The following is a 144,179-nucleotide window of genomic DNA, read 5'->3' on the forward strand; positions in this document are numbered from 1 at the left end:
TCACATTTTCCTCTAAAACAGTAGTTTCTAACTCTTAACTTTGTCTAGCACAACATTCAGTGGTAGATTCAAGGGGGGAAAATGGACTGAAGCTCTTAATACAGTTTAATAGCCTACCTGAAACTCCTATGCCACATGTAAAACGAGTCTGTGACCACTGCCTCCAGACTCTATAAAGAGCAACGAGACTGAGTTCTTCAGATATTCTACGAGTCTACAAAAAGTATGTCTAATTGATTAACCCACCAACACCTTTTATGTATCTACTATCTGAACTAGCTAAACTATTTTCTGATGAGTGTATCCTAGGACTTGTGCTGTCTTTATTCAAAGAGTTAAACATTAAACTACCATCTATTTCCTCTGATCCTACAAACATCCTGTTGATACATAAATAAAGACAGAAGTGTATCAAAGCATTTTTCTTTTATTCCCAGTGAATGAACAAAAACACCCTGCTGGCTCGAAGATGTAATTACATTCCCGTTTTGAAAACCACTGGATGCTCCGATGATAAATGACACATTGATAGATGCCTTTGAATTCTCTCTTAAGAAGTGAGTAAACTGGCCTCAATAGCAGCTTATTGGAGAATAAGCAAAAAGCAAAGATCATACAATGGACACTTACATTTGTTTCAGATCTATTAGGAAGCCTGTGGCCAATCTATACTTGTAACTGTAATTTGCACTACCTGAGCACACACTTGCTGGGCAGGTAAGTATGGGTAGTTTGGAAATGACCAATCTATCCCAGCCATTAAGTTATAGATCAGGCAGCAGTGAATGCATAATGGCGATATCCCTAAAGATGAAAGATCTGTGCTCTAGGCCAACATCTTTTGTTGATTTATCGCATGACCTAACTCACTGCAATGCTCCAAGCTACTTTCTCAATAGCAGAAGAGAGAGAAATAGCTGTCCTGCACATATAACACACCTACTGTTATGTTCAAATGATAAAGTGAAAATGCTTTGTAAAATTGTAAATTAGCTTTGCCAAAAATCTTAGGAAGAAAAAGAATCAGATTATACTCAGGGACTGTGAATCCATTTTAATCTTCTGGTTTCCTCATTCATAAACGTGATTTAACCAAAAGACAAAGGAGAATTAGAAAAGTTAAATCATTTACAAGATATCAAAATGAGCTGCATCTGATATGGTTCAATCTCACTGTCGACATAAATAGTGATTATTTCAAAGGCGTAAATAAATGATAGTGAACAATTTCAAACAAGTTTTCCAAGGCATGACTATTAAAGTAAAAGCCATTTTAAAAATGCAGACATCCATGAAATAAGTTGTATAAATGAGGTTAAATCACAGTTGACATAGATTTATAAAACATTAAAATATAAGAGTAGACATTAAATTGTTTTAATGAATCCACTTCCTTTATTGCAGTAACCTCTGTACAAAGCAGCAACTGCAATACTCAACGTTAAAACATTAGAAAAGCATTTGTGTGAGTTATAGTACAGTATTATCAAAATATTACATTTTCAAACTTAGTAGATAAACATTCACCAGAGCTCAGATCTTTAAATTATTTTTCCATAGTTTTTAAAAATATGTAATGTCAGAAAGCATAAAAAAAAGAATGTAAAAGGAAACCTAAAATACAAATGAAATAATGTAACAAATAAATATTTGATTTAATTAACTGTTAATAATCAGCTTAACACCACCATTCTTTAAACCCACTGAATTTTTACCTATAGAAATAATGAACTGTCATATGCCACTGCATAATTATTTATTTCCAAGTTATCACCAATGATTAGAACTTAAAAAATTTTGGCATTAAAATAATCAAATTCAGCATAAATAAAATAGAGTAGAATAGCTTCAACACTAGTTACACTAGTTAGCATCTCTAAGAATTATTATTAGAGCACTATAACAACCTTGAAAATTTTGACCTGGTGTCTAGTGTTAAGTGAAAGTAAAGCATTTTTTTTTTTTAAGTGAAAAGCTTCTTACATTATTTCAGACAATATTACCCTCCCCATTATGCATATTTAGATATATTTTATGTACTTTATACACATATGTATGATGCATGACATTTGGTTCCTGCAGTACAGATCACAACAATGTTTTCCTGAATGGGAAAAACTTTAAAAAAAAGAAAAAGAAAAAAAAAGTAAGTGTACCTGTGCACATTTCAAGATAGCAGCACTCAGTTATGCCCTATTAACCATTTAAAAAGTTCAAACATATTGTTTACTGAATATGACATTTCTACTGTCTTCCCCACCCCCCAAAACACTACAAAACCTCCAATAAATGGTACAATGCAGTGAGTTATAACATAGGAAAAAACTTTTAGAAAAACAATTACCTCATTCTCTTAACATTCTGAATTTAAAATTATCAGATCTCCGTTATATTAACTTAGTTCATATTCATGCAGCAAAAATGTTGCACTACTGAACAACAGTAGTAATTTTATAGATTTCTATCAAGATTCATGAAAACCTACATAAATTATTTACCAGTGAAACCTATACCAATGATCACACTGAACAGTACTTTAGATGAGATAGTCTCCATTTCCTAACTGAATGATACCTGTGTGAAGTTACATGCCCTTCAAATGATCACCTTTGTTCTCCATGAAACCTGTCTTTCAATCTGTGAACTCATGTTTACTGAAACAAAAAATTTAATGTGATGAATCTTGATCACTTTAAAATGCAAAAACCAGCAATGTGTCACTATACACATATGCATCTGTGTATGCATATACATATATACACACACACATACAGATATGCAGACATATTATCCCTTGAAATGTTTCTAGGAAATCCTTCCTTGAATAAAAAATGAAAAACTTCACATTAATAATTGCATATAAAGCTTTTAGTAACAGTACAGATGCACTGTCAAAATTGTACTAGTAGACTATGATGTCAAAACAGACATTTCAAAAGCACAAACTGGCAGTTTTTCTTAACACAAAAGTTTTAAAGTATTAAGAATGGATTAAATTTAAATGTTCAGAATAATCTGTTCAAACCTGAGTATATTAATTAAGACGATGTACTTGACAATTGAATGAATTAAGCCTAAAAACATTTCACTAAGAAACCAGTGGTCCATTTAACCATTTGATGAAACACTAAGTATTTTAATGACTTATAAAAAAGATGGTGTAGTGATATTCCATGTGTTTACTGAAATATTCTATTAAATGACAATGCTTTGTCTAATTTTCCTCCAGAAAAATCTTTTAGCATTTCGTAAAAGTCCCTCAAGATTTGAGGAAAGCTCTAAATTAGGACAGATCTTTCTTCTAATAAATACAAATTATCTTAAAGATTTTGTCTAAAGAATGACAGTATGTGATTTTTCAGCATGGTATACAGAAGTACTGGATAAATCTTCAACCTTCCCTAAGGTTTCAAGAACTAATAATCAAATAAGATATAAATAACAGCCAATCAGAGGTTTAAAAAAAAAGTCTATTTGGCCTTTCCCCCCTGGATCTACATTTATACATACTCATACAAACCTAACCTTGGGGTCACTTTTTGGTTCCCATTTTTTTTCTTGAATTTTCATTAACTCGCCTTAATTCTCACCTTTAATATCTAACAGACACCTTTACAAAAGTAATAGGAAATATACAGTACTCAACACTAATTGGTCAATGGAAAAAGAAAAGCAGTGTCCGTTTTAAAGTGGAAGAGACTAGAAATAAAAATAGCTGAAGGCAAAGTTTGACATTCTACAAATTTATAAAAGAGGATATAGTGATGAAATTTGGTTAATTTCAGAAGGCACCTCAAGGCTAAAGGCTTTTTGTACTCCTTTCATCAATCAAAAAATAACACACTTTTATTGCTATTCAAGTAGCAAAGGAAAACTTTACTCTCACAAGCTTCAGTCCAACAACAAGGAATCATCATTCACTAAAACTGAGATACAGAATTGACTAAAACTGAAGTCTCCATACACATATCAATGGAGCAACTTCCCTGTGTGCTTTCAAATTAATGAAATAGTGAAAAAAAGTCACAGTTTGCCATTGTGATGTTAACGTGTCATTGAAGATTTCAGTGATAGCAGTTATTTCACTAGGCACTGAAGTACCGTCTGGAGGGCTGTACACTGTGCAGATAGAACATTTAAGAATAGAAGGTAAGGACACTCTGATGATTTCCACGGACCAGGAGAATGGGTGGTAGGTCCTTGGATAGAGCTTCTAACCATGCCATGTAGAGAGCACTGGACACAGCACCTTTTCGTGCAACTGGGAGACTCCTGGTACCAAAAAAAGAAAGGAAATAAAACAATGCGTTTAAGTTGAGAATAAAATGTAATAGAAGTTATAAATTTAAAAAGTCACAGTAATAGTAACTAAAAATTTCTATAGTTATTTACAGAATAGTTTTGAGTGCAGGGAAATTCTGCATATAGTGTAGCAACTACTACATTTACATGTAATCATTCCCATTTTTTTTAAGTTTGAACAAAACATTTCTTAAGAATAACAAATAAATATTTCTATAAACCCTAACACATTTGGTATCTAACATTAAACCTCAAATTTCCCCTTAGAATTCTTTCAGGAGAAAGGGATGTTTCTATCTGAATTTCGATAGTGGTAAGTATACATGGACAAATGAAATTCAAACATGATTAATTCTACATATTAATGTTCAAGTTCTTTTCTCTCTCTCTGAGCTTTCACTTCCATTTATAGTGGCAGTATGTCCAGTTGTTCCATAAAGTGTTTCTCCCTAGATTTCTGTATTTTAGTGACTTCCATTACAGATATTTGATTACCGTCAGCAAAATCTGAAATTTTCCGGTGTATTAAATATTTGTTGTTAATCAAAATAACAATCCTTTGGTGTAACTTTATTTCATCATTTGGCATGTTTCAGAGATCTGAGCCTTCTTTACTTATAGAAGGACCTGGGCTCCAGGACTGAGAAAATCTGAGTTCAAGAAAGATCTAGCTAACCTGGTTTAGTGGAGGAAAAGCCAGAGTGAGCAGAAGCATCAATATTCAATACAAGGATAATGTGTCTGTACGTAAAGTTTGTGTATGGGAACTTGAGGGTGGAAATTCAGATAGGAACTACTTTTTTAAATTTAATCCTCCATGTAACTTGATGGAGTTACTTCTTTGAAGAATCTCACCAGGATCCAAATTTTAACTTGCAGCCCTCATACCCCACAAAAATTGATGGCTATGCTGTGGTGTTTCCAAAGCTAAGGAATTTTTTTAAAGTGGGAAAAAGGATAAAGGGAAAACCCCAGAATAAAGTATTCGATAAAGAATTACTTAGATTTATGCAAGCTTAAGGTTAATTTTTTTTCTTTCCTCCTATCTTAAATGATTTCTTAATATGCTTAAAGCAAAGTATATTTAAAAAGTTTGTTTTTTCATAACCACTAACTCATTATGGATGTTATATAGATATATACTTGGTAATAGAAATGAATCCTAGTTGAATTATCATAAAATGAATACCCAAGAAAATTTTAGTATAGGTATTACTTACATGACAATGATATTAGCTGTGTTTGAATGTTCCTTTAATAATTCATTTAACCTGATCTGTCGGTATGTCTGAAATGAAACAGAACAAAGTCATTCCTAGACCTTTTGAAAACTGGAATTTACCCTGTTTCATAAAACTCTAAGTAGACAAAAAGAAACCAAAATCAATTTTGGTGTAATAAAAATATCTGTTCCTGAATTAAAAAAAAAATAATGCTTTGCACTATTCAAGTATAATTACAACTTACTAAAGTAGATTTAGTTTACATAACTGGTTCCTCTCATAACCAGCTTCAGTTCCTGATACTTATATCTTAAGTATTTAAAAAAAAATCACATGGAAGATTAATGAAAAGGAAGCAGGAGAGAAAGAATACCTTTGTCTTATAAAGTTCAAGCTCATTATCTGTTATGCGCCATGGTTCATCTTCTTTCATTTTATCTGCAACATCTTGTTCTTTATCATCTTCGTGAAGTCTGTACGGCTCAATCATTTCATCAAAAGCTACAATACTTAAAAAAACAGAACACAGACAATGAACTTTATATTGAATTACTTAACAGTAAGATCTTAAATGCTAAATTATAACTTGAAAATTTAGTGTAATTATAACTTCAGAAGTTAGTGTTTTCCTACTATCCTGCTCCCTTCTATACCCTATCTATAACAATCACTCTGCCAATTGATTTTGAAAATAGCAATCACTAGTTTCTCCAACTGATTAGAAATTGAGAACCAAATTCATAATAAAAGAATTGCAATTTTATCTGCTAATGCAGATTTCCTTGTTTCTGCCCCTGCTCCCACATCCCTCCCCGCCCCGACCTAAATAAATTTCATCACACTATTGAATAGTAAGTCAAATTGTGTTATTCCTTTACTCAAAACAATCGCTTTCCCAGTTCAAGTACCACTGAAGAGAAGTAGTGTAAGAAAAGGTACTAGAACATTTTGAAGGGAGGACAGGGCAGATATTAAACATTTAAGAAGATGCAGAATTAAGTTCTAGGTTTAAAGATACTTAATAGGACAAAAGATAGTGAAAGAACATGAACAGCATTTGAATCCTCTATGAATATGAAAAACGTATTTTTCAGTATCAGTCTCAAACAAATCTAGTAAGAGAAAAAAAATGTCTGACTACAACCTTACAAGGCATACCTTACTGTTTTCTACTTAAAATGAATTCTTTATACAAGCTTCATCATATATTCAACATATATCTGAGAATAATTAAAATTATGTACAGTAATATAAATATATACAATTATAACAACTTCCATATACCATTTTCAGATAGAATAGTCCACGAGTCTACTTTTCTTTGACTCTTGAGAATTCTGAATGTAATTACTATCGGCAAATTCTTAAGATTTTTTTTTCCTATTTTAGTAACAAAACAAAACAGTGGAAAGTAATACACGTGGAGTAGGGACTGAGTGGTCATAATGAACAACGGAAATTTAAAGAACCATGTGGAATTCCTGTGGCACCAATGATTTTCAGAAATTACTTGTAAATCAGTAATTGAAATCTCTAAATATTGAAAAACCTTTAGACTTACCTCAATATCTGCAATAAGCATGCCAACTATCAACTAGATTTAAAAAAAAAGTTGACTTCACATGTAACAGCAGGCAAAACCCCTAGATAATTACTTTAAGTTAAATGATCTGTTAGAGTGTCTGAGTATGTCATTCATAAAAGAATCAGAAATTTATACAAAGTAATTTATCCAATAACTTACTTCTCTTTCTTTGGTTTAGTATTAATATCTCCTAAGACCATGATATCAGAGAAGTCTATCCGGAACTTGCTAAGCAAAGTAGCCATCCTAGAACAAAAGTGAACAGCACTGAGATATACAAAAGATGTATACAGAAGTATTTTTATTCTATTTAGAGCTGAATTTATATGATTTATAGAAAAAGAATGATATATAAGAAAAGCCTATCAGATGCTACACAAAGTCCATCTGAATTAATTCATTCTATTCATTCACAAAGTAGACATCTACATTCTGAGTAGAAACTTGTGTTGTAGTCTTTTACTTTCTCTGAATCTCTCCTTAGTATTCAATAATGAATGGACACAGCAAGACGTTAATAATGAAATTGGAATGGCAACTAGTTTTTTAAAAGTTAACTTTAGTCAAATTATACTGATAAGTATATAGATTTCAGTAAAAACTAGTAAACAGTTATTTTAAAATTATTTTTGGATTATTCTTCTGTCCCTGAAGAATGCATATTTCAAGGTCCAATTATAACTTTTTGGGCCAAAGTGAAGCTCTAACTGATGGCAGGTTAAGTTCACAGCTTTTTTTTTTTTTTTTTAAACTGGGACAAGCATGAAAAGGAGCTCCAATAAGCCTTTGATTTTTCAGTAAATAAATACCTTTTTGGAGGCAGAGTTGGCAATTAAACTTTGATGGTAACAACAAAAGTTGAAACACACATACAGGAAAAGCAATTAACAAAACAGGATTTTACCATAATAAAATTAGTTTTCTAAATTAAGATAACAGAAAACAAGCTATAGGTTTATCTTTTAAATTATTACTAGTATTTCTTGCATAATTCATAATTTGAAATGTATAGACACTTAGCTCAACTCCAGTGTAAATCTACTAAGTGTCTAATATGTATTATAGGGCCCACAAAACTCAAATCTAAGATAAGAAAATAAATATAATTCAAGCCTCATAACGTAATGATTGGTATCAAGTACATTGTGTTTCAGGAAGGAAATGTAGCAACTAGAAAGAAACAGGGAAGGTGACAATAAGTACTGGGTTTTAAAGAATGGAGTTACTTTAATAGAGAAGGGAGGCAAGTGAAGAATTACTTGTAGTAGAGAGATGAGAGCAGGCAAAGAGAACTAAAAGTCTGAAATCATATGTTTAGGGCAAGTGCAGAAATGTAAACTGAAGTATAAGGCATATTTGGGGGAACAGGAGATAAAAACAGGAAACAGGAGGACAGACTGTAAAGGGCTGTGACTGTCACACAGACTTTCTAGAGTATGTAAGAGAGAGGAAGTTAAAAATATTTGGGGCAGAGGCATCACATGATTAAAGCTTTGCTTTCCAAATGTGAAACTGGAAGCAATATGCACAATGTATTATGAAATGGTCTGAGATGAGACACAGGGTTATGTAGAGAAGCACTGAAACCAGAACTAGGATTGTGACAAGACAGACATAAATAAGAGAATGGACAATACCATCCTGCATTTCTGTTGTCTACAAGTCTACAAAATATAACGCATATATGAATATGTCACTTTTGTGTACTTTTTACCGTGATTTTTTTTAAAAAGGCTGCTTAACACTTTGACGCTGCAATATTTAATAAAGGTTTTCTAAAATGTCAATATATTAAAAAAATATTACATATAAGTAAAACCAAGAATTTAAACTTAACATTAAGACTAAATTAAAGAGAATGAGGTTTTATTTGTTTAACCAGACTTTTCAGCTTCACTACAAAACAGAGCAACATGACTGACATTTTCTGTACTGTCTGTTATCCTATCAAATCTATATTGAAATAATCAAGTACTACTAGATAAATGCCCATCAATTTAAAACAGACTTACGCTCTCCGGTCATGGTCTATTCTGTTTATTTTTCCACCAATGAATACTCTGATCTTACAATCTTTCCATTTTTTCTTGGTAGTCAGAAGATAAGGTATCAATAAGGTCAAACCTGAATCATAAAAATATAACAAATCATTTATTAAGAACTTTTAATTCAAGTTAGTTGCTAAAAACACCTTTACTACAACTCAATATGAAAAAAAATCTTTTTCTGTCCTTCCTTAATAATTCAGTCAAAAAGCCACTTGGCAGGCCTGAATAAGGAGGGAGACCCAGTGGAGTGAGGGCCCACGTGAGGAAGGCAAAGAAATGGGATGCTGGCCTGGCAGGACAGGGAGACTGGTTATACCAAGACTGAGGGAAAGATACTATTCACTGAAGCTAATGGGAGCCATGTTTCTCAATGGAATGAGAAACATAAAAAGGGAGAGGCTGGAGCGAACCCCGCATGCTGCAATGGAAGTGGTTTCGATCTATACCCGTATATACAAATAAATGGGTGTGTCTTTCCTACATCTGTCCACTACGAGGGCCTGGGAGCAGTGACATCCTAGTAGAAACAGGCATATCTAATGTCCTGACTTTTGCTTCTAAATACCATTCTCCACTAAAAGGAATCAAGGTTCTTTGGATAAAGGGTGATTCAAGTGCTGGTGTAGGTAAAGTACAAAACTGAACCTGGAACATCTTATGTTATCAGAAAATAAAGAATGATTGGGACATGACAAATGGACACAAAAGTTAGCCTAAAGAGGATACTGCTGGCCAAATCTGGGACAACATCAAAACAAATAATGAGAATGAAAAATCATAACCCACTGAATAAAACAGGAATCTGTAAGTCCACACAGAAGTAAAGAGAAAGCTCTTCTTTACAGTTAAACACCAACCAAATAAATAAGGAAGAAATGATGGAACTGGAAAAAATCATCGTTGAGAAATCAAAAACACACCACGACAATAATAACACCAAGAATAAATTCAGGCAGAAATATCAATGCATGCTAAAGATGGTGGCAAAAATTGCAGTAACAATGGTTTATCTGCATAGCCTCAAAGTAACTCCCCATGCCCCAAATACCCATAATCATAAAAGGGGGTAACAGTAAGTTTTCACTATGTAAACCTGGTGAAAACCACCTTTCTCAATGGTCAAAGCTACCTCCACCAGTGATGAGACAAATCAACACCATGTGCCACGTGATAAGATACAGACAGAAGGGTATAGCACCACTTCTGTGATAATTCTACCCAAAATACATGTTGAAATTAATTATGATGAATCATTAAACAGTACTCCAAACTGAGTGACATTCTACAAAATGGTCTGTAATATTTTTTAAAAAATATTAAAGTCATGAAGCTCAAGGGAGGACTGAGCAACTTTCAAACCAAAGGATACTAAAGAGATAGGACAACTAAGTGTGATGCCTGATTCTGGAACTAATCCTGTTGCTTTTGGGAACGTTGGCCTAATGGCAATAGGGTCAATGAAGAGTATATACCATTTCCTAGTACTATCCCCGCAACTTCAGAAAATTTAAACTTGTTAAAAAAATATGTTAGCAACCTTACCTCCATCATCAAAAAGCCACCAGACATCAATAGTATTCTTTCCCTGTTTTTTCTGAAACTGTGTACTAGCTTCAAGAAGCTTTTGGTCAGCTACATTTAAAGGCACAGCAGGGCCTTTGGATTCTGAAGGATTAAGCAGAAAAATAAGACATAAGGAAGGTAAATATTAAAGTATATTTTGCTAAATTCCTATAGTTTCCTAACCTTTGCATATTCAAATATTTATAAGGTAGATAGCTGTATACATGACATCCATCATAAGATTATGGTTGTTTACAATTTAAACATACTCTTAAAATGGTTAGAGACAAATATCTCTACAATACCTAAACTCCTCCAAATAATTTTGCCTAATTTCTAATATTTTGGAGCATTCTGAATGAAAGAGAATCATAAAAACCAATAAAGAAAATTATGACTGCTAGATTTTGATTTTTGAAAAACTGTTTTAGGCTAACTGGGCAAATTAAGCCTATGCCTGTTCCATGAATATATTTCTTTTGTAATCTAGTTTCTCAATAATTTAAAGCTCAAAAAATTTAAAATATAATGCTTGTTATCTGTAATATAAAAGACAAGGAAGTGGGAGACGTTAATACAATCATGCAGTTATCACAGTGAAACCTCTCAGTCTAAGGAAAAACTCCATCTTTACCTAACTTTTGTCCTCTCAATACGTGAGGCCCACTTCTAAAGCCATATAACCACCACATCTTTCTTTGAACCACAGAAAGACTGTGGGAACTCCTAGGAAGGGTACCAATCTGCTGTAGGTCTAAAGAACGATTTATCAAGGAACTTCCCATCTATATTCCCCAGGAATTAAAAAGGAAGAAAAAAAAAATCGGCACTGACTCTGTGAGCAAGCAAATGACTGTAATGAAATCCCTACACCAAATTTTAAAAGCATAAATCCAAAGAAGGAAATCTGATCACTTTTGTAGAATGTCTATCATTCACTTTTCATGCTGCCATGATGTATGCAAACATGATGAATGATTTTGCATGATGAAATAACATGGCTACCAAACCACACTGCTCCATAACTCTCACCTCTATCTCCTTCTCATAAAATTCATGTACGTTGACATGACTGTGTATCTCCCAAACGCAGCAGGACTGTGAGAAATATTGTAATTTTTGAAATGAGAAATATATTAGTATCAAAATTATGGACTTGGCTGGGTACAACTGATGGTAAAGAATGCAAGTGACACTGTAAATAAACCTATTTCAGTGTCTCTATCATCTAAACCATGCAGTTTAAATTTAAAAATTAAAATACTGACTTTCAGGATTTGAATATTTCTGAAATGCTACCATGATTTAAAAGAATTTGTCTTTGATATATCACCTTTTCCTGGGATAATTTAATGCTTTAATTGGACTAATGATAATTTTTCTAATCTGCATTTAATAAATAACTGTAACATCACCTCACCATGGAAGTAAAAAGCAAGGTAAAGAAAGAAAATAATAAGATTGTAGTTAAAGAATTAACAGTATGAAAAAAGGGATTAAAATAAAATGATGAAAAATGCCTGCCTTTTTTCAACAGTGGTTGAGTTGGAGTCTTGCCATCCTCTTCCTCATCTAGATTATGTTTAAAAAACACAAAATATAAGTTAATTGCCTTTTTTATTAATAAAATAATGAAAATGTAACTAGAACACATTTATAAACAAAACATAGTATGAAGAAACAGTGTGAAAAATAATTAAGACTGAAGATACTTTCTACACTGAGTGTTCAGGATTTGAAAAAGCAAACATATTTTAGACTGCTACAACAGGTCTACTGAGTAACACCCACCCCTGAATTTTATTCCTGTAAAACTGACAAACACTTCAGAATTTTTAAACTTTTAAATTTTCATTCTTAAAATCAGTTGCTATGGCTTATAGAGTAGAAATATGATATTAGAAAACTGATGTTGCAGGTAATACATAAATTTCAAACGTGCCACTGCATCACTGTGCAAATGACTGACAAGTAGTTTTAGAAACACTTAATAGATATTTGGTATTTGTAAAAATTAATCACCACTTGAAATATTAAGGAATTTGATCAGAGACAAGAGTCTTCTGGTTTATATAAAATGCCAGGTTATACAGGAGTAATTTTTCAAATATATACATTCATGTATATAAACATATATGTATGTGTATATATGTGTGTGTGTGTGTGTATGTATGTGTAAGCATGTATATAGCATACGTCAGTCCATTTATATTTACATATCTATAAATATTTCCTAGGGTTAACAGTTTTCTTAATCTGAATTTTTTTTCTTATTATAAGCTGTAGTATTTGTTTAAGGCACATAAAACTCCCAACTTGGACAGGAAAGAATACACTGCAGTGGGTTCTTGAGTCAGACACCCAGCATTCCAAGATTACCTCTAACCCTTTTCTAGCTGTGTGACCTTGAGCTAGTTACTTAACTCCTTATTTTTCTCATGTGTTAAATGGGTGAACAATACCTACCTCTTAAGGTTGTTATATTGCAAGCATTAATGCACTCAGCTCAATGTCTAGCACAAAACACATATTCAAAGGGTACTCTTTTTGTCCCTCTGCATACTGCATGCCTCAAGAAGACAGACATATCAAATACAATAACTATATCAGAATGTTTATAATTCTGAAGACTTAAAATTATATATACTTTTTAATATTTTCTATGCTAACTTTGAAAATACTTGGCTATATAGAAAATAAACACAAAATAAAATAAATGCTATTTTTGACTGCTAATATTTATGCCTGTTATGGAACAAGAAACATTTCAATTATTACATTTAATTTTACAGTATTAAATATTATTGTTCTTATAAAGCAGATATTTGATATTATCTTTAATGATAATAAAAAACATTTATAAATATAACTATGGACATTCTGTATTCATTTCAAAGAGCTCAGAAATGTCAAGGAAGTCTTGACACTGAAAAATGATTTAAACTAAGTTAAAGGCATTTACATTTTTATAAAAAGATGAGTAAAAATGTACTGACCCAGTTTCCTACTCTATAAAAATAATGACTTCATAAGATTGTGACATACATTAATGAGCTAATGTATGGATAACATCTACTACAATATGAGAGGAACAGTAGATGCCTGATAAATATTACTTCTTCCCCTCCTATCATAGCTTTACCTATTAATTCCTAACAGATTCCATAAAGAAAGGATCTGTTTCAGGCAAGAGAAAACAACAACAAAAAAAGTATGAGAAAATGAAAGACTGTATACCACAAACTAAAAATAAATGCAGGAACATAAGAAGAGTTATGAGAATCAGCTTATAGAATTTTGAGGTGAAATAGAAAAAAAAAATTATAAGCAAGCAAAGAATTGATATGGAAAATGGGTCTCAACTAAACTCTCAACTACCACTCCAAGCAAACGAGGAGGAAAGAAAAAGCAACATTAATGCTTCTAAATAATCTAGAAGAGATTTCAGAGATAGGATTTGTCCAAGGTTATCAATTTCAGAAAAAGAATGGTAATTATTTTACAGGAATCAAAAGTATGACATGGTTTGATGATTTACAGTGCAGATTTTTCTTGCTGCATGCCAGCTGAGAGTAGGACAGATGGAGATACTAGACTGAACAGAGGTAGGAGAGTGAGGGTGGGAGAGTAAGATTTGGAAGTCATTCCTCTTTCCTTCTCATAAACATGATATAGAGATTTGCGGATGAAATTATTCTGAAGTCTCATGAGATTTGGAAATCTTTTTGTGGCTTAAACCACCTTAGCCACCAGGAGTACTTATGTCTGTAATTATGGCCCAAGAGTTTAGCAACCAAATATAAATTGTTCGTTTCTTGGGAGGAGACTAAATTGAGGAATAAAACTGCACTTGATTTTTTATTACATTGTTTTACCTGAACAATACCAGGCACAGTAGATATAAAAATATTCTGAGTATCTCAGCACATAAACAAAACCCCTGCTATTGAAATATCTTAATTTACCAAAAAAATAATGTAAACTAATTTTATAAACCTCATTCCTGTCAGTGTTACCATATGCTATACACACATTACTCCAAAACTACCACGTTTCTTTCCAAGTTCAGATTTAACCTATGCTTCAAATTAAAATTAAGCATAAAAACATACAAGAGCATATTGTATTTAATTAACTGCCATGGTTTCTGTTCTATTATCTACTTAATACCTTAAAAATAATTAATCATTTGTAGCCATTTTTGAAAGGCATAAATTTTACCTGACTAACTAGAAATGAACAATACACACTTGAGAACTGGTTACTCTTTAAGACATGCCATGTAATAAAAACCACTTCTTCCAAAATTAAAACATTACCATTAAGAAAATCTCTTGTTTGAATAAAAATTACCTTTATGTGTAGTGGATTTTTCACTACATGGTTTAGAAGTATCTATATCTGATTTTTTACTATACTCCACATTTAGTACCACATCCTTGACACCAGGAGATTTCTCTTGTGATGACAATAATTCTTCTGTAGACATAAAAGTATTCAAAATATTATCTAAATCTTTTAACCAAAGAGGGCATCATGGTATAATATCAATTAAATGACAATCTTAAGCAAAGTTTATTATGAGATAATGCTAAATTTATAATAATTTCTTATATAAACAAATGTGACAATCAATTTCAAAATGACTATTCAACTAAATATCTTTAGCCACAACTAACTGTCAGACATTTGAATTAAGTGATGGGGAATCAGTAATGAGAGAAATGTACAGAACATAAGAATCTGGTAGACAAAAGAATGATGTATAAAATGTGAATCAACTCTACTCTCAAAGTCATTTACACATGTAAAAAATGTAGAATGTGACAAATGTTCATATACATATAAGATGACAGACAACCGTGAAAAATAATACCCATGACTATAGAGCCAAAAGTAGGGGATACATTTCTTTCCTCATGGTGAAAGTGCTGTCTCTTTATTTTTAAAGCACTTTCCTTACTTTCTGTCTTTTTGGTAAGGAGTTAGTAAACATTTAGCTTCCACAGTAAAAACAGTTATCATAAAGACAAACATGGTATGAAATTGATCTTCTATCCATAATCCTCATCATTGATATGTGTGATATGTATGTATTAAGAGAAATAACAATAGAAAGTATATAAGCCTAAGTGCCAGCACTATGCTAAGAGCTTCACAGCCAGTATTTCCTATTTCATCTGCACAATAACCCTATGAATAAAGATGAGGAAACTGAGGCTTGGAAGTCAGCAAATTTGCCTGGAGTTCCAAAACTACTAAGAGAAAAGGCTGGATTTTTTAAAGCATATCTGACTCCACTGCCTATGCTCTTAAGCCCTGTGCTAAAGCAAATTCCTGTCTTTAAATCTTAATGATGAATAACGAGGCTTTCAAAACAATTCTCATAATGATTATAAACACTTGAAAATGTTTTCTTAAATGTCGAATCACACTCAAATCTCAGCAAATTACACAGTATATCATTTATTAGCCAAACTCTGCTATTTTTGAGAGTGAAAGGGAACACTACTAATAATTATGCAGAGTTAACAGGTATCCTAAACCAAAATTACTGTTAGAGCAAGAGAGAATGGAAATAGTATTTTGCAAGGCCTACTCCAGAGTAAGAAAATGCATTTTCAGCAGGTCATACTTTTGTGTTACACGGATAAAGACCTCAAAGCATTCCTTTCAGAACTGCATAATACCCTTAAAATGGTGGGGGGAGTGGGAGGATTAAAACAGTTTAAATACATAAACAGATGACAAAAGTTCTTTATATGCCTCTCAGCTATTTAGGCTTAGCTAATTTTGATGACCTGGTTAATTAATTGATAAGGGTAAAATATTAGGCACACAAATTTTCTTAAGCTTATAGTAGTTTTTAAGCTACCAGGAAATCATTAGAGGGTATGGAATTGTCCATAGTTTTTATAAAGTTGGCAAAAGTGCTAAGTATACTTTAACAGGTTTTAAGGTTAATGAAAAAAAATTTTTTAATGCTTAAAAAATGATATAGTTTAAGAAGAGATTAATGGAGTCAGGGGTTAGAGAATAGGAAAGAGTATGATGGAAGCTATAAAGCAGTAGCACAAGGGAGATCTTTGTGGTGATCTTACATGAAACAACATATGTGACAAGTGAAACAGAATCACACACATGTGCCTGCGTGCACGTATGTACACAGAAGTGTATGTAAAACTGGTGAAATCTGAATAAGGTATGTAAATTGTCCCAATGTCAATTTCCTGGTTTTGATATAGAACTATAGATATGCAAGATGCCACCAGTGGGGGAAAGTGGATGAAGGGTACACAAATTGCTGTGAATCTATAATTATTTCAAAATAAGAAAGTTAAAAAAAATATGTGTAGGGTCTTTTCTGAAGAAAGAGTAAATCATATAACAAAGTTTAGTTTTTCATTATTAATATGCCTCTATGTACAAAGTATATCTTCCATATACATGAAAATGTCTAAAATGTTTTCCTCTGATTATTTGTCATGTATTTTTATAAATCTGGCCAAACTACAATCATAACTAATGTTTGTTTCTCTTAAACTTATGATTTGAATTAATTTTATTGTATTAATAATTACTAGCCATCATCCAGGCTGGTACAAAGAGAAAATAAAAAACTTTGATGGAGCCAAATAGATCTGATCTTAAAATGCAGTACAAAAGGTATGACATAGATTAGATGGTAAATATTAAAACTATTAAAGACTTGGTAGAATTATATATAATTTCCTAATAAAGTAATTTATATTTTTAAGATAAAAAATGTATTTCAAATAAGATTTACCTTGTCCTTGAAGATGAGATATATCCAGACCCTCTTGCAGGCGGATAACTACTACTCCATATTGTATATCAAAGGCGTCACTGTAACAAGAAAAAGAAAATAAAAAAGTTTTTAAGTCACAAAAATTTCTGTCTCCTTCTCTATAAAATGGAAGGCAATAGTAGGTGATCTCTAAATTTACTTTCAGCTTTAAATATCTGACTTTTAAAATATGCTTTAAAAATTATGGTGATATCCATATGCTAATTTCAAATCCTACAACATTCCCTTTCCCCTTTTCTGTAATAACTCTAAAATCTACTTAAGTGTAGATCTTTATAGTATTGATATTCTACCTACAGCAGCTGTTAAAGGAATAACTATAGTTTTATCTATCAGAAACAAACTAAAATTATGGAAAAACAACTTTCAATAATCCCATATGTAATTTAGGCTTATACCTTAAGCCAAGAGAAATACAAGAAGACAAAAAAGACAGGTTCTGAAATGAGAGCAGGCTGTAGAATGTGAAGGGATCACTTACCACTTATGAAAGAAGGGTGCTTTTCAAGTAATTTAAAAATTTTTACAAGACGGGTTTAAAAAGCACTCCTAAGACTATATACGCATTTGCAGATATGTATTCATGTGCCCTTTTAATTTTTTAAAACACAAACAGGAGCATCTCATATGAAGGTAAAATAGATTAAAACCTTGAAGACATTGGACTTCCTAGGTGGTGCAGTGGTGAGGAATCCGCCTGCCAATGCAGGGGACACGGGTTTGAGCCCTGCTCTGGGAAGATTCCACATGCCATGGAGCAACTAAGCCTGTGTGCCACAACTATTGAGCCTGTGCTCTAGAGCCCGTGAGCCACAACTACTGAGCCCATGTGCCACAACTATTGAAGCCCACGCGCCTAGGGCCCATGCTCCACAACAAGAGAAGCCACTACAGTGAGGAGCCGTGCACCACAATGAAGAGTAGCCCCCGCTCACAGCAAATAGAGAAAGCCTGTGTGCAGCAACGAGGACCCAATGCAGCCAATAAATAAATAATAAATAAATTTAAAAAACAAACAACAACAAAAAAACCTTGAAGACAATTCTAAAACCAGACTTAAATGTCGGAAACTTTGTTAAGATCATAAATCATGTAGGTCTAAGTTCTTTTTAAAAAAAAATTATTTTTTGGCTGCGTTGGGTCTTCATTGCTGCATGTGGGCTTTGTCTAGTTGTGGCGAGTGGGGGCTACTCTTCATTGCACTGGGCGGGCTTCTCACTGCAGTGGCTTCTCTTTTTGCAGAGCACAGGCTCTAGGCACACAGGCCTCAGTAGTTGTGGCACATGGGCTCAGCAGTTGTGGCTCACGGGCTCTAGAGCACGGGCTCTAGAGCACAGGCTCAGTAGTTGTGGCACACGGGCCTAGTTGCTCCATGGCATATGGGATCTTCTGGGACCAGGGCTTGAACCCATGTCCCCTGCACTGGCAGGCGGACTCTTAACCACTGTGCCACCAGGGAAGTCCCAGACCTAAGTTCTTAAATCTACTGAAAGAATTTCCAACTGCAAAACTTCAGGTTGTTCCCTGGAGTGGCAATAGGCTTAACGTTTATCTTTAATTATTATTTTTAATTTTACAAGTAATCACTATTCATTATACGCATATAAAAATGATACAGTAACCTACAGCTAGACATACAAAAAGAAAAAGCTACAAACTAATAAAATGATCAGGGCTTCCTAGGTGGCGCAGTGGTTAAGAATCTGCCTGCCAATGCAGGGGACACAGGTTCGAGCCCTGCTCCAGGAAGATCCCATATGCCACGGAGCAACTAAGCCCGTGCGCCACAACTATTGAGCCCATGTGCTGCAACTACTGAAGCCCATGCGCCTAGAGCCTGTGCTCCGCAACAAGAGAAGCCACGGCAATGAGGAGCCCGTGCACCACAACGAAGAGTAGCCCCCCTCACCGCAACTAAAGAAAGCCCTCACACAGCAAAAAAAGACACAACGCAGCCAATAAAATAAATAAAGAAATAAATTTAAAAAAAAAAGACCAAATTTTTGCTCCTATTGATAAATAGAAGAATGTATTCAGGGTATAAAATGTCATTGTAAAAGGCCTTTTGTCACTGTTGTTTTAAAGCACAGGGAGAGGAAAAAAAAAGTCACAGGGAGACAATTTTAGCCTCATTCCTCTGTTGAATTTTAACCAAGGTCAAGAGAGTCACTGCAGAAAAAAATTATAGACATGTTAACCTTCCACAGCTCTACTGTGAAAGATCTAATAAACCTTTAGAGAAGAAATAACTACAAGTATTTTTAAAAAGTAGTTAATAAAGTAATTGAATCAAAATCAATTTCCTTAAAGAAAATCCAGGGAATATAGCTCTTAGTCTACTTCAGATTAAAACAGCTAAATGTTTTTGCTATAAGGTATATTAATTTCTATAATCTGTATAATTTATTTAAGCTATAGAAATTGATTTGCAGTTTCAGACCCTCCATACTGTTAATACATACACAGTAAATAAGTATACCTCAACTGTTCAAGGTATTTAAAATCACAACCAGAACATAAGTGTCACAAGATAAAAGAGTAAGCAATATCACTGCTTTAGAACAGCCATCAACTTTTCTATGGTTCTAGAAACCAGAGAGCAATATTTTACCTATCTTTAAACTGCTACCTGACATATAATACTTGGAGTGATATTTGACTCTCAGAGCAAACATTCACTTCAGTTCCTACGAGATCAGTGTCAGAAAAGACTCCTTTCTTTCAGTGCTCCCATTATGACAAACCACAACTAATAATGAATGAATTATTTGCAAAAATGTCACTTTTTCTATTTTCTAGGATAATTACTCCGTCTCACTGGTCTTACATCTTCAAAGAGAAAAGGCATACTGCATGGCTCAAGGCCCATGTGTTGTAGTCTTTCTTTCACACTGTCCTTCTTTCCCTAATCCCCATGTATACAAAGTACAGACTATAGAATTAGAAAGGAAGAAGTAATTTAAGTGCTATTTACAAAAAAGTTAACAAACCCAAAGCCAAAGAGCAGTCACAACCTCTGACAAACCAGCAGAACCTGAATTTTACTGAAACCACTTAACAATTACTTGGGAGATCTTATCTATTGTATATTTTACTAATCAATACAAAGAGATTTATAAAAGTTAAGTATGAGATCTGGTTAATTCCACAAAGATGTTTCAAGGTAGCTATGAAAACAAATAATTTAGTGATACAGGCAATTATATGGTTCTATCAATTGATACAATAGGAGCTCCAGGAAGGGAAATAACTCCAGTGGGTTAAGGATAAACAGATAAAAATTCACAGAGAAACAGGATTTGAATCTGGTCTTAGAGGTATTTTGCCAAATATAATTTTTTTTAAAATGACAATTTTTATAAAGAAATGCTTTATAATAAGGAGCAAACAGTTCTATTTTATCAACAGTTATAATAAGAAAAAGACTACTCTTCAATCAAGTATGATGTAGTGAGAGGGAATCCTTATCCTCTATAAAACAGTGTGAACAAGACAAGGAGATTTGCTAAATAAATACTAGGAATATTGGAAAAAGAAAGTACTTTTCAAGATTAAAAAGAAAATCTGACAAAAATAAAAAATAAATTTTATTCTTTTTATTAAATAACAGTTCCAAAACACATTTGTAATAGATTAAACAGGTACATATGTGAAAATTAATAACATGAATAGATTAAAATCAGAAAGACAAAGTAACAAAAGGATAAGAAGTAATTAGACAACCTGTAAGAAGGAAGTTATAGTGATGTAAATCAAAACTAAGCTGTTTTATAAACATCATTGGAAATACCACTGAAAAGGGAATAGTAAATTAAGAACTTAATAGTTCAAGGGGGTAGAAAAGCAAACATGCAAAGTGCATTTAAAAGAAAGAAATATAAATAACTACCAAATGATTATTTTTCATTCTTATGACTCTACTAGAAGAGACTATATGAGAAACAGACTTTAAAAACCAGCACAAGCTGGGCTTCCTAAGTGGCGCAGTGGTGAAGACTCCACCTGCCAATGCAGAGGACATGGGTTCGATCCCTGCTCTAGGAAGATCCCACATGCCGCCGAGCAACTAAGCTCATGCGCCGCCCCCCTCCCCCCCCCCAAAAAAAAAAAACAGAACAAGCTTTCAAAATTAATATTTTCTGAATCAACTAAGTTACTGAATTAAAAGGATACTTACTGAAATAAGTTTATATACATATCTACATCTCTCATATCTGCTTGCAACCAATCTTTCTTAAATCCAAGGACAAGTGTGTTTGGTTTCATACGCCCAAGACCAACAGCCTGAAACAGAGAAAAAATACAACTTTAAAGATACACCATTCACAAAATGCTTTTTAAATGACATGCTGCTAATGAATGGTCTCTAAACATTTTTGTGTACCCTTATCAGCAAAAATTCTTGAGCATACAATACATGCGTATTTATAAATTATATATATCATATAATTTATGATTAAACATATACAAAAACAGAATATAAAATTAAACACTTGAAAAAGTTCTAATGTATATTTTTCTACTTTTACAATTTCTGAAAATTTTCATTTTTAGTAAGAGAAAGGTGATGGAGTATACTTAAACTTTCATAAAAATCATAATACAGTGGTATTCTCAGTTATATATTTTGATAACAGCCATTAAAACCTAGAAGCAGAAGTCCAAATTGAAGACCAGCATTGTTGGCTACAGTTCAGAAATTCCATCAATTTTTCTTTCAACTTCATGGAGAGCTGCAATTCAATATGCTTAACAAATGTCCCCGAATCCAATTAATTTCTTCTTTTGTAATATTTTAAAACACACTGAAAATTCTATTCCCAAGGCTGGGTACACACATAATTTTTTTTTTTTATTATGGTAAAAAATAAAACAGCCATTGTAGCCATTTTAAAATGTACAATTCAATGGCATTAATTACATTCATAATTTTGTACAACCAACACCACTATCTATTTCCAAGTTTCTCATCACCCTAAACAGAAATTCTGTAAATACTAAGTAATAACTGCCCATTCTTTCCTCCCTCCAGGCCCTGGTAACCCCTAACTTACTTCTGTCTCTACGAGTTTGCTTATCCTAGATATTTCCTACAAATGGAATCATACAATATTTGTCCTTTGTGTCCTTTATTTCATTTAGCATAATGTCTTCCAGGTTCATCCATGTTACAGCATCTATTAGAACCTCTTTCCTTTTTATGACTGAATGATATCTATTCTATATCTATATATCCACACACACCACATTTTGTTTATCTGTTCATCCGCTGATACATACTTAGGTTGTTTCCATCTTTTGGCTACTGTGAATAATGCTGCAACAAACACTGGCCTACAAATATCTGTTTGACTCCCTGCTTTTAATTTCTTTGGGTATATGCCTAGGAGTAGAATTGCTAGATATATGGTAATTCCTTGTTTAGCCTTTTGAGGAACCACTAAACTGTTTTCCACAGTAGCTGCATCATTTCACATTCCTACCAGCAATGCAAATGTTCCAATTTCTCCACATCCTTAGCAATGCTTGTTATTTTCTGTTTGTTTTCTTAATTACACACATGCTAGAAGTGTAAAATGGTATCTCACTGTGGCTTTGATTTGCATTGCTCTAATGACTAATGATACTGAGCATTTTTTCATGTGCTTATTAGTTATCTTTATATCTTCTTTGGAGAAATGTTTATTCAAGTTCTTTGCCCATTTTTTAATTGGGTTGTCTGTCTTTTTGTTGCTGTTTTGGGAATTCTATATATATTTTGCATATTAAACCTTATGGGATATACAATGTGAAAAGATTTTCTTCCATTCTGTAGCTTGTCTTTTCACTTTCTTGATAATGTCCTTAGATGCACAAAAGTTTTTAATTGTGATGAAGTCAAATTTGTCTTTTTTGTTTTGTTGCTTGTGCTTTTGGTGCCATACCTAAAAAATCCATTGCCAAATTCAAGGTCATGAAGATTTACTTCTTTGTTTTCTTCGAAGTGCTTTATGGTTTTAGCTCTTATCTTTAGGTCTTAGATCCATTTTGAATAAATTTTTATGTACTGTGAGGTTACACTTAACTTTTTATAGGTGATATACTTAAATCATTTTTTGCGAAAGATTAAATTAATTCAGGTACCTATCAAGTGCTGAACATATGCCAGACATTGTCCTAAGGACTCTGGATAATTAGGGAACAAAAGAAATAAGCCTAAGCATGTAAAGTTTATATTCATTTTCAAAATGTTCTATCCATGCACAAGTTTCTTTCAAAAAACAAGATTATTTTTTTCACTCAGTATTATAAACAACACTTTGCCTTCAGGAGACAGATAAAGAATATTTATTTTTGTTTTTTAAACTGCTAGGTAGCAAGGTAGCCACTAACCGCATAGCATAATTTTTTCCCCCGGCATATTATGCTTTATTACTTCACGAAAGGTAAAAACACAACTGAAACAAACAAAAAAGTTTGTGCAGTGTATGAAGAAGGTGCTGTGACTGATCAAATGTGTCAAAAGTGGTTTGCAAAGTTTCGTGCTGGAGATCTCTTGCTGGACAATGTTCCACAGTCAGGTCCGCACAGCATAATTTTGATTTTTTTTGGTAAAAGAAAGCCAAGAAATATCTTCAAGTTTTATTGTTTTTTAAATAACTAAGCTACAAGATGACCAGTAACTTCTTGACAGTACAAAATACGGTCAGAATTACTCCCTTTCTCATCACAAACTTTTGTCACAATTATAATTAAAAGGTTTTATTTTTATAAAATTAAGAGTAACATCCTGAGGTACTCTGTGCACTTCTGTTTTCAACTTCATTATCATAATAACTTCCCCTTGAATAACTGAGTAAAGAAATTTCACATCTATCAGTTATCCTAAATCCTTTGTAAATTCTAATCAAAGTCGATTCAATTAGATGTACTGTTTTCAGTTTCCATAAAACATCATGTATTTTAAAGAAATAACATTACTGAAAATATGTCTTCTCTGGAACATATTCCTTTTGGCTCATAGAAAAATCAGTTCTTCATGGATTTCCATAATTGAAACTGATTTAGCAAAACACAATCATCTGCAGCTTATTACAACTATCTTTAGTTTCAATCAAAACATTCTCACTGTTGTTTCTTGGACTCTTTAGCAATGTTTTCTGTGCATCTTCCACCACAATTTGCTGACAAGAAATGCACTTAGTTTGTTATAACATTTTTCTGTGTATCATCATAACCGTTTTTAGTGCAGCAGAAAGAACAACTGTTTCCCAGTAGTATGTGGCTTTTTATTTGTCTTTGACTAGTAAGTAAAAACATTTCCAAACATCATGTTTATCTAATTTAGTTAAGTACTGCCATGAGATCTGTATTACTCTAAGAATCACTGAAAAAAATTCTAGAGTTTTGGCTTCATATTCTGGAAGGTTAGTTTTTAAAGGCTGAGCTGACAGTGATGGCATTAAGTTATCATTAGTTAATATCATGGCATTATATTTTTAAATATTCTGACTGGCAATGTTCAGTTACTTTGGTCTATTATTTTAGAAAAATTTTTTAAAAATTGCTGTTTACCTCAAAATGTGGCTGATGAAGAAGAGGAAGTGTTTCTGAAATACTCAGCATATATTATAGGATAATTCTAGGCTAGCTTTGCCCAGGAAAAAAGGTAGTTATAGCTACACTAAGACTGAATGAGATCCACTTGATTTAAAGGGCAACATGATGTAATCTGAATTTTTGGAAAAAACAAGGGTTTTTTGCTAATTTAAAATGAATGTTTAAAATTGGATTGACAATCAATTGGCTCCTGCCTTTAAAAATAAAAAGGGAAAAGAAAAACAAAGAAGTCAGCAGTGTTAAGCTTCCATAAGCAAGCTACTGACATGACTAGCTCTTCTTAAAACAGTGAATCTCTAAATAAATGCTTATGATTATAATTAGCACCTAAACAAATGAAGGGACAAAGAAATGAAGTCAGAATGTAAAGTATAGTAAAACAAACCTATCTAAAATAGCATCTCTAGCACTATAAAGTAAGTGACTGTATAAAGAAATCAATGTACAGAAATTTTGACAAAGATTATAAACCTCTAAAGGTTTAAAGGTTTACATAAAGGCATTTGCCACTTTATGTAACGGGTTTCAGGAAGGTACGAAGAAAAGAGAAATACTCAGTGGCAACTTATACTAAAATTTCAGTGATTAGTTCTAAAGAGGCAATTCACCTACTTGTAAGGATATTTTAAACAGTTCCGCAGACAGCTCTGCCACTGGAATAAACCACGTCCTGGGCATCTTTGTAAAGGGAATAGCATTTGCCAGGTTTATAGGGCAGTCTCAAAATGATACTGTTCTATGTATGCTCCCTTTGCCCCACACTGGTGAAACGGTCATGACCCACGGGGGTGAGTATGTTAGGTGGAGGAGAATGATAAGGAGGATGGTTTCTAACTCTTGGCCAGTTTATGATATTGTCATTTATACCACAGAAACCCTTGAGGGCAGTGGTTCTCAAAGTGTAGTGCCTGGACTAGACAAGCAGCAGCAGCATCACTGGAAAACCTGTTAGAAATGCAAATTCTTGAGCCTCACCCTAGACCTACTGAATCACTGTAAAGACAGGGCCCAGCAGTCTGTGTTTTAGCAGGCCCACCAGGTGATTCTGATACAGGCTGAAGATAACCATTGCTCTCAGTAAATAGTTTCCTTAATGTCCTTCATAACATTTATTAAATACATAAAGTACTTATCAAAGTTTTTCTATAAACTATACAGAAGCAAGCAAGATTTATCCACTAGAAACAACCTATGACCGGGGTAGCATTCTATTTGAAATATTTATATATTTCACATACAAAAGCGAATAAAGAGTAAAGTAATAAATAATCATGTATCCACCACTTCAGCTTAAGAAAATAAACTTTACAAGTACATATCAAGCACCCTAGGTATCCTTTTCAAGATCTCCTGGTATTTTTACTATATATTCCATTATCTAGGCATATATACATATGAATTTTTAAGTTACATATTTTAAAAAATTCACAGTATCTTCATATTATTCATGTTCTTATTTTAACTTGGTATTTTCTTCAACATTTCTGTCTGAGGTTTATCCCTGTTGATGTGTATAGCATCTTTTCACTACTATACGGAATCCTACTGCATGATTATGCCACAATTTTCAATAACGTGATTGATGGTTGCTGAAGTTAATTTCCTTTTCACTATAACAAATGACAGTGCTATGAAACTTCATATAGCCTTCTTCACATGTGTAAAAGTTTCTCTGTGGTATATGCTTAAGAATGAAATGTCTCAGGATATCCACACTTTCAAAAATGCAGAATATTGCCAGGTTGCCATCCCAAGTGGTTGTTCAATCTATACTCACCACAGCAGTGCAAAGATTTCCAAATGCTATACACCAATTCTAACACTTGGCATTGGCAGACCTGATTTTAGTCAGTCTGATGGGTATGGAATAAAGCTGTACTGTGTGGTTTTAATTTTTACTTCTGTCATTTAGGTTTCCTCTTCATGTCTTTTGCTCCTTTTTTTTTTTCTCTTATTGATTTATAGTATTTCTTTATACACTGTGGACCATATTCTTTTGCTGGTAACAAAAGAATATGGTCTTATCTTCTTTAGGTCTGTGGCTTCATTTTTCATTTTCACGCTTTCTTTAGAAGCATAGTTTTATATGTTAACTAAAAAATAACTGGTTTCTTCTTCATAGTTTAACTTTTTGTGTCTCATTTAAAAACTTCTTCCCTAGTCCAAAATCATAAAATTATTCTCCATTTTCTTCTAAAAGCTTAAAATTTTTGCCTTTCATGTTTAGGTCTTTAATCCATCTGGAAATGTTTTTTGTTTGGTCTTTATAAGGATCTATTATATTATTTTTTCACATAAATACTCAATTATCTCAGCTCATCCTTTCAATGTCACCTCTGTCATGTATTAAATTTCCCCTATATGAGTGGCTCTGTTTTTACTCTGTTGAACTGTCTGTCTCTACTTCAATATCACAGTGTCTCAATCACTACAGTTTTATGGTAAGGTTTTTTAATCTGCCAAAGCAATCCCACTCCCACCCCTTATTATTCCTGAGGATTGCCTAGACTATTCTTAAGCATGCACTTGTCAAGTTTTAAAAAACACAAAACAGAAAGGGCCCAGTGACAGTACTCTGAGTCTCCCACCTCTACTTTAGCAAAGCAGCTCCACAATTAGCAGTCAATGGGCTTTTGCTTAAGCTTTCTTTTGAAGATAGAGGTTCCTATAAAAATAAGTTGGCCAACACTATCTCCCTACAACCTTTAAGGGTTGAGGAAACTGAGTTTCAGAGAAGTTAAATAACTTGGCTGGTCTGAAATCCATAATAAGGAAGTAGCAGTGTTAGCAGTTAAACCCAGGACCGATTCCAAATCCCACATTCTGGTTGCTATGCCACACACAAATCCAAAAGAGAAATCTAAGTTTAGCACTAGTAAAATAATAGTGAGAAATATAATAAGGAATTAGAATTTTTAAAAAATTAAATAAGGACTGCCATTACTTAACTCTCTCCAAAAACCCTAGTGAGGTGCAACAGGGAATGAATGGGAAACATCTTAGGAAAAGGACAGAAACTGGCTAAGATAGTTCACAAAGAGGTTCTTTGCTTATCCCAGAGTCTGAGAGATAAATTAATCTGGCAAATACTCCAATTTCTTAGGCAGAAAAGGTGGTCTAGTGATTGTTTTCAATAGCCAAGATGACAAAAACAAAAAACTACTTTTGGATGAATGTTTAGACCTATTTTTAATAATTTCCTTACTCATGAATAAAACTCAGCCAACAGCACAGTATTTCTATAGTCCTTTTAACTCTCAAATTACACAAATTGTAGTAGTCTACTTTAATAGATACTTTAAAGATTTATGATTTTTATTAATATGAATAATGAAGCCTGGAATAAAAAAGTTTTTGAAAGCTTACACAAAACTAAAATATCATTTGAAAGATGTAACAAATTTACCTGCATCAAATATTGCGCACCCTCTCTCAAATCATCTGCGTGTACTGGAGCATAAAAAGCCTTTGTTTTGTTTTTAATAAGCCATCGCTGATATCTGGCTTGATCAATGGACATCTCTTTCATAGCTTGTCTTCGAGGACCCTTTAAGGTAAAAATATTAATAATGTCTTTAACTGAAACATAATCTATTCCACTTTTATAAAAAATCTTCCTGTTATCTTGGCTTAAACAAGGTGTCTAAACATGGTGGGGAGAGGAGGGAAGTATAATGACAGAGTGTTTCATTTTCATGTCAGTGAATTCTTTCCAATGAAGATTATGAAAAGACAGTGTTGATGGAACAAAGACACAGTGGGTGCCAGTAGAAGGGAGAAGAGAAGAGGAAGGAACACAGATTTTAAAAAATAAGTAAGATTTGATACTAGTAAATGATAGAAATGATAAATTATTAAAAATGGAGAAGAGATTACACAGAGAAAAATAAGAGCCTTCTGTTTTTCTATGGAGTTTCCCATCCTGCTTTCTGTTTGTCTCAAATGTCTGAATTATTAATTCTCAGAAACCTAGAAATATCATTAAAAGTCAAAGAGAGTTATATAAATACATTTTTTCTTTGTACTTCTGTTAAATGATGAAATAACACAAGAAAGGAAACGAGCTTTTTCAACTTGCAATTCTATTTTGATCCTTGTAGGCAACACATAAAATGTTTTATATGTTTTACCTAAAATGTATTAAGAAAAAAAATCTAAAAATAAGATTAAAAGTACATCTTAATTATACATGAGTAAGACAAGGAAAAGTACAATTTATCTTTCCTAGTAGAAAACTGCCTCTTTTTAAATTTCTTACGGTCAAGATGCCAACTTGAACTGATCTAGTGGAGACAGACTGAAACTCTACAGGTCCCAAGTGGAATCAGTGTCTCAATGTGTTCTTCCACTACCGTACACACACACACACACACACACACACACACACACACACACACACACACACACACACACACACACACACACACACACACACACACACACACACACACTCTATATCAACACAAGTAGAAGATCAACTCCAGCAAGGGCTGGGACATAGGACATATAGCATGCATTTCTAGCACCAAAATAAAATGAACATAGAGCCTGGGAGATAAGTTAATCTGGCAAATACTCCAATTTCTTATGCAGAAAAGGTGATTCATCATCTAGTGATTGCTTTCAATAGCCAAGATGCCAAAAACAAAAAACTACTTTGGGACGAACATTTACCCCTATTTTTAATAATTTCCTTACTCATGAATAAAACTAAAATGAATGAGCAATTAAAGTGTTTAAATTTGGAAATTCAGGCATTCATTCTGCTCTTCTTACATACCAGATATTTACCATGATTTGTCCACCTCCTTCAGCCTCTTTTTTTTTTCTGATAAGTAAATGTTCCCAGTATTCTCAAGACTTTATGCGATTTATTAGTAAGAAAAAACATACTGAATTCCATCTAGATTCCTTAGTTATCAAGAAGCTATTTTTCTTAGCCAAAGCAATATAGTTTGCTAAAACCTACTCAAATTATTTCAAATCTAGAAAGCTCCACAAATTACAGATGATATACACAGAGTGAAAAATGTTTCAATATAGAAAATAAAGCTAGTACTTACCATATGTACATGGCCACAGATCATCAAACCAACATTTTTTGTGAAATCATGAACAAGATGAAGTAAAGCTGGGCGTGAGTTTGGAGCACCTGTCATAACAAGACACTGCGGCCTAATTTAAGATTAAAAAGAAAGAGAAATTTAGGGTTTTGATAACATGAACATGATTTTAAGCTGCTTCTCTAAGAATATATTATTACACTTCACTCTCCTTTATGCAATTGTCCTCAAGACACAGGCCACAATATTCTTACAGAAGATGACTTAACCAGGATTCCTTGGTACACGAGAAATTCAGAAACAAAACCTTCTTTTAACAAGCATCATACCAAATGTCCTAAATTAATAGGTAATATTATACATGAAGATTCTGGGTGGTACAGAAAGAAATGACCATGCTGGTTAAATACACGTAACAACTTTTCATTTTCTAAAGGTAATAAATATTCCAGTTCTTTCACAGAGTTCACAAAACTTCCTGAGAGCATGGCCTTGCCTTCATGTGAAAAAGAGGTCACTTTCTTTCTTAGCTTGATCACATCATACTTATTTCTACTTTGCAATATCAGCCCTCCCTAATTTTAATGACTATTGTCATATGAGTAAAACCACCTGTGGTAAAGAAATAGGTTCTATTTGAACTAAAAGTTTTCATTCTAATTAATTATGATGAAAGACAAAATTGAAATTAATTATCTTTGCAAACACAAGACAGTGCCATGACTGTCATGTATTTTTAACTCTTGATTTTCGTTGACTAGAAACAAAAATCAATCTTGTTTGAGGAAAAAGTATTCAGGTATCCATTTCATAAATTCAAACAGGTTCACAAAAATTCTTAAGAATGTGTATAATTAAAACCAACTTTAACAAAAAGCAAATAGACTAAAAATTCTGAGTTACCTACTAAATTGTTAGGGTAGTTCCTAAGCACTCATAAAATAAGCAGGAAAACCTGAATAAAGACCGAAGAAGCTATTAACTCGTTCAGAATTTTAGCAAGCTATCTGAAAAACCAGTTCTGTCCAGGGGAATTGCTTTGGGGCAATCAAACATGAAGTCATCCTCTAAGGCCCAGACTGCTAGTAGCCCAGTGTCTCCGACTGAGCATTAGCAGGTTACATGGCTCCCAGCTAAACATCACATTTCCTAGTCTTCCTAGCAGCTAAACATGGCCCTATGACTGATTTCCAGCCCATATGACGTTCCTAATTCCTCGTCTTGTCCTTTAAAAAGGAAGCTGGCCACCCTCCATACTTCTTTCCCTTTCCCTTAAGCTAGATGTGGAGGTGGTGATGTCTTTGACCACACGGACATAAACGCATGTCCTAGGCAATGGCAGACTGATGAGATAAAAGGAATGTGGGACCTGAACAACCAAGTGCAATCAATCTGCCTACCAGCTATGAACTATCTATCTACCTCTGGACTATTACGTAACACTGATATCTATCTTGTTTAGCCACCTCATTTTTTCAGCTTTTCGTTATGGTAGTTTAACCTATTACTAATATAACCTATTACTGTGGGAAATGAACTTGTCCCTATCTTTACTAAATAGTAAACATACCACAAAGGCATAATTTGGGTATAATTTTATCATACCCAAAAAAGGAATAGAACAAAATATATTAGGGATGTCTTCTAGTAACAGTGACAGAGTGTGAACATCTGTCTTCATCTTTACTGCCTCCTTAAAATCTTCATAGTATGATGGGACTTTTTAAGGTACCAAAAATGTGGAGAACAGGATAAGACACAATAGCACTGAAATTTTGAAAGCCAGAAGGCAGATAGAAGAACAATAAAGGCTTTGACAAATCAGGAAAAGGCTAAATTATAAATGAGCATAAGAGAAAACTGTGAAGCCACCTGATTTTACCGCTAAGAATCATCAAAATGCCTAGGACTTAGAGGCAGCAGATGCCTCCGGAATTGGTGGGGGCAATGTGTTAAAGACACTAAAATAAGAAGAACTGATTTAAAATTTACATAAGAAGCACCTAAATGAACCCAAATCATTTCCATCACTATGGTGGGCAACTGTCCCTGTCCCTCTCCAATCCTGGTAGGCTAGGGCTTATTCGCTAGAGAAGCCGCTGGTCTGGGAGCAACAGCTGAGGGCATAAGCAGCTACTTTAAGTAGGGGAGTTAGGAGAACATTTACTATATACTGAACCCCGAGATCTTTGAGCTGCCTTCCCACCTGGCTCTCAGAACTCTGGTGGGCAGAACTTTATCAACAAGCAGAAGATGAAAAGATTATTTCCTGAGAAATCTAATCACATCAAAAAAGAAAACCTTTAAGATGACTTAAATTTCTTAAAGAACCAGCAAAGCCACATTAATCTTCATTAAGGGCTTCACAGACAAGCCCTACCCACCAATGCAGAACTTCCCTGGCCCAGGATCACAGATGCTTCAGACAAGGCTTAATCTAAGAATCCAAATTAAAAAGGCAGGAAATGGTGAGAAAGGCACTTTAAAGAAATAGAAACTACAAAGTGAAGAAAACAAAAATTTTTTGGAAGATTTGGTGAAGGCTGAGATAGTGATAGATAGAAATTTAAACAGGAAAAAAATTTATTGGCTACATAGAAAACAAATATAAATATCAAGTCTAATCAAAATAATGACAAAACATACACTGGAAGGGTAGGGTAAAGGGAAGGGTGCACATGTGTAGTGGGCATACATGGATGAAAGAAATCAGCAGATAGCGCTGAAAATTAAAAATCAAAGTAAGACAAACACGCTTTTTGGGAATATGAAGTAAATACTGCACAATTTGGCTACGAGTTGAAAGTGGCTGCCTGTGGCATGAGAGCAATAGGGATTTGAGAAGTGCGGCAACTACTAATTTTCATGACAAACCTAAGTTTTTTCTCTTTAAACTATGTTCATGTATAATTCTGATAAAAATTATACACTTACTAGAATAAAATTTTAAAAAATTTTCCTATAATAATTTTCCTCTAATAAGCCAAACAATAGTTTTTTATTAATGGCAAATTAACTCTGACTTTTTGGTCATACTCTCAGTTCTTGGATACAACTTTTTACATAAAGGAATGATTTCTATTTTATGCCATATTTGGCATCAACTATTCAAAATGTTCAAAATGTGCTGAAATTAAAGTTTTCCTCCCAGGGCTCTCATTTCTTTTTCATTTTCCAGCTTCTCTCTACTCCAAAGCTGAAGATCTGTGGTCTATGGGAAGCTTTCATTATAGAAAAAGGGGGAGGGAGGACCCAAAGAGTAAAAAGAAGACTATACAAACATGTTTCTTCCTGGGAGTAATTTGGTAGAGCACTTTTCTGGCGCTTATCCACTCTTGAAGTTTTCTTTAAAAAGGATTTTGCCTTTTGGTTTACTGAAACAAGGAACTTATTTCTGTGATTATCGTGCAGAAGCCAATTAGAAATGATTCCTCATGGCTGTGGGAAGTCACCCGTTCAGAGCCAGGCTTACATGAATAGTATGGGAATGACTGTCTAATGGTCTATTTTTTTAAAATGACAAGACTACTTCTAGCTCAGTATAAGTAATAATCTATAATTTCTAATAATATATAAACAAATAATACTTCTGGATTTACAACAATGCGTTAGTAACTGAATCTCATCAATTATTAGAAGCATGTTAAATTAAGGAATACTTTTTAAACTGATGACTAATAAACTATTATAAGATAAAATAAAAAGTAATTTATTGAGAAAAGTAATAAGAAATGCTCTTTACTCTAAGGCACTGATTCTTTATCACTAAAACTGGTTTCCAGTTCCACGAGAACAACTCAGTAAAATTACAAAACAAGAATTTTTATAAATTTCATCCTCAGTCGTTATACAACTTGAATGGCCACAGAGAGGAAAAAAAAATTTACTTTATGATACCTACTATTTAAAAGTCTTCAAATGAGAGACTTCCAAAACGTTCATAACCTTTTTGTAAGGTAGATGATAATTTATCTCTTCGTAAAATTTTGATAACAAGAAACCTCAACTTTGTTTTTCAACAAACTGCTCAAATCACACCAAAACAAGAAATGATATTCTATGCTTTTAGAGAATTTTTCATGAAATATCAGCATATGAAAGTGTTACTGAACAATAAATGAAGAACTGATTGCCACCTAAGACAAAAATGTTTCTATGTTACCTTATTGCTTACCTGAAGTTTTTCACATGGTCTTCCACTCCAGAAAGACGAATCGAATGCTGCAGTGCATTCAGGTACGTCAGGGCTTGTGTGGAGGACCCCCAGTTCACGTCTGTGGGAGGACAGTGTTCATGCAGCATAATACCAGTTGTAACAAGTCATCAATAACCAATGCTTTCTCATTTAAAAAGTCGACTGCTAAAATCAACTATTGTACTCAGGACTTTCAATATTTCAGGTCCATGGCATGAAGTTAACACAATGCTAATCTGTATTACAATTACATTAAAAAAAAAAAGTACAACTTAGAAAAGTCTGAGATGATAGGGCTGCAGACATGCTGTGTGGTGTGCAGCTCAAAATGAGCCTTTTAGAAAAGAAGAAAACATTTAAAAATGACTGCTTATATAGCCAAAGGTCTAAAAGGAAAGAGGCAGATCTATGATTGTTATAAAGTACTATTTATAGGAGTAAACAATTTAAGTTATTTGAACAGGCAAGTTGTACCTTTTACTGAATAAACAGCCTGAATTAAACCTCTTACTGAACAAAAATGATGATTTTAGACATTTGTTACTTTAGAGACTTAATAAGCATATCAGAGAAATAATTGTTTCTAAAATGGTTAAAACAGTATCGTCTTTGTCCATCTCATTTCTAAAGCCACCATTCTAATCCAAAACCTCATTCTCTCCTACTTGGATTACAAGATGTTTCCTCACTATTTAAAATGACTACACTGCAACTACTCTTGTAATCTCTTCCCAATCTATTCTATTGGGCCAAAACTTTTCAAACATTTCTCAATGGATTTTCTTGTTACAGGTTACCGTACCATGTAACTGGACTAATCCTAACATATCCTAGCATCCATCTGCTTATGTGGAGATACATCCAGCAGTTATCAGCGTTACACATTCCAGGTAATCTTCATTTCCCAGTTAAATACCTTTGTCTGATTTTCCCTGCTACACAGTAAACTAGTGAGAAGATACTATGTCTTCTAGTATCTTGTGAATTCTGTGGTACAAATTACAGTAGACACTAAGACCACAGGAGGTAATACATGTAATGCTTATTAGGCTAATAGCAACTATAGTACTGCAATATAATCCTTTCAAAGATTAATTTTAAAATATGTTGAGTACAGCAGAATGTTAATTATATGAATTTGTTATTCTTCTACAAATAGGATTAAATTTAACTTATGGAAGAATGGAACTGTATAGAATAAGTTTTGTGGTAAAGTTTTCATTAAAACTACAAGGGTGAGTCAAAAATTATCCACCCTCTGGCTGTAGTTTTAACAGAAGTTTAATATAATGAGTGTGGATAATTTTTGACTCACCTTCATATATGTATTTGAAAATAAAGTATTTTAGGTTTCACACAAAGGTCCTTTCCGATATACAAAAGATGTTTAGATATGAAAAGTTACAAAGAACTTCTAGACATTTTTTAGCTTCAAATACTAAATATAGAAGACTACTAACCTGGTTTTTTGTAGGTGACGTAAATATAAAGTCCAAGAACTATCACATATGTTAACAATGCAGCCCACCAGTTAATGACAAACATCACTATGCAACAAAGAATTGCTCCAAGAAGTGATATCCACATGTTGTAGTATTTGAATGCAGGACGCCATCCTAACAACAAATAAAGTAGATAAATAAAAGTCACTTAGATACCTCATCTGCTTTAGACACTGGTACATATGTATGCACAAAATAAATTTCTCTGCGGCTGCTACACTGAGAGGTCTTTAAATGTGAACTATAAGCCTAATCATAACAGTAACGTCAAAAACCATTACTGATCACAATGTCATGATTCTTGACAGCCATGAAGTGGGCACGTCTATTTATGTCCACATTATCCTATCTTACCAGCTTCTGTATTCAAAAAACTCCTGACCAAAAAAAGGACGTACCAGCCTACCCCACTGAATGATAAAAACTAGAGAAGATTAAAAAATTAGGTTTCAAATTGAGTCCTTAATAATGCAATTTTATTTTCTGTGTTTTAGCAAGAGACACATCTATATTCTAATGAATATATAAAACTATTCAAACAAACTGTTCTTTAGAATCATTAAAAAATTCATCTACTTGCTAGAAAAACTGAGTTGACTACAAAAACATACCTTCCCATTTGGGGAAGTATTTATGAATTAATAAGTTCATTCGAAAAAGTATTGAAGACCGTATTTTAAAATTTTCATTCGTAGGTAATTCCAGAGCCAAAATACTATTTTTAAATCATTTCAAAATAAAACATAAGCTTTTTTAAAAATTAAACTTTTAATTTTGAGATAACTGAAGATTCACACAAAGTTTTAAGAAATAACACACAGAGATTCCAGGGACACTTTACCTAGTTTCTCCCAATGATAACATCTTGCAAAATGATACCACAATATCACAACTAAAATATTTGTATTAATACAGTCAAGATAAAGAAATGTCCAACACAAGGATCCCTTGTGTTACCCTTTTACAGCCATACCCACACCACCCCTAAAATTTATATTCTTAAAGTAAAAACTGAAGCTAAGATGCTTGTGTCCTAAGTTCCCATACTTTATCTTTGCTGTTCTAAGAAACTTTTTAGACCCTTAGGAGAAACAGTTCACCATTTCCTTCTCTGATGTCCAACTGCTGTCATAGATAGCAAAACACCCACTGAAAAAGTATATGGAGTAACTTTTCAGTTGATAAAGACCCCTATGTTAGAACTCCACAGAACTCATTGTGTTAAAAATATTCCTGGACAGGTTAACTTAGAACTGAAATAGCAATCAGCTAAATGAACAATAAACACAGAAAAAAATCAAAATAATTCTTTCGCAGTGTCAGAATTTAAGATTAATGCTATTTTAAATTCTTTGAAGACAAGAAACAGACATTATTTACCAAAAAACTTCACGATAAAGAGATCTTTGAAGACTCAATTTGACTCAACTATAAAGGCAGAGTGAAGCACTACTGAGCTAATTCCCCACCTGCTATCTTTTAAAATGTGTTAGTTTTATTTTCTCTAAAATCAGACATTACCACATTTATAGAACTTTTAAAAAATGTAAAGTCACCTGGAGATTTTGCAAGTGATGCATGAAATACTGAAAAATTGATCAATGCATATGATGCAAGGAAGAAGTTAGAGATAATTGGAGCAATAACATTCAGTTCAGCTGCAAAAGAAACATGAAGCATATTTAACTGACATATTATACACATTTTTTAAGTTTTCAAAACTAGGAATTATTTCAAACCTTTAGATAATGGCATAATGAATACAAACCAGATTTAATGAATTTTGCCATATATACTTCATATACTTTAATTTTCAGAAACCATACCTCATGTACATAGTAGAAACCCCCTTTATACCTCACTCTTCAAGTTGGAATATTCTTTCCAATGATATTATATTGTTTTACTACACACATAAGTAGTCCATAAGCATTATGTAGCACTGTTTTGGGTGTTTTAAAAGTTACATAAATTATATCATACTATATTATCATTCTGCAATTTGATACTTTCACATTTATTATTTCAAGATTCATCTATATTAATATATGAAAACCAAGTTTATTCACTTTTTTACTGCTGAATATTATTCTGCAGTTTCACTCTTCTGTTGATAGGTACTCAGGTTGCTTCCATTTTTTACTATTATAATTAATGACACTAAAAATATTCTTATATATGTGAGTTTCTATAGGGTAAAAGCCCCTAAAAAGGACTGTTGGATCATAGGAAACTTTACTAAATATTGCCAACCTGTTCTCAAAAAGTAGCTATACCAAATACATTCATAAGCATCACATGAGAGTTAGTTTCTAGTGGGTAAAATCACACTTTTATTAAAAGTCCAAGGTCTTCTTCAGCATTAGCTTTCTTACAATCAGAGGCAAAAGTGCCAAAAAGTAGATTGGTGGAGGTTCTAACTTCATGAGAGACACTGGAATCCTTTTCTTTATGCTATTATCATATTTGTTTTAGGGACAAAAGAACCTAGGAGTTCCCTCTAGCCCTAATGAGGAATTAGTGATCCTAAGAATTTTAGCAAATATTTAATAAGCACTATCATTTGCAATATTTTCTCAACACTCTTTCTTTGATCAAAAAGAAACTAACTTAGTATTGTAGGCAAAGTAACATTTTGTTTATAATTTAATAATTCAATGTTGACAGCTAATACTATAAATGCAACAAAATCTACATTAGCATATATTTGTAGACTAACCAATTAAGATGAATCCAAGTGCAATTAAGAATGTTAAGATGTAGCCACGAAGAGGTTCATTATTTTTCCCATAACCTTTAGCAAACATCTGGAAAGCTGGGTAGATGTTGTCCTTACATAGAGCCTAATGAAGAAATATAAACATGAAAATGAAATATATTGAAATAAGACATACAGATCTGCTTATAGTTACAATAGGTTAAATCAGGAGTGGAACTCAAGTTTCTAATTCTTGGTCCTCTTTCTTTCCCATCAAACTGCTTCACCTACAAACTGTAAAGGAGATTCAAACATTTCTAGCATCAGAAAGGCAGGAGGTTTAGAATACACTGAAGTTTTTACCCATTTTACCCCACCCCAGGCTGAAATTCTTATATGAATAAAGAGACAAAGAAGCAGGCATACATATAGAAGAAATGTGGAAGCTTGCGAAATATATAGACGTGTGACCTAATTTAAGAAAACCAAGTCCAAATCCTAGACTTACAGCAAATAAAAATCCTAATTATAAAACACTTTTCTTAAAACAATACTGAAAATAATTTTAGAAAATATTCTATGACTCTACTGTACTAACTAGCTACAACAAAAAATTAAGAACAAAAAGAACAAAGGAAATTAAGAACAAAGCTTCAGAATCAATATTTCATTTGTTTTAGTAATAAAAAGTACTTTCTAGGGACTTCCCTGGTGGTGCGGTGGCTAGGAATCCACCTGCCAATGCAGGGGACATGGGTTCAAGCCCTGGTCTGGAAAGATTTCACGTGCCATGGAGCAACTAAGTCAGTGCACCACAACTACTGAGCCTGTGTGCCCTAGAGCCCATGCTCCACAACAAGAGAAGCCACCAAAATGAGAAGCCCACATACCACAACGAAGAGTAGCCCCCACTCACAACTAAAGAAAGCCCGTGTGCAGCAATGAAGACCTAACACAGCCAAAAATAAATAACTAAATAATAAATCTTTAAGAAAAAAAAGTATTTTCTATCCAGTATCAGCTGTTTATTTAATGTTCATTAAAGAGAGACAGTGTCTATCTTATTTATTATTATATCCTGAGTACCTAACATAATGTATGGCACATATTAGACATTCAAATATTCGTAAAATAAAACGTGAATGCTGGCATTATACTAATAGGAATAAGATACTTTAATTCTTTTGATTTATGGTCTTTGATTTACTTTTTATCCTTAACAAGACAGTATGAAAACTTATGTGAACGGTATGTCAAAAAAGGAAAAATTCATCACCACTTCCAGAAAGACAACTCAAAAACTATACTCTGATGGTAGATAATGCACAAGTGTTGATATGAATATACACATTCACATTCATATGCATAAAATTAAATATGTCACTCAATATATGTATTTGTATATGTCATAAATATCAATACATGGGGTTGACAGAAGTAAACAAATAATTTAAAAGTATTAAAAATCTCACATTTAAACATATTACCTTAACTGCCCCTTTAATAAAATTTGTAATGTGAAAATACTTACCTGAAATATTTTGGGTGCACTCACAAGAGATGCCAATGCAGAAGAAAGAGTGGCTGAAAAGATACCTGCAGAAATTAATGGTGCAAAGCCTGATACCATGCTCATTACCTTAAAAAAAAATGACAAAAATGGAAAAATAAATCTTATATAAAATTCAGAAAAGAACACAACACTATTCATCTGTATTATTGCCATGAAGAACACGAGTGGTAATGCTGAGAGAAATTGGATGACAATAACAACAGTAAACAGTAACAATGGTTACGTGCATTACACACTTCTGGAACTGATTTACCACCAGGTCTTTTTCTTTTTTTTAAAGCTCTTTATTGGAATATAATTGCTTTACACTGTTGTGCCAGTTTGTGCTGTACAACAAAGTGAATCAGCTGTATTTATACATATATCCCCATATCCCCTCCCTCCCCCACCACCAGGTCTTAATATAAAAATTCTTCTGATTTTGTAAAACTTGAAAGGCACACACCAGGGCAGAGAGAGCATACTGAACTACAAAGTATCCATCACTCGGTTTGAACAGGGCCAATCTTTGCATTACTGTGAATCAAAGCCCAGATATCATTTCATGCATAAATGTTTCAGTGCATACCTCTAATGGGTAAGAACTTTTAAAAACTGTAACTATAAAGTCATTGTCACAGTTTAAAAACTGTATAATTCCTTAACAGCATCAGATATCCAATTGCATTCAAAATTCCCAAATTATTCCTTTTTTCTTGCTTTTTAAAATAGTTTGTTCAAATCAGGATCCACAAAAGGATTACACTTTACATTTGGTTGATATGTCTCTTAAGTCCTTTTCAATCTACAGGTTCACCCTTTCCTTCACATTTGATTATTTTTGTCATTTCTCCTAGAGAAACCCCATGCTTTAGATTTTGTTGACAATCTCCACTACCTTGTTTGACTTGTTCCTCTCACCTCTATTTCTAGTCAACTGGTAGGCAGGTCTAGACAAGTTGATTAGACTGAGGTACAAGTTTTCTGGCAAGGATATTCCAAGGTGGTATGATATACTTCTGTCAGGAAGGTTGTTTGTTTGTTTGTTTTTTAATGTTAAGATAGTAAATTGGTATTGTGGTTTTTTGTTTGTTTTTAAAGAGTCATTTTTTAAAGCTAAAAGCAGAAATATCCAGCCAAAAGTATCTAACTCCAGGATTTGCCTCTAAATAATCTGGGAAGTGAGGAGTCCATAAATAAAACAAAATTAGCCATGCATTGATAACTGATGAAGCAGGAAAATGTGTATGTTAGGCGCATTATATTGCTTTCTCTATCTTTGTACCTGTTCAAGCATTTCCCTACGATGAAGTTTAAAAAAAAAAAAGGATACTGAGGAGCACAACGCAAAATAACTTGCCTGGACTCTTCAAAATGTCAACATCCTGAAATATTAAAACAGGCAGGCTAGGAGCTCCTCTAGATGAAAGAATTTTAAAATAACATAACTAAAGGCCATGTGTGACACCAGCCTGACTCCTGGATCTGGGAAAAATTGATCTGGGATATTACTGCAACAAGTGAGGAAGTATGAATATGGAAAATACATTTAGACAACAGTATTTCATCAACACTGAATCACTTGCATGGGATAATTTACCACGCTTGTAAAGAATGTTTTAAATACTTCAATCTGATTGTCATGTTGTGATGTCTGTAATTTAACCTCATACGTTTGAGGAGAAAAATTCTATACATATATATAAATATAAAGCAAATGGGGCAAAATATAAATAACTAGTAAATACAAATGAAGGGTAGGTACACAGATTACTGTTCTTTGTGTACCTTTGAAATTTGCCAAAAGAAAAAACTGATTTGGAAGAGTTGTTTAATGGATTCAGGTACTGCCAACTTGATCTATCCATTATAAATTTTACTAGTAGTGAATGATGATCACCACCTAGATTCACTGCTTCATTAGTGGAGATTTACCTTTCATTTATATTGCCCAAAAACATGCCAACTGAGACCAAAGGGATCAGGAAATCAGGTTTTAGGCTGTTTATTACACACTTGCCTATAATTTAATATTAAGCCAGATGTAAACTAGCTATGGGCACAATCCCTGGCCATAATGCATAAGTCTGGTTTCATGTGTACATAAACCACCTTGTTTCACTTAAATGGCTCTCCCTGCATCTTTCAGAAGATTTAGGTTTAAAACTGAAGAATATATTTAAGAGTTTTAAAAAACATTAGCATTGATTTCTCTGAGAATCTCCAGAAGCAAAAACTCATCGAAAAGATTCAGCTTTTTAATACCAATTTAGTAGTTATATACACACCATACATTTTTCATAATCACTATTTTTATACAGTTATTAATTAATGCTAAATTATCTAGCATTGCCAAATCTGTCTTTAGGGAAGGAGATTACAAAGGACAGATAAAGTGGACCAAGATAAAAATAAGCAGACTTAGTTTCTGTTCTATATACTTATCTGATAATACAAAATTCCATGTCTCTCTGTGTAATGCCTTCAAAGTTCAGTAAGTATTGTACAAAGGCAGGAGGTAAATGAAGAAGAAAGGAAAGAAAAGAGACTATGATATATTGATGGATATAAGGCAAAACTGACACCAGCAAGATTATTATAACCATAACATTTCACTTTTCATGTTTTGAGGAAAAAATTCAATTTCTTTTCTTCCATCACCTCTGAATTAAGGTAAATAATGCTCAATGCTTAGCATCTAGAAACTATGCTTCTATGATTTGCCAAGTTTCTTGTTTTCTAGTTATATATTTATTAATAACCTTTGTGTTTCCCCTCATTTTCTGGTAAAATATTAGCAGCAAGTAAATGAAAATGAATGTAAATAATGACAACATTAGTGTTGTCCAAAATATATAGTGGAAACAAACATGAAACACAAAAGGTGGTTTGGTCTTTAATAAGGGGGAATAGAAGACAAAAGTCTAATAAAAGGGAAAAAAGTGGCAAGTAAAATGAAGGTGAGATTTTGCATGTGGGATATGTGTGTTGATGACTTAGGGTTCTAAAAAATCTTCATGGAACTGGGTCTGAAGAGCAGACAGATTTAGATATACAAAAAGAAAAAGCCAGGGCATTCCAAGCAAAGTGAAGCACCAAATAAAGCAACAGAGTAGGGTAAGCATGTGCATGTATACATATATAAGCACATCATCGCTAGAGTTCAGTCTGGATAGAAACAGTGAGACTTAAGTTTGGGTATGAAGGAATTTTACAGAGCAAAGATGCCCACATTCTGTTTATTAAGCAGTGGTGAGTCAGAGGTTTCAGATGACATTAAAATGCAGAAATATAATAAGAAACATAAAACTAAAGAAAATGAAATATTTAAGATAAAGTGACCCAACTATATATGCATATATTTATCAATTACATGCAAAACAGTATTATATCGTGTGCTTTTGTATAGATTTCATGATGGAATCTCCACTTACATGTTCCTCAGTTATGTTCTATTCACCATTCTTCATTCTCCAAGTAACAAACAATTAATAATTTTACAGGATTTTCTTTCCATTCTGTATCACTTTATAAAGTATTTTTCAAAAATTTACTTAAATTGGAAAAGCAGCTTTATGTATACCAAATTCCTATACTTTGCTTGAATGAGTTCATACTTAGACTTGATAAAAACAACACACTTTTGTATTTTAAGGCAACAACACAGAAATCTGATTGGCATTTTCAGTCACTGGGCAGAGACCAACATTTGTGCCTTTCATACACAATATCAATGTCAGAATTGGCCTGAATAATTAGCTGGACATGAATACTTTCTTTCATTCCTACGATTTTGCCTAGTCTTGTGACTAGAAAAAACAAACTTCTATTACATAATTGAGTTCAATATTTTTAACCTCTGAAAGTTCAGTCAATTGATCAAAACTATGCAAAACAAAATACAAATAATGCCATTAAAAATTTAAGTTATAAAATTTTAATGTAAAATACACAGATTCTACATAAAATTTCTACATAATACATTAAGTCCTCAACTATTCAGTTTATTATGTTTACACAATACTGGAGAAGCACTAGGAAGCAGAATTTTTATTTTCGACTTTGAATTAGCAGAACCATTTATTCTATAAATTTACCACAGAATATCTTGTTTTAATCTGCTGAATCTATACCTTTGTGTTCTTTTCTTTCTAGACTGAGACTTACCAAGCAACTCTCAAAATATCCTCCAGATTTTAGTAATTCCTTTTCCCCTTATAAATCTTATCTAACACCTATAAAGTCTATAAAAAATTCCATTTCACTTTCAGTATCTTATGGAAGTAATAATAAAACTGATATTCCCCAAATACTTGAGCAGTAATACTAATCTTTACACAGTTCATGTTTAATAGTTCACAAATTTTCAAGCATCCATTAATAATTTCTGTTGTTCAATGGTGGTTTAACACAGCATCACTATATGATAGCCGTATCTAATTAAATAAGACTACTGATACTGATCCATACTTTTTTAAAAGGGCATTTATATATAAAGCAATTGTGGAGAAACCTCAAATTAGAAAACTGAACTCATTTCAATTAGTATGGATTTAAACTGTTCAAAATAAAAATGAGATACTTAAGTGTAAATCTAACAAGTGTATAGGCCTAATAATACTCTGAAAACTACATAATACTGATGAAAGAAGTCAAAGAAGATCTAAATAAATGGAGAAACATACATATTCATGGACTGGAACACTCAACAAAGTAAATCTATCAATTCTTGCCAAACTGATGTACAAGTTTAATGCAAATCCTATCAAAATTCCAGCGAGACTTTTTTGTAGATAAAAATAGATTATCCTAAAATTTATTTGTGAAAGCAAAGGAATTAAAATAGCTAAAACAATTTTGAAAAAGAATAAAGTAGGAGAAATCAAGCTACATGACTTCAAGACTTACAATCTAACTACAGTAATCAAGAAAGTATGGCAGTGGTGGAAGGACAGACGCAAAGATCAATGGAACACAACAGAGAATCCAAAACTAGACTCAGCACATATGACCACAAGCTTTCTTGCTTTCTGAAAAAGTATACTGTATACATGTACTATATATTATACCCTAATTATAAAAGTGTTACCCTCTGGGGCCCTTTTGCCCCTGAACAGGCTCAGATTTCATTCTTTCATATTTTTCTGTTTGCCCAATTAGTTGCGTACAGTCTTTATTGATATCTGGGTATAAAGTAACAAGAGCTCCCCCTTCTACGTTCTTGCTATATTCTGAATGGTCAGAGCTGATAGTAGTCTGACCTCTAGATGAACAAAGAATGTCTGTATAATATAAATTTGATGCTCACCTGGAAGTTGTTCATTAGGCCATAGGAACAAGGACTGCTTTCACAAGATGAAAAGTCAAAGTTTAATTTGCAGGCTGCAGAAGTACAGTTTGTTAGCTCTGTTATAATAGTGTTATTAACATCCCCAGTAGCATCCCGAACAACACAAGAACCTGAAGCACAAGTGACAATGAGGACAAATAATCGAGTTAACATTTACATTCATTTTAAAATTATATATACCAATAAAGAAATTATGATACTGACTGTATATACTTGCTTATAATAGCATACTTTGCATTTACAATTAAGAAAGCTTTACCTGGAACAGAATTTGCAAAGCATCATGGTCCCCAGTATTGAGACAGTGAAACAGAACCTTATAAAGACTAGTATATATATATGTATACACGTAAAAACCTTCTAAGTATTGCTGTGAAAATGGTATAGTAGCAAAACCATTTCCTGCACTACTTGGTTAAGATGTCCTTAAGCAAATACAGAAACACTGTTGAAAGAGCTCCAAATGGCAGAAATATTTTCCTGTACTCCAAACATTTTATATTTAAAATGTGCCAAAGATCAGCCTTAAGGTAATATCAATCTTCTGTGAGGGAAAACAGTTTGAACATGAATGAATTATATAATTCTATTTAAACCTTTGTATCAAGTAAGTCTACCTTGATAATAAGAAAACATATGGTGGGGGGTGGGGGAGGGATGGACTGAGAGTTTGGGGTTAGTAGATGCAAACTATTACATATAGAATGGATAAACAACAAGGTCCTACTGTACAGCACAGGGAACTATATTCAATATCCTGGGATAAACCACAATGGAAAAGAATACAAAAAAGAATGTATATACATGTATATAACTGAGTCACTTTGTTGTACAGCAGAAATTAGCACAACATTGTAAATCAACTCTACTTCAATAGAAAAAATAAATTAAAAAACATTAAAAAAAATCATATGGTATCTGAGATTTGCTTTAAAATAACCCATGGAGCAAAGTGAATGGGTATAGATGAAACAAGATTAACTACGTACTGATAATTCTTGATAACTTCTTTGAAGCTGGATGATGGTTATACTGGGCTCACTAGAAAATACTCTACTTTTGTGCAAAATTGAAAACTTCCATAATAAAATATCTTAAAAGTATTCTTGAAAAAGAACTTAATTTGGGGTTGGGATGGAATGAATTGGGAGATTGGGAATACCATATATACATTACTAATAAGGAAAAAGTATCAAATTGTACACTTTAAATATATGAAGTTTATTGTATATCAATTCCATCTCAACAAAAGTTCTTAAAAAAAAGAACTTAATTTATTTGGAATAACATATGTACAACTAACAATAATGACCATTCCTTAGAGTTCATTTACTTTTACTTTTGAAGCACTTTAATATTGCTGTCTCGTCATATATGAGGTAAAAATCATAGGCATTACAACAAAAACTGAATAAAATGAAAATTAAGTTTTGAAAAGAAGTGTATTTTAATGACAGTCTATATACAGTTATTTTTAAATTTCTTCTTCAAACTTTCAAAGCAATGTTTGTAAAACCGTCTTTCCTTAAAGGTACCCATGAAACCACTGGAGGGTGAGGGGAGAAGACAGAGTGCCCTATCTAACCCTAAAGCAGCTATGCTTTTATGTTTCATATTCTGATGTCCTCCATCAAAATTGTCTGGGGGAAAAAGGTTCCACTGCTTGAGCTAGTTACACAATCACTGGTGTAGAGGGGATCTTTACCGGCCCAGCTACTGAATATCAGGGAGAAAGGGCTACTCCTATTGCCCTAGTGTAGACAAAATGAAATGAGTATGAGGTCAAGCAGTGTTGGAGGGTCAGATAAAAACAGAGATGTTTTCCTACAGTAACAAATTATTTCCCATGAAACATAATCAGTTATATCATTCTTTAAATTAAAACTATATTATCCTCAGCTAGCTTATGTATAATCTATATAAGTATGCTAGAAACTTTTAGGGGAACACAAAAATATTTTGCTAGTAAGCGTATTGATTTTGTTTTTTTCAAAATGAATTTCAGGAATTTACATATGCATTCCAATGATAACTGTAATCCAATTACTTTTTTAAATGTTAATACAGCCTGCCATAATATTAATTACTAGCATTTATAACTCTTGTTTAGTAAAATTTCAAAATTACTTTTATGCAAATTAGTAGCTGAGTTTATAACTACAGTTCCATCATTACTTCGCAACAAATGACTTAATATATGGCAAAAATAAAAATTTTCTTACTCAAATATATGGAAATTTATATTCTGTAGTCAATGAATTTGGAGTTTGTGATTCTTTTCATTAGTACTAGACTAAGATTTATACTTGTAGTATGCTTAAAAATTTTAACTGTAAAACCTGAATTTTAGAACTTAAACATTAAAGACAATGCTCACCTTTTAAGAACATATGTTTTCTGGGTAAAGCATGTAGTTTCAGGAATGTGTAATAAATTCAAGACAAGATAGTATCTATAGTCAATGTATGCAAATTATATGTAAAATCAGTAGTTATTAAATTTTTTCTGGACTAGAATGTTTCAGTTAAAGAAACTCCTATTATATCCCAAAAGAAACTTGTACCATAATGTTTATTGCAGCACTATTTACAATAGCCAGGACATGGAAGCAACCTAAATGCCCATCAACAAATGAATGGATAAAGAAGATGTGGCATATATATACAATGGAATATTACTCAGCTATAAAAAGGGATGAGATGGAGCTATATGTAATGAGGTGGATAGAACTACAGTCTGTCATACAGAGTGAAGTAAGTCAGAAAGAAAAAGACAAATATTGTATGCTAACTCACATATACGGAATCTAAAAATGGTACTGATGAACTCAGTGACAAGAATAAGGACACAGATACAGAGAATGGACTGGAGAACTCGAGGTGTGGGAGGGGGCGGGGGGTGAAGGGGAAGCTGAGACGAAGCGAGAGTAGCACAGACATATATATACTACCAACTGTAAAATAGATAATCAGTGGGAAGTTGTTGTATAACAAAGGGAGTCCAACTCGAGGATGGAAGATGCCTTAGAGGACTGGGGCGGGGAGGGTGGGGGGGACTCGAGGTGGGGGGAGTCAAGGAAGGGAGGGAATACGGGGATATGTGTATAAAAACAGTTGATTGAACTTGGTGTACCCCCCAAAAAATAATAAATAAATAAATAAAATTAAAAAAAAAAACTCCTATTATAAATAGCCTTTCAAAATTATTTACTTATTTATTTATAAACAAATAAATAAATAAATAAAAACACCAAAATCCTCTTTGCCATGAAAATTTTTTAAAGGAAATGCTGTCTTATTTTTGGCAGCAAAATCTCTGACCTTTGACTTTCTTATCTATAAAAGATTTAGACATTGGCTGACCACTTAAGTCGTTTCTTAAAGTTCTAAAATGTTACGATTCCATGAATGTATCAAAATGGCTTAAAATCATTTTCATTAATTTAATAATACTTTCATTCAATGTAGTACCTCCTATTCATTGAAATCAGATGGTGAAAATGCCAGGTATTGATTAATGGCCTTGAAACAATCTTCATACAACAAGATTATGTAAAAGCATAACCATCATGAAAAAAATTCCAAAATTTGTAAAGATCAGAAAGTAAAACGCATTTACTTCTATACATGAATTACATTTTCTGTAAATATATTTCAGTGAAATTTAAAAATCTGCAGATAAGATTTTACATAACTTTCTAACTTACTATATAGTTAATAAAAATCTTAGAGGTGAAACAATAGAACATTTGGTGACTTAGATAATGTCTATAAAAATCACCACTAGTTTACTTAAGTATTTTGGAAATAAAATACAAAACTCCATGTCTTTTTATTGAAATATTTCTTAATTTAAAAGTTAGAAATATATTATCATGAAAATAAATGTTCATAGTATTAAGTTTCTGAAACATATAACAAATGTAAGGTTATTTACCTACAGATACTGCAATTCCTATGTAAACCAGCGTAGTAATTAAAATGGCTAAGAGTGTTCCTTTAGGTATGGCTGACTGAGGGTCCTAGAAGACAAGAACATTTTTTAAGTCTACGTTTAAAAATAAATATATATATATCATTTTTATATAAAATCGATATAGCACTTTATAATACTTACTGCAAGATCACCTGAGATATTTGCTCCAGCCAGAATACCAGTTGCAGCAGGAAAAAAGATGGCAAATACTGAAAAAAAGGTCTCTTCCTCTCGAAAATCTGGCCCAAAGTTCTCATTAAATATTTCAGCTATAGAGAACAAAATATTTTTGGCAATCAATGGATAGCATATTGGACCATATAATTTAGGTTAAGAGTAAGTGGTTATCTATGATCCCTGACTTTTCTTCAGTTCAAGTAACTGGTAAATTCTTGAATATTTCCTAATTCAAGTATTGGTGTTCCTCTTTTCTTGCATGACAGAAACAGGTTACATTCAAAACAGTGATTTGACCTGGTTCACGCCCTACTATTTTGTATACCTTACTAACTATGTTTCAAGCACCTCTAACTTGATTGTTGTCTCTAGTCCAAGAGGTCAAAGAAACAAGAAAGCAGGTAGAAGAACAAAAGGGACATCACACTAACCTGGAACCATTTTTTCCCTTATATCCAACTTATATACTATCTATCTGTACAGCTTTCTCTATTTCCTAGTGGTGATTTGTTTGACTTTTGAAACTATTCACCTGGCATCCAGATAATTTTTAGCTAAGACAAGCTAGGTAAATGTCCCTTCCATTTCAACAATAATGAAAGCTTCAACTAGTCCTACTGTTTTCATCTATTCGCGTAGGCCCTGACACTGAAACAACCAATTAATGGTCATTCATCCATTCATCCATCCATCCATCCATCCAATATTTGAGCATATACTATATGCCAGGTGCTGTACTGGAGCCATCCAGTATCTTAAGGTCCTGAGAGATCCAACAACAACAAGCTACCTTCACGGAACTTAAGAATAATCAATGGAGAGCTATAAAATAAGAAAAAGGTCACTGCAAATAGCAGTAAAGGTACATACAATGGGAACCGCATGTGTTACAGAAGGCTAAAGAGATACAACTAAGGAGCTAACACTTAAGCTGAGGCTTTTTTGAGCACGATCCAGCCACGTGGTGTTGCAGGAGAAAACGTACACCAGGAATAGCCAACAAAGTGTAGAAAGGCCCTGAGGCAGGAAAAAAGATTTAGCTCTTTTGAAGAACTAAAAGAATGCAAAGCTCTCACAGTAAAGGGGAGATGAAATGAGATTGAAGAGATCAGCAGGGATGAGATTAAGAAAATTTTACTTTATAGGAATTTAGGTTTTGTCCTAAATATAACATAAAGCCAAGGTGTGCACAGAATCATGCAACTAATGTGATGTAATTAATGCTTATGTGGATGCTGCATGGACAATGGACTGAAGGCATCAGCATCTGAAGCAGGGAGACCACTTAGGAGGTACTGCAGTGGTTCAACCTAGCGGTGGGAGAATAATGTACTGATTAGAGAAGGATTAGAAAGTAAGTGGGTGAGTAGAAAACACTGAAATCCTGGTTTCTTTCACTTATCAGGTTGGAGAAGTCTTAGAAGGGTTAGGTGGGAGGGACATCAAATAAGCAGTTGAACATATACCTACATCTGGAGTTTCAAGGAGAGTTCCAGGAATAGAAACATGTCAGTCTCTTGAGAGCATTTTGAGCCATGAGAATAGATATTGCCAAAGGAAAGAATATAGTTAGAAGGCCCAAGACAACATTCTGTAAAGAGTAGCTCTGGACTAAACAACTCAAGAGAACTGAAGCTAGGCTTTTTCTTCTAGGGTTTCAAAACAAGGAGTTTTTGTCAATTTAAGACAGACACACCTATTACCCTAAGTGACAAGCATCTCTGATGGTACTGCACTATTCTTTCTGGCTTCCATTCTACCTTGCAGAGATAGGTTTAGGGTGGCTGCTCAGTGGGGGTGGTGGAGAGAGGAAGAGATCAGAAAGACACTTTAGGAAACAAAAAATGACAAGTAAATTTCACTTATAGTGAAAATTAGATGCAGAAAGAAAAGGATATGGAAGATGAAAACTGGAAAATTCTCAATAATGTAAACTGTAGAAAAACTTAGGTTGAAATTATACCAAGAAACTAATATCTTTAGTTGCGTTCGCAGTCTTAGGCACTTTTTAGACTGTTGTGTTTAAATACAACTAAAAGAATGAAAAAGTGATGTTAGAACAAAATTTACAATTTCAGGTAACAAATTCCCCAAATGAGAAGAGGACAAAGGCACTCTTCTTCAGTAGCATTGATTTTTCTATACTCTATCACCTTTTGTTGCTAGTAATGAAAAATGAAAGATGTAAATAAAAGTGATTTTTTTATTCCAATTATACAACAAACATAAAGGAACCAAACTAAACTGGACTGTCAATTAGTGTTAGTCACTATACCAAACTCAAGTACATTACAAAATATGTAAAATGTACTAAATTTGTTTAACACTAGAATGCTATAATATGTACCTTTAAAAAAACATTCTTTCTTACTTACACTTATAACCAAAGAAACCTTTGGGCTTCTTGCTCTCCAATGGGATAAATGTTCCTATGACAAAATCAGCAATAGCGAGTAGTAGAATCACCAAAAGAACAATCTGAGCCTGAAATTTTAAACATTAAAAATCAAAATCAAACATATTGTGTCTATACATTACTTCAGTTCCACTAGAATACAACTCCCATGAGGAAAAGGACTTCTGTCTTGTTTCCCCTGCCTCTCATGCAGTGCCAAGAACAAAGCAGGTGCTTACTAAATTTTTGTTAAATGAATACTCTTTAAAGAACTATCCTAGAATGTTGGAAACATTGGGGGAAAATGAATAGCAAAAGTAGGATCATGCCACATATTTCTGAAATGAATTAAAGATGTACACATCCTCCTAACAAATAACACAAACTTTAAAAATATAGAAAAAAACTACAGTACTAAAATTACCTTTACTAAACCCCTCTGACATACCCTATTATTCTTTTTTTCTTCCACACTCTGATTACCTCTTAAAATGACTGTTATCTCCAAATACTCCCCACCTTGCCAAATAGAAAATGACCTTATACATAAACTTCTTTGAAAATGGCCACTTAGGAACCTTTGAAATCTGAAAGTATTACTACATCTTTGAACATTTGTAAAACATAAGCTCTAAAAGTCTGTACATTCAGCATTTACAGATGTTCCAATGATATCACTACTTACTTTTGCCTCCCACTCCATTCCAGCTACTGAGATACCTAAAAGGATCACCACTGTAATGGCTCCAATAATTCGGATATCATTGATTTCATCTATCATAAGTATGGAATGTTCCTATAAAAAGAAAATAATAGAATGAGCAATATTAGTTACTTCAGACAAATTCTTCAATTCTTTTTGAAACGTTTTAGAGATATCACAGTGCCTCACATGTAGAAGTTGAATAAATGCCTGTCTAAGGAATGAATAGAGAGACCTAGGGAAAAGGAATGAATTACTGTTTACTATTAAGGTGTCATTCAAACATCTGAAGACACCAAAAATATACTCAAATTATTAACACTGCTGTATTTTATACAGGCTCAAATAAAAAAAAAAACTGCTAACAAGCAAAGAAAAAAATCACAATATGACTAAGTAGTACTAATAGGATTTTTTTAAGTTACAAAGCAGAAATATATTTTGTATTCACTGTGGTTAGTGAGCTCATGCTTTTAATGGTCGCTTATGTTGCATAAGGAAAAGAGATGAACATGCTATCATGCAGCTCTCCAAAAACACACTGTTCCATTCTAAGAGCAAAATTATTTGTGGCTAAATATCAATGACATTAAAAACATATACTAAATGATGAGTGAATATGAATTCTTTATGATTATATTGCTTCCTTACTTCCTTTTCTCTGTCCCTTTGGCTTATGCAGCTAAGGTCAATGCCAATGCAAGTGTCAGTCCTTTTCAGATGTTACATCTCATAGTATACCACGTACTACAGAAGAATAGTTACAACTTAACATGAACAACTGTAGGTGTCACTCAAGGTTCCTCTCATTTAATAATATTGATCCTATTTCACTTCTACTGCTTTAGCTACACACATACTAATGACTCTTTTCAAACAAGTTCTCTTCTCAACTCCACAGAAATACCATCACCACTTTCTGGCCAGCTCTACTTATATATACCAAATCAGACATCCAAAACTAAAATCTTCTGTGTTCTCTCTCTCACAGTAAATGGCATTACCATCCATCTAAATCTTCCTTTCTCTTTTTCTAATTTCCCACATCCCATTTATCAAGTCCACTTACTCAACTTTTTAAAAAATACACCCACATCTCTCCAGCCCCACTGGGCACTGGTTTAATATTAGTCACTATCTCCTCTCCCAGGATAGTGACAACGACCTTTTAAATCGTCTCCATCTCCAGTTGTGATCACTCAAATACATCCTCTATACTGTGGTCAGATATTTCTTTAGGCCCCAGATCTGATTATCATGGATCCCCAACTTCAGTCAAGATAAGATCCAAATTTAACAGCAAATAAGACTCTTCCTGACACGATCCTTTTTTCTCCCTCTCATCTTATATCTCTTGCCACTTTGTGCTCCAGTCATACTGAAATATTCCCAGTTTTTTTTTTCTTAAACATACCGTACTCCACCCCTTCTAGGTCTCTGTTTCTTTTTCTTCCCTATTCTCCCTATACCATACCTTACCTCTCCTACCTGCCTGCTAACGTCTGGACTCCCTTCCTTGGAAAACCCTGCCTTGACACGCCTCTGTCACCCCACTCTTGGATGATTAATTAAGTGATTCGCCTCGTGTTGCCAAAGCCTCCTACAGTTACCCATTTTTGACATCCTATAATAAATTTTTGGTCTATCTCACACCAAACTTCTTGAAGGATGAGTTTCATGTTCCTTGCTGCTTTCTTAGCATCTTACATGGTAAGTGGCACATAACGCCTCAATAAAGATTTGGGAAACAAATGACTGGAAAAAGGTCATTACCTTAAGCAACTCCACCACAGTTTCAGCAAATCCAACCACATACATAGCAACTGCAACAGCATTGGCAAAAGCGAAGATCAGGCCAATCGCACCACCAAATTCTGGCCCTAGACTTCTAGATATCAAATAATATGCTCCTCCTAAAGAAAAGAAAAACAAAACAAAACAAAACAAAAAAACACCAAAAGTCCTAATTTAGAATTTTAAATGTCAAATAATCTTTTTAATTAGGAAAAAAAAGCACCAAAAGTGCTAATGTTAGAATTTTAAATGTCAAATAATCCTTTCAACACACAAGAGTTCACAAAGCACATGCCACCAGTGAACACAGCAGTTAAACTAACAGGCAAGTGGATGACATATTTTTAGGAAGAAACACCCAGAAAGAATTCTTTACAACCCACTTCATTCATAACAGTTCTGAACATTCAAAGAATTCTCCTCACGTTAAATATAAAATGATCCTATTTAAATCCCTACTTTCTCTTTTAAAACTTAGATTAAAATGGGTAACAGCCTCCTCCTCATACTCAGAGACACCAAGATCATTTCCCAATGATTTTCTAAGTAATATTTTTAATCTTAATGTAACATTTAAAATCACAATTGACATAATTTTAGTTACTTAAATTAATGTGGTAATTTGCTAGTAATGTGAATACTAAGGCAAAAAAGAAAGCATCACAAGAAACTTAAAGAACAGCACATACTGGCATCCTAAAGAGACATAGTTTGTATTCTAATAAATCCTGCCTAAATGGTGGAGTACACAAAGACATTAAGTAAGCTATCATGAAGCAAGTATTTTCCTAACTTAAAAAACAAATCAGTATTATGATTTTGAGTCAGTCTAATGCTTACCTGAAGTCTCTAAGAGCTCTACTAGAATTCTAATTTATTTTTGGTCTCTAGGTCCTAATCAAAACTTAGTTTTAATAATAATGAAGTTACATTAAGTTATATACATGTTTCTAGACACTGATGAAATATTTCATTCTCAAGACCATATAATGAAATGCCATTAAACAGCTTAATATTTATTTCTACTGTTTTCCCAGTATAATGAAGACAAATGTAACAACAGATTCTTCAGCTTAATAAAGTACTAAATACTCAAACTTTACTCTGGAAATACCTGTAATAGCTTTTGTAGTTAATTTTATCAAGTTACTCAAAATATTCTATACTTTAAACTTTTCCACCAAACTTCCTCAGTAATTCACTTTACCAATTAATTTTCATCATCTTGAAAATTCTGAAGAAAAACAATTGCAACCTGACCATTTAATATTGGTCTCATTTTTTTTAATGAGATGAAATGACTTAAAAAATTTCCCCCAAGTATTTTTGAACACTAAAAATTCTAATGGACTTATATAATGACAATTTTTATGTCAAATAAAGACCTTAGAATAAGTTTTGAAGATATTAAATCACATTATAAATAATCACAAGGAAAATCCCTGGAATATCATAGTTACCACAGCCTATATTTAACAAACGTTTTCAAAATTCATGTAAGTTATTTCATTTAATCCCAATACCAATAATGAATTAAGACAAATATTATGTACCTTGATTTTATAGAGAATTAAGTCACAATAAAAGGTTAATTGAAATCAGTCAACCACTCATGTGTTTCAATAGTTTACAATATAAAACTTTAGAATGAGAAATATAACCAAGAGAACCAGTAAAAGCAAAGAATTCATTTATGTGTTTAAAGTTTTGATTTTATGAAATTTCAAATCTTTCTATTACTAATAAGAAAATATATATCTAAGATGCATTTAACATGGGTAAAGACAATGAGAAGGGAAATAATGACTATAAGTAACAAATTCTGACATTTCAGATTTAAAAATCTTCTACCAAATGGGATACCTAAACTTAAAACCTAGAATCCAGTTTCATTACTTTTTAAAATATTTTTATTTTTTTAAGAAAATAAAGTTACACATGAAGAATATAAAAGCACTGGCTCATCTTCCTCTACTTTAAATTCCTGATGAAAAGCAAAAGTACTGTGCCCTATTTCTTCTCACTTCTTATTCCTACATCCTAGAGGCAACCAGTTTTTTTTTGTTTTTAAATATTCATTTATTTATTTATTTTCGCTGTGCCAGGTCTTAGTTGCAGCGTGTGGGTTTCTTAGTTGTGGCATGTGAACTCTTAGTTGTGGCATGCATGTGGGATCTAGTTCCCAGACCAGGGATTGAACCCAGGGCCCCTGCATTGGGAGTGTGGAGTCTTACCCACTGAACTACCATGGAAGTCCTGCAACCAGTTTTAAGAGCAGTTTTTTCTTCCCCTTTTTTTTCCTGAGCAAGAAAATAGATAGTACAAAAGGTCTATAACTCTTAAAGACTGGTTTATTTACTAATCAGCATAGAGTGATAAATACCTTAAATTAAAATTTTTATTTTGTAATTAGGTAAAATTACGCATTTTACTTAATTCTAGCAAGTACAATTGACCCTTGAACAACACAGGTTTGAACTGTGCGGGTCCACTTATACATGGATTTTTTTCACTCACTATATTGAAAAACTTTTTTCAATATACTGCGACAATTTGAAAAAACGAATAGCAGAGCACAGAAATACTGAAAAAATTAAGAACAAGTTAAGTATGTCATGAATGCATAAAATATATGTGAATACTAGTCTAACCTTACATAGGTATAAGTTGAGTGATATTTAATATAAAATTAATGTGTTAATTTTCTTGGTTTTTATATAACTTTGCTCTTAGAGAATTAATTACTGTGCAGTATGTGCCAAGCTCCCTCTCTCTCTCATAATTAGAGAAATTACGTATCATCACAGATAAGTGTTTTTTTAAAAACGTTGTAATATTGTAAGCCATAAAAGACTGTACAACGATTCACTCAGTGTATAGGCTAGGCTATCATAACTCAATTGTATCATTATACTGGACTACAATAGGGCAATCATTTTGCTGCCTCTTTGTTATCAATGTATGAATACCTGTAAATAAATATAAATTTCTTTTTTCACATTATCTTTTCATTTTTTAATGGTTTTTAAATTTCTCATATATTTTTTAAGCTCTTTATTGCAGTATAATTGCTTTACACTTTTGTGCCAGTTTCTGCTGTACAACAAAGTGAATCAGCTCTATTTATACATATATCCCCACATCCCCTCCCTCCCGCAACTCCTTTCCACCCTCCCTATCCCAGCCCTCTAAAGTCATCACCCATCATCGAGTTGATCTCCCTGTGTTATGCAGCAGCTTCCCACTAGCTATCTGTTTTACATTTGGTAGTGTGTATATGTCAATGCTACTCTCTCACTTCGTTCCAGCTTATTTTTAAAAATTTTTGCTGGAGTATAATTGATTTACAATGTTGTGTTAGTTTCAGGTGTACAGCAAAGTGAATCTTTTCATTTTTTTTTATCTCTAGTGCTAGTAATATGTGTAACATATACAGTGTTTTGTATCATACAAGACAATATTGATGTAGGTACTGACAGATGATTCATCTTGAAAACACGTTATGTAAAAGTTATGGGATCAGTACAGCATAGTAAATGTACTTTTTCTCCCCTAAGATTTTCTTAACAATATTTTATTTTCCCTAGCTTACTTTACTGTAAGAATACAGTATATAACACATATACACAAAATACGCGCTAATCGATGGTTTATGTTATCTGCAAGGCCTCTGGGCAACAGTAGTCTATTAGTTAAGTTTTGGGAGACTCAAAGTTATGCATGGATTTTCAACTGCACAGGGGTCATTAGCACCTCTAACCTCTGAGTTGTTTAAGGGATAACTGTACTATTATCATTCCCACTTTACACATATGAAATTTAAGGCTTAGAGAGGTTAAATAACTTGAGCAACGCCATGCAAATAGTAAGAGAACTAGGCTTAAATTCAGGTCTCTCTGACTTAAGTGCTTACTCAGCACAGTATGTGTAATTAAATCAGTCTTTTTATTATCATTGAGTAAGATGAAGAGTATGAAAAAAATGATTAAAAGGCAACAACAGAAAAAATAACTATTTTATTTACAAAAAATACTGTTCAAGCAAACACAGGAAGTCAATATGGAAGAAATACCCTCATGGACTCGCATAATTTTGATAAATGCCCTGTCTCCTGAGTGTACAAGACATCAGTGAGTCAGATACCAGAGATACTAAGTAATGACAATGCTATACACACTAGGTTCCATTATTATTGCCTACTGATTTGGGGATACATGTCCCTGCAGCTCATTAGATTTCAAATCAAAACCCTGACTAGGTTAATCAGGAACCATATGATTATTGGCCATAAATAAGTCACTATGAATTTCAAAGAATTGAAATGAGACAGTCTTGATAATAACAGAATAAGAGAAGAAAATCATATAACCATTTCAACAGATGTAGAAAAAGCATGACAAAATTCAACATCCATTCGTGATAAATAGTCAGCAATTTAGAAACAGACCTGTCTCAATCTGACAAATGACATCTTCCAAAACTCCATAGTTAACAGCTTAATAGTGATATATTGAACTCAATTACCCTAAAACTGAGAACAAGCCAAAGATGTTTATTCTCACCACTTCTATTCCCCGTGGTACTGGAGGTAGCTAATTCAACAAATTGAAAAAAGAGAGGGAGAGGGAAAGAAAGAGAGAGGAAAATACTAGAGATTGGAAGGAAAGTATAAGCCACCTCTATTCATAGATAACATGACTTTATGTTTAGCAAAGTCACAGAATAGAGAACCAAGATACATAAGTCTATTGCATTTCTATACACAATCATAAAAAAAATTGGAAAATGAAATTTATGAATACCATTTACCAGATGAAAAACATGATTGAGGGGTAAATTTAACAAAACATGCCAGACCTCTATACTGAAAATACGTAACACTACTGAGAGAAACAAAGATCTAATTAAATGCAAAGATATATCATGTTTAGAGACTGGAAGATTCAATATTGTTAAGAAGACCATTTTTCCCAAAAAGATTTTTTAAGAGTGAAATTTCAAAGCTCTAGCAAGGTTTTTTGTTTTTGTAGGAATTGATATTGCTATTTCAAAAAGTTTATATGGAAATACAAAGAAACTAGAAGAGCCAAAACAATTTTGAAAAAGAACAAAGTTTAAAGACTTAGGATTTATAAAGCTAAGCAATCAAAAGAGGGTAGTCTTGGAATAACTGGCATAAGAAAATAAACAAATCAACGGAACAGGATACAATACAGACAATACACAGAAAATTGATTTTTCAACAACAGTACTGAAACTAATTCAACATGGAATAGACAGCTGGTGGACAAATGATGCTGGAACAAGTGGCTATCTATATGAGGGGATAAAAACAGGGGAGAGAAGCACCATCTCTGTCTCACCTAATGTGAGGGCTATTCATAGTTAAAAAACCTAAAAACTGAGACTATAAAGATCCTAAGGGAAAACATGTGGAAATATCATCATGACCTTGGGATAAGCAAAGCTTTCAAGATAGAACAATAAAAGCACTAGCCAATAAATAAGATCGATCGATCGATCAAAGAAGATTTGTGGAAAGGGAAATTATCATATACAGCTTTCATGAATACTCACAACAACTGATGTCAACTCAAACTATATAGAATCTTTAAAGTAATATGCACAAAGATAAAAAACCAAAAAAAAAATTACAGGCAGGAAGGTAGGAGCAATATTTACTATATTTTGACCAGGTACTCTGGATGTTTGTCTAATAACTATGCCACAAAACAGACATTTCTTAAACCACATGTGGCTCTTAAAAGTTCTCATCACAAAGAAAAAAAATTTTATTCTTTGGTATCTATATCCAATGATGGATGTTTACTAAACTTAATGTGGTAATCATTACAATATACATAAGTCATTTTTTTATGCTCTATAAACTTGTACAGTGCTGTATGTCAATTACATCTCAATAGAAATAAAAACAAATCACACATGGCTCAATTTAGCACCATATGGCTCTTTCTATGTGCTAAGGTGGACTAAATGTTTCATATTCATGAGAAAAATATTTGAATTTTTAGAAACAGTAAAACACCTGTCCAAGTCCAAGTTAATTTCTTTTGGATTATTTCACATTCATTTATTGTAACCAATGCTCACTATTAGACAAAAGTTGGACAACAAATCTTCCTGTCCAATATGATGTTGAAAAATCACAGCAAGCATGTGGTCTAGGACATCCTTAGTGCCTCAGGTTGTGGGTAACAATCTCTGAACAAAATCAAACTTTGACACATATTTTCTATCAAAATGAGTTTCCTTCAAAGAGGAGCTTGAAGGCAATTCAGTTTAAAACACAAACTACAACTATGAGGTAGAAAAATGAATACATTTAAAATCCGGTAAAGTTTGAAGGGTAATAAACTCCAGTTTTAAACAGTTAGTGTTGCAAAGTGACAGTGTGATGGTTAATTTTACGTGTCAACTTGACTGGGTCCTGGAGCCCAGGTATGGTCAAACATTATTCTAGGTGTCTCTATGAGGGTGTTGTGGGTGAGACTTACACATAAATCGATGGACTATAAGTAAAGCAGATTGCCCTCCATAATGTGAGTGAGCCTCATTCAATCAGCTGCAGGCCTAAACAGACACACGCCTCCCCAACCAAAAAGAATTCTAGAGTAGACAGCTTTCACATGTGCACTCAGGTCACTCCTGGATATTCAGCCCGCTGGCCTTCGATTAAACTGCAACATCAGCTCATTCCCGAGTCCTCGCACTGATGGTTCACTCTGAGTATTTTGGACTTCTCAGCCTCTATAATCACATGAGTCAATTCCTTCAAATAATTCTTTCTACCTATATACACTACCTATTGGTTCTGTTTCTCTGGAGAACCCAAACTAACAAATACATGATACAAGGTAAAATGCAAATCATATACTGACAAAAGTCTTGTATACAAAATATATAAAGAACTCAAAACTCAATAGTAAGAAACCAGAATAAAATGAACTCAATAAATAACCCTGCAAAACAATGGGCAAAAGATTTGAGTAGACACATAAAACCTGAGAAGATATCCAACATCCCTAGCCATTATGAAAGTGCAAATGAAAACTACCTCAAGATACTACTACACATATATTAAAGTGACCAAAAAAAGACAATACCAAGTGCTAGGTGATGATGCAGATGTGCAGATGCAGCACAGCTGGAATTTGCATCCATTGTTGGTTGAAATACTAATACAGCCATCAGTTTAGCACTTCCTTATAAAGTTAAGCACGCACCTATCATTTCTACTCTTTAACTTTTACCCAAATAGTATCAAAACCTATGTTCACATAAAACCCTCTATGCTAATATTTAAGCAGCTTTATCTGTAATAGCCAAGAAATAACCCAAATACCCCTCAATAGGGAATGGAGAAACAAACTGTAATGTGTCTACAAAATGGAGTAATACTCAGCAATAAATAGGAATGATCTAGTTATACACAAAACATGGATGAATTTCAAAAGCATTCTGCTAAGTGAAAGAAGCCAGACTCAGAAGGCTACCTTCCGTATCATTTTGTTGGTACAGCACTCTAAAAGAGGCAAAACTAAAAGGACAGGAAACAGATTAGTGATTGACAGGAGCTGACAGTCGGGAGAGGAATTGACTAGAGACATAATATGTATCATCTATGTATTCTATAGTATCTGAAGAAATTTTTAAAATAAAGGTTTTGTTGACGTACTGAGTAAGAAAGGAATCAAAAGATGAAGATAACAAAAATGTAATAGACTTATCAATGAGAAAGAAAACGATTTAGCAATTACTGTTCAGAGTTCACCTGGTACGATTAGCAAATACTCCAGAATCCTTTGTCAGAGCAGTAAGTCACCTACTTCTGTACACTCACTCAACAGTTTATCTGAAGTCCCCTTGTGTAAAATTCTGAGGAACAACTTTGGGAATGCTATGGGATGATGATAGCTCCAAATGGGTCCATTTTAGTTATTGTTCTAGGAAATACATTCTAATACCCTGGTTAACAAATACACAATAAGGAATTTGCCTGTTTATATTCAGTAAATTTCCTCTATTCCGTTGCCATTATTAAGTCAAACAGGAAAAGGTGAAGTGACAAACGTAATCTTCAGATCAGAATTCAGTACTATATTATCATTGTAACTGATCACCTGAATATGTTAAACTTCAAGAGCAAAGATATGCAGCTCTAATTCTGCAGCAGACAATCTGGGAACCAAGTTAAAGTATTTTTAATCATTAAAGACTGGCAAAATTGCAAGGTCACCAAATGAGTCAAAGAGAAAACCCAAGCCAAATTTACAATTACTTGCCAGACTTACATTTGAGCTACTTGTGGTACATAAGTAGTGCTTTACTGAACTGAAAACACAATGTTATGTTTAAGTCTAATAACTCATAACACAACAGTTATATAACTGCTTTTTTTTCTGGCCACATGGTGTGAGGGATTTTAGTTCCCCCGACCAGGGATCGAACCCGTGCCCCCTGCAGTGTAAGCAAGGAGTCCTAAACACTGGACCACCAGGGAAATCCCAACTGTTATCAAACTGCTTTTCACAACTTCTTCACACATCTCACTGATCTGAAAAACTCCAATATGAAATAAATTAGCAATAAAAGGAAAGAACTACGGAGCCGAGATCTAACTTACAACTTCTTGGTTGGTAATGATAGGAATTGATAAAATTATATAATGGGCTAAACAAAAAAAATCTAACAATCAATGATAATCTGATTTTTAGCAATATAGAGAGTATTTTCTATCATTCACAGATGTGAAAAATGTTAGTTTTTCCTTACTTCCAATGTTTGGTTTTACCTATATACAAAAATGAGGAGGTCAATTATTTCAGAGAAAAGAAAAAGATACCAGAATGTGAAAGTAATTCTGAGATATTACAGATATTTTAAAAAGATTCACCAGCAGAATTTGTATAAAATTTAATTTAAAAAAAGTATAATTGTTTCATTTTTGCATAATACAACAGCAATGTTGCATTACATCAGATAATGTATGTCAAGACCATGGTACCATACCTAGCAGTTAGATCTCAAAAAATAACTGCCACTATTATCTGAACATACACTCCAAGGAAATAGGATCCTGTCTGGCTTGCACGGTTACAAATCCAGTGCCTCACACTAAGTGCTCAACAATTATCTGTCGAGTGACTGAAATACAAGGAATATAAAAATTTGATCTTACTCAGCAGGTTTCTATTGACTTTAGATTCTCAGAACTACCTATCAGAGATTTGATGTAGCCTGGGCTTTTATTTGAAAGTGTACTGACCTCTGTTTTTAATGCTCCAAACCAGAATTTACATTTTCATCTTATAAAAGTCTGCCTGTGGTTGTCCTCTATTTCATAAATGAGTTGATATTCGGAGATTAATTCTCTGAGGATGGAAGAAACTCTAGTCTGTGAAGTCTAGGAAATGCAGACCTGAGTGACAGTGGCTGATGGCCAGCACCATCTAAGTTGCAGAACCTGTTGCACATGGTCTAAGAAAATTCTGTAAAATCCAAGCTCTCAAGAACACTGGTACGATTTGCAGAACAGGAAAGAGCTCTGGGCCCCAATGTGCAATAATCTGTAGAGCCTGAATGTATCTGTTAGGACAGGGAGTATGCCAGTGATTCCATCAGCTAGTTGGTGGTGCTAGTTTTACTCTGTAGAGGCAGAGGACTGGGGTGGGGGGGTCTCTAACCTGCCACTAGTAGCTTTAAATAGTACTCCCCTTCCAGGAAAAAAAAAAGTTCCCCCTCACCCCCACCCCTGCCAATACCACTATAATCAAGACTGAAACTAAGAATTTTGTATTTCCTTTTTTTTCTAAAATAAATTTTATTTATTTATTTTTATTGGCTGCATTGGGTCTTTGTTGCTGCACACGAGCTTTCTCTAGTTGTAGCGAGGAGGGGCTACTCTTCATTGCGGTGCAGGGGCTCCTCATTGTGGTGGCTTCTCTTGTGGAGCACGAGCTCTAGGTGCATGGGCTTCAGTAGTTGCGGCTCACAGGCTCTAAAGCGCAGGCTCAACAGTTGTGACGCATGGGCTTAGTTGCTCCCCGGCATGTGGGATCTTCCTGGAACAGGAATCAAACCCATGTCCCCTGCATTGGCAGGTGGATTCATAACCACTGTGCCACCTAAGAAGTCCAAGAATCTTGTATTTTCTAAGTTTTGACTTTTTTCCCCCCGAAACCCTGAATATTTCCATATCATTTTTATCTTAGACTTCATAATTGGACACTATTACATTTGTTTACAAGTTGACAGTTAACTTATATTTTTTAAAAAAACTATACTTTTCTAGATTGGTACCTGTTTAATCTCTAAAATATACCGTTAAAGCCAATGTGAAGGCTACTTAGTAACATTAAATCTCTCCTGTGGCATAAAGCACACAACATCGGGAAAAGCACACATTAAGAGCTGGAAGCACAGACCTTACAAAATGAGAATAAAAGATTATTTTTTCACTATTAATATAACAAAAATACATGTTATAATTCAGTTAAGAACCAAGATAAATAAAACAAATTAAACTGTCAAGCACTACCTCAAAATAGTTCTTTATATTAATAACTACACACTCAAGTTTAAAAGAGGGCTCTTCAGACTGAAATTATTAAACACAGCAACCACAACCTTTCAGCAATATTTTGGGTAAAATATTTCCTTGTTAATTTCCTTAACAGTCAACTCTCAGTCCACAGAAAGTTAAGATGGGTCTCCAGACATCACTATTCCCATAATGTCCCTCCATTTCTCCTACATAAGTCTTTGCACCCTGACCCTCTGGATAGCTCTAGCTCTACTGCGCTCCTCTTATGTAGTCCTTTCAAGGAAGGAAGTCAAAATTGAGTCCTCAGGGGTTGGGCCAGAAGGCATACAATGCAGGCACCCTTGGTCCCACACTACTAAAAGATAAAGAGGTTTACTGTTAAGAACAGAAAATAAACTCCATCTACACATTAAGTCTCTTAAAGTTTGTTTCAAACCATAACTCCATCTTTTTTGCTCCTTGGAAAATTTTATTAAACAAGGATTTATTGTTTCAGAAGATTCCCAGTCTAACATTTGCTGTCATTTAGTGCCATTTAGTAAGTTCCTCTTTCCCCTGCATACTCCATGCTTCCTGGAGCTACAAGCGTGATGTGATTCAGATTTAATACTTCAGAGGTGCTCTTTTTAAGTAAAGGGTTTACAAAGTTGTAGTAGTCTAATTCTGTTTCCTTCTTCATTTATTTTTTAGAGTAACTACCTAAAGGATAAACCTCTTATCAATTTCTTGCTTACACTGAGTTCAGGTAAAGAAATTTTCATTCAGAAAACTTGATTCACACTAGATTCTTTATCAATTTTCAAAATACGTTAGTTCTCTAGCATTCTTCAAAGGTGAAATTGAGATTTTTGTGTGTGTCATGTCTATGAACCTACAGATTTTCTGTTTTCATTTAAATTATTAGTAGTACTATTGCTGTTCTATCCAAATTTAAGTCAGTATTAGCTTCTTCAAGTTGGCTCCTTGATTCTTTTGACATGAAACAATTAACCTTTGATACCTTCTTTACTTTCTGATGTGAAAAGATGTCTAGACTTCTCTAGAACATTTCCTACCCAGATCTGGAATCAATACTTTCTCCAAGGTTCCCCTGGTACCTCTGAATGGAAACACACAACATGGGCACTAGGGGTGCTCACTGATACTGGGTTGGTAAATTGTTACAGGTGATGTTTGTGGACAGAGCTAAGAAATATATAGTTTTGGGATAAAATTTATGAGTCATACTGATACCTTTAATTTAAAATCGTGAATACAGAATACAATGTAATCTCACTAGTTTTATACCTATATCTACTTTCTCCCACGTGGAGAAACTGTTTTTCCAAAAAACCAAAATAAATCCTGTTAGGGATCTCCAAGTCTACGAAGCATATGCAGAGGAGACAGAAGGGATTTACATTTATTGCAAGAATCTCCAGGAACTTTCACTGCAGATGATGCAGCTCATTTATATTCTATAAAGGATGAGTCAGGTTTCTAACATCACCAACTGATCTAAGTGAAAAATGAATGCCTTCCAGCAAAGCTTCAAAGTATTCGGTCATGTCTTTAAATTAACGGCTTTCTCTTCTTCTATAGGTTTCATTATTTCAGCAAACATATTTACTTTGTCATTTATGAATAAATGATAACAGAAGAATTCCAAATTATATAATCCAATGTTTTTTTTCTCTACTGTTAGATAGAGAACTATCATTTTGAGGAAACTCACGTAAAATTGCAACGCGTGGTACTTTGTTGGGACATATCTTCATGCACTCCATATTCTCATACTTCCTCAGTGTCCCAGGAGAGAAGACTAGATATGTCTCTGAGGTATTCATAAACATATATGAAAATGACTGGTAGTACTGAAACATGAAATGGCTTTTTAGTCACAATGCAGGAAAATCTATACTTCTCCTAAGTTTGAACTCACACAGAGAACAGTCTGGGGTTTGTGCTGACAGTGGGTCCATGCCCCATTCCCCTTGAGGCTCACAATCTAGATTTGAAGAGCTGAAGACAAGGAGAAATTCTATGATAATTTGTTGATCCTCTCAAATACCTAACACCCCATCCCATTTATCCTTCTATTTCCATTCCCCAGTAGTAGCAGAATGAAATGAAGCATGGGGCACCCAGTTACACAAGTAAGCAAGAATCTCTCAGCATTGTCTCATTTAACTGTTGGACATATCCACATCTTGGACCCCAATTTGTTCAACCTGGATTCAGGTTCACATAAAACTTCAGCCAACAGTGATGCATGCTCAGCACAGTCACAACTGTACTGATGTGAGCTACCAGCTTCTCCTAGGGCCACAGTGATCTGAATCCTCTGGTACATAAGAAATATGAAGATGACTGGAGGAAAATGAAAAGCTCATTCTGGTTCTCTCTTTCTGCAAGTATTAATGGAGATAAAGCAGAAATTGCATGTATATAAATGTCAAATACAGATCTGCAAAATAGTTGAGGCAGATGGAATAGGTAGATTCTTTTCTCGTTGATCTGCTATGATGAGTTCACAGGAGCTGGTACACACTTTTTCTTCTTTCTCCCAGGACCTTCCCCTCACTCCAGCTGAGTGATGAGTTTTGGTTTGGAAAATGGATTTCTTTTCTTCTTGTTCTCAGGGATCCCAAGGCCATTCTCCTGGTGTCCTAGGTGTTCTCCTTGGAGAGAGTAAAACCTTGCAAGGCAGATCTTGTGGGCTCCAATAAAACCAGCCTCAGGGTACCCACAGAAGAGAGCTAGATCGAGGGTATGGATTCAGAGTCCAAGGTGTAACTCACACATGAGGAAAGAACTGTTAGACCACGAGGAAAGAACTCTGCCTAAGTTTCCTTCAGTGGGGAGGAATGAGGTTACACCTGTACAATACTGACCAAATGCAGGATGCACACCACTGATACAAGGGCTGAAGCCTGGGAGAAGGCAACAGGGGGTGCCCTGGTGGAGCAGAAACCCACTTAGAAGCTCCATTTTGCTACCAAACACACTGAACACCCTGAAAAACTTGAAGCATATATGTTTGTGTATGGACCAATTTAAAATTTTACATTCAAAATACTAGTTCAAAAGTGCTCAACAGCAACTTTCTTGCCTGTATAGAACCTGATATATTGGTTTTTTAGGGTAAAAAATGATTAGAGATATTTTTAAATCTCAATTTATTGTCAGTAATCCAATGATGATGATGTGAAAAGACTGAATTTACCTCCTCGTACAAATCCATTAGTAGCTATTGCCGAAGTAGACAATCCTGTGATAGTTGTCACAACAGTGGCCATTATTATTACAAGGACTGACAGACCTTTAGGGAAAGAGAAAAGAGACTTGAGAATACTTACACGCTCATTTAAACCTACCACATCTAGAACTGGTTAGTCTAAGTATACTGAATTTACATTATAACATAAATTATTTTATTTTTATCCCATTTTAGATCAAATCAGAATTATGAAAAAAGTGACATTAAGACAACAGTCTGATACAAAGATATAGTTTAGAATTATCCCAACTGTTTGAATTTTATGAGGTTCAGAGCCTACACATGCACACAGCCACTTTCCCTATTCATTTTCAAACAAATCGAGCAGTATGTCACTTCACTTACCTATTCCAGCTTGACCCACAATCCATGACAATCTAATAAAGAGCATCACTCCCCAAATGTTTAACATACAACGTACCTAGAAAAGAAAAAAAGGCCAAGACACAGATGAAAAGTAATTAAATACGCAGTAAATGCTAAACTAGCCAATAGTAGGATAACATACATTTTAAACTATGGAAGGTCCTTTCAAATCTCTTATCCCACTCTCTAACAGTTTTTTTAAAGAGCTTTAGTGAGAGCCTAAATGTGAACTACTTAAAGTACGATATAAGTAAAATGTAATATCTGAGTACATGTGTGTATATACTTCATACACACACACTTATCTGAAGCAGCAGAAGCAAAAGAATAAGAAAGGTACAAGGAATATTTTAAGACTTCAACCCTAAAAAAGAGTAGTTTATATTCCCCCCTTATCAATGCAAGTAAGTTTAACTTTTATTTATTCTTTTATAATGTAATCATTTCATGATTTCTACATCAGATTTAAGTATTATGTAATATCTGTCAACACAAAATGCCAACTGTTCACCCATCTTTCGAAAACCTAAACTCTTTGTAAGATAGTATCTTCGATTTATTTTTACTTTTACTTACTACGCTCATAGAATACAGTCTTCTAAAAACTAAAATCTAAGAACAGGCAAACAATACAACTCAGAGCTTAAAATACACTCTACTGATTAGACAATAAAATTACTACTAGAACTGGGATTTTCCCTCTACTTCTCCCCTAAATGTCAATGCAACTCTAAATTAATGCTTCCAAAGTCCCACTGAGATGGTCTACTCTAGTTAGAACCTTAGTGCCTACTTAAACAAAGAAAAAAAAGAAAGTAAAGCTGATCCTTAATCATCTAAACCTATCTACTGAAGTCATCTCAACACTTATTTCTCCTTTATTCTGTTGCTTGTTAACGTCTATGTATTTCTCATCAAGACAATATGGTAGCAGGACAGGAAGCAGGCATACTTCAGCTATACTGCCTGCCCAGCTTTCCTGATTGTGCTGCTCCCATGAATTTAATAGCTTCATACTTAATTTTTGAAAAGTGACAATATGTGAGATTCAGAAGAAGTTATAAAATATAATTTAGAATCAAGTATAATTTGATTACATTAATACATCATATTTCCTTTACTGAATTTAATACCCACAAGTAAAGGAAGCACAAGTTATTAATTTGGTCCTCCCTAACAATCATATAAAACAGTTTAAAAAAGAGAAAGCATTATCTTGAGAATTAATGACGATATTAGGAAGATTTTATAATAAACAGAAATCTGTAACTCTAAAATTAAGTCTGTAGGTACATACTAATACACCCTTGATCCAGCCAAACTTTACAACTCCTTTACTTTCCGCAGTGTACGTGACCACAGCCTCTCGGGTTGGTGTACTTTCTTCCCCGTTTGCAAAGCCATCCTCAAAAGGTTCCTAGTTATAAGAGGAAATGTAAATTATGTTTAAGAATTATTTAAAATTTAAAGTCACCTGATAAAAACAAACATCACTAAATACACTTGGTGTATTTACAAGAATCAAGGGTTTCTGAATATTTTACCTGAGGATTGAGAGTTTTAAAAATTTAATTCTTAACATGACAGCAAACCCATTTTAATAATTTGAATTTTTAATTACATTTTGGTGGTATCTGGAGAACACAAAGAATACTATTTGCTAAGTATAGGCTAGCCAGGTCAGTCAACTCAGACCTTGGCTCTCTAGCCACAACTTTTATATTGACTGGATGCCATCCTTCCCACATCTGAAATTTCAGGGTTAACAACATAAAACTCCTCTTTGTCACCAACAGTTTTCCCTTTATAGTCCCTGACAGCAGAACTCCCACAGATCCCAAGATTCACCCCTAACTCCTGCCTTTACTCACTCCTTCTCTGAGTTCAGCCACTCGGCGCTCTTCACTCTTTCCTTTCTAATTTTCCTCAGATTCAGACATGAACTGGTTGACACAATGCCTTTTCACAACTAGTGTTTCCTTTTAAGGCTTTTATGTTTCATGTCTGATTCTATAATTCTTAGTTTTTGTTCTTTACATTCTCTCTTTCCCTCTCTCCATGGCTCTCAACTTTTGGTCAGTCCCAACACACCTAAGACACATCACAAACTTCCAAACCAGCGGCAAGTGCCTTAAACAGATTATGAAGGGTGGAGGGGTGTTGGGAGATAGAAAATGTTCGAGATCTAGAATTCTGTCCCTGACACTATCCCCATAGTTCTTCCTCTACCCATATCTCAACGGCAGGGAACAAAGTACAGCTATATTGCAAACATTCATTCTTTAAATGAAAAACAGCCAACTAAATTATCATTTAATCCAGAATACTGTGATCTAGATTTCCTACAATACTTTTTAAGAAATCATTTTCAGTGGTTATACCCTCTACTGAATTCTGAATATAATTTTTTTCATAGAAATGAGCTGTAGCAAGTTCTGTGTTACAACAGAACAAAAACTATGCATTAATCCAAACTTCCTGTTTTTCTTTGACTTCTGTTACCCAAGTAGACTCATTTAATTCCACTTAATGCATTATTGCTATATGGTTTTTCAAAGTGCTATCAATCTAGATCAGCTCATATATACCATATTTACATAATGTACTTACTGCAAATTCTTAGATTTTTAAGCAATAGAAGACACATTATAATAAGTTAGATGCAATAATCTTTAAGTATATTTTTTGAAAATTAGTTTCCCTAGGCTTTTTTAAATCATCAAATTTTAAACTAAGCTCCATGTTTACACTAAAAGACATAGCTATAACTTCAACTGCATGAAATACATGGAAAATAACTCATTTTAAGATTACTAAGAACTTAAAAATGAACTTTAATGTCAACTACTTCTGATAGTTCACAAATCAAGTGACAAGAGAAATAAATCATTTCCCTTACAACAGTTTCGTAACTACTATCTACTGTATCAAATGATTATTGTACTTTAAGAAGGATGCCCCAGGCTTATAGCATATAAAACATTTCATAAAAATTCTGTACTTACCCCAATCTTCTATACTTTTTAAAACAGCTTTATTGAGCTATAATTCACATACTCACCCATTTAAAATGCATATTTCAATGATTTTTAGTATATTCACTAAGTTGTACAATTATCACCACAGTCAATTTTAGAACATTTCCATCATCCCAAAAGAAGCTCCATGCCCATAATCAGTCACTCCCCATTTCCCCTTTCCTGAAGCTCCTGGCAATCACTTATTGACTTTTCGTCTCTAGGGTTTTCTACTCCAATATTTCATATAAATGGAATAATGCAACCATACAATATGTGGCCTTTGTGTGTGGCTTCTTTTCCTTAGCATAATGCTTCTAAGCTACATCCATGTTATAGTACATATCAGTACTTCACTCTTTTTTATTGCCAAGTAATATTCTGTTTTATGGATATACCACATTTTAAAATCTGTTCATCAGCTGATGAACATTTGGGCTGATTCTACATTTTAGCTATTATGAATAATGCTGCTGTGAGTATTTGTGCACAAGTTTTTGTATAGATGTGTTTTCTATTTATCTTGGTATACACCTAAGAATTGCTGGGCCATGAAATACTTTTTGCAATGACTATTTCTGGTCATCTTTCCCACCTCTTCTTTTGTATCAGACTGCAGACTATCACTCCTCATTTCAGTCAATGTGTCTGCCTATTTTTATCCCTCTTTCTCGCTTAGAATTGGTATAAACATGGAAACTAGCAACAGTCAAACGTGTTAGAAATATGTACAAACAGGAAAAAATGTAATCAGGGGCCTGTGTAGCTTGGCAACCCACTTTGGCTTTACCTCCACTGTTTTATATGTTCTAGACAATAGGACATCATTGATGAGTTCCCCCAATTCTGCCGCCAAAAAAGAGAATTGATGACTCAACTGTTCAATTATTCACATAAAGCCAGAACAAAAATGTTTGCCTGTTAACTCAATTAACTTTAAAACAGACAGAAGTTCCTTAGATTTCACTCTAGGATATTTGGTGCTCTTCAGTTATAAAATAACACTTTAAAATATTATATAACTTGCAAGTACTACAAGAAAATATAATGCCTATAATTATACACAGATATTTCTATTCCCATCTGTATTAAAAGAAAACTAAAGATGTGTGTACTTAATAGGCTACGTTCTCCAAGGCTAAGTACTGATGCTTGTGTCTCTTTAATAATTCAGAAGCATGTAGTCATCTTAAAATTTTTGCTGTGGGTGTTTATTAGAATTCCACCTCAAAGTTTAAGATCTAGCAATAATTATATTAGTTCCCACTCTACTATGAACAACTATATTCAAAAAACAAAGTAAGATTTTTCTGCATGTATAACGTACCTTAAAGATGAATCCAAATAAAATTTAACTTCCTTATTATGTTCCAATAGCTCTATTTTAAAGTGTTATTAATCATGAAAATACAATTCAAAAATTAAAATCAACTGAGTATGTTTTTATATTTCAATCAATAGATTTAAGTATAATAAAAGTGGGTTTATAATTATATTAATTTCCTGAAATAACAGAAAACAAAGGTAGAATACACATTTTGTTTCTATAAATACATTAGTTTCAGAGAAATAAGGAAATTGTTGAGTATGGCATTTTGTTCATACACACACACACAAAATATTGTACATAAATCTTATTACTAGGAAAATGTCATATATAATTATGAACTATAAATTATACTGACAGAAAGGCACATAAATAACATCTTCAATCTACCTATCATTTTCAGAGAAATGATGGGCTTGTGTTTTTTACTGCTTTTCACACAATGAATACAATGTCAAAAATAAAAACATAAATGATTTTTTGGATAACACCATATTAAATGAGGTGGACAAAATTAATTTAAATTTATTTGGGGAAAAAAATCTTTCAAAAAGTAGCACTGTGACTCTGAGTCTACAAAGCAGGGGTTGAGACTGGGCATGACTACAGAGTGGGGAAAAGAGGAAGAGACAGAGGAAACAATGGAAGACCCAGAGAAGCAGACCCTCAGTAACCGGAAGGATTTCCTAATGAGACAAAGAGAGATACTAATAAATTATGTCAGTCTGAAAGGGAAATTATTAATTCAGTTGGACATATTGAATTTGAGGAGCCATGAAACAATTAAAGAATTCTATCAGGCTATTAAAAAATTCATGACTGGAACTTAGGAGGGGGCCGGGCCAGGGATAAAGAGCTAGTGGGTAAAGCTATGGAAAAAGAATGAAAATAGAAACTTGGGGAGAGAAAACCTGAGCAGCTGGACAGTTTTCTGAGAATACAGACAATACAAGAATGAAAAGGAACTCTGGTTTGCACGGTCATCATTTTTTGCAGGGAGTAAAGAAATGGAGAATTTCTACACTGTGGATACTTTCCCTTGTGTATTCAAATTTCTGCCTCAATTTGATCATTCTTTCTCCTCTAGCCATGGTTATTTTTTTGCTGCACACCACACAACCCACCTTCAAACGTCCAGCCAAACTTGCTGAAATACTACAGCAAGTTCATCAATGCACACCAACCTGGATTCACCATGCCCTAACACTGAAATAGTTTTAAGACATTCAAAGACTTCTCTGCTGCCAAATCTAATAAATAAATGTACAGTTTTCAGTCCCTGTCTCAAAGGACTTTTGAAACAGCTCACAATACTGTTGACAACTCCCTCTTTCTTCAAACTTTTTTTTGAAATACCACACTCTTTTAGCCTCTTCCACCCAGCAATTAAATGATAAAAGAGTCCCTTCAACACTTGGTCTTAGACCCATCTCTTTTTTTCTTCACTCTCTATTTTTCTCCTATGGTCATCTCACAAGACCTGTAGCTTAAAACACCATCTATACATGATTAAGTAATAAGTGACAGCTACTATACATTTCCAGATCAGATCTCCCCTCTGAATTTCAACCCTGTGTGTAAATACTGATGTTGCCACTTGTATAGTTCATTATTTTTACTACTCTGATTCTTATCAAGTAAGAAAAAAGAAATTGGCAGTGTACTATAAACAACAACTTTCCTCTAAATGAAAAGGAGAGGGAAACAGTTTCTCTTTTTTGGATTAGTTTTTAATTCTTAAAGGTTTCAGTGAACACTTAAATATCAAAAAAGTTATTTGATCAGAAAGTAAGTTCTAGACTCACAGACTTAGAGAACAAACTTATGGCTATGGGGGGGCGGGTGGTGGGGAAGGGAAGGAGGAAGGGATAGATTGGGAATTTGGGATTGACTTGTACACACTGTTATATTTAAAATAGATAACCAACAAGGACCTACTGTATAGCACAAGGAATGCTGCTCAATATTCTGTAATAACCTAAATGCGAAAAGAATGTGAAAAATAGATACATGTATATGTATAACTGAATCACTTTGCTGTATAGCTGAAACTAACACAACAGTATTAATCAACTATGCTCCAATATAAAATAAAAAATTTTTTAAACATAAAACTAAATAACTTTCCATCAAAAAAGATAGTAAGTTCTTAATAATTAAAATCCTTTACAATGTAAATTGATTTTAGATTTATTCCACAATGCACATCTTAAAAATTTATAATTTTTCCGTTTCCAATATCCAAAAATTAACTTATCTTTAAATTATCTTTTACTATCGAAGGTCATAGTTCACATTCTGCTTGACCTAAGAAAAAACACTACTTAAATACAAAGGCTTGGTTTAATGATAATTTCTCAATAAAAAAAATTCTTAAAAAAATCAAGCTGTTGCTTCTTCCTTAACACCAGAATTTTCTTCAGCATTTCAGAGACAACCTACGATGAAGCCACATTTCTTTTAAAAATAATCAACAAAAATAAAGCTTTAGGAAAAAATACTTATCCAAGTTTTTAAAAAACTAGAATTAAAAACCTTAACACTGCTTTCACTGGCTCCGTAGCTGAGAGTGCAGTGTCTTCTTCTGTGTACATCCTCATCATCATGGGCACACCAACGCACTTCTCACTGATAAATGCTTTAAGTATACCTTGCATTAAAATGTCATAGTTACTCTCTTTCTTCAGACATCCTAGTTACTAAGTCCACAAAATTTTCATCTCAAGTATACAAAGTAGTATAGATGGTCTTTGCAACATCACTAGACAAGGATGTTAATACCCATGAAAGATGACTGTGCAGTGATCAGAATGATTTATGATCACATTTTCGCCAAAGCTGAATAAAGGTGTTTATCATTCTGCAAAGAAAAATCAAGACTGTCTAGACAGTGCAACTTCTGAATACAGTTAAAATACTAATAAAACATATTTCTGGCAAAGCCTATTACCAAGCTATTCATTTTCATACAAATTTATTTTGTTTTTATAGTTAAACTTTGGTAAAGGCTTGGTAAAAGTATCTTAGCTCGGCAACTTCAGGCCATAGTAGGCAAAAGACAGTAACTGACATACTTTTTTTTTAAAGTGTGGGAGGAGGGGAAAAGGTTTTTTTTATTTTGTTATATTGGTGTTTTAAAGAATGACTGAGCAAATCTGTACCAAACTCTCTCTTTAGGTCTATGGCTGCTAGAATATTGTTTCCAGGTAGACTTAAGGATGCTCAAACATAGATACTCTTTGAAGAGGGAAATGTTCTAATCGCTTAAAATAACTTCTGATGTTTTTCTGTTATTTGAAGATTCTATAGTCGCCAGAAGCAGTTTCTGGGCATAAACCACAACTACATCCTTCCAATCATTGATAAAACAAATATTTATTAATCAATTTTATCAAGAACCATGCTAGGGACTTTTCAGCCCCCCCATAGTAGATATTTTTAGAGTAGAGGCTAGAGATGACAAATAGGTTTTCTATCTTCTATCCAGGGCATATTCTACTATATCAAGAAGCCTCTACTAAATTGTTTAATACAGTCAAAAAAAAGAAAAATGGTTGGTTGCCTCTTTTCAAGTCATAGCCTCTCTGTGACAATCAGTTTCCTAACCTGTAAAATGGAGATAATAATCCCTGCCCACCTGTACTATCGCCTTGGAGTCTCAAGACTGTAAATAAAGATCAAAGTGTTACAGCCACATAAAGCAGCTGAAGTTTCTCGGGCTTGACCATCAAGCCAGCTGATACAACTTGATTATAATACAGCAATTTAAGTTTCAATGCCATGTTAGAAATGTGAAAGTGTGACTCACAGTTATACATTTCAAAAGGATTAGTAGGAAACTTATTCCTAGGTGGCCTGGCTTTTCGATGCCTGGCCACTTCTCATCAAGATTACACCCTCAGTTGATCCTATCAGAACAAAGGCAGCAGTTTCCCTGGGGCTGCACATGCTCTCAGTGCCCAGTCAATGCTGCTCCTGTGACCCCTGCTGGGAAGCTCAAAGGTACAATGTTATACGGAGGACCAAAGCCCATGCCAGTGAGTGTCGCTTAACTCTTCTCGCAGCTAGGAGTCCTCCTCCTTCTGTTCCCACACTGCATCTCAGAAATATATGTTGCATTAAATCTGGATCATATTTTATGGACCAGTCACTATGAATTCATGCTTCTGTGTAAAGGTCCATTTATTTAGAGGGACAAAATTTTCTATTAACATTACCACTGCAACTAGAAAGTGGTTATTAAACTAATACACTAAGTTCCCTAGTTAATGTGAGGATTGTGTAAGATAAGGTATTCGTTTACATAAAAACACAAAGCTAAAATTACTGAAGATGAAGAAAGCTGCAAAGGAAGAAAGATAGGAAATAATATAAGATAGCTTTAGTTTTTCAATATGACAAAATTATATGTACTAGCTAATCATTTTCTAGATGCCTCAAAATATGGGTCAGTCATTTACTCTGCCAAATGAAGACTAGGGAACTACACTGTGCTCTAGCATTTTGATCTATGAAATAAAATTTGGTTCCCAATCACAATTGATGTTACTTTTTACACAGTAAATCAAATAATCTTAAGCAATAGAAAAAAGCTACATGAACAGGAAAACAATGTCGGGGAGGGGGATACATAGCTATAAAAGTTTGAATGCATTTAACAACTACTTATTTAGAAGATGCTATATACAGGGTAGTAGCTATGGTAAAGAACAGAGAAATTTTTAAATATACAAAAATGTTTACCCTCATTCAAGTTATCCTATTTCAAATTATTCTGGCAGACCACATCATCTAAATGCTAAACATTTCTGTTAACTACAACTACCAAAAAGGTCGCAAGTCTGACGTGAAGAGTGACCACACATAAATAGAATTGAAACAATAATCCATCCCAGAAGTTTTAAATTCTCCCAAATTAATATTTGTATTAAACGAAAAACAAGATGGAAAAGCCTACTTAGCAGTGCAACACTCTGCCTTAGTAGTTAAATACACTTTATTTCCGTGTGTTTCTGAGCAACTCTCTTAGTATTTCCTATAACTACGCACACACTTGGAAAATACAACAGAGAAAAGGATGATTTTCCTCATGACTTTTAAAAAGTTTGACTGGATAAGAACTGATTTGTAGGTTAGGCAATAATTTGGTTTTGCATATTTGGGGTAACGTGAACCATAGAACCCAACTCAATTCAAGTTTATTGTGATATACACAAGATTTTTTGTGCTAACATTGCAAGATACATCAAAATAGTTTTTCTACCATCAAGAAACAAGAGTTTCTTACAAAATACATTTGTATATAACCTAGGTTTGGCTACCCATTACTCATGGGGTAAAATAAGAATTCCTATAGTATAACAGACCCTCATAATCTGTCTGGCTTTCTTTAATAACAGCCAACATTTACTGAAAGTCTACTGTGTGCCAGACACTTCCCTAAATGCCTGCACATCCTATTTCCCTGAACTGGCACATTTCTGAGAGGTAGATATAATCTCCAATTAATAAATATGGAAACAGTCTTTTGACAAGTTACCTTACCTCAAACCATGCAGCTATTAATGTGGTAATGCAAAGAATCTTCTAAATGGTAGAATTCCACATATTACAGTGACCCAAGGTGAATTATTTTAAGTTATCTATTTTGGGCAAGGGGACAATACACAAACTGCCCAACTTAAGAAACTGTCCTGCTCAAAATTCCCAATCCCTGAGCTATTTTCACTCTTTACCTTGCTTCATCCTTCCCTGTTTCCTCTGCTTCCAAATCTACAGAGGATGAGGGTTTCTGACATAGTCCTCATAAAAATGACAACAGTTCTATGCTGTATGACACCAGAAGGGATTTTTAAAAATCTCTTTGTGCTTTGTTGAAATTCCCCCAGGGTCTAACTCTTTGCCCTACAGGACTGTTATAGACAGGCTGGATCAGACAGACCACCTGTAGAGGAGAATTGCTAGTGAATAGACATAATCCATCTGGAAGGCATGTAAAATGTTTAAATATGAAATTGTTTCCTAGATAGAGTTATATGATGTATTTAACTTTGGAAGCTTATTTGGAGGCTATGGTGGTAGATAGGATAAACAGACCAATTAATCATTCAGTTTCTATGTTTCCTAGGATTTTCTCTTACCAACTAAAAACCAAGATTAGCTGCTCGAGCTAAAAACTCCTTTTGATCAAATGCTCTAGGTCATAATATGTTCTTTCTTCCCACATATGCTTTACCATTGCAACCTCTTGACCCCTGGGTCCACTTACACATCCACGCCCTTTCAGGAAGGCTTGAAAAATAAAACTGTCCACACAGGATTCTTGAGATCTGTCATCAATGTTTTGTTACCACACACAGTAAAATGTGAGATGATTAAAGAAAAAGTAAATAGTCTGTTTCAGAAGTAAAGTTTCTGTATTTTTCCAATCATAGGCCACTTTACTACTTCTATTAATTTTCCTTGAAGTTTTTTATAACCCTCAAAATCCTATCCTTTAAGTTTGAAAATTACTGAAAGGGTTCTAACTCAAATATTTAATTTGATATAATACTGTTTATTGCTGAAATGTTGGCTTTAGAGTATTTTCTCCTGGAGGACTTTTTGCTTGCTGTTCCCTCTGTCTTTAACATATTTTGAAGATGGCTGGCTCCTTCTCAACCTTTAGGTCTTAGCTCAAATGCAGCCTCCGTCCCATATCACCCAATATACAGTTTCTTCTCAGCAGTGCTCCTTTTATTTTCTTCATAGCATATATCACACCTGGCAATTATTTTTTAAATTTATTCAGCTCTTGTAATCTATGCACCTTCCTCCACTCCTTCAATATGTATTAAAATGTAAGGTACACAAGGGCACAGACCTCTCCTGTCATTTTTAATCAAAGACACAGTGAATGAATACTGAGCCTTTATGGGCAATCCCTGTTTCCAAATAATGTCCTGAAATAGTAACAAGCAAAATTTTAAGTGTCTGCTCCTGAGTCAGATCCAGGTTCAAAATCCAGCTCTAATACTCACTAGCTATGTGAACTTTGGCAAGTTGTTTAACACCTCTGGCTCTCAGTTTCCACATCTGTAAAATGGAGATAATGTTACCTATCCCACAGTATTTGAGAAGATAAAGTGAGAAAATATCATGATTGTATAGAACACAAAAAGTCTCATATACTGCTGGTGGGAATACAAATTGGCACATAACTTTGGAAAAAAAGTTTGGGCACTATCTTCCTAAGCTGAAAAAAAATGCATACCTTTTAACCCAGCAATTCTACTCCCAGATATATCCCTATAGATAAACAACACTTAAAAGAAGCAAGACACATGTTAAAATGTTCATATCAGCATTGTTAATAATTGCCAAGGACCAGAAACAATCTCAAACATCCACAACTACAGAATTGTAGCATTTCACATAATGGAATATGATTAGCAATACAAATGAATGAATTATAAATACACACAAACAGAACAGTGAGCAAAAGATGACAGATAAAAAAGCACTAGATGATTCCATATAGTTTTAAAGAAGGCAAAACTAGACTAATGGTCTTCAGGAATACATAAAGGTGACAAAAGCCACTTAAAAAAAAAGACCAAGACCAAGACCCAGACCCAGACCCAAAGAAATAATCACCATTAAGTCAGGACAGTGGCTATTCTTGGCACAGGGAGTTTAGAAAGTGGTGCACAGAGAGTTTCTTGGGTGCCAGCAATGTTCTATTCCTTGATCTAGGTGGTGATCACTTGATTAAGTTACACATTTAGACTTCATGTTTTTTTCTCTGCTATATTCCACAATTTTAAAAAGACCTTTAAAAGATTAAAAAACAAAATTTATTAATTGCTTGGTACGTTGTCTGACATTAACAGGGTAAGTGGTTGATAAATTTTGGCTACTATTATAAACAACAAATAAGTGATCTACTATTGCAACTACCCATGCGGTGAGTTTAAATAACTGGATGCTGAACAAATACATAAAAATAAGTACTGCAAAACATTATTAACCTAGACTCTACTACATTGCTTCCTATAATATTGGCAGTTTAAGATTACCTTTGGAAGAATAAACAAAAACAGTGACCTATACAGACAAATATGGCATCTCCATTCTAAATGGTGGTAACAGATTTATCACCTACAGCATCAGCAGGTCAATAGGACATAGTGTGAAGAACCTGGCTTTGAGGACCAATGATCACACTACCAGAAATGTTCTGTAACTTCTCTGGTGCTAAAAAGGTGTTTAATAAGCGAGAGCTTCCTCCCTACGCTGTTCGCTTTAGCGGCAACTGAGAAGCACTGCACAGCAGGGTCAGCTAGGGTTAATATTAGACTGCACAGTACAGGAACAGGAGAAGAACTTCTGGGCCCAGCTTTATTTAAGCAAATTAAATCACAGTTAATGACAGCCAGAGGAGTGCGGAATCTTCATTTCAGGACACAGGTAGTATAAAAGAATTTATTGCTTTCTTTTAAAAAAAAACCCAAAATTACACTTCAAAAAAGTTAACGTTCACCAAAAAATGCTATTTATATTTAAATCCTAAAAAACAAACTCCTGAACTAAAGTATTCATAAAGAAACAAGACAAAAATTTCTCATATAGTTTAATAGCATCTTCTTAATACTAAAGTAAGCAAGCTAAAGTGTTAAATTAATATTATGAAACAAAGCCAAATCAGTAACTAAAAATGGATGCATACATATGCAAATTTAGATGCCAAAGTGGCTGGGCTTATTAATTCTAGCCATTTTTTCATCAAGTACTAGCCAATTATATCATCCCAAAGCTACCAACATTTCCTATCCGTGCTGTCGGTGATTGGTGTATTCAGTGTAATGCTCCCCATACAGACTATGCTCTCAAAACCAAGTATTGTTTTACAGGAATCCAATCTGCTCTGGTTAACAATGGTCTATTAATATCCAGTGGCATTAATGCAAAGCTCAAAACTCAAGTGCCACAGATAAAAGTGGATGCTGTGACCATGTGACTTTACAATGAACCAAGTCAGAACTGCTGATTGCAGTCAAAGAATTCAGTCCTCTACCTAGCCCATCATGTTCAAGACTGAATTACAACAAAATGCACTAAGAATAGCATAATTTATACATCATTTCAAATCCCACACAACTTGCTAATGTCAACAAACTAATAGCTTAAAACATTTTAATTCAAGTTACCAGAAAACTTACATTATTAAGTGATACTGGGAGGTATGACTGTTATTTACATTTCAAATTGTTTTATTTTTTAAAATAAGAACCAAAAGTTGCCAAGGTTATAAATATATGACTAGCCATATCCTAAATGGGTAAAGTATTAGAAAAGCAATATACATGGAGAACCACATGACAACAAAAACTACATTTAGTGCATGGTATGCACTTGATAGCTCATGCATTTCACACATGAATATATGCTATTTCTCACTATGAATTATCATCTTTCCCATTTTCTACAGAAGGAAACCGAGCATCTGAGGTGGCAAGTTCTTTTTCTGAAGGTCACACAAGTATTAAGCAGAAAGGCCAAGATTTAACCCCTTGACTGACAGCTAAGCTATCTATATATGGAAAAAAAGACTAGGACAAATTGAAAACAGGCAAAGACCAGAGAGGAAATACTCTTGATAGATGAAGCTGCACTGAATTTGCTGTCTTTTTAAACTGAGAGCACTTCCCCAAGTGTAACTTGGGTGGCTTAAAGTGAAGCCTTCCTAGCTTGAAATATCAGAAAAGAAAGCTCAAGAGCCAAAAGAGGAACTGGAAATTGAGTGGGAATCTCTAGAAAAAAAATCAGAATGATAGCAAGGGTAAAACCCAAATCTCAGGAGAGCAGTAAATTACACAGGTACAGGAGAGGATCTACACCCCGCCCCCCACCCCCACCCCCCCCAAAAGAGACAGGCTGAAAAAGCAACAGCTGAAAAACAACACAACAGAGATATCAGGTACTGCATAGTGGGGATAGGGGACTCAGTGTGCAGTTTGAATCTAGGCAACTAAGTATCTGTTAGAACAAAAAACAATAATCCTTAGGAGAATAATTAAAAAAAAACTACTCAAAGTTGCTACAATGTATTATCTACATACAAGTCTAGTCTTTATCCCAAAATACACTAAATGGGAAAATATAACTCATAATCAAGAAAAAAGTCATTAGACATTAACTGCTAGTGGGCCTAGATGTTAGATGAAGACAAAGACTTCAAAACAGCTATAATAAAGATATTAAAAAATTAAAGGTAAATAGAGTATCAGTGAGTAACAGGAAATCTCAACAGAGAAATGGAAACTATATTTTAAAAATTAGAGATTCTTAATCTGAAAATCAAAATAATTGAAATAAAAAATTCATTAGGGGCTTCCCTGGTGGAGCAGTGGTTAAGAATCTGCCTGCCAATGCAGAGGACATGGGTTCGAGCCCCAGGCTGGGAAGATCCCACATGCCATGGAGCAACTAAGCCCATGGGCCACAACTCAGCCTGTGCTCTAGAGCCTGTGAGCCACAACTATTGAGCCCACATGCCATAACTCACAACTACTGAAGCCCGTGAGCCTAGAGCCCGTGCTCTGCAACAAGAAGCCAACGCAATGAGAAGCCCGTGCACCATAACGAAGAGTAGCCCCCGCTCACCACAACTAGAGAAAGCCTGTGCACAGCAATGAAGACCCAATGTAGCCAATAAACAAATAAATGAATTTATTAAAAAAAATTCATTGGATGGATTCAACAGCAGAATGGAAATGGCTGAAGGAAGCAGTGAAATCCATTACCTTACAGATACAAGAAATTTAAACCCAAAAAGTATCCACACAAGGAGAAACACTCCTATGTACAAATTCTTGAAAGCCAAAGGTAAAGAAAATATCTTGAAAGCAATCACAGAAAAACAATGTATCATATACAGATGAGCAAGGGTATGATTAATGGCTGTTTTATCAGAAACAATGGTGGCCAGAAGACATTGGAAGTGCACACTCAAATCACTGAAAGAAAAAAACCCTGTCAACCAGGAAATCGACATCCAGCAAAACTATCCTTCAAAGTAAAGACATCTTCAGATAACAAAAAAAAGAATTTTGCTGCCAGTTGACCTCCCTAACAACTATTCAAACAAGGCAAACAGTATCAGATGGCAATACAGATCTACAAGAAGAAATGAAAAAAAAAAAAAAAAAAGGAAATAAAATACCATATAAGTGTTTTTTTCCCTCTTTTTTTTAAAGTCATGGGATTTTTGTTGAAAACAAAAAGTACAACACTGTATTGTTGGGTTTGTAATTTACATGGTGACCAGAGTACTAAGAGAAGTATTCTGTTTTAAGGTTCCTATATTTTAGATGAAGAAATTCAATATTCTCTTTAAGTGGAGCAACCACTGAAATAATAATGCAAAGAGATAACTAGAAAGTAAACAGAATTAAAATGGATATTAAAAAACATCTGATTAGCATAGAAGATGGCTGGAAAAGAGTATTAGAGGAACAAAAAAGGGTAAGAAAACAAACAAATAGCAAGATACCACGCCTAATAACAGCCAAATCACAATAAATATAAATGGACTAAATAGTCTACAGGGAAAATGCAAATTATGGTACACATATCATACATATGTATGAGAGTATCATACATTCACTTAAATAGAAAATTACTATGGGTGACACAGGAAACTGATTATTTATGATCAGTAATTTAATGCTAGTTGGGAGGAGGAAGATATAAAATCATAACTCTTACATGTATATAAAAATTCAAGGACATCCCTGGTGGCGCAGCGGTTAAGAATCCACCTGCCGATGCACAGGACATGGGTTTGAACCCTGGTCCAGGAAGATGCACATGCTGCAGAGCAACTAAGTCCATGCACCACAACTACTGAGCCTGCACTCTAGAGCCTGCAAGCCACAACTACAGAGCCTGTGAGCCACAACTACTAAGCCCAAGTGCCACAACTACCGAGCCTCCACTCTACAGCCCACAAGCCACAACTACTGAGCCCGAGTGCCACAACTACTGAGCCTGCACTCTAGAGTCCGTGAACCATAACTACTGAGCCCACGTGCTATAACTAGTGAAGCTCACACACCGAGAGCCCATGCTCTGCAACAAGAGAGAGCCACTGCACTGAGAACCCTGCACAATGCAACAAAGAGTAGCCCCCACTCACAACTAGAGAGAGCATGCGCACAGCATTGAAGACCCAACACCAATAAATTAAAAAAAAAAAAAATGCAAAAGTGTTAAGGATTTGAAGTCTTTAACTGTCTCTGTTTTTCAGACCTCCTATATTATTTTCTGTTCATAATGCCATGGTAACAAACATTTTAAATAAACAAAGTACAATGAAACCCTTGGAGTAAATTTTTTTAAAGTGTTGGTCTTGAAAAGGACTAATACTTAGCCTCTTAAAATTCGATATTCTAGGATGACGTGAGACTGAAATTTTCCAAAAATGTGTAGTTGGCTGACTCTTTTTGTACTGAGATTTAAAACACCATGGTTACTTTGTGCCAGCACCATGCTACATGGAGATACTGCAATAACCAAAACTCAGGTCCTGTCTCTGTGTCTACTAAAGAGCTGTTCAAGACTGCTATTTTCTGCTTTTTACAATTTTCTTATCTTCTGTCTCTATAACATGCTGGTCATCTTTGGATCCACCTCTGCCAGTGTTCACTTTCCCTTCTAATCTGCCTTGATTCTGAAAACCAGAAGGCCATATTTGTCATAACTATGTATAAAGTTTAACTATGTAGTCTCCAAGTGCAGGTGTGCTGAATCCCTTTTAAATGAAGGCCTTTTTGTTGTTGTTGTTGCTTTGCTTAATTACTGAATCAGCTTTGTTTCTGATCAGCAAATCTGCCAAATAATTGAGATTGAAATAGGTGAGACAGTAGTTTTTCAAGTCCTACGAGCCAAAACTATTATTTCTAGAAATTTTAGGTAAGCCATTACTGAGAATAATTCATCATAAAGCTTAATTTCTAAAACAGTAAAGCCTGATTATTTATGTCTGAAAACATTAGGTTCTATAAAAGTGAGGTAATATCTTTTTTTTTAAATAAATTTATTTATTTATTTTATTGACTGTGTTGGCTCTTTTTTGCTGTGTGCAGGCTTTCTTTTTAGTTGTGGTGAGTGGGGGCTACTCTTTGTTGTGGTGCGCGGGCTCCTTATTGCCTTGGCTTCTCTTGTTGTGGAGCACGGGCTCTAGGTGCGTGGACTTCAGTAGTTTCAGCACACGGGCTCAACAGTTGTGGTTCACGGGCTTTAAAGCACAGGCTCAGTAGTTGTGGCACACAGGCTTAGTTGCTCTGCAGCATGTGGGATCTTCCTGGAGCAGGGATCAAACCCGTGTCCCCTGCATTGGCAGGCAGATTCTCAACCACTGCGCCACCCAGGAAGCCCAGAGGTAATATCTTGATCCAACTATTCCATGTGAACTCATCAGGATTCAGACTTATCAGTTAGTACTTGTGTGTTTGACTTCCCTACAGGATTTGTCCTAGCACCTCACATGTGAGCTTTCATTAATGTGTCTATGTTTAAACCCAGCATCTACCACTCACTGGCTGAGACTTAGGCAAGTTGCTATTAGCCTCTGAGTTTGTCCATCTGTAAACGCTAGTTTGGAATGTTACTGTGCAGACTAGAGATTGCTCCAGAAACATGGCAGATGTTGAATAATTGGTAACAAAATACAATTCAGTATACAGTTATCTAAGGGTTAAATTCAGATCTTTGATAGTCAGCAGTTCCCTATAGTAGGATGTTTCAAAATTGACAATCAGTATATTCAAAACAAAAAGCAAACAAACAAAAAAACCCAAAAACACCACAACTATGTATTACTGCCACAGTGATAACCAAGTCTGTCTAGGACATTGGTTCTCAAACCTGGCTGGCTCTCTGGGAATCACGAGGAAAGCTTTTTTAAAACGGCACGTATATTTTTTGGGAGAGAGGAGCCTGTAATTTTTCTCCAGGTAATTTTTTTAGAAATTTTGGAATCACTGGTCCAAAAGAAAAGGAAAGGGAGACAGAGAGCTAGTTTCAAAGAGATGCAGCCTCACCAAGTATTAGTTAAGTGCTTAGTTTAATCACAACTTTGCAAACTATGACTGCTACTCCAAGACCTTCTAAAAACCCTTCTCCTTCCAAAGACAGATTTGAAGACCAAATACAGATATGTGAGTTAAGAGTGCTTTGGAAACTTAACACTTTATACAATATTAAGAAATTCTTCACAGCCTTTCCAAGATTAAAGATTCAGATCTCCATTCTCAGAAAGAGATAAATTCCACCAATTCAACAAACATTTCATTGAGGGCCTAATATGTTCAGACAACTGTATGGAAGGAAGGATCTCATGCAAAATTAGAGAAAATTTGATTTTTTTAATAATTTTAAACTAATAGTGACTATTTAATATGTAAGGAAAGAAGGAAGGGAGAAATCCAAGACAGGAGGAATGAAGAAAGGAAGAAAAGTTCCTTTAAACATCACTTTCCCTACAGCACTGGCTAACGGATTTCTCTATGATGTGGGAAATTTTCTGTATCTTCACTGTCCAGTATGGTAGCCACTAGCCAACATGTGGGTACTGAGCACTTAAAATGTGGCTCAAGTAAATGCATTCTTAACTTTCAACTTCGTTTAACAGTCAAATGTGACTACTGGTTATAGTATTGAAAAGTGCAACTCTAGAACATTTAAAAATTTACATCGCACTTTCGGGAGATATAGATAAGAAAGACAGAAGAAATGGAAAACAAACAACTTACTTTGATTCCACTTATAAGAAACTTTCTTATATTTAATTTTTTTTTAAAATATTTTTCCTATTGGGAAAAGATCTATCCATACTGTGAAACTGGGGAGTCCAAAACTTTTCTTTTTTTTTTTTTTTTTTTTTTTTTTTGGCACACGGGCTTAGTTGCTCCGTGGCATGTGGGATCTTCCTGGAGCTGGGATCGAACCCATGACCTCTGCATTGGCAGGCAGATTCTTAACCACTGCGCCACCTAGGAAGCCCCAAAACTTTTCTACTTTATCTTCAATGAACTAAAAAACAACTGCCACGGGAATTAAAACAAAAACACCAAAATAGCAGGAACTTACATAGTACTAAACTGTAGGACACTGGGAGACTTCCCTGGCGGTCCAGTGGGGAAAACTCTACGCTCCCAATGCAGGGGGCCCAGGTTCAATCGCTTGTCGGGGATCTAGATCCCGCATGCATGCTGCAACTAAGAGTTCGCGTGCTGCAACTAAGAAGTCTCCATGCCACAACTAAAAATAAAAAGATCCCACATGCTGCAGCTAAGACCAGGCACAACCTAAATAAATAAATAAATAAAATTTTTTTTAATAAATAAATAAAATGTAGGACAATAGAATTAATATCAACTGGGAGTCAAAATGGTTGTTGCAAGTTCCAACCTTGGCTCTGCCAGTTATGGGTCCTATGATTTCAGACAGCTTACTTATTTCTTTTGTGTCTTAAATTGGAATGTGCAAATTGGGGCCACCTGCCTGTCCAATGTCCTTTAGAGATTCTAGATGACAATATAAGGTACATAAAAGAGTTTAAGATTCTTCTGTACTACATTAATTTATAAAGAATAGTTCTTTTATTCAACATGTATTGATTGAGGATCTACTACGTAGTAGGGACATAATGATAAATAGTCACAGACATAATCTGCTTCTTATGGAGTTTGAAGTCAACTCAAGCTGACTCAAATAGCTAACTCAACAAACATACTCCCACTAACTGAAATAAGGGCTCCAAAAAGAGGTTTGTCCTAGACTGGCGGATAAAGGCTTCCTCTCTCAGGAGATAAGGATTGAAGTGAAATCTTAAGACTGCAGAGTTATCAGTGTGTTATGGGGGAAAAGAGAGGAAGAGTTCATGGACAGTATTACATACAAAGGCACTATGGCCAAAGGAATACTGTGCCATTGAGAAACTGAAACACTAAAGAGGTAGGCCAGAGCTAGACAATGCAGGGTTAGTTTTAAGCCAAGGAATGATATGATCAATTTTGTTTTAACAAGATCACTCTGGGCACAATAGTGATAGGAGGGCATAGTGAATAAGGCGAAACCATAGAAGGCTAGAGGAGAAGGATAAGCTGCTGATTGGTCTAGGATGATGGCAGTGAGGATGAAAATAATATTTAGGAAATAAAGGAGATACAAAGAACTCGGCGAAGAACTGGATGTAGAGAGATGAGAAAAAGTGTCAAGGATGACTCAATTTTCTCACTTGTGCAATACGATGAATGGTGGTACCATTCACAGAGACACAGAAAGTGGGCCCAGGTGGTTTTGTTTTGTAAGGCAGAGGGAGAAAAATCATAAGTCTGTGAGTGTGGGGTGTCTTTAGACGTGAAGCAAAAATGTCCAGCAGGTATTGGATGCCCACAACTCAGAATGGGGATATTAGTAGAAGATAAAATCTAGGGAGTGATTAGCCTACAGGTGATATAGACAGGTGATACACAGAGAGAGAAGACGACAGGGGAAGAAGGAAAGCCAGAATCATGCCTAGAGGATGGCCAGTTTAGAGACGAAGGAGACTGCAGAAGACACTGGGCTGAAAAAGCCAGAGAAGAAGAAGGAAAAGTAAAAGAGACAGCGGTGTTATAGAAGCCAAGGAAGAGTCAAGAAGACTTCAAAAGAATATCAAATGCTGCTGGAAGGGTGAATGCTGCTGAGAAAAAAGGTTTGCTGGAATTGGTGATAAGGATGGAGGAGGTCACTGGCGACTTTAACAAGAATGATTTAGGTGAAATGATGGGGTAAAAGTCATGCTACAACAGATGGTCAGGGTCCTCATAGGTCCTTTAAGTCTTCCTCCACTGGAGTACAATCAAGCCTGCTCTACCACGCCACCTACTCGCAAAAAAGCTCCAAAATGACTCACATACTAAACTCTGTTAGAAGCTACATCATTGAAGGAACCAATTCACACCAACCCAACAAAGAACCATCCAGAGGTTTCTAGTATTTTTACTCTAGATGAATAGCTAATTTGTCAGTGTTCAGGAACAGCATAGTGAAAATTTAAGACAGAGAAATTTCTGAGCCCAAGGGTACCATGACTACACTGGCCACAATCAGCTTCTGCAGAGATATGATTCCACTAAGCTGTTTGCTTTTCAGACTTCCCACTTCTTCTAATCAGAAATTCCCACCTTCTCCATGGGCTTCAAGTTTTTCATAATAGCTTTAAGAAAGCACTATCACAGGTTCTAGTGAAAAATGGAATAATAATAAAGCCAATGGCAGATGATAAATTTCATATTTAATGGGAAACCACTGATACATTTTTAACTTCAGTATTGAAGTAGTTTTCCTTGTCCATCCCTCACTCCCTCACTCTGTGGAGTCAACCCACTAGTTCCCCACTCCTTTATACTCTATTTGAAAAACTACCAGGTCTCATGGTTTTATCTGAAATTTGTAGCATAAAAGCACATTTTTAAGCTACAAATTAAAATCCATTTCTTAGGTTCTATTATCTCACAAATTTTATACGTGTTTGCTCCACTGTAGAACTAAATCATAGAAAGAAACCCAACTCTTGAGTCCACCTCCCAAACTTGTTCTTCCCAGTCTCCCACCTCTTGGTAAATGTTGACTCGATTCTCAAAAGGGGGAAACCACCCACCCAAACAGTCACCAAATCTCAACAACTCCACCTTTTAAACATATCCAGCATCTAAACACCTGCCATTGTAACAAACACTATCACCTTCATAAAAGTCATCATCATCTTAATTAAAACACTGCAACAGGCTTCTAACTGATTTCCCAGCTTTCACTCTTACCCCCTTACAGGATACTCTGCACACAGCAATGAGAGTGACGTTTTAAAAACGTAAGTCAGATCATGTCAAGTCTGTGCTCAAAGCTCTCCATGACTCCCCACATCACTCAGGGTAAAGTCCTAAATCTTCATCATGACCTGCCAGGTTCTACACTGTTTGTTCTTCACCACTGCTCTAACCTCCTCCCCATCACTCTCCTGCTAGTCACTCCAGTCTCCATGGCCCCCTTGTTTCTCAGTCATGACAAGCATACCCCAGGCACACTCCCATCTCAAGGTCTTGGTGTTTGCATAGGCTGATCTTTCACTCCTGTCTAGTGTCTGCTCACGTATCAGGGCTTCTCTAACTCCCCCAGAACAGCACCGCCCCAGGTATCACCATCTATTCATCTTTCATTTTCTTCACCGCAGTTACATCTGACCTATTGTTTACTGTCTCCTACTGCTGGAATGAAAGCTCCACAGTTCTTGTGGTCACTGCTATATCCCCAGCACTCAGAACACGGCTAATATTGGTGCTCAATCAAAATGTGTTGAATTAACTAAATTCATATTCATTTCACTTCAGCATGGAGCCAATCTGATTAGTACTACAGACTTTACAAACACGTATGAAACACATAATTAAAAATTAGTAAAAACAAACACTCAATACATAAGAACCAAGAAACACTCTTTTGGCCCTTTAAGCTCTGGTCTAACAAGACTGGGAATGTGAGTATAAATACAAACACACATACAGAAGACATCAATTACGAAAGCAGTGTACAGATTTTTTGCCAGATTTTAAATCCCCAAATTTATCTTTCCTTCTCCCCAGGCAGTCAGTTGGTGTATACTTGGAGAATGTATACAGTCTTATGGGGAATCCAGACTTCAGCTCTGGTGGCATGGGTTCAGAGGGTGGGGCCTCTAGCAAAACTGTGAAACAATGCACGTTTGTGGCCTGCACAAATATTTCTGATCAAGGTCACACCTCTACTCATTTCTGGACCTACTCTACTCCTTATCCCCAGGGATGTGACCCATTCTTGTTCCTCCAGGGAGACCTTCAAAGACTCAAGCTCTATACTGACATGATTAGTAGTGTGTGGAATTTCTAGTCCAAGACTCAACACAGCCCACTTAGAGCAGCAGCCACACATGTTTAGTTTTACTTAAAGTCCCTGTCAAGTGGGAGGAAATGCCCACTCTGATGCCCTCAATAAACAAATCTTTAGGAACTACCTATTCTCTGTCTGGAGACGAAGGAGACGCCAGCTCAGATCCTAGCGCAAGAGATAGTCATATTAGTCAATAATTACATTCTCACAAGAATTCCTCCTCTTTTCCCTGTTATGTAACCATTCCACTCTCAGGAGGTCAAGATAGAAGAGTGATGTTGGCAACCCCAACATGTCCCCATCAACATTCCTGCCATCAGAGCAGGTCCAGGGACAAAGAGAAAGAAGAAATAACAAGAAAGAGGAGCTACTATGTCCTGGCATTAGTCAGAAAAACCTGGGTGTGAATGCCAGCTGTACCACTTTCTATGAGAGTGGTATTAAGCAATTTCTTCACGTTCTGTGAGCCCAATTTATCATGAGTAAAATGTGTGTAAGACTTATTCCTTAGGAATCACATGAAAAAAAAAAAACAAGCTCAGCAAAACATAAGACACTTGATACAGCTATTCCCTTGACCTTTCCCTTTTTATTATTATTAATAAGAAAGGCTAAAATAGAGAGGCCACATTCAAAGACTTAACATACCACCAGCAAAATGCTCCCAAGCCTTGGCCTAAGGACAACTGTGCAACAGCAATGCAATCTTTTAGAACTACTTTAAAACTGCTTCAAATCCAGTAGGCGCTATTATGGATTCTCCACTATATACTTTTCCACATTCGATAATCATGGTTTCCGTCATACATGTTGAAGCTGTCTATCAAATGTATGTTTGTTTACCCTCCACTTTTTAATTTCTTCTTGTAGGGACAGGAATCACTACTTTGGTTTCATTCTCTGAAATACTTAAAAAAAGAAAAATCAATTCCTGGCATCAGCTTTGAAGACTTTCTGCCTTCTTTAAGATGCTTTTCTCTCAGTTTCCCTGACGCTGCTCTCTTGGCTATTTCTCACCACCCTAAGAGCCCCTTCTTAATTTCCTTTGCTAGTGTTTCCACAATCTCCAACAGACCTTTAGACATTCCCCAGGCCCAATCCCAGACCCTGTTTCTGTTCTCTTATCTACCCAGTCTCCTCAAGTAATTTCATGCAAGACTTTAGACAATAAATACATATACACATACATATGTATGTAAGTATATATGTATATACACACACGTATACACACACATATATTTCACATACATATATATTCCGCCCCTTCTCCCTCAAAATGATTCTTGGACTAAGATGTCTTACAGGCTACTCAAAAAGCATTCTTTCTTTCCTCCCCAAATCTACATTCCTTCTCCACTCCTTCTCATCTTAGGCAAAGTACCATCTATTCAGCTGCTCAAGTCCAAAACCTGGGATTCAGCTTTTCTTTCACTTCCACATCCAATCCACCTACATCCCACTCATTCTGCCCCCGACCCTTATTATCTGTAAGGAGACCACAGGAAAAGCTGCTTCCATTCTCACTCTTCTCCATCCAGCAATCAAAAGATGTTAAAACAGATCATGTTGCTACCTCACACAAAACTCAATAACCTTCCACTACCACTTCCACTTCCACTGCCTCCTTATGGTTCTTTGGACATACCACTGTCTCACCTCACTATCTTCACAGATTTTGTTCCTCTGGCCTGGAATGTTGTTCTGCCCTATCATCAACTTAGCCTTCAGGTTTCAGCGTCACTGTCACACTTGTAAAAAAGGCCTCCCAAACCCCAATTAAAATTAGGTCCTATTATATCCTTACCAACATTCTATCCTTCCCTTTCATAGCACTGGAAGAAAAAAAAAGTTTGTAACTATGTTATTTGTGCAACCATTTGGTTAATGTATGCCTAGAGTATGACAGAGTCAGTATCTGTTTTGCTAATTACATCATTCCATAGTGCCACAGCCATGTGGCCAACACCTATGAGACTCTTCTCCCCAATAAACATTTGATAAATGCAGAACTCATAGTCCTGGTCCTAGAATGGCTGCATAATACAGCAAGATGCACCACAGTTATTTAACTATTCCCCTTCAGTTGGATTTCTAGGCAAAATACTTTAAAAAGTCACAATGCTAGGCAAAGAAAGGAATTCACACAGAAGAAGACAACATAGTCTTTTCCCCCAACAAGTTCCTGGAGTGCTTTTCATGTACTTCTTTTGTTCTTCCATAGTTCCTAGCACAAAGTTAGATCCATGGTAGATTTTTAAGCATCAGTGACCCAAGCAGACTACATGGCAACCAAGAGCTAAGATTAAATGTTACAGAATTCTAAGTATGATCTCACCTACAACTACAACCATTCGAAAAGGTTTTAAGAAGTAAGAGTCAATCTAAAAAGTGAAGAACAACTCTTGGGAATCTAGCCAACCTATACTATCAGCCCTCCCCTGCCCTCCTTCAACAGCAGTTTATCTATAGCCAGATTTGTACTCCTTAACATGATACGTCTCTAATCCATTTGCTAAATTCTAAATGAAATTATCTTCAAGATGAGGTTCTATGCTTACTTAACCTAATAAACTTTTTTCTCTGCCCATAAAAGACCCAAAAGGTAAAAGGTAGAAAAGTACAAAGAACTCATTACACTGCACGCTGCACAAATGAAACTCTGAACATAACATTTTAGATACTAGTCATTGAAAAATGCAGAAATTAAGAGAATCTAAAACTGAAGTCCTAAAGTTTAACTATGTATTTTCTGAAGGGCCAATAAAAGACTGAAATAGTAATTATACTAACCATTATTTTGCAGTCACTGAACATGGGCTTTTGTGTACATTTTTTCCTCTAATCTGCAAAATAACTCTGAAAGGTGAGGAAGCTGAGGCTGAGAGGCTAGGTGACGTTTTCAACTACTATGCATCTAAACAATACAGGTGTTCTTTTTTATACACTGTGAACTGACCCAAAACACCAAACAAATAACTACTTGAAAATCTGGAGAACTAGAAGTGCTTTGTTATCGAGAGAATTTAATGTAACAAAAACTTTTCTAGGGAGCATACAAGATCAAAGTATATAATATCCTTCAATTAAAAAAAGTCTTTAAGACTTATGGATAAATATAGACTTTTACTACTAAACTACAGGACTGTAGTGAAATAAATCTGAAAGTATATAATATTTTCAATAATAAAAATGCTCTAAAAGGGAAGTTATAAGAAATTTGAATTTTGAAAGGAAAAAATAATAGATTTGAGAGAAACTACAGGAATATGAATAACATAAGTGTTTAAATTTTTTTTTTCTTCTGATATGACAAAATACCATAACAGAATGAAAGAAGTATTACCCAAAGTTAAATGATGTCAGGCCTTTAAACAATCAATAAGCTGTAAGGGTTGGGACCTCAGCAATTATTTCAATTAATGTTATGAATGTTACATTTTCAAACACTGGGACAAGTATAGTCTTGTATGAAATCTCTGTATGAGATCAGATAATCATACCCAAAAGAAATTACATACTTTCTGTATTTAAACTTTCTGACACTATGATCATGTTAACCGATATGGTACTAACTCTTTGCATTTGCAAAATTCCATCAATGTAGTCATTATACACTTGTAAAGGCAGATTTCAAGTAATCCCAACTCATAAAGAAGTTTATTATTAATCAAATCTCAAAAGCACCAATGTTATCTCAAAAGAACGATTTTATACCCTGAAGAAATAAAAGTCATATGCAGCCATGAAAAATAGAATTACAGAAAACAATAGACTTTTATAGGGATGGTTTTCTGTTCACAAAGTATAACTACTTCCACCAGACCCCAGAAGGTCTCTATGGACATCCTCCACAGAAAAAACAACTCTCCTATTTCTCTCTTCCTCTCTCTCTTAGACTCTGCCCCCCCTTTTGATGTAACCCTCTTCCAAAAGGTTTACATTATAAAAAGCGGATGTATGCCATTATCAGGAATAGCTTGCCCTAAGTCTTAAGATTTCTATGATCTTTGCACATTCAAGATTGCAGGTATTGAGCTTTAATAATTCACAGACCACAAACACACCCTGCTAAGATTTTCCCTTCAAACACTAATGTTCCCACTCTTAGGACCCCTAATGGGTGTACATAAGCCATACAATACAACCTTTAAAAAAAGACATGGATGGTAGGTGCTCTCCGCTCTCTCCTGAGAAACGTCCTCACCACCTAAACCTCCTGCACATTCCCTTCTTGGGGCCTAAAAGTACAACTATCATTCAGAGGGATGGTAATTGTTAAGCGTGGGTGAGGAAAAAAGCATACATAAGATATATAACTGGATGGGGAAGGTTGTTAAATGCAGCCTCTCCTATATCACGTAACTAGCCTAACCCGCTGCAAACTTTTAAGAGATTAAGTTACGTTCCTCTGCAATTCCACCCTTGACAGCTGAATCCAGAGATGCCAGCGAGTCGTGCACGTCCATTCCCGCCGCCTCACCCGTGGATAGCCGGTGGCTACATCCTGCGGTCAGCGCGGACCAGCGCCTGGGGAGGAGGGAGGGCTGCGGGGAGAGGGCCCGGAGCGCTCACCTTTTCCAGCTCATCGTGGAGCTCTGCCAAGCTGGGCCGGAGCAGCTTCTCGCCCAGCTGCGCTGCCGTGTGCCGGTAGTGGTCGATCCTGGGCACGGCGTCCATAGTATTGTGGCCGAAGGTGCGCAGGTAGTAGGTGTTGGTGTGGGTGTCATAGTAGTAATGCTGATGGTGCCCACTGCCGCCGCCACCGCCCGAGTGCAGGCTGCTCCCCTCGCTCAGCACTGTGTCCCCGCCGTTCTGGAAGCTCACGTTGGGCCCGTCGCCTCCGATTCCCGCCGCATCCGACATGCTCTCGTCCGCCGAAGAAGAGGCAGCCGGGTCTACGAAGTTCACGCGGAAGCGGCCCTTGGCTTCCTCGCTGCCCTTGGCTAATCCGCTTTCGCCGCTGGCTTTCCCGTCCGCCGGGGTTTCCTTGCCCCCGGCCCCAGCGCTAGCCGCCGCCGCCGCCCGCCCGGCATTCTCGGAAACCAGATCCACCTGGAAGCGGCTCTGGCTCGGGGTGGGCCCTAGGGGTCTGCCCAGCCCGTCCCCGGCCGCCGCGGCGCCCTCCCCGCGGACCCCTCGGCTCGCAGCCGCAGCATCCTCCGGCACCGAGGGCACAGCCGTGCCGGGCAGGTCCACCCCGGCGGCGGCCAGCGAGGCGGCTGGAGGCGTCTCCCCGACCCCGGCCAGCCTCGGGGCGCCGGAGGAGGGCGCCGTGGGCCCCGGTTCCATCGCCATCCGACCCCCCGGGGGACCCGGAGAGCCTGGCGGACCTCGCGGGCTGCACGCCCTCCGCGCCCGAGGCCGGCGGTGGTTGCGGCCGCAACGCCAGGTGAGGGAGTCGCTCTCCCCGCCGCGCGCTCGCCGCCGCTCGCCCGGGCCGGCACGAACGCCTCCGGCGGCCGAGTCTGCGCGCGAGTGCGGCGGGCGCGGGGCGGGCCCCGCTGTTTAAAGCCTCGGCGGGGCCGCGGCGGCGGCGGTGGCTGCTCCCGCGGCAGCACGCGGGAGGCGGGGCCCGCGGCTCCTCCGCCCCTCAGCCCGCCCACCCGTGGCCCCGCAGTGGCGCGCGGCGGAGGCGCCGGCGGCTCTCCGCGCGCCCAGGCTCCCGCGCGATCCCACTCGGGACTCGCGTCCGGGCAGCCCACGCCGGGCCTCAGGCAGCACCGGCAGCGGGATCGGGGAGCGGCCCCGCGCCGCCGTCGCCGGGAAGGTCTCTTCGCCGCTACCTCCTCTTCCGTCGCCCTCTTCCCACCCCTCCACCTCCTTCCCCCGCCCCGCTCTGCGGCTGAGGGGAGCGGGCCCCCCGGCCTCCTCCCTCTCTCCCCGCCCCGGGGCCGCGCGTCAGTGGGCCGACAGCCCAGGCCACGGCAGACCCGGCTGTGGAGGGTGCCCGGCCCGACCCGGCCGGAGAGGGGGCGCGCGGGCCTTGCCTCGGTGCACGCCGATTGCTGATGCTCCGGCGGCAGCTGCCACCACGGCGGTGGCTCCGGGAGCTGTCGCCCGCTCGCTTTTTTTTTTTTTAAGGTCTAAGCTCGCAGTACTGGGCTGAGCCGGCGAGATCTCGCGAGATGCTGAAGGGCAACCGGGCCGCTTCCCCTGCGGCGCGTGGTACCCGAGGCGATGCAGGAGTCGCGGACCGTCCAGCGCTCCTGCGGGTGATGCTGGGGGCTTTTCCGTCCGGCCTGCAGGTGCTTCCGGAGTTGCAGGCAAGGTGCGCCCCCCAGCGAGGCGCGCCCTCCCGTGAGACCTGCTCGGAGCTCCGGCCCGCCGCAACTCCCCTCACTCACTCCACGCCTGAAACTAGGGGGAGGCAGGATTTCCTCTGTGCTGTCTTTGAGGCGTTTACCCGCTTGGCAGCGTTAGATTTGCATAACTATATAATTACTGTCGTGATGCAGTGGGTGTGTCCACACTTACGATGACACCTTTATTTTAAAAGCTGTGATGTTTGAAGTTGAGAAGGGAGCCTAGTTGAGATACCATATTGTTTTAAAACGATTTTTAACTTCAGGCATTTCCAAAAAACAGAGAAATGAATACCCTGAAAGCAGTAACTAACGGTGAAGCACTAACCGGGAAGTTTCGACGTGGTTTAGGTTGTGAAGAATTCCGCAATTTCAAGTAAAACAGAAAGGTACTTCTCTCTTGTGCAGGCCTATTTTCTTTTCTGTAAAAAGCAGGGGAATATGACTAGTTTGCAACTTCCTTAGTGGTAGAATGCATTTTTTAAAAAAATATTTATTTATTTGGTTGTGTGGGGTCTTAGTTGAGGCTCATGGGCTCCTTAGTTGTGGCATGCGAACTCTTAGTTAAGGCAGGCATGTGGGATCTAGTTCCCTAACCAGGGATGAAACCCTGCCCCCCATCCCCCCAAAATTGGGAGCACAGAGTTTTAGCCACTGCACCACCACGGAAGTCCCTGCATTTTTAACCTAAATTCTACCCACAGCCCTACTCAAAAGCAGATAACCACGAATGGCTTCTTCCATCACTTGTCTTTTAGTTCTGTATTGATGTTTATGTAATTTTAAATTTTACTTATGAGGATAAACACCATCCTTGCAGAGTCCTGGAAGCATGATCAAAGAGAGGCAGAGTTTGCAGAACTGTTTGGAAACACCATGAAGAAAGCTGCAACCAGGCAATTTTCAAAAAATTGTCCTGTCCGTGATTTTATTTGACATTCACAACTTTTCATCTCAGTTTATTATCTCTATTGTAAAGATGGACAGAAGAAGGAACCGCACTTGGATCATGTAGTCAGTTTTTAAAGTCCCTCGTGAGCTTTAGTAGTATTAGCAGAAAACTAGAAGAGGCCAGAACAGTCAGGTGGTCCTTTAGGCAGTACAGTTTCTACCACGGGATTGCTACCTTAGTAGCTGATGTATGTGGTACCTTTTAGCTCCAGAGCTAATTTGGTGGCTGTGGAAATTCAACATTCGTTGATTTAAACAAATAGTAAGCACCTACTATGAGGTGCTCTGTGTTATGAGGATATAGCAGTGAGCAAAGCAGAAATCCCTTCTCATGGAGCTCATAGTCTAGTGAGAGAGACAATAAACAAGATAAATAGGTAAAATATGTAGCATGCTAGTAGTGATTGCTATGGAAAGGGGAATGGGATATGTGTGTAAGATGGAGTTGGTAAAATTTTTCATAGGATGGCCCCAGTGAGAAGGTGACGTTTGAGTGTGGAAATGAGTGATGCAAATATTTGGGAAAACAGTGTTCCGAGCAAAGGCCCGGAGGTGAGAGCATACCCAAAATGTTGATGGAATTTCCTGTAGACCAGTGTAGCTGAAGCTGCTTAAGGGATGGGGCGAATCAAAGGCAATTAGGTCAGAGAGTTTAGGGGTTGGAGACATGACAGACCAGAATATATAGCACCTCTTTGGCTTTTACTCTGGGTGAGATGGTATATTAGCTTGGGCTGCTTTCTCCCTATGTCCTCACGTGGTCGAAAGAGCACTCTGGTGTCTCTTCTAGAGGGCACCATTTCTGTCTGATCAGGGCTCCACCCTTATGACCTCATTTAACATCTCCTCCTTAAAGGCAGTAGCTTCAATACAGTCACGTGGTTAGTGCTTCAACATAAGGATTTGGGGGAGATACAATACAGTCCCTAGCAATGGCAAGCTATTGGAGGGTCTGAGTAGAGGAATGAGATGATTTGATGATATTTAAAGGATCAGTCTAGCTGCCTTAAGTGGTGGTGACAAAGAAAGAAGCAAGGGGATGTGTTAAGAGGTATTGCTGCAATCCAGGAAGTGATGGTGTGGCTTTGACCACTGTGTGTAGCATTGGAAATGGGAGGAAAGTGGTCAAACTCTGTGGAGGCAATAAAATTTACTGATGGATGTGGAGTATCGAATCCAAGAGTTTTGGCCTGAGCAATTGGAAGAATGGTGTTGCTATTTTCTGAGATGGAGAAGATGGTAAATGGAGCAGGCTTGGGTTGGAGGAATATCAGGAGCTCAATCTGATATCTGTTGGAGGAAACAAAGAAATGTATAGTAATTATAAATAATAGTAACTCATATAAATGTGTGATTGCAAACCAAGAAGTTCTAGGACAGAGAGGAATATGGTACAGTGAGAATGCAAAAGAAAGGGACCAAATTTAGGGAGGAAGTGACTTTTCATTGAGGTCTGAAGGATGATTAGGATTAAACTATAACTTTCTTGGGGGTTTCAGGAAAGGGAAATATTATGAGCAAAAGCCTTCTTGGAATGAACATGGCCAGTTTGATGAAAGCACAGGGATTAAGAGACAAGAGTGATAAAAGTCTGTTCTAAAAGCCCTATAAAACCTATACAGTGGGTTTCCAGGGAGATTGGGGGGGGGGGGGTTGGCAAATGATCAGATCTGCATTTCCTAAAAATCTCTCTAGTTATATTGTGGGCAGAAGATTGGAGAGGAACAAGACTAAGTATGGAAATACAGGATACAATTTTAGTAATCTAGGCATGAGATGATAGTAACAATAGTAGCTAACATTCATAGGGAATTTATATCCTGTATACTCTGCTAAGCTGTACATTCATAATATTATTTAATTCTTAGAACAACACTGTGAAGAATATCATAGTATTATCCCTATTTTTACAGACAAAAAACTTAGTTAAGGAAAAGAGTTTAAGAAAACTTGTCTGAGGTCACTCAGCCAAAACCGAGATTTAAATCCAGGGAGATTTCTCCACCAATCAAACAACAGGAGTTTGGATTATGGTGGATGCAGGGAAATGAGGAAGGGGAAAAATTTGAGATATATGGTACTTAAGAGGTAACTCAGAGGACCTGGAATTGGATTGAAGGAATGAGGGGAAATAATAACTTGAGTTTTCAAACTTGTTCGCCTGGAATTAGATGGCAGTGACAGTAGTGAGCAAGAACATTCTAATGCTAGGTTTGGAGATGCACATGAGACATCTGGTCTGGGGCATTTTGGGCTTTGAGACATCCAAGTGGAAAATTAAGAACGTATTTGGGTCTTATGCTTGGGTCTTATGCTCAAAAAAGAAGTTTGTATGAGAGTTCAGATGTGAGGTTAGGTTTTTCTGCAAATGATGATGGTGATAATGACTGACACCATGGGTGTGAATGTGATCACTCAGGGAGATGGGATAGAGCAACACTGCAATAGAATGTCGCAAATATTCTATATCAGCGTGGCCCAATACAGTAGCCACAAGCCGCTTGTGGTTTTTGAGCCCTTGAAATGCCTGGGGCAACTGAAGAACTGAATTTTTTGTCTTATTAAGTTTATTAGATAGCCCCAATGGCTAGTGGCGTCCATGTAAAACAGCATAGATATAGAGTTCAAAAGAAGGCCTAGGGCCCAGGCTTGTGTGATTCCAGCATTTGATGACTAGATTAAAGGAGAAGTGGCCTGAGATATGAGAAGAAAACCAGATGAAGGCATTTTCAAAGCAGGATCAGCTGTGTTAAATTGCGCCAGGAGGTGGAGAAAGATGAGAGGTGAATATATATTGAATTTAGTGACATGTCTTAGGCAACATAATAAGAAAGCAATGAGAGAGGGAGCAAGGGCTCCAGGAGATAGAATCAAAGTACGCATGTGAAACTTGTAGAAACACTGTCAGGAGAGCTCTCCTGAAGTTCACTGCTAGTGAACATTGATCAGAGTTACCAGTTGTCAGTTTAGAGGCCAACTTTGAGGAGAACAGACTTGTAAGGGCCACGACGGAGGGGTAACCCAGGTATTTTACTCTTCTTCCACTTCTGCCAGGAAGTCGGTCTGGCCATGTGTGTATCAATGGCCCTGGTACTGTGTATTGGATGCACTCAGAATTTTAGGACTAGAAGGGACTTAGGTTGTTGTTCCAAGCCTCTCATTTCACAAATGTTAAAATGTCCTAAAATGACCTGCAAATCTTCATATCTTGCGCCATTAGAAAAACATGAGAGGTACAAAACCATGTAGAGTCTTTAAAGTCACCGTTTTAATTTATCTTTATTTTACAGCTAGTTTTAGTTAGATGTCCTTGCTGTGCTCACATTCTACCTGATTATTATTTCCCTTTTTTACTAGCTAGCAATCAGCATACAGATTAGGTCAATGGTATTTCCCTTGAGAAATAAAGTGATTATCATGGAAAAAAAAAAAAGTTACCCTAGAGAAGTTTGTGTATGCTGTAAATGTTACAATTTTGTTTTCTTATCTAAGTCCAATCACATTCTTCTTAAATTAAAAAATATGAAGATTTTAGTCAGTCATAGAACTGCACATGAATCAAAATCTGACTGTGCTTTTTATCTAAATAACATTTAAATTAGTATTTGTAAATTATGTCTTTCAAAAAAGATAGCCCAAGATTTTATTGAATTGAAATCTTTTATATTTTGCGTATCCAAGTGGTAAATTATGACAAATGCATTTAAAATAAACATAATCTGTCTTCTCAGCCCCACGTCCACCTACACATGTGTTTGTCATAAAGCTAATCAAGGAAATCACCTCCACTCAAATTTTGTATTGGAAAAGTTATTTCCATCTGCACTGATTTACTTCTAGTTCTGCAAGGTATGAATATTTGCAAAAAAGTTCAAAATTGTTATCAAATATTAATATGTCTAATAAATACTTTTACAAAATAGCTAAGTGATTACAATCATGGTCTCCATACACAGACTACCTGGATTTGAATCTCAGCTTCACTAGTTACTTGGAACTCTATGCCTCAGTTTCCTTATCTGTAAAATAGGGATAATAATGGTAGCTAACTCAGAGTTGTGAGGATTATGTGAATTACTATTTCTAAGGTGCTTAGGACAGTGCCTGATACATGGTAAGCCCTAATGTATGTAAACATTAAATAATTATTTGCAACATTTAATGTTTTATTGAAATTTTAAAAGATTCTAAGGCTAAACTTTCCAATTGTATCTTTTGGGGGGAGTGTGTCCTATTTAGTTTGTAAATTTTGCTTTTTGTTTTGATTTTGAGAGGCTTTTACATGATTTTTGAGGAGCATGTAAGTTGTCTTTTTCTGTTATAGATTTGGGTGTTTTTAAAGCAGTTGTTAGTATCATCATTTTGCTGCCACTTAATTTGGAAGATAGAATAACAGCCCAGACTGAGGATTTCTTTTTTATTCACCTTAAATTCATTTTTTTCCTCCTACTGTGCCCTGTAAAACTAATGGTTTGTTACTAAAACCGTTATGTACTAAATGTATGTTATATACTAAAGTATGCTATAGGAATGTTTTATCTGTATTTCACTATACTTTCCCAAAAATAAAGGTTTAAAACACACAGACCAACACTTAACAACACACACACACTTTAATAATTAAATTGCACCCCCCTTAGGAAGTGAGTGTGTTACCCCATAACTTACATAGCTACATTTTCTTCACTCAATGAAAAATCTCTAATTTTTTATCCTCTATTATGTTCCTTAATGATTACTCCATTTTTTCACTTTCAAAAAGCCACAAGTGTAATTGAGAGTTGTTTTTTTTTTTTTAATTTTCGTTATTTGTCTGTGTTGAGTCTTCGTTGCTGTGCTCGGGCTTTCTCTAGTTGCAGCGAGCAGGGGCTACTCTTCCTTGCAGTGCTCGGGCTTCTCATTGCAGTGGCTTCTCTTGTTGCGGAGCAGGGACTTTAGGCGTGTGGGCTTCAATAGTTGTGGCGCATGGGCTTAGTTGCTCCGCCGCATGTGGGATCTTCCCAGCCCAGGGATCAAACCTGAGTCCCCTGCATTGACAAACAGATTCTTAACCACTGCACCACCAGGGAAGTCTGAGATGTGTTTTTATAATTAAGATGCCTGAAATTCAGTCATAAATATGGAAGGGATCTTAAAATATTATATAGTAGGAATAGAGTACTTGTTCTACCTTTGACATTTTATAAAACAAACTTTTTTTCTTCAGTAACACATTCTCATGGTAACAAGTCCTTATAGCCATAGCATTAGATATGTAATAAATGTTCAAATACTTATTTAAAACAGTATATTCTTCCTAATGGCTAAAGTAAATTATTCTTCTAATAATTCAGTTTTTTTGCTTCATGTGCTATCCTTTAGAGGTTATGGTAACCCATAAAGTGTAAGGTTACTTTTGGTTTTATTTGCTAAATGATTTCCTCTTGCACATCATTATAGAGCCCAATTTCTAGGTATGTAATTAGTTTTATTACTTTTCTCTGAGCTCTTTCCAAGTAATTTAATCTTCCTTATATGTGGCCCTTAATATAAACAATTAAGTTCAATATTCCGCTTAAAAACAACAACTGATGATTATAAAGTTAAGGACCAATTTTTACAGTTCAAGTAATTGTTTTTGCTTGAAACTGGGCCACCACATCTGACTTCAGAGATGGACCTGAGTAACAATTCTTCTGATAAGTCAAAAAATGGTTTTTGTTTTTTAAGAGTTTTGAACTAAAAATCCATCTCTGTTTCAGAAAATTTCTAAAGATAAAAAAATCCAGAATTTAAGTTTAAAAATCCACATTTATGAAGTCAATTAGATTTTTATAACATTTTTCTAATTATAAAGGTAACACATGTTTAACAGAGAAGTCATAGGAAAAATCAAAGGGAAATGGTACTTATAATGCCATTACCCTAAAATAGCATTCACAGTTTTGGTTTTTGATACTACAAAAATATTTGTTATATATTTTGTTTTATAATTTTTTAAACTTACCTGCAACATGAACATCTTTCTGTGTATAATTATTTTGCAACTGCATGGTTCCTAATGGCTTCATAGTATTGCATCATCTGGATTTTCCATAATTTACTGAATCATCTATTTTTTAATATTTAGTTTATTTCCTTCCTTTATAAATATAGCAAGCAATGCTTCATTGAATATCTTTGTGCATATAACTTTCCTTATAATTGACTATTTCCTTAGGCTAAATTCCTAGAAGTGAAATTCCAGGGTATATGTATTTGTAAAACTTTTGGCATACATTGCAAAATTGATTTTCACAAAGGTTCTATCAGTTTATTCTTCTATTAACATTATATTTTAGTGCCTGTCTCCCATCACCCTTAGAAATTCTGAGAAAGATCCCTCTTAATCTTTGTCGGTCTCATTAGCAAGGTTTAATTTTCAGATCATCAGTTCCTAGTGAGGGTGAACTTTTTAAAGTTTATTAATCATTTGTATGTCATTATTTCTGAATTGCCTGTTGCTGTCTATAATAGACATGTGCTGTATGCTGGAAGTCTGACTTCCATTCTGCCTTGTTTTGGTAATAACATACAAATGGTTTTTTGGCGGGGTGTGAGTATGGCCTCTCTGTGCAGTTTTGGAAGGACAGAATACTAGAGGACCTTGACTGCCCCAGCCAGATTGTGAGCACATGACCAAACGTGCCAGTCTGGTTCTCCAAAGAGTTTTGAATTTTGAGTGGTATGATGCAAAGTCAGAAAATAAGTCCAGTTGCTGGGTCTATTATCTGCTGGTACTTCACTGCCTCCCTAACTAGAGAACTGTCTTGCCTATGGGCAGCCCAAGGCTGGATTGGAGAAAGGGACAAAACGAAAGCCTTTGCCTCCGCTTGGGACTACTTTAATGAGCACCCTGTGGAGTTGGTTGAAGCCTCAGCTGCATGCGCAGCTTAAGTTGGCTTCTCCCTCTGCCCAATCTCGCCTCCTCATTTCCTTACAGGCATATCTCCTGAAAGCAGTCACCAGCAAACCTTCATCTTCCACCTCAAACTGTTTCCATGGAACTGTCCTTTTACTCCAGTGATAGCACTCAGAAAAGACTATAGTAGTTCCTCTGGAACTACTTCTCTTGTCCTTTCTGCATCCAGTTGTCTTTCCTTTTAGCTTTCCTATATTCTCCCAGTAATTCACTCTTAAGTTAAGCAGAGTTGGTTCCCATAGCTTGCAACAAGAATCAATAATTAATATAATGTTCCTTGCCATTTTCCAATGTCTTTTACTTACAATTTTAGGAGTTTTTCAGGTATTACAGAAACACACCTTAAACTAAATAGGTTCTGTTCAGTTTATCAGTTGCGTTGTAGTTTTGTTCATCCTAGTGTTGACATGCAGTTATTTTTAAAATGGATTGCAGTCAAGTATTTCAGTCTTTTCCTCTGTGATTTTTACCTTTTATATAATGCTTAGAGATAATCTTGCCATTACAATACTATGTACAGAAAATTAATATGTATGTATGTTCAGTTTAAGGTTTTATGTTTCATCTCCTAATTCTTATAACATTTACTTTTGCTTTGGTATAAGGCAATGATTTAAAAATTTTCCACAAATAATTTGAGTATTTTGGCTTTTATTATTAAAATCTACTTTAACAGTATTCGTAAGTTTCAGTGCAGAAATTAGATAAACATTTTTATCTTTTACTCAGACATCAATCCAAAAATGTGTCTCAAGTTGGCCAGGTAGTTCTGCCATTCTCAACAGGCTCTCATCTCTGGGTCAGAGACTGTTGCTTCTTTTCTTGCTTTTTTCTAGTCAGTGAGAAAGGGGAACTAGAGAGTGGAAAACAAACAACTCCCTTAACAGCACATGCACACACACACATACTAACACACACACATACTCACATGCTTGCATCTTATTGGCCAAAATTTAGGCACTTGCCTATGCATAGCAGGTTAGTAAATGTGACCTTTTACTGGGCAGTCATGTGGCCAGCCAGAACCCATGGAGCTGGAATTCCCTATAATGATGAGTCCTGCCAGTGGGTAGAAGCCTATATTTTGAAGGGTTATAAAACATCCAGTTAAAATGGTAGTAATGTTGAACATGGAACTGAAAATGTACCTACAGATATTAAATGAAAATTACACATAGCTAACATTTTATGGGGGCTTCTCCATACAAAATGGTGTGTGTGTGTGTGTGTGTATGTATACACCATAGCAATTCAGAGCTTTTCTTTCTCTTCCTTCACCATCACCACCAACATGTATTTGGATGTAGAGCTTAAGTTGAGAAGAGATTTTCTTCTATGTAGATGATTTTAAGCCTCTTGACATGCCTCATATACTTCTTTTGTTCAGCTCTCAGATTCCTCTTTTGCAGGGTAGGTAAATATGAGCAATGATGATAGGAATTATATTAGTATGATTATTTAGGAGGATTTGCAATTTACAAAGTAAATTCATCAAGAAATATGTTCTTAAAAAGGAATGGCCTATGTCTGATTTAGGAATAACTATTAAAGATCTAATAATGAAGAATAATCTGAAGCTCCATCTTCTCATCTGTACTCAGTACTGGGACTGATATTTATTGTGATGGTTTGGACACAGTTTTGTGTTCAGTTTCTCTGTATTTTATTTTGGGTTATAAATGCCCAAACCTGCAAACCCAAAAGATGACTCCTTGGAAATTAACAGAAGATATCCTTTGGTATCATAGACAGAATCTTGATTTGTAAACTATGGTTTTGATGCAGAGTGGCATTAGGTGCTTTGTTTTACTTTTGTAGTTTTTATTATGATATATAACATAGATACAGGGAAGTGTTTAAACATATATGTACATTTTGATGAAAATTACAAAGCAAATATCTGTATAAATCACAATCCAGGTCACCAAACATAACATTGCCAGGTCTCCAGAAGCCTCCAAGTGTGCCTTTTCCACCTTACAACCCTTTTGTCCCACTCCCTGATAGGTTGTGATAGTCATTTCCTTGGTTTTCCTATCCGTGTATACACCCCTAGATATAATATAAATGGATTCATACTGCATGTTTCTTTTGTGTCTTGTTTCTTTTCAGCATATGTTTGTACAGTTGATCCATGCTGATGTGTTGTAGTGCATTTATTTTCACAACATAATAGCTTTGCCTTGTATGGCTACATCACAATTGATGCAGCCATTCCACTGTTAATGAATATTTTGATGATTTCCAGGTTAGTTTTTGTTTCTGCTATTGGGGACATTTTTGTTGCGAACATTTTAGTACACGTGTTATAGTGAATTTGTGTGTAGGTTTCTATAGGGTCTATATTTAGGAGGGTATTGCTGGTTCATAGGATATGTTCTTCACCCGCAATAGATGGTGACAAACCGTTGATGGCAAACTGTTTTCCAAGTGGTTGTACCTAGAATGGTATTATTTTTAAGATTCTTTACCATATCTTTAAATATTTGCTAAAAGTTTTTTGAGAGAGGAAAACAAACTGGTTATACTATGGTATTGTATTTTATTTTTTATTATTTTATTTTATAGAAATGAGTACATTTTATTCACCACACATTTTCATCTCTTTTCTCTATCTGCTAAGAAAGATAGATGATTGTAGAATGAATAAACCATAAGCATCCAGGAGGAAATAATAGTTAAAATAATCAGGAAAGCAGCATCTTATGTTAAAGATATTTTGGGTGCTGGTTTTTTTTTTTAATTAATTTTTATTGGAGTATAGTTACTTTAGAATGTTATGTTAGTTTCTATAAAATAGATTTTAAGATACCTTCTAGAAAGTATGGAAACCCATTCTTTCCCAGTCATGATTTAAAAAGGTATCTCAGTATGGATGATATATATTAATATATATTATATAAAATATTATATTATAAGTTATATAAAATATAGTATAATATATAATTTATGAATGATATAGTCATACAATATAATTATATAATAATACAATGTATAAATATATATCAAATATACTGTGTAATATAGCATAAATATATAATATAGATAAATATACATGGTAAAATAAAATTTTAAATCAAGCAAAAGTCATAAAATGCAAAATAAAGTCTCTACTAATTCCTCTTCCTAAAGTTCTGCCTTAACTGACTGGCTCATTAATAGTTTCTTTTGTATGTTTCCTGGAAAAATGCTTATATATATTTCTCCATGTACTTAAAGAGATGATAATGTATATGGTATTGTGGCCGAGTCCAAGCTCACTCTGCTCGCCATACAACAGGCCAATAAATTGGGAGACAAGGTGTTGAGGCAAGGAATAGCGACTTTATTTGGAAAGCCGGGCACCCAAGAAGATGGCAGACTAATGTCCTAGAGTACCATCTTATTGGGATCCAGATGCTAGTTTTTTTTGTAGAACAGAGAGGGGGAGGAGATGAGGAAATAAAGTCAAAAGGCCATAAGTTTTGCAAAACATCTGCTGGTTTGGCCAGCCTTGGGGAGGGGATGTGTTAATTTCTTCTTTCTTGCAGCCACTCACAGGTGGGCAGGGTCATAATATTTCCCTGATCAAAGGCACTTTAGTTTAATGTTTAGGCAGAGGGGCAGGGTTCCCCAAGGGAGGCGATTATGTATGCCGATAGCTATAGACAACATACAAAAAGCCGCAGAGAGCAAAGGTTAAAGTAAAAGAGATCCAACATGGAGTCCAGTTCTCCCCTGTTGCAGTATTTTTTGTTTATATTCACTTTATATTTCACAGCATGTATGATTACATTCTTTTAACAGCATGTATAATTTTTAATTTGCAATACTAAGTAATTGAGTGGGTATATAATAATTTATTTAACCAGGCACACTAATTGATGGATATTTAGGTCATGGCCAGGTTTGTTATTAACAGTGACGGATCAGTAAATACATTGAAACATATGCCTTGTAATTTTTGAGAGTTTGTTCGCTGGATGAAATCCTAGGTGTAGACTTACAGTTCATAGTGCACAAGCATTTTAAATTCTGATGGATATTGCAAAATTGCCCTCCAAAAAGTTGTATCAATTTACATTTCCATCACCTGCTATTTGCTAACATTGTACATTAGCAGAATATTTTATGCTTGCTCGTCTGATCATTGAAAAGTATAATTTGTTTTGGTGTGCATTTACTTAATTATGAGTGAAGTTAAGGATGATTCTGTCTGTTTTTCTTTTTCTTTCAACTGCCTATTAATATCCTTTGCCTGTTTTTGTGTTGGATAGTTCCATTTTTTTCTCTTAGTGTTGCTGAATACAAGTTCATGTGCCCAATGCGCAGTGAGGCCAAACAAATGGAAACGTTGGAGTTTGGAGAAAAGAAAGGTTTATTACAGGGCCAAGTAAGGAGAACATGTGGCTTGTGCTCAAAACCCGGAACTCCCAGATATTTTTCTGGGAGAAGTTTCTATAGGCAAAATTTACGGTGAGGGCTACAGGATGTATGATTTTCTTCTGATCGGTTGGTGGTGAGGTCACAGGACAATGTTCTAGGACTCCAGTGCTCAGCCTGAAGTTGCCATCCTCTACCTGGGTGGGGGCCTTAGTTCCTACTGAAGAGCTCAAAGCTATATTGTTATGTATATTCCTTGAGGAGGAACTGGAACTCTGTTTTACTGCTACATTATTGTTTCTTGAGTGCTCCTCCTTTGTTTCTGCATTCCCTCACTTTTCTGATTAGCGACTATTTGAGTCTGCCCTTTGGTACCCTTGGAAGGTCTAGGAGGCTGAAGCCTTTTTCCTACAAATAAGAAACAGGGAAAAGGAAAGGCTTTTGTGTCTAGGAGGGCCCCGCGAGGTCATCACTGATTTCATTAGTGATTTGTAAAACTCATTATAAATTAGTTTTTTGTCTATTATGTGTTACAAATATTTTCCTATTTTGTAGTTAATTTTTATAACTTTTTTGGACTAAGTTTTAATCTTTTTGTGATTTTGGGGTTGTACATAACTTTCAAATTGCTTAGAAGCCTATTTTACATGTTGCCATTTGTTTTCTAAACTTATAAAGACAGCTAAATTTTGGTTCCAGATAACCAATAAAGTGAATAGCACAATAAATCAAGTCACAATTTTTTTTTTATTTCCCAGAACATATAAAAGTTATATTACACTATACTGTAACCTCTTAAGCATGCACTAGCATTATGTCTAAAAACTGTACATACTTTAATTAAAAGATGTTTTATTGCTAAAAAAATGCTAACCATCATGTGAACCTTCACTGAGTTGTAATCTGTTTTGCTGGTGGAGGGTCTTATCTCAATGTTGACGGCTGCTGACTGATCAGGATGGTGATTGCTGAAGGTTGGGGTGCTGTGGCAATTTCTTAAAAATAACAATGTAGTTTGCCACACTGATGGACTCTTCCTTTTACAAATGAGTTCTCTGTAGCATGCAGTGCTCTTTGATAGGATTTTATCCACAGTAAAACGTCTTTCAAAATTGGAGTCAATTCCTCAAACCCTGCCACTGTCTTATTTACTAAGTTTATGTAATATTCTAAATTCTGTTTTATCTACTAAGTTTATGTAATATTCTAAATTCTGTGTTTTATCTACTAAGTTTATATAATATTCTAAATTCTATGTAGTCAACAATGTTCATAGTATCTTCACCAGGAGTAGATTCCATCTCAAGAAACCATTTTCTTTGCTTATCCGTAAGAAGCAATTCCTCACACATGCAAGTTTTTTATCATGAGATTGCAACAATTCAGTCTCATCTTCAGGTTCCACTTCTAATTCTAATTCTCTTGCTGTTTCTCCCATACCTGCAGTGACTTCCTCCACTGAAGTCTTTAACCCCTCAATGTCATCCATAAGGGCTGGAATCAACTTCCTCCAAACTCCTGTTAACATTGATATTTTGACCTCTCCCATGAATTGTGAATATTCTAAATGACATCTAGAAAGGTGAATCCTTTCCAGAAGATTTTTTTTTTAATTTACCCAGATCCATCAGAGGAATCATTATCTATGGCAGCTATAGCCTTATGAAATACGTTTCTTTTTTTTTTTTAATTAAAATTAAAAATTTAAATGAAGTCATTTTATAGAATAGTGGAACTAGCTAAAATTACATGCATAGGTATTTAATCAATAGTAAGAGAGGAATAGCAGTGGAACTTAAATATGATAGGATTTATCAACAATAAATAAACATTTTTAGTGCAAATAGCGCAGAAAAATTTCTCAAAGCAAAGATCATAGCAATCATTCTAATCTGTACAAAATCAGTCTCAGTTCTGTATACAATCTATACAGTGTATCTATGAATTCAGCCACCGTGATGAAATGCCAATTTGCAAATCATAACTATAAATGTGCTTAGTTTTGTGTTCCATTCCTCTCTTGGCAGTTCATGTTTTCAGGAAAATCTATAGTGGAGCATGAAATTGGCTGTGTGTTGCTATCGCTTGTTGAAGTTTCTCTTCCTTGGCTCTTCTACAGTGGCAAATTGTTCTCTTTTCCATGAGGCTACTGAGAAAATCATCTATATCAGTTTTTCCCTCCAAGAAATCTTCTGCAATATTATCAGATTCTTCCTCAGCTTCATGTGCGGCTACTTTCAATCTTGCCTGTAGGGCACTTGCACTACAGCTCTCGCTAAGTTCATGCTGCCTTTGCATCTTCTTTTCAAAAGCTGATTTCATTTGTGTAAGTAATTCATACTTATCTAAAACAGTTTGCCTTTTGGCTTCCAAACTGGGCTCCAGAAGGAGGTTTTTTCTTGCTAGCTCCTCAATACTTTTTGTGAAATATGTTTCTTGAAGATATGTCTTAAAAGTTGAAATGACTCGATGCATGGACTGCAGAATGGATGTTGTGTTAACAGGCATGGAAACAACATGTATCTCATTGTACGTATTTATCAGAGCTCTTGGGTGACCAGGTGCACGGTCTACAAGCAGTAATATGTAACCAAGTAGGATCCTATGGGGGCTTCCTGGGACAGACCTATCCCCAATATCTCTAATTGCTCTCTGAAGTACCTAGGTAATAGTATCTAATGCATGGTTCCTGAGTTGTTTTACAGATTCTGAAGCCGCCACCAAAAGGAAGGTGTTAACTACTTGATGACCCCCAGAGCCTCAGGCCTACTGGAGCCTAAGGATTGATAATGTTAATGCCTGTGACGAGGTCCTATTACCTCACGATCAACCAACCAGAGAATTGTACAAAATCTGATCACTTACCTGAGACTCTCCTCCCTCAACTTGCCTTTAAAAATGCTTTGTTGAAATCCATGGGGAGTTCAGGCCTTTTGAGCATTAGCTGTCCCGGACTCATTATACAGTGCTTTACAATATATGCTGCACTTTCCTTCACCCCAACCTGGTGTCAGTAGATTGGCTTTGCTGCATGCAGGTGAGTGGACCCAAGTTTAGTTAGGTAACAATATTTTGAAAGGAATCTTTTTTTCTGAGCAGTAGTTCTCAAAAGTGGGCTTAAAATATTCAGTAAACTATTGTAAACAGACGTGCTGTCATCTAGGCTTTGTTGCTCCATTTATAGAGCACAAGCACAGTAGATTTAGCATAATTCTTAAGAGCCCTAAGATTTTCGGAGTAGTCAATGAGCACCAGCTTCCACTTAAAATCACAAGTGCATTAGCCCCTGACAGCAGTCAGCCTGTTCTTTGAAGCCTTGAAGCCAGACATTGACTTCCCCTCTCAAGCTATAAAAGTCCTAGATGGCATCTTCTTCCCATATAAGGCTATTTCATCTATAATGAAAATCTGTGGTGTAGTGTAGCCAAGTGTAATTATCTTAGGTAGAGCTTCTGGTTAACCTGCTGCAGCTTCTACATCAGCACTTGCTACTTCAGCTTGCACTTTGATGTTATGGAGATAATCTTCTAAATTTAAACCTCATGAACCAACCTCTGCTAGATTCAAACTTTTCTTCCGCAGCTTCCTCACCTTCCTCAGCCTTTATGGAATGGAAGAGAGTTAGGGCCTTGCTCTGGATTAGGCTTTGGTTTAAAGGAATGTTATTATGGCTCATCTGATCTATCCAGACCACTAAAACTTTATCCAGTGGTCAATAAGGCTGTTCTGTTTCACACACAAAAAGATTTTAAGCCATGATTGGAAGACAGGAGAGGGGAGTAAGCTATTCCATGACTTCAAAAAATGGTTCTGATGTTACAAAAATGTTAAATGCATATTATATTTTGGGGGACACTTTTGGTTGCAAGCGATAGAAACCCAACTCAAACTGGCATGAAGTAGCTTAAGCTAGTTCTGTAGAACATCTAATAGAAACTCTAAGGATGGGTCCACAGGCTCATTATCAGTCATCTACCACTGTAGCTGAAAGTGGGGGCCGCTGCTCACCACTTAAAAGCCAATACAGAGGCAAGGTTAGTGGAAAGGAAAGTTTGCTATTTTGGATGCTGGCAACTGGGTGGGTTGGTTTGGATAGGAGGGAACTCCTATCCAAAGCCTGACTCCCTCCCACTGACAACCAGTAGGCAAAGGGAGGAGGCCACATGCAGAAACAGCACAGTCAGCTCTGACAGTCATCTTGAAATTGGTCATCGGTAGTCTGACCAGCGTCATTTTAATTGTTTTAAGTACAATTAATCTTTAGTTCCAGAGTCGGTTTGTTCCCATTTTCTTGAGGCCAGTTCTTGGAACTGTAGCAGCTTGCGTCATGGCTATAGTCTGGTCGTCATGTAGTTAACTTCTTCCATCTGGGGGTGGGGGTTCAGTATCTACAAGACAGCTCACAGAATATGGTTCAGAATATTACCTATAGCAATCGAGAAGGAACTAAAGGTTCTTAACTATGCTTCATGACTAAACTATTATTATTTAGCCTTGTTGGACTGTTTTCCTTTGTTTCTGCATTTTCTCACTTCTCTGATTAAATTTATTCTTTCGCCACAGTTCTTCCTCAGACAAAAGGCAGGTGGAGGACATGGTGGGGCAGAGACCATAGGGTCCTGCTGCATTTCACCGCCAGCCAATACACATAATAAATAAATATATCTTAAATGAAAATCAGGGCTCTTTCTCCAACTCTAGATTTTTTTTTTCTCTTTGTATGTTAGCATCACTTCTCTTCTATTGGTGAAAGATTCCTCCTCATGCAGTAATAAAGATGCCATAAGCCATTCCTGACATTGTCCTTACAGCTTACGGTCCCAGAAGAGGACTTGTGAAAGGGTTCAGAGTGTACCACCCTAAAATATGCCACTCTGGCATATGGATTATTTTGAGCTGCAGGCAATTGAGAAGAAACAGGCACAAGAGAAACCCTCTGGCCTCCCCATCTATACCGCAAAGGGCAGAACAATTCTTAATCATTGGAGATAATCTAGACTCAGCCCTGGGCTGGCCCCAGAGGAATCTACATAACATACCTTACCAAGTAGCCCTTAGCTTCCAGTAGTTTCCCCCATATATTTACCTTCCCAAAGTTTGCTACCCTTAGAAGCCTGAAGCACTTTCCTTTGTCTTGTCACTTCTCTACAATTTTTTTTTCTTTTGTTAAGAGGATATATAAGCTTCACTTCTAAATACTGCTCTCAGTTGTTTATTCATCACTGAACTCTCCCTTATGTATCTGCAATGCATGTGTTAATAAACTTCTGTTTGTCTTTCTCTTGTTAATCTCTTTTGTCAATTTAAACCCCAGCCATTGAACCTAAGATGGGTAGAGGAAAAACATCTTTTGCCATTCACACTTCCCATTAACTGACAGAAACTTCTCATGGAGGTCTCCGCCATGCTCTGGGATTGCCTTGAACTGGGTTGTGTGCATATCACTAGGACTCACTGTGGGTGGATGGGGTAAAGGCAGCCTCACCCGCACCTCATAGCAGAGGAGATAGTGATTTCCCAAAGGAATGGATGCTGGCAGACAAACTGAACAACTGCGTCATGAAATCCTTTGCATTACAACTGTCTTGGTCTTACTGACCTAAAACAAACAAACTGCTAGTTATTTCTCCGGCAAGAATTGTTTTATTTGGGATCAACAAAAGGATTGCAATTTGGGGTCTATGACCTTGGTGTGCCCTGAGCAAGTCCCCAACCACAGGGAGAGGAGAATTCTTTTAAGAAGGGAAAGGAAATTGGGAGGGTTACAGTGAACAAAGAGTGGGTTGGAGGAATTCAGATTTGGAAATATAGTGACTTTTCATTGGCTAAGTTGTGACCGTCTCTCATTGGCTGAGCTCTTGCCAGGCAGGAAGAGGGAGTCTCGTTGGTCTCTGCTATCCTCCTAGGGCATGGGAGCTCCCCCTTCTGGCCTCTTGACTCTATTTTAATTAAGGTTTCTGTTTATTAATTCTTATATTCTATAACAGTACTTTTCAACTCATGCTGCAGGTTAAAATCACTTGTTGAGCTTTTTAAAAATAGACATGCAGAGACTCTACCCTAGACCAATTAAATGAGAACTTCTTAATTCCGATTTGGAATTAGTGAGGGAGGTGAGGGCGGTGAGGCAGTGACATTATTTTTTATAAACTCTTCAGATGATTTTAATGTGCCATTTCAGTGTGCCACTAGATTATTGTGTAAGTCACTGAGGTAATATTCAAGGCAGAAAAATTTATAGGTAATCTGTTGTCTCATGTGAGCACTATAGTTACTTGATATAAAAATTACTTTAAAAAAGCTCATAGGTCATCATAACCTGTGATCCTAACTAAAGATTTCAAGAAAGAGGAGTTCAGTGTTGGTTTGCACTCCTTAGGCCAGAGGTAAACATAACACATTTATAAGCTCTTAATCAACTTGATGAAGTTAGGTTAGCGACATTAGCACATGAAAAATAGTCAACTAGTCCACATTCTGCTTTAAACCTACTGGAAATGGGTTCATTAGCATCTCCTAGAGGAAAAATTGGCATATGCCATTTCATCAGCAGTATAGGTGATAAACTGTGCTGTGAAAGGAATTCTCTGAAAGATAGAAAAAGGCTCTGTATTATCCTGTTTTCTCACTAGTTATAACTGCATTTTAGATGCTATCTCTTTCAAAGGCCAAAGCTACCCTTCTGAAAATATAAAGAATCAGACTTGTAATAATTCATTTAGGACTGTTATATGATAGCTTTAGAAACAGTTTGAAAAGGGCAGCAATCATTTCTGAGTTCTAATGTGACACTGATAGATAGAATCAAATGTACTAATAGGTGCTAATATTGGGCTAATCCAAAATGTCTTATGCTTACCCTTTGTAAGTGGTATAAATGACCATTCTCTCTTTTAATGATAGAATAACTATATTTTTGTAAGCAGCAGCAAGGCATAATGAAAAGTATCTTTTCGGATCAGCTACACCTGGAATTAAATTCTGCCTGCTATTTATCGACTGTGTGATCTTGGGCAGGTTAACTTCCTAGTGCCTTAGTATTCTCCAGAGTAAAATAGCAATAGGATCCATCTTGCAGTGTTGTAAAAATTAGAAATGACCATCTTCTGTACTTCTGCCATTTTGCTTCAGAGTTTATAAAAAAATTACACAGTTAAAAAATGAGTAAATGTATTCACCTTATAAGAAAGTAAAATATTACAGGTGAGGAATTTAGTCTTTGATGACCATACCCCTTCCCACCTTGCTAATGGTAACCAGTAGTATCAGTTTAGTGCATAATGAGGGACTGAATATACAAATGAACAAGAGCAAGACCACGGATATCAATAGAACTTTGACACTCACTCTCTCTAGTACCCTGACTGGTAAGTCACACCACAAGCTCGGCAGCAATTGGTCCAGAAGAATCTGAGCTTGGTCAATGACTGTCAGCTTCCAACTCAGGACCAACCAGAGACAGCAAAGTATGCTTCCTAAACCAATCTCTTAAGATGCTCCTGCTTCTAGTTCGCCAACCTCTAGCTTTCCATGACAACAGTTTCCAATCACAGAATACCTGAAGCCTTCCCTTTTCCCACTATAGCATTTCTTTTTATCACTCCCCTGCGTGTCTTTCAGCCTCTGCCAAATATTAGTGATGGTGGCTTTGTTTATTTCCACAATGGCTTTTCAGTCTTTTTATTGTGCATTTACAGGTGGATATTCATATGTACCTTTGGGAAATAAATATATACTGCTTTATGAAATTTTTTTATTGAATTCTAGTTGATTTACAGTCGGACCTTATTGTTTATCCATTCTAAATATAATAGTTTGCATCTACCAACCCAAACTCCCAGTCAGTCCATCCCTCTCCCTTCCCTCCTCCCCCTTAGCAACCACAAGTCTAATCTCTATGTCTGTGAGTCTGTTTCTGTTTTGTAGATAAGTTCATTTGTGCCATATTTTAGATTCCACATGTAAGTGATATCATATGGCATTTGTCTTTCTCTTTCTGACTTACTTTACTAAGAATGATCATCTCTAGTTGCATCCATGTTGCTGCAAATGGCATTATTTCATTCTTTTTTATGGCTGAGTAGTATTCCATTGTATGTATATATCACATCTTCTTTATCCATTCATCTGTTGATGGACTTTTAGGTTGTTTCCATGTCTTGGCTATTATGAATAGTGCTGCTAAGAACATAGGGGTGCATGTATTTTTTGAATTATAGTTTTGTCTGGATATATGCCCAGGAGTGGGATTGCTGGATCATATTGTAATTCCATTTTTAGTTTTCTGAGGAACCTCCACACTGTTTTCCACAGTAGCTGCACCAACTTACATTCCCACCAACAGTATAGGAGGGTTCCCTTTTCTCCACATCCTCTCCAGCATTTGTTATTTGTAGACTCTTTAATGATGGCCATTCTGATTGGCATGAGGTAGTACCTCATTGTAGTTTTGATTTGCATCTCTAATAATTAGCAATGTTGAGCATCTTTTCACATGCCTACTGGCCATCTGTATGCCTTCTTTGGATGCTTTATGGATTTTTAAAAACAAAAATAGTGTCATAGTGTACATATTGTTTTGTTACTTGATTTTTTTTTTCTTAAAAATGTCCTGTAACTCTATCCATGTTCATCCCAATTGTTTTCACTGGGGGAAGGTAGTAATATTTATTCTAGCTTCTTGTAACACAGTTAGCTCTGTGGCGCTACCTACTCCAGTGCTTTGCATGCTTGCTTTTCTGTGTCCATCACAGGACACAGAAAAGCCTTTGCACCTCTATCCCACTTCCCTTTGACTCCCATCCCCAGGTTACTCCTCCTTTAACCTTCATCCTCTGAGCTGCAGTTGATTCTTCATGACCTGGCTAGCTGCCTTCCTTTATGGCTGTTAGTAAAGGATGTTCTAGGGCAGTTTTTTCATCTTTGCAAAGTCGGGGCACGTCTAGGGCTTTAGAGACATTGGTCTCTGACTGCTCTAAGTCCTGTGTGTTGTCTGCTCAATTTCCTCATTGTAACATATGACCAATGCAGTCTTACTCATGCTAGATTCTTTCACTCTGAGTCAGTTTTGTAATTGTATGTAAGGAATTTCTTCCAATGAATTAAGCATACCAACATTAGAAACCAGCTTGTGAAGGAAGTAAAACAAAGTTAAATGCTTTATTTACTTTGATTTACCAAAAAATTTGGGTAAACTTTGCAGTCATCCAAATAATGTCCCTCCTGGTAAATACCAAAACATTCAGAATTAAGACATCAATGATAGGGTCTTGGAAGAATTGTTTTTAAGCACTTTGGCTGGTAGACTCTTCAGACCCAATATGAATAATTTAATGAATTGATAACTAGCATATATACTCTGGAGCAATATAGCCTTGTATTTAAATCTTGATTACTCTGGTTCAGTGAACTTGGGCAAGTTTCCTAATTTCTGTGAGTCTTAAGTTTTCTCATCTCTACAATGAAGATGAAATTACTTACATTGCAGAATTTGTCAGAGAAATACCTTTCCTTTACCCTCCTGGATTCAACAGTTGAGGATGTGTGAATTAAGCTGACAGAGAGAAAAGACAAAAAGCTTTTAATCAACTACGTACATGGGAGCACAAGTTAAAATGAGACTCTCTGAGGAGGGCGAGAAAAGGCTTCTATGGGAGGAACAAATGGGATTTTAGGGGAACAAACAGAGAGTAAAAAAGATTGTGATGATGTTTGTTGATGCAGGTGCCAGTAGTCTTCATTGCCTTCTTTCTGGCCAGTAAAGCTCCCCTGGAGAGAGGATTCATGACAGCCTCACTCCCAGAAATTTCTGCCTTTATTTCGATAAGAGAAGCTCTGAAAACGCTTCTTTCTGCATCTGTTAAATCTCAAATGTCTGTAGTTTAAAGTTATCTTCTTACCAACTCTGGGGGTCTGAGTAGTTCTCAACAGGTTGCTGTGAGAATAACTGAGGTTACTCTGGTGAAGCTCTCAGCACAGCACTCCAAAAATGTTTGCTGTTATTATTGATATTTGGAGGTTTGTCTTTCTGCCTTGACAGCAGCAGCAGATGAGAAATTATGGGAAGATTGAACCATTTAATAGATCTCAGCCAGTTTGTTTACTTCCTGGGTCAGCATTTCTTACATAGTTATTCAATTACTGATTCATCCCTTGTTTGCTCATATTCAACTAAACTCTCAACCTAACTGTTCCAAATTAATTTCTTCTTGATTGTTAAACTTGCCTTAGAATTAATTGCAGTTGTCCTAAATAATTTGTGTGACTTAAGAAAATTAACATCTGCTAAGATCTGTTCCTACCTTTTCTATCTTCTACCTGGCTTCCCATGGATGTTCTGGGATGTCACTCAAGGTGGGGTTTTTTGAGGGTTTTGTTTTTGTTTTTGCTTTCTATTTATGTCTTCTTCATTTCATTTCACTTTTTGGCCCTCAAAGGAGAAACAGAAAAATGTTATCTTTGCTTTTGTAATCCTCTCATGTCATCAATTGTTTTTTAAATGCTTAGCATTTATAGCGCCCTGTGAGTTTCTGGGAAAAATACATCTTATCAATAGACATCATCTTTTTTACCATTTGATACTGTTTTAAACTTTCATACAAGTTCTCAGGAGCTGGTGTGAGCAAAATCCTAGTAAGTTTAGGATAGGTCAGAAGATTTGGATATTAGGTTATATCACTTGCAGGAGGTATGTAACTTCTCTTCAAATTGGCTTGAAATATATAAATTGTCAATGTTCTCTTCTGCTGCCTAAATTCACCAGATAGATATTTGGTTTACTTTGCTTGGGAAAGCATTATCACTATAAAAATATGTTAGGTGTTCTTTACACAAATGCTATGGAGTATAAACAGGCTTATTAACTTACTGCTTTAAATTGGTAATTGCTATTTTATTTGTCAATAAAAGTTCTATTTATTATTATGATATTAAACAATTGGTACAAATTATTAATAGAATTATTTACTAGTTTCTAAAAATATATACTGTATCTTGTTTATGAAAATGCATTTAAAAAAACTATAGCTGGTCATTTGACATAAAAGCATTATTTCATTTTGTATTCAATGTTGCCAAGAGAATAGTATTTAAAGCCATTCCCTGAAGGCTAGTAAGTTTACAATTTGTTGGACCACCAGGGGGAGTGAATTCTAGAACTAAGAACCCCTCAGTGATTCTTCAGTAGACTTGAATAAAATAAAGTCAAGATCCATTTACAACAGCCTGACAAAATGCATAAGAAAGAGCTTGTTTGGCAACCTTAGGAAATTTGATTGTAAACATTTTCAATTAAATAAATCATTAACTTCTTTTAAAACCAATTATGTTTCCATTTGATTAGGTCTTTTTATGCTAGAAAATTAAAATTTTGTCTATGAAATGTCAGCATAGACTCAAATTTAGACTTAGTCTTTGTGGTTATGGAATTTGTTCCCGGTTTACTGGCAACTATTACAAAGAAAGGGCTTCTGAAAGACCTCCTTCTTAAGTTTTCTGTCTCCTAAGAAAGAAGCTGACCCCTAAAACGTCACTTAAAAGATTGCCAACTCAAATCAGAACATTATTTATAATAAAAAGGCCGTAGTTCAGGTCTATAACCATAATTACTAGGGTAAATCAGGATAGGACACACTAATTTTTCCAAATTGCCAAGATAATTGAGGGTTTTTTCAGTCAATTAGCCTGAATTTTCCCTGTGATTTACTATACAATTCAGATGACTTGATAACTCAAACACCATAATTTTCATAATTTTGACTTATTTTGAAAAAGTGGCATTTGTCACATTTTGAGATATTAACTTAAAACAGAGGTGCCTTATTGAAAACTATTACAAATTAGTGATTGAAGCTATTTTGCATATATTTTTCCTTCTTGATGGGATCTTAAAGATTTTGAATGTCAAAAAACAAAGGCAAAAAGAACTTGGTTTTACAAACATGAGACTCATCTCCACTCTTTGAAGAAGATTGGAAATATTTGTTTTATGTCCTAAGGGTACAAAGGTGGGTTCTCTTCTCCACAGATGTATCAGAATCTTCCTTTGAATACTAGTGTAGAAGAGAAAATATTCCATTAAAAAAATTCATATCCAGCATATGAATAACTGCTGGAAAGCATATTTTTCTGAAGGAAGAGTACTATGTAGTTCCCAAACAAAAGGGAAATCATGGGCTTTTTTTTCAATCTTCTGGCAGAAATATTAAAATAATTTTACTAGTATAGTCACCTTTTATCATAGGTGAAAATGAGTCACTGTTGCGATTAATCTTTGTCTTACTCCTCTGGTTGAGGTGACATGAAGGAGTGTTGAGAGTTTGACACCATCACCATATGTGCTTCAAATGATACCACACTCCTGACTTTCAACAACCAGGTAAGTATAGACTTTTCTTGCCTGTGCCACCAAATTCCATTCCTAATAAACACCAAAACTTATCATCTTGTGGCGAACATAGAGAAACTCTAATAAAGTTGGTGAATGTCCCTTTATGATAGGAAGGAGTTAATGTGACTAAACCTTCTAAATGTCTTACTTAACAGCAGACACTCTGGGGAATTGAGCTTATTAATATATTTTGTTTTGGTTTAGTTTTTAATGAGACTCAGGAACTGCCCCCCTAAACATTTTTATTCGCACGTAATATGTGTCAGCCCTTGGGGTAGATACCATGGAGAGTAAGACATAATCCTGATGACTGGAAAATGTCGAGTCCACTTGAATAGAGATTCTTGAATTTTTTTAACCTTCAGTTTGTTCCCATGAAAGCATTTTGAAGAGGACTCTACCACAGAAGGACTAGAAATCCATAAGAGGTTAACAGTGTTTATCTCTGAGTGGTGTGATTACAGGTGCTTTTATGTTTCCAAGTGTTTTGTTTATTTATCTTCAGAGAGTATATTTAATTTTTATAAGTAGAATAATAAACACTAGTTTTTGAAGTGGTGAACATGATCTTATACAGTAAGTCCCCCTTATCCATGGCAGGTGTAACCTATATGTTCCAAAACCCCCAGTGGATGCCTGAAATCACAGGTAGTACTGCACCCCACCTATACTAGGTTTTTTCTTGTACATACATATATATATATATGATAAAATTTAATTTATATTTAGGCACAGTAAGAGAATATCTGAATTGTCAGCATTGTCTTGCTCTTTGGGGCTATTATTAAGTAAAATAAAGGTTACTAGAACACAAGCACTGTGATACTGCTACCCAGAGGGCTACTAAGTGACTATTGGGTGGGATGTGCTAGAAAAGGGGTGATTCACATCCCAGGCACAACGGAGAAGGAGGGCACGAGACTTCATCATGCCACTCTGGATGGCACACAATTTAAAATGTATACATTATTTATTTCTGGAATTTCCCATTTAATATTTTTGGAGCATGGTTGCCTGCAGGTAACTGAAACTGTGAGAAGCAAAATGGTGAATAAGGGGGGACTACTGTAGTGCTTTTTCACAATAGCATCCTCGATTAATATTTGTTAAGTGAATGAATACATTTTTTAAATTCTTGAAATTTTCTCCGTTAAAATCTTTTTTTATACATTTATTTATTTATTTACTTATTTATTTAATTGGCTGTGTTGGGTCTTCGTTGCTGCACACGGGCTTTCTCTAGTTGCGATGAGCATGGGCTGCTCTTTGTTGTGGTGCGTGGGCTTCTAGTTGCGGTGGCCACTCTTGTTGTAGAGCACGGGTTCTAGGCGCATGGGCTTCAGTAGTTGCAGCACATGGGCTCAATCGTTATGGTGCATGGGCTTAGTTGCTCCGCAGCATGTGGTATCTTCCTGGGGCAGGGATCAAACCCATATTCCCTGCATTGGCAGGTGGATTCTTACCCACTGCGCCACCTAAGAAGTCCTCTCCCTTACAATCTTTAAGGACATTTATTTCAGGTCAAAAGAACTCTCCATACTTCTTCTAGAGAGGTATTCTGCTAACTTTACCTTCAACATTTGAAAACCACTGACAAGTAAGTAAAGGGCTTGATAAATTCTCTGGATGTTATATTGTACCCTGAGGATAAAGAAGGTGAATTTGTTTTCTCACTTTTCATTTTTTAGAACATTTTAGAAATAAACTCTATTGATGTGTAGGACATAAACATAGTTTGAGATCATTATAACTTGAACTTATATACAACAGCTAAAGTCTTCCAACCCATCTTGATGGAACAGATTAGAGAATGCAAAAAATATATGTCAAAAATTAGGATTAAAAATAAGAAAATGTAATGAAAACTAAACTTAAGTTACTAGGTTAGTTGGCTGGACTGTTAGGGCTAACGAGTCCAGGAGTCCAACTTTAGACAGCCCACTCCCTTTCTTTATTTCTTTAGTCAGTGGCTATGTTGTTAAACTAGCCAGACTTCCTACATAGATGTGCCATGATCTTAAGGAAACCAGATAATAGGAACACAGTAATATCATGAAAAAACCAATTCAAAATATAAACTTTAAAAACACTGTGTGGGGGATGGAGGTGGGAGTGCTTTGACATCAGTATTGGGAGCAGAGCCTAGAAGGAGAGGTATTAGTTGTTGGTAAAATTCTCTACTGATTGGATATGTGCCACTGAGACATTTAGAGTCCTGTTGAAGAGACAAGACACACACATACCAAACTAAATAAATAATAAGATACATACAGCAAATTAAACACATCCTATGCCTTTTATAAGCCATTCAGTTCCCTTTGTGTCACGTCTTACAGATGCAACTGGACAAAACTCATGTAAGCCCAAAACATTTACCTACTACCTCCTGCCCAGAGCTTCTCGAAGGCCAGTAGAAGTGCATAGTCTCATCTATGTACATCTATGTAAAATCAGGAAGTGCAGGGGAGTTATTGCCAGCAAAGCCATCTTTAATCAATGAGGGACAGGATCTTATAAGTAAATATTTTCTCCTTTCATCTCCCAAGTGGATTTCCAGAGATGCATTTCATAAGGCTCACTAGAAGATCCCGGTGAGACCTGGCATCAGTTACTTACAGTGCTGGCCAATTCAGTAAGGCATCTTTGGACTGGCTTTCCCTCCCTCTCTGTCCCACTCTCTCAGCCTCTCAATCATGCTTCTTGAGATCACTGCCCACATAAACTACCAATATGCAAGACTATCTTAGCTTTTCTTTGAGATACCCAATGTCAGACACCAGGCAGGGAGAAATCAATGTGATAATAAGGCCATGGCCTAAGAAAGATGATTGTAAAGCAAAATCAAGAGATAGATTTCAGAAACTCTATGAAAGAATTGTTAGAACTCAGTAATAAAATAAAGAAGAATGAGAATAATCAGCTTAGAGAGCAAGACGATGGATTCTATTCTAGATGAGGTCATAACGTAATGGTAATACCCATTGGAACTAAGATTTAGGGATCGAATTGAGAGTTGAAATCTTGAGAGTGAATAAGTTCTCTAAAAGAAGACTTTGTGAAGAGGTGACCAATGGCTATAGACTGAATTTCAGATAATGATCAGATTTCGGGAGTCAAGAGGAAAAAGAAAAAACTAATAAAAAATAGAAACAGGAAAATAGGAGTTTAGGGCTATGTATAATGGTGGGAGGGAACATAAAGTTCAATTCTACTGTCAGATCAGGGACCAGACTGAAGAGGCTCAAGATGAAAATAAGTAATATACAGTGAAGAGATGGAGACGGTGATGGAAATGGCTTACTGCACAGATGATCTAGGTGGAGATAGTTCACTTCTGATGTGCAATAAGCTTGCTATGGGTGAAATGAAGGAGAGAGGTTAGAAGCCTGTAGATCCAAGTAATTTTTTTCAGAATTTAATAAATGGATAAAAGGTAGTGGAAAGAACTTAAATATAAAAAAAAAATCCTGAGCTTATTTTATTTCTAAATAAACTTTATTGAAATTTGTCATTAATTACTTAAAAATCTGAGATTTATTTTGCTCTCACGCTTTCATGTCTTTTTATTCTTAAGGACACTTGTTTTTTTTTTTTTTAAAAAAAAGCATATTCATAAGCACTTTCTCTAAGATGTTGGTCTACAGAATGACATTATTGAAAATTACCTCTCTTCCAGAAAAATATTGGAAGAATTCCACTTGAATAAATATTGCATAACTCAGTGTCTACTTTTACATACCCATATTTGTGTTAGGCTAATCCTAGTTTCCAAAAAAAGGATTTGTACTGTTGAATAGCATTTCTGAAATACTGCCAACTGCATCTTGTGATTAGAATTCTTTGGTATAAAACAGGTTGGGAAGGGTGAGATGCCATGCAGGTATTTAGAGAGAGAGTTTGATTTTGATGTTTTATGTTTGAATGAATCATGGTTTAGTTAATCTGTTTCTGCAAAAATATTTTCAATATGCAATCTGATCATTTTCTACTTGTCCATTGAATTTTCTCTTTTTGGTCATTTTCAACCATCTGCTTTAAGTATAAATGACAGTTTATCACTGTGTGCTTAGATTTTAGCATACTTCATCCCTCCAGGGTATGTTTATTATCTATTGGATTTATACTTTGAATTAAGTAGTTACTGTATGAGTGAAATTAGAGACAGTGGCTAGCTGCCCACAGAGAGTAAGTGAGCCTTACAAACCGCATATTGTTTATCCAGTTAGCTATTATAAACCGCTTGCTTTATCTATGCAATATAACTCTAACAATCAAACTGTAATGCACTTGCAGGAGGTGTTTTTGTTTTGTTTTTCCTGTTTCACATTCTCATGACCATAGTGTTATCTTATTTCAATTGATATTAACCTACTGCTGGGCTCTTACTCTTTTTAAACTTTTACAGCTTTTAGTTTTGCTTAACTTGTGGACTGACAAACATTCCACATATTACTTTAATACTTCTTTTGGTGTGAAACTTTCTTTGTTCTTAATTCACAAGAAGTGCAAGTTCTTTATTGATAATGAGATTTTTAAAAAAGGATGGGAAATAAAAATTTTATAATTCAACCAGAGAGAACCACTACTGAAATTTTAGTTTATACAATGCCATAACTTCTTGTATGCCTGTATATGAATACTTAAAAACAGAAATGTGATTAAATAGGACATAATCTTCCCAAACTTACTTTTCTCATTACCACATATCATAAACACATAATCTTATCCTAATATTACCCTGCAACATGGTTTATATTGGGTACATTATAGAGGTACTAATCTGTTTCTGTTAAATGCTTAGTGTTTTGTTTTGTTTTTTTAATTTTTCTTCCAGTTTTATTGCGACATAATTGACATGTAGTGCTGTATAAGTTTAAGGAATACAGCATAATGATTTGACTTACATACACCATGAAATGATTATTACAGAAAATTTAATGAACATCCATCCTCTTATACAGATACAAAATTAATGAAATAGGAAAAAAATTTTTTTCCTTGTGATGAGAATTCTTAGGGTTTAACAACTTTCATATGTAACATGCAGCAGAATTAATTAGATTTACTAAGTTGTACATGACATCCCTAGTACTTACTTATTTTCTAACTGGAATTTGACTACCTTCATCCAATTATCACCCCCACACCCTGCCTCTGGTAACCACAAATCTGGTCTGTTTTTCTTTTTTCTTTTCTTTTAATTTTTATTGGAGTATAGTTGATTACAATGTTGTGTTAGTTTCTGCTGTGTTTAGTGTTTTCAATGCTGTCATCAACAGCTGTATAGTTAAATCTTTCCTGATTTCCTTAATTAATCCTTAGAATATATCACTACATTATTTCTGTATTAGAACTCTTATTTTCAAGTAACAGAAACTCACCTGAGTTTAACAAAAAAGAGGAATATATTAGAAGAACACCAGGGGTATTTTGAGGAAGCTAAGGACAAGGATGGAGCTGGAAATGTTCTCTCAACTCCTATGTACTCGTCTCTGTACTTCTGATTCATTACCTCCTTTTCAGCCAACAGTCTTTCTCTGCTTCATATTACATGGATAAAAACATGGCCACAGGCAGCAACTAAGTTTATATGTCACAGATTCAGCCATCCTGAGAAAAACTAAATCAATCCCAATGCTTTCTCATCTCCTCACCCCATTCACCATTCCAGATTTCCAGGATTAGCACAATCAACTTGGGCTAAAGGGTGTTGTTTGATGAACTTGGTTGCCAGGAGTCACCCCATAGCCATATAAATGGTGGGGAGGAGAAGAGGGACTGGGGAGATCATCTGTAAATACCATGCCATTCTCGTCACTTATCACACTCAGTTTTATTTGGAGATATTCATTATAATAAATTGGCATTGTTAAACCAGCAAAAGAAAGTAAATTCTTTTTTTTTCTTTAATAAGAATAGCTTTTTCTAAGACTGAGTTCATTTTATCTAATAGTGGACAGCGACACCTTTACATGTTTTTCAGCTATATATCAACAAAAAAAGATACCATCCTCTACACTCTACTTTAACTCAAATGAAAAATTATGTATTATCAAAATCATAATAAGAATAGAAAATTCTAGTTTGGGATAAACAGATACACACTACTATATATAAAACAGATAAACAACAAGGACCTACTTACTAAATAGCACAGGGAACTACACTCAGTATCTTCTAATAACCTACATATATGTATGTATAACTACATATATGTACATGTATAACTGAATCACTGTGATGTATACCTGAAACTAACATAACATTGTAAATCAACTATACTTCAATTTAAAAAAAAATCAGAAAAAAAAAAAAGAAAAAAGAAAATTCTACAATGGAAAAAAATCTTAAAATTTGTCGACTCTTCTCTTTTAGACCTAAATGTAAAATCATGTTTCTTACATAATGAATTTTATAGTTATTATAAGAAAAGTACATCTAGTATTTAAGACTAGAACATTAATATTTATAAAGAAAAACCATGACCAACTTAAAGTAAATCTAAATTTTCTACGGACTTTCATTATGCAATTAGAAAAATGTTTCCACAAGAGAGAGAAATCTTCCAGTCAAGCATGTTGAAATCTTTTGGAGAAGAAGGAAATAATAGGGTAGAAGGCTAGAGGCAGACAGAATTTCACCAGTTCTATGTTTTCTAGAAAAGGCTATAGTGTTATATAAGTCTGGGATCTCTACATTTTTCTCATTTCTCTTATTCTCTACTTTATTTATCTATTGCTGAGTAACAAATTACCCCCAAATTTAGTTTATTTAAAACAACAGCATTTATTATCTCACACGGTTTCTGACACTCAGGAATCCAGGAGGAGCTTAACTGGGTGTTCTGGCTCAGGGTCCCTTGCGAAGTTGCAATTAAGCTGTCTGCTGGGGCTGCAGTCATCTGAAGGCTTGACAACTGGGGGATCTGCTTCTAAGCTGATTCATGTGGCCAATAGCAAGAGGCCCCATTTCCTCACTACAAAGTCCTTTTTGTAGGGCTGCTCATGACACAAATAGCTCATTTCTCCCAGAGCAAACTACCTGAGAGAGAGAGTGGTAGGGAGGGGGACATAGAAGCTACACTGTCCTTTATGACTTAGCCTTGGAAGTGACAAACCATCACTTCTGCCATATGTTACTGGTCAGGTAGTAATTGGGCAATCAAAGATATTTGGCGACTCTACACGTACTTAAATAAGAAGGTCTGTTTTTAAGACTCCATGATCTTCTACCAGAAAAACTGGAAGAGCGGATGTCTTATTTATTCTTCCTGTGACTGCTCTGCAGAACTCTGGAGACTTGGAGGGGTGTTAACTGTATAGCAGACAGGACCAAACAAGTAACCTCAGTGGCCTGAAGACCTGTTTACCAGGATAAGCCCTCCAATCACAGCTCTATTATTTCCCCCGAAGAATAGATGAACAAACCAAGTCCCAAGTGACTGTAAAAGACTGTGTTTACCAAATTATCAGCACACACCCAAATGCTGCTGCTCCAGACAATCTGGTCTTAATGAATGGAAATTATGTCTTAACTAATGATATTTCAAAAGTACAAGATATTGTTACATGCTCTTCAAAAACTGTCACACAAGCATAAAACAAAGTAGGTGTTGATCTTAACTGAAATGTAGCATGTAGTCTTTTGTTTCCCTCTTCTGGAATAATTTTTAGTTACTTAGAAAAAATTAAGCAACTCATACATGTAGTTTGCTGAAAAAATAGAAAATACTCAAAAGCAAAAGTAAAAAGGAATTTGTAAGCACCCTTAATCCTATTATCCAGAGATAGCCTGTGCTGTTTTGCTCTATATTCTTTCAAAAAACAAAGTTTGGGGAGCATATTTTTTCTAAATTTTAACTGGTATAGTGCAAGCTTTGACCATCTGCGACTGAAAACTGGGCTTCCATTAATATATAATACTCACATTATTTCTAATTGTTTTGCAGTTTGCTCTGATTTCTGGAAGGAATCCACTACCATCTTTCCTCCTTGCTCCGTCTCCCCTGAGTCCATGTCCACTGATTATAATGGCCCTGAGGGAGTCTCACCACAACCATTGCCTGTGTGAAGGGACCTTCTGTCGCACAGTGCCTAGAAGGCTGCCACCGTGTCTCATGGACCTCAGAGCAGCATTGACACGTGCCATGACTCCAGAGAAAACAGCTCTTTCAGCTTCTTAGAGCTCAGCTCCAAGTTTCCTGTCAGCAAGACGGGAAACAAATACACATATTTATCCTTATGTGTAAGAACAAGTGACATTTTTAGGACAGTGAGATCTAAAGCCAAATATATAAAACAAGCAGTTCTCTAAAACAGAATAACACCTGTCACACAGTTAGCACCGTATGCATGTAAGCTAAGAACACTTAGCTTCCCCATGTAGGCAGCCTCCTATGTGAACCTCTATGTACTAAAGCATTCAAGTTTCGGGGGCTCACCATCTCAAACACCTTCTATTCAGATGAGGGATCAGCTTAATACTTACATAACTAAATGGCCTATTCGGGATTATCAGATCAAAGAAACGATCTGCCCTAAAAGTAGATTCAATACAGCAAAACAAATAAACCATAAAAACCAGCTCACTACATTGACAGTTTTGTAAGGTTTTCATCTCCATCCAGGTTTCAGTTGGCCAGGTTTCAGTAAAGGTATGAGTTCAAGGTCCTCGTTCCTTGATTAGCAATCTCAGCTCCTAGGCCAATTCCTCTGAGGAGGATCTTAACAATGGGTGTGAGTGGCAAAGCGGGCTTTACTTTCATGCTTTAGGCATATGTGCATTTTTAAGTGGTTGCAGTGAGAATATATTTATATATTAGTTACATAATTTAGAAAAAATACAGCCAATATCACCACCAACAAAACAAAAGTAGAAACCTGGCCACAAACACATTGAAGCATTCACAGTGGAGCTCATGGTACATCTATTTCTAGCTCACTGTTATGTAACCGTAGTGGTAGCATGGTCCAGTGGAAAGACTAATTCAGGAGTCAGTGCGCCTGGCTCTGTAACAACTGTGCGAACCTTGAGCATGTCATTCAGTTCCCGGGTTTCCTTATCCATCCTGTGTTATATGGAATGCTGATGTTTCTTGGAACTCCACCATTCTAGAAAGTGTATGACTCTGGCTTGAATGCTCTGGTTGTAAGAAATGTCACATTCTTGTCTTTCGCAAATAAAATTTAATCTTGATTTCTCTTTTACTGTGTTGAGGGAAAATTCAATGTCACTCTTTCTTGCAGATTTCTTTTCCCCTGCTATAGAATTTTGCCAGAATTCCAAGGACATTGTGCATTCCATCTGTCTAGGAATAAACACCTGGTCTTCAACACTAAGCACTGTGAACATGTTGCTTGTCCACTTATGCAAGGTCTTGAGCGGAGGTATCTCAGCTTCTCTTACCCTTAGTTTGACCATGAGGATCCTTTAAGATAATTCTCTTAAAATGTATTGCTATCTCTCCTATACCAGTCATCTGTCTGTCTGCTTTCAGCTCTGTTCCTGCTGTTGTTCTTTGCTCCTTCAGTATTCTAGAGAGCTGAAAGTCTCTAGAATATTGAAAGTTACATTTCCCAGGGTCCCTTGCCAGCAGCCTTCTGATTGGGGGTGCTAATGGGAGGCACTGACAGGATACTGGAAGTCAGGAAGTCAGGAAAAGGGAATCATTCTGTGGCTTCCAGTTTCCGACAGTGTCTCAGGCAGCAGTGATGGTAATTACCTCAGTGACAGTGTTGCCAAAGCTCCATCCCCAGTTGGGGCGGCACCTCAGCAGCAGATCCAGAACTGACTGCAATAGTGTCTCTATCAGCACAGTGACAGGTACAGGCTTGTGAACTGCAGCCCAGGACCTCTGGCAGTTTCTAGCCTTTGGGTATCATCCTTCTTGCTTGTCATCCTCCACCTCCCTCCTTCCCTATTTTCTCTCTTTCATTACTTTTATAAACAATTGGGTTAAATTTCCTCTGGCTGGAATGTCTAACTTGTGTTTTGTTTTCTTGACTAGATGCTGACTAAAAACCCCTGTCTTTCCGCTAGTCAGTATCCTCGAGCCTCCCTATCACAAGGTCTGGTTACCTCTTGTGGGACCCTGGGTGAGAGTAAGATGTTGTCTCTGCTGTGCTCAGATCCCATCAAACCCTAGTTAGTGAAATTCTTTGGGTTGTAAATGACAAAAACTCAACTGAGGAAACTTAAGACAAGTTGGCAATTTTATTATAAGTGTGAGCCATGGAACCTCAGTGCTGGGAAGTGTCTAGGCCTCCAAAACCATGGGCCGAATCACTGTAGGTAACTCTCAGTTAGCTAATGCTGTACAGCAAAAGAAGACTTAGTGGTGTGTAATAACAACTTAGTGGTTTGTAATAATAATCATTTATTATTTTTCACGAGACTATGAATTGGTTGGATAGTTCCTGCTCATTTAGGCTAGGCTTGCATGATCTCAGCTGGGTTTCTTCATGTCTCTTTGGTCAGCTTGTGCATCCTTTAGGGACTGGCTTCTTAAATGACCTTGGATAGGGCACTATAGCTGTGCTCCTTATCCTTCTAGCAAGCTAGCCAAGCATGTTCTCAGGGAGTGGATGGATCAAAGAGAAAAAGTGTAAACATGCAAGGCTTTTTGTAATCTAGGCCTGAAACTGGCATTCTCTTACTTTCACCAAGTCACAAGTCCAGCCCAGATTCAAGAGATGAGATACTAGGCTCTGCCTCTTGATGGGAAGAGTTGTAAACTCATATTGTGAAGGGAGTGGCATGCAGGAAGGGGAGTGAAGAATTGGAGTCAGTTTTGCAATCTACCTACTACAGTAAACCCAGGAAGTCAGCTCTGCTTTTCTGTGAAGGTTTGCTTTATTTTTCATTTGCACACCAGTTTTTTCCCTTACCTGGTCCATGTGGTAGAAAATGACCATTGCTACCAGCTTCCTCGTTTCTGTGTTCACTATTCAAGAAGATAACCAGGCTAAAACTGGAACCTCAACCAATGCTATATATCCTGGGAAAGGTGTCAGGGGCTCATCTTGAGTCAGGTGTTCGCCCATGGATCAATAAACTTTGGTCTAGAAGACAGGGTCAATTGGTGCTCCCACTATAGCCATAGAGATGGAAGGAGAGTAGACAGTAGTTATTAGATCAGGAAGCAGCAAATGTTATCTAAATGAGCCACAAAACATAAACGGTTCCAAGACATCATCAATTTTGCTTTTTAAAAGAAATGTTTTTTGCAAGTATGACATGTTATGAACAAAGGAGGAAGACGGATTAGGGTGGAGATCAAGAGGATGGGTTCTAGAGTTAGACTGCCTGGGTAGCTATCTCCCATCTGCCACATCCTAACTGTGTGACCTTGGACAAATCCTTGACCTTCTTGTGGTCCAGTTACCTTAAAAGTTAGACTGGAAAGAAAATGATTCCTATGTTATAAATTATTATAAGAATTTAATTAGATAATGCCTACTGTACATGCGGCAGTGTCCATACATAGTAAATGCTTGATAAATGCTAGGTATTGATAGTTATTACCACGAAAGAAAAAGGGTTGAACATTGAGGATAAAAATTCATTAGTAGAGCATTTGTGATTTCTATTAACCCTCACTGTCAGTATATTTGCTAGGTGCTGGTGGAGTCCCCTAGTTTGAAATTAAATTAAACTCATCACAGGGCATCCTCACTAGCAATTCCAGATTTGTGTTTACCATTCTGATGATCAGTCATCTTTTCAAGGCCTTCCTTCAGGTTTCTGTGTATGCTTATTAAAGACACAAAGATTTAAGTAAAAAGTATGCAAAGTCCAGGAAGGTCAAAATGTCAGTGATGAAACTGTGAACCAATCAGAAGGATGGGGCTCAGAGAGTGACTCTGCTTGAGGCTATAGTAAATCAGAAAAGCATATAGTTTTGAAGAAAAAAAAATTGTCTTTATCTAATTTCCCCCAACTCCTGCATAAAGCCCAGAAACCTAGAAGTGTTTGTGACTTTATATCCAATAGTCCTGGCTGAAAAGGAAAAAAGAAAAACATTTAAATATTGAAAGATTTAATATAGGTAATGTAAATAACACTATGTAGAATGCAAGTAGGTAGGAATTTGGAGGACACCAAATGCAAACCTTATTTTAGCAAAAATAAGAAGAGCTATCTTTTTTTTCTTTTTAATTTTTATTTATTTATTTTTCTTTTAATTCTTAATGTAATATAATTTTTTGAAGATTCGATTGCATTAAATGAACTCAGTTTAAAAGTATGTGCAAGATGTTACGAAAATGTATGAAAATAGTTTCTGTTTTATTTACCACACCTACATTCTTCGTGCATATTCACATAGGAAGCAGCTAAGACTGAAAGCAGGGAATTCTTTTATAATCTTATCAAGAATAGAAGCCAATAGTTGTAATGACTCACTTGTTTCCTTCTGTTTTCAATCCTTATCTTGGGACCACAGATTGCATTACGGTTTGTAAGTAATTGTACATCTTTTGTGAAGCACCTTGAAATGTTCTGGCATGACAATAACCTGGCCGTGTTTTAGAATTCCCAAACAAAGCCAAGTTTTGTGGCTGAGTCCTGTCCCTTTAATGTAACACGGTATTATTTTGAGAAACTGCAGCAAGTCACTAGCAAAAAAAAGATCAGAGCCAAGTTCTTACTTAATAAAATAAATCAATTTATATAAGAGATTTCTCTAGAGCAAAATCTATGTAATTGTTTTCTTCACTTCTAAAATATACAATAAGCTTATCTCATTGTAAATTCTGAGTAACATGATGATTAGAGATTTTTTCCTTCTATATTGTCCTTGATTTCAACTTATATATTCTCTGCAGAAGTACGTTTGAGTAGTTTGAAAACTATGAAAAATATTAGTTTGGTTGAGGGTCCAACTGATATTAAAGAAAGTCCTATGACAGAAACTAGGCACAACTCATTTGATTATTAATACAAAGTTAAAATGTGTGGTGTGGAATGTGGAAGAGACTGTGAGTTGTCCCCTCAAATCAGTTTTCTGCTTATTCTCTATTAATAAAGCCCCTGGTATTTATCTGGGCACATGGCTGCCCCAAATCAGGGCTGCATTTCTTACCCTCCCTTGTAGCTGGTTATAGCCAAGTAATTCAGTTCTGGACAATGGGATCTAAGACTACATATGGACTTTCATGTGAGAGATACACCACTATTACCCACGTCCCACAACCCACCGGCTCTCATTGGATAAAGGGATAGTGAGAGGTGACAATAAAGAGAGTTTTTTGTCGTTAGGTACAAATGACCCTGAGAAGGAACTATACCTCAGTCTGTAATCAGAATAAGAGATGGAGCCTTTGCCAGCATACAATTTCAACAAAAACAACGTATTTATAAGCCATCCTTAACAGTACAAAACAGTTGTTTGTAAGCTGGTAATTACTTTTCTATTAGAGGTTATCACATATTATAGTCCCCACCAATAGTTCTACTTCTGTTGAAGGTGGAAAATGAGAATTGGGTTCAAATCACGGGAAGAGAGATTTGTACCATAAAAAAATTTAAGGAAGAATTTAAAGATACTAAAGATAATAAAAAGTGAAAAAATCTAAGTAAAAGATCTTAATTCTATTTTTGTTTTTTGTTTTTGCCATGCAGTGTGGCATGCAGGTTCTTTGTTCCCTGCGCAGGGATTGAACCCGTGCCCCCTACAGTGGCGGCATGGAATCTTAAACACTGGACCGCAAGGGAAGTCCTATTGCATCTATTTAAAGTTATTGAAGCCCTTTTCAGAAAAAAAGTATAGTATCTTTTGTTCTTTTTTTTTGGTCTAGGAGGCATTACTTGAAAAAACTACATTTGACTGCAGATGTGAATAATTATTTGGGAAACTAAAACAAACAAAAACCCACTAGCTTACATTTTTATTTTTGTCATAGATACCTTAAGTAGTCAGGTAAATATATATTTAATCATATTGAAGCATCTAGTTAAACTATAATTTCTAAGCCATTTTACAGGTCATAAATAGGACAAAGTTGTCCTCAGTGCATATTGTATTTTGTTTAAAGCATCAGGTAAGATTGGCTGTAATTATAGTTTTCTTTATCAAATTTAGAAAGCTATCAACCATAACACACATTTATCCTACCAGTCATTTTAATCAAGCCTGAAAACCATGGGGCAAACATCACTGTATTAGTTGTCATATATGCCCTGGGGACAAGTATGCCTAAACAATTCTTCATTCTCCAGGACATGAGAAAAAAAAACAAATATGAGAAAATCAGTGGTCTATGCAAATTCTTGGCTCTTGGTCATCTCTTCCCTCCCCACCCCCCAAAAAAAGAAAGAAAAAGAAAAGAAAAAAGGAAATTGATGAATTTATGCTACTTCTACTACTCCTACAATAACAGCAAAATTGATCCTAATTTTTCTCTTGTTGCTTGAAAAATTCTCCCGGAATAGCCATATTTCTTTAAATACAACTTGTATCTGGGCAGCTAAATCTAGAGTTTTTCCCTAAGTTTTACAAATACATTGTCAAGATATGGTGACGATACTAGTATATGTTTCCTCTTTTCTATCTTCTCTGTAATTTTGATTATAATCCACTATACTGAACCCTGACCAGGATGAAACGTAACACTGCCAATGGAGCGTTTCTGTCAATATTTTAGCGTTATGATACTTATTTATTTTTTAAAATTATTTTTTCTGGTAAAGTGTGATACAATGGAAAGGACTGTAGACTAGGAGAAGTAGATTCAGTTTTTTGCCTTGGATATTGCTGTGCAGTGTGAACTTCGGTACGCAGGGTATTAGTGGGCATCCTTACTTCACCTCTACCATTTAGGGAATTAGACTAAAAGTCCCTCAATTTTTTCTCTAAACTACAATATGCTAAAGTCATAATTTGAACAAATGTTTAAAAATACCTATTTATTTACTTGGTATACTAAACATATGTAAATTTTCCTGGTTTTTGCTTTGAAAACCATCAACCTTAGCTGTAATAGCATTTGTGGGGCAATTTTAGTGGGAATTTGAAGTAGATCTTTATTGATGTTTTAAAAAATACTAACTATCCATGTTTTCTCTCTGAAGTGAGTGGATTGTATGTGGTTATTTTATACTTCATGAGAATTTAAATGGAACCTCCAATTATAACAAGTTATACTTGGAATAAATTAAATAATGATCGTCTTCAAATTTATTACTAAAATCATTTTTTTGTCTTTTGTTTTTTCAAACTCTAAATGTATGTTTTCTGAATTAACTGATGCTAAACTTTTGGAGAAGAAATTTGGAATTGTAGGAATCTTTATTCAGATTATCAGAAACTGTAGAAATAAAACTATTCCAAAGATGAATGAAATTTCATCATAACTCAAAGTTTGTACATGCCATTCCCGTAGCCCTAAGTGTTATTTTCATCGTCCCGAACCCATTAATTTATATTCTCAGAACCCACTCCTCTTCTTATTCCCACTGTTAAATCTCTTCTTCCCCCTCCCCTCCTCAGCCACCTACTCTGCCTCCATACTATTGGTTACTCGTGCGGCTCACTTTGACCTTTCCTCCACCAGCTGTGGAGCAGGCACTGAGACATCTCAAGGGAATGCAAAATCCCAGGGCTTGTGGGATCAGTACAGTCTGTCTGTCCTCCACACCTTTTCTCTCTTGGTTGCTTCTGGCCACGGAGCATTCATCCTTTGTCTTTGGAAGGTGTTGATGTTTGTTTATGTTGTATAATAAATGTATTTAACATCTACAGTTTCAAATTATTACAGATTTCACCTGAATGAAAGCATCAGTTCACGTGGATTCCTCCTTGACCTTTACATAAGAACTAACCTAAATCAGAATTATGCATAAGAAAGCTTATAATTCATTGAATTTACTTCTGCCACTTTGAAAAATTCTCAGCTGATTTATATTGACTTACAATGCTGCAGAGAAAATGCCAAATAATTTGGAAAATATAGTAGTTTCATCAGCTGCTGAATGAATACAGATAAAGAAAAAAAGAACTGAAATTTAAGAAGCACCTGGTTTATATTCAAAATATAAGTGCTTCACAAGATTGACTACCTAACAGCTGTCCTCACTTTTCTGAGGAAAATTACCAAAATGTAGAATAAGTTTCCTGCTGTTAGCTGACTGATAAGGACATCAGAAAGAGGTAGCCTTTGGGAAACCAAAGTCTGTGGAAGGTTAAAAAATCAAGGGCATTCTGAGTCATGCTTATCTTGAAATTATAAGTTGGGCAATGATGAATACTCTAGAAGAAACTAAAGATCTTTGTGATGCTGAGAAATGAAGACCAGAAAGGAAAGTTAGGTAAGCAGAAAAGCCAAAAGTGTAGACAAAACGTTATTCAAAAGCATGCCTTCTGAACCACACTGACTAGCTGTTTTTTGTTTATATAATTCCCAGATGTACTTGAAAAGTATATACTTTCCATTGGTAAATATCATATTTTGTGTGTGACATTCATTCCTAGTTAGAAACATTGTCATGATTTACTCCTCTGTTCTTGGTGAGGAAACTGGAGAGTCAAATTTTGAGGGCTTTTCTTAAAAACAGTGTTGAATCCATCCATAAAGAGGAGAATTTAAAATGTTGAAAAAGATGCAGTGTTAACCTGGTAATTTCTAGACTTGCTTTTAAATTACATTCTCTTTGTTAGCAAATGCATCAATTTTAAGTCAGATAGATTTTTGCCACAGTACTGCTGTGTTCTGCCGGTAAGTGTAAATTATTTAATAACCTGCCACCAAATTCTTTAACCAATTCTTTATCTAGGATTAAAGTGCTAAATGTTCATTTTATTGCTGAGTGGGTTTTCTCCAATTTAACTGAGAAATTTTACAGACAACAGACAAGGTTTTCCTAGCTTTGTAAGTGAATCAGTGCATCCGTACTAAAATTCCTTGCTTCTATTAAATTACTGATACCACTGTTATCCAATTAAGAATTCTGTCTTCATTTTGTTAAGGCAATTTGTTTTTATTTCACATGAAAAGATGTAAAAAGGCATTTGCTTAATAAGTGAATGATGGATTATTTTATATTTAAGGTCCTTGTAACACAAATTCTACAATAAAACATTAATATTTTCTAAAAAATTAGAAATGTAAGACTTTTATTCTTCACATATTAAATGACATTATTTATACCCATATACAAATCTTTTCTTTAAAACATCCTTTAAAGTTGTGAGTTTCTGGTATATGTTTAACAGAGTACAACTCTTCCTAGGAAATAAAATTTTGAACTACTTTCTGTTTTCAGAACTTAAATATTAGTTGGAATACCCCTCTTTTTAAAGTTGTATTTTGTGACCTAAAAATAATGTGTCACCATAGCCACATGGGTAGATTTTAAAGCAAAAAAGTGGGGTTATTAGCATTGTGATAACCCCTGGGAACTCTATAAAGTATGGAGAAGGTGTGACCATCGGTGGGAGAGAGCATGCAAATCCACATCCAGCTATCAAGAGAAAATTCTTTTATTTTTTTTCCCAGCATTCCATACACTGAAACCATCCCTGTGAAACTGCCTAATCTTGAGTTCTATAAGTGCTTTAATTGGAAATAGTCAAGCCTTATGTGTTAGCTTTCTATTATATCTACCTTAACAAATTACTACAAATGTAGTAGTTTAGAACAACATAAATTTATGTTTATTTATTAAGCCAGACACCGGTTTCTCTGAGCTAAAATAAAGGTGTTGGCAGTGCTAAGTTTCTCTCTGGCAGCTCTAAGGGAGAGTCCATTTCCTTGCTATTTCTAGCTTCTAGGGACTATCTGCATTCCTTTGCTCATGGCCCCTTCCACCATCTTCAAAGCCAGCAACTGTGTTGAGTCCTTCTCATGCTGCCATCTCTCTGGTTCTGCACAGCAAGGAACGGTTCTCTAGTTTTAAAAACTCACGTGATTAGTTTGGGTCCACCTAATAATCCAGGATAAGTTCCCCATTTCAAGATCCTTATATTTAATCCCATCTGCAAAGTCCCTTTTGCCAGGTAAGGTAGTATATTCACAGATTCTGGGGATTAGGGCATGGACATATTCGGGGCAGTGAGTTCGTTATTCTGTCTACCATAAATTGATAGTCATTCATTTACCAATGCTTTCTCTTCCTCTCCTCTGTCCGTACTGATAATCATGGACATTCTGTCTTCTTCCCTTCATGCCCTTCTTCAGGAATTTCATTTCCTCTCAAGCATTTGACACCTTACATTTAATGGGGATGATTTTTTTCTACTACTGACACACAGTGAATTCAGTATTTTGTGTTTTAATTTCAATTAACAATATGAAGTCAATAATGTACTGTTACTTATTTTCATTTATATGACATGTAAATCAGTTATTAAACAGGCAAAATTTGGGAATTCCCTGGCTGTCCAGTGGTTAGGATTCTGTGCTCACTGTTGAGGGCCAATGTTCAGTCCCTGGTCTGGGAAACTAAGATCCCACAAGTTGTGTGGAAACAGGCAAAGTTTTAGCTGATTTAGTTGGTTGTAACAATTGTGTATAAACTATTGTTATTTTATTAGCTAACATATTGACGTAAATAAATGAGGAATTTTCATCTAGCATGCCTTCTTCTGACTGATGAAAGGATTGATTTTCTGTTAGAGCCAAGTTGCTTTTCAAAGTTACTACTCACTTGAGTCTCTGATTGGCCGTATAAAAATATGGACTTAAATTTAAATTTTATTACAGGGATAGGAGTGAAGGGTAGAGAATGGAAGGAGATTAGTGGTTTGGATTAGGTTAGTACCTTTATTAGTGGTACTTGTCAAGTACTGCTGGTTCATGGCCCTTTGATTTCAAGTCACTAAACTACTCACTTTAGAACTAGTGTTGCCAGATAAAATTCAGCACACTCTGTAAAATCTGAATTTTAAATAAACAATGGATTACTTTTTAGTATAATTATGTCCCAGGTAATGTTTGTGACATTATACCAAAAGAACAGTTTATCTGTATTTCAGATTTAAGTATTTCATAGTTGTATTTGATAAATCTGGCAACTCTATTTGGAACTAAAATTTGCACCAAAAATGTAGTTGATTTTTCTGACAAAAATCAGATTAAATTTGTCTTTGCTTGTTCCTGATAAATTTCTAACAAATGCACTCAAATTAAGAGTGGAGTGAGGATGTCGTATAGCGATTAGAGAAACAAATTGAGTATCAATAGTTTTTCCTCTCTTTCCTGGTAGGAATTCTATGGGAAATGAGAGGTTTCCTAGCCTCTTGCATTTTAGTTTTTCATTTTGAAACACAGGCCACTTAATTCAGAAACATCTGCATGTTTATAGAAGACAGGGCAGACCAAGTTTGTAATATCAAATATGCATGAGATTAGTACATGCAGCAAAAGAACATGGATAACATTTTATCACTTTCCTATAACTTTATTTTCAACAAAACTATTTTTAAAGTTGCCATAGATCAAACTCCCATATCACCACCAGGTCTAAAGTAGCTGTTCTTTCTTAATTTTTGTTATCAGTTGGGATTTTTTTTTAAGAACTTTTATTGAGATACAGTTAACATACAATAAATTGCACATATTTAGAGTGTACAATTTGGTATCCCAATCTCCCAATTCATTCCCCCCAAACCCGCCCCGCTTTCCCCACTTGATATCCATATGTTTGTTCTCTTCATCTGTGTCTCTATTTCTGCCTTGCAAACATGTTCATCTCTACCATTTTTCTATAGTCCGCATATATGTGTTAATATACGATATTTGTTTTTCTCTTTCTGACTCACTTCACTCTGTATGACAGTCTCTAAGTCCATCCATGTCTCTACAAATGTCCCAGTTTCATTCCTTTTTATAGCTGAATAATATTCCATTGTATATATATGCCACATCTCCTTTATCCATTCATCTGTTGGTGGGCATTTAGGTTGCTTCCATGCCCTGGCTATTGTAAATAGTGCTGCAATGAACATTGGTGTGCATGTGTCTTTTTGAATTATGGTGTTCTCTGGGTATATGCCCAGCAGTGGGATTGCTGGGTCATATGGTAGTTCTATTTTTAGTTTTGCAAGGAACCTCCATACTATTCTCCACAGTGGCTGTATCAATTTACATTTCCACCAATAGTGCAAGAGCCTTCCCTTTTCTCCACACCCTTTCCAGCATTTACTGTTTGTAGATTTTCTGATGATGCCCTCAGTTGGGATTTTTGATGTTTCAGATATCACTTGAAACAAAGGGGTAACTGACGGGTTGCTTAGATCCTTGGATTGTACAGAATGTTAGTTGAATTGGGACTTATTGCCATAGGGTTCTCTCTACTAGGTTTCTGGAGCTCTGGGATCAAGTTTCTTTCTTCACTTTACCTTTGCCTTTACCAACGCTTTTTACATCTTCATTAGTAAACTTTAGGCTTGTTCTAAATCTCTCAGTCTCTGTAACCTTGCACATCTTCATCTTCACTGCATAGTTTCCACAAGTGGGCAGAGCGTTACCCTAGATTTTCCATCATGAATTTTCCAGAGACTTTAAATAGAACCATTTCTCCTTTAGGACCACATTCTCATAGCTCTGCATCCTCTGTTAGGCAGCTATTGTCACTTCTTCCAGTGAAGTCTTCCTTGACTCCCTTGAACTTGCTCTCTGCCTGACTTCTATTCTGACTGTTCCAACATTGTAGATTACCTTCCATCTTGAACTTTTCATGACCTGGACCTCAGCTTCATGACCTTACAGACCTTCTTCTTCTTCTTCTCCTTCTTCTCCTTCTTCTTCTCCTCCTCCTTCTCCTTCTTCTTCTTAAATTGACTATAGTTCATTTACAATGTTTCAGGTGTACAGCAAATTGATTCACTTATATGTATATACACACATATATTTGTATATGTATTTCTTTTTCAGATTTTTTTACATTATAGGTTATTACAAGATATTGAATATAATTCCCTGTGCTATACAGTAAGTCCTTGCTATTTATCTAGTTTATATATAGTAATGTGTATCTGTTAATCCCAAATTCCTAATTTATCCCTCCCCCCTTTCTCCTTTGATAACTATATATTTGTTTTCTATGCCTGTGAGTCTATTTCTGTTTTGTAAATAAGTTCATTTGTATCATATTTCATTTAATTTAATTTATTTATTTAAAAAATTTGGGGGCACACTACATGGTGTGTGGGATCTTAGTTCCCTGATCAGGGATTTTTTTAAAATAAAATATCTTTTTATTG

At 35.6% G+C, this 144,179-nt stretch overlaps 1 protein-coding gene across 1 annotated transcript; it reads right to left on the reverse strand.

The window, feature by feature from the left end:
• Positions 1-456: 456 nt before the first annotated feature.
• SLC12A2 (solute carrier family 12 member 2) lies at positions 457-97,510 on the reverse strand. Its single transcript, XM_057736047.1, has 27 exons — positions 96,610-97,510; positions 70,040-70,159; positions 68,722-68,797; positions 68,323-68,418; positions 54,533-54,672; positions 52,742-52,852; positions 52,037-52,145; positions 49,626-49,753; positions 49,446-49,530; positions 45,468-45,619; positions 40,139-40,246; positions 38,629-38,752; positions 37,466-37,567; positions 35,868-36,023; positions 34,387-34,486; positions 30,213-30,324; positions 28,556-28,696; positions 21,728-21,834; positions 17,509-17,588; positions 15,075-15,200; positions 12,246-12,293; positions 10,701-10,823; positions 9,123-9,234; positions 7,270-7,356; positions 5,899-6,034; positions 5,523-5,590; positions 457-4,272 (listed from the first exon to the last, which is right to left on the reverse strand). The coding sequence occupies exons 1-27, from the start codon at positions 97,330-97,332 to the stop codon at positions 4,137-4,139; spliced, it is 3,606 nt and encodes a 1,201-aa protein (XP_057592030.1). The 5' UTR covers positions 97,333-97,510; the 3' UTR covers positions 457-4,136.
• Positions 97,511-144,179: the final 46,669 nt, after the last annotated feature.

This window comes from Hippopotamus amphibius, chromosome 1 (assembly GCF_030028045.1).
Source record: "Hippopotamus amphibius kiboko isolate mHipAmp2 chromosome 1, mHipAmp2.hap2, whole genome shotgun sequence".
NCBI classification, from domain to species: Eukaryota; Metazoa; Chordata; class Mammalia; order Artiodactyla; family Hippopotamidae; genus Hippopotamus; species Hippopotamus amphibius.

Excerpts from the sequence above, each read along its gene's own strand:
- SLC12A2 (XM_057736047.1), bottom strand. The coding sequence starts at position 97,332 with ATGGCGATGGAACCGGGGCCCACGGCGCCCTCCTCCGGCGCCCCGAGG. Across the intron at positions 70,160-96,609 it reads TCCACGATGAGCTGGAAAAG|GAACCTTTTGAGGATGGCTT; the intron begins GTGAGCGCTCCG and ends TCTTATAACTAG. Across the intron at positions 17,589-21,727 it reads ATGTATATAAACTTATTTCA|TGACGCCTTTGATATACAAT; the intron begins GTAAGTATCCTT and ends TTCTTGTTACAG.